Source organism: Euprymna scolopes, chromosome 1 (assembly GCF_053919585.1).
Source record: "Euprymna scolopes isolate OS-2025 chromosome 1, ASM5391958v1, whole genome shotgun sequence".
NCBI classification, from domain to species: domain Eukaryota; kingdom Metazoa; phylum Mollusca; class Cephalopoda; order Sepiida; family Sepiolidae; genus Euprymna; species Euprymna scolopes.
Genome location: NC_136482.1, coordinates 140,127,763 through 140,271,941, shown reverse-complemented (window position 1 = coordinate 140,271,941; position 144,179 = coordinate 140,127,763). Strand labels below are relative to the sequence as shown.

The 144,179-nt window shown below is 33.3% G+C and overlaps 1 protein-coding gene across 1 annotated transcript; it reads left to right on the top strand.

Moving 5' to 3' along the window:
- Positions 1 to 59,218: 59,218 nt before the first annotated feature.
- On the top strand, positions 59,219 to 115,497 carry LOC145274995 (uncharacterized). Its single transcript, XM_080127563.1, has 12 exons — positions 59,219 to 59,559; positions 68,993 to 69,073; positions 70,821 to 70,865; positions 75,400 to 75,555; positions 83,668 to 83,739; positions 85,737 to 85,781; positions 99,389 to 99,544; positions 102,758 to 102,829; positions 103,351 to 103,395; positions 108,554 to 108,703; positions 113,280 to 113,407; positions 115,365 to 115,497. The coding sequence occupies exons 1-12, from the start codon at positions 59,520 to 59,522 to the stop codon at positions 115,389 to 115,391; spliced, it is 1,017 nt and encodes a 338-aa protein (XP_079983689.1). The 5' UTR covers positions 59,219 to 59,519; the 3' UTR covers positions 115,392 to 115,497.
- The last annotated feature ends 28,682 nt before the right edge of the window (positions 115,498 to 144,179 follow it).

The window sequence follows — 144,179 nt, the reverse complement described above, 5'->3', positions numbered from 1 at the left end:
GCGGCGAGCGTGATTGACATCTTGGCATCTCTCCGTCGTTGAGCCATACACCAACAAACCCACACAACCAACGTCTCTCTCTCTCTCTCTCTCTCTCTCTCTCTCTCTCTCTCTCTCTCTGTCGATGAACAAGAAGATTAATTGTAAATAAAATTTATATGTTGATAAATTCGTCTCCATGTTGATTTGGAGAAGAACAGCGAAAGAATTGTCAGTGTGTATATATGATTTTAGCAAGGATTTGAAAAGTGCAAGCTAGAAAATTATAAATTCAACAGCACAACAATAACTCATTTAACACAATGATTATCTACAGAGCATGGTCAATTAAGCACTTCATAAAAAATCAACTGATAAGTGTGAAGTGCACAATTATCCCATCCACAAGCAAATAAGATTTCTGCTTGCTTTAATGGCATTTTTTTTACAAAAGGATTCACCACATATCAAGGCCCTGAGGCCACTCGAGGATAAGACTAAATGTGTGTATGGTAGCATAGTAATCGTTTGTGGTGGAAATTTAGTATGATTAGATTATTTGCGACAGAGAGTGGGAGATAGTGATTTGGGCTAGACGAGTGTTTTTTGTGAAAGATTTGTGAGGGGGGATTCATTGAAACTCGGTCATACACTTGCCATGAAAATAATGGTAGAGCAGAGACCATGTGGTAGGGACATCTCCGGGGAAGATCCTAACTTACCCTATATGTGCTTCCAGGTTGCTTTAGCTCACACTACTGCATTTATATTTACTCTCTATCGCCCCCACAACAGCGGAGTTACTATCTTTAAGAGCATATCTGAGAAAATTGACCAAGTCCTATCTGCTTATCCTTCAGCTAACATTCAGGTATGTGGAGACTTCAATGTTCACAACGTCGAATGGTTGACCCACTCAAACAAGACCGATGATGAGGGGAGGTTATGTCATGATTTCTCCATTGCCTATGACCTCACTCAGATTGTTCAGGAACCCACCTGTGTGCCCGACAATGACGGCCAGTATGCGAGCCTACTAGACCTTTTTCTCACAACTTGCCCATAACTATGTTTAGTTTCTGTTCTGTCACCTCTTGGATCTTCCGACCACTCTGTTGTATCAATTAAGATAAAAATGAAATGTAATAAGTCCCCAGACGTACCTCTCCATCGTACAGTATATCGATACACTAAGGCTGACTGGGATAGCTTCCGTACATTTATAACTGATCTACCTCTGCATTCCATGTTTAAAAAGGATGTGTCCTCTATAGTATTAGACCTGACGGAATGGTTAATTGTAGGTATTGACCGTTTCATACCCTCGAAAAAGTTTCAGCAAAAACCTAACAGCCAGCCATGGTTCTCTCCAGAATGTGCTGCTGCCATTGCGCACAGAAATCACTTTTTCCACTGTTTCCAACGTAATAGATGTATGGAAACTAAAGCCGCTTTCAGGACTGCCAGCAACCATTGTAAGAAAGTAATAAAGAACGCAAGAGAGTTATATGCTCAATCTGTTAAGTCCAAAGTAGCTGAGCAGCGGACTGGTTCCCACTAGTTTTGGCAAATAGCAAACAGAATCCTGAACAGAAGCGTGTGGTCCATTCCAACTATTATCAATGGACCTGAGGTAATCTCGTCAGCATCAGACAAAGCCAAATTCTTTGTCAAGAACTTTGCAACTAATTCTACCCTTTGCGATCAAGGCCACCAACCCCCAATATTTCCTCCTGTATCAGAAAACACGCTATATGATATACGTATATCTGTACATGATGTTGCCAAACTAATCAAAAACCTTGATTCCAGTAAAGCAACTGGCCCTGACGGTAATCCAATTATAGTACTCAAAAAACTTCAACCTGAACTAGCGCCCATACTTACAAAACTGTTTAAACGTTGTCTTAAGGAGAATAGTTTCCCATCTCCCTGGAAAATTTCATCAGTATGCCTTGTATTTAAGAATTCAGGTGATCGCTCATCCCCCCTCTCAGTACAGGCCAATAAGTCTCCTGTGCATCATGAGTAAGTTGCTGGAATCTGTGTTAAATACAGAAGTAATCAACCATCTCAACAAAAATAACCTTCTTAGTGACACTCAATATGGTTTCCGTTCTGCTAAATCTACAGCAGATGTGCTTACAGTTATATCTCATAGGATTAGCAAATCTCTTGACGGAGGCAACCTTTCTAAGGCAATTGCTCTTGACATATCTAAGGCCTTTGATAGGGTATGGCATAAAGGTTTACTTCATAAGATCTCTAGCTATGGTATAGCTGGAAATGTCTTCTCAATTATTAAATCATTTCTTTCTGATAGGTTCATAAGAATAGTAGTTGAGGGGCAAAAATCAGAAGCTCACAGTATTAATGCCGGTGTCCCTCAGGGGTCCATCCTGGGCCCAACTCTTTTCCTGATCTACATTAATGATCTTCCAAATCACATCCTTACATCATTTGTAGACATTTATGCTGACGACACTACCATTTATGGTAGTACATCTAAGACAGTAAACGACCAAGTTCTCTCCAATTCTCTCTCCTCTGATCTTGAGCATGTAGTACAATGGGGAAAGGAGTGGCTGGTTACTTTTAATGCATCTAAAACCAAGCTTCTCTCTTTACATCATCAACATTCTGATCCACATCTGAAATGAATGGTTCTCTTTTTTTCAGGAGGCCTCAAGTTTTGACAAGCTTCTGAGCTTGAACATTACTCCTGATCTTAAATGGAACACGTACATCAAATCTGTTGCCAAGGCCCCTGGAAAAATGGTGGGATCTTTCTATCGATCCGGTAGACATCTCACTGCTGATGCTATTCTCTATCTATATAAGAGCCAGGTACGTCCAAGGATGGAATACTGTTGCCACATCTGGGCAAGAGCTGCTAGAAAGGACTTGTCCTGCCTTGATAGAGTTCAAAATAGACTTTGTAGCCTCGTAGGAGATGTCCTTTTCTCTTCCTTGCAACCTCTATCTCACAGAAGAGATATTGCGAGTTTGTCTCTGCTGTATTGTTATTTTCATGGAAAGTGTTCGACTGAGCTTCAATCTATGGTCCCCCCTTGCCAAACTTTCACAAGAAACACTCGTCTAGTTGTAAACACTATCAATAATTCCCCCCACTCTTTATCTGTGCCTAAACCTAAACGTAGATTCCATGAACAAAGCCTCTTTCTTAGAACTGCACACCTGTGGAATTGTCTTCCGTTTTCCTGCTTCCCGGCTGACTACAATATGGTTGTCTTCAAGTCTAACGTAAATAAGTTCTTGATGAGCCGTTCCATATAAGTTATCAAATTTACCAAATTTTCATTACTAATGATTACCATATTGTCCAATTTCTACTGTACACTCTTTAACCCTTATCCTTGAGTGACCTCTTGGCCTTGATAATGTGGTGATGCCTATCTAAAAAAAAAAAAAAAGAGACAGGCTCGCAATGTCTTCTGTGGGAAAGAGATTGCAAAAAGAGAAAAGAGCATCACCCACTAGATTATGAAGTCGGTTTTGAACTTTGTCGAGGCAGGATAGGTGCTCCAAGCAGCTCCTGCCAGAGTGTGACAACATTATGCCATCCTACTTTGCTCGTGGTTAATCATGGAAAACATTTACTAGTACAATTACAGTATTTTGCGTATCACATTACATTTTTCTATTTTGCTAGATTGAGATACGTTTATTAAATGCTGAACTAGTTGCACTGTTATTATTTTGATTCAGAAGGGAGATAAATTATATTCTCCTTCCAAAATTAACACAAGCAACTAACTCGAGTTCTTTTCTTGTGTAAGATAAGCTTGATTCCATTTCGTTTATCTCTTTTGCAAATCAATGCATTGCTGATTACTATGGCTATGACAACAGAATATTCTTTTCATTCTTTTGACTCTCGGGTATATATCCGACAGTTAGACACACTTAATCAATCGAGAACCACATCTATCTATATAAAAACATATAAGATATTAACGGATATATACTCAAGAGTAAAAACAATGAAAAGAATATGCTGTTGTCACAACCCTAGTGATTCATTAATGATGAGACAAAATACCTATCGTAAATGATTCATTGTGTGCGATTAATTGAACACGAGTTGCTATTTGCTCATACTTTTCTTAAGAGTATTAGTGTATAAATGGCTACGTGTGCGTCCAAAATAGGCATAGTCGCTTATATAGGACGTGGGGTAATATACTCCAGACATAATCTCACACACGAGTTTGTATTATTTGGAATATTCTGACTATTGTTCTTATTGTGTTATTGTTGTCGCAACGTTTCAGTCGATGTAACCTCAGATCATCATCCGAGGCGTCTTGTCGAACTTGGGAATCTTTGTATCGAACGTAAGAATAATTTCTGTGGGATTTTGAAAGCGAACGCTTTATTTAATCCACGGGGTAGCTTATTCCCATTTCGTCAGCTATAACCGGATAGAAGTTGTCATTCATAATTATTTTCTTAGTAACACCTCTACTGAAAATTGAACATCAACCCTAAGAGGACTGTCAATTAGGACCGATTAGCGCTTTTATTTCTTGTGCCAATGATCTAGGTGCATAGACATATCACGTATGTTAAATTATAAGTATATTTTATTTTAGAGAAAACAATCACAATATCATGATAATGGATTTAATGTTCTACACATGTTCTATAAAGAACGAGAATGTACTATTTATTATGCCATCTATCATTATCATTATCATTATTATTATCATTATTATTATCATTATACATGCATAAAACACTGGATATACCTCAATATTCTCACGGGCAAAAAGTAATTGGTTAAAAATTTCACTGGAGAGTATCTGATATATGCTTGACGTCATTGCCAGGGTTGTGAACTGTGTTTAAAAAAACGTAATCAATTTCCCAATTTAAGACGATTAGTTACTGTGTACTCTATTTTTATCAAATGCAGGCAACTATTCAAATATACGACACAGGCATCATATTTTGTTTATTTGCCATCGAAGATGTTCAAGGTTTCTTTTAACATTTTCTCATTTCTCGCTAAAAAATCAGCTTCTATTTGTATGAATCAAAAGACCAAAATCATAACAGAAAGACATTCCCAACATATTGAAACTAATGAGAGGCGTAATCTTTTTAGAAAAATATCAGACAACGAGTGTAATTATTCCTTATTCCAGTAAAATCTGTTTCACTTGCTGAGAGCATTCACTAGAGTGTCCCCTTCAATGCAAATATACGTGATACACATAACCCTCATAAATGATGATACTCCTGTCGATTTCGACGTATCAGGTTCCGCCAAAACAACCAAGTTGCTCGGAAATTCATGCAGATGATTTGTTTATAGTAGTAAAGGCTTTGTGCAGAACCAACCACACTTTTTGGTACAACTACTAATCTCAGTCGATGCAATGGCTGCCACAAGACAGAGAACACAGTAGACTTCAGGTGTTTTCATCAGAGTGTTCTTTCTCCTAGATGCATGTCTTAACGAAGACTAAAGGTGTATCTCTCCCAGTGGATTAAATGTGCTTCCAGACACCAAACTGGACATTTTTACATCCCGGCACAGTACATATAGCGTTTAGCATTCTCAAATGGTAACCCATGTGTACTGGCCAGGCTCATCATTGCTTAATTCGGTGATCTGGCGAGAACTAGTGTTTTACCGTGATTATGCTGTATATTCATGTATACTCGTGATAGGATGATTCCAAAATTTTTCCCCGATTCCGATACAATTACCGATTCTGTTCTAACTTCCTGATTCCAATACAAGTACCGATTCAAATTCTTTTAAAATTTCTTAACATTTAATTCGATGTTTTTTTAAATATTTTAATGACTGTACCTCCATCCCCACCCATGCAATGCCCACGCATATTTTGCAAAAAATACGTTTTTCGTATATTACAAGATTTTCCTAATGTTTTCCTTGTAATTGATTGAAAATTGTGAGAAAAGATTTGTTTTTCTTTCAAATATCTCATTTGCATTTGGTCGTCGTTAATGCCCTTTCCATAAACGATTAAAAGAATCAACTATTGGTATGCAAAATAAGAAAACCGGTTAGGAACAGGATAGTTAACAAAGCCAGTCCCATGTCAAAAATGAGCATCTATATAATAATGTTACTGTTTAGAAAACCATTCTTAACATTGTGACGGGTCTATGTTAACTATCCTTTACCTTCCCTCGATGAAAAATGTTGATTTTTTTTTCTCGTAGTTATAAAGATTTGGTCTGTTAGCTTGATTTGCGCTAGTGTATAAAAAAAAAAAATAAATAATAATAATAATAATAATAATAATAATAATAATAATAATAATAATAATAATAATAATAATAATAATAGTAGTAAAATAGTAGTAGTAGTAATAATAGTAGTAGTAGTAGTAGTAGTAGTAGCAGCAGCAGTAGATTACAACCTTTAGGTAAATGATTCCCCCAAAATGGGAAAAAACAATTATTTTAGAATTTCCAGCAGTAAAATGATTATCATTTCCGCCCCATTCTACTTTTTTTATCTTGACTAATTACTCAAAAATCGAAACAAAATATTGATAGAACATAACATTTTCGCTTGATTATTAACATTTATTTGATGCGTTTCTACCAGCGTCTGTTTAATTTTCGATTTTGAGCGGGTTTCAAGCGTCCTTGAGAAGGGTTTATGGGCAGCCGTTTTTTAAATTCGAACCTAACAGTAAATACTAAGTTTGTTTGGAGCTGAAACATGCTTTAAAATAAGTTTAAACACAAATAAACTTATCCATGTAAGTAGAAGAGTCTTGCTTTTGGTAACATTTATTTTTACATGTCTTTTTTTTTTTTTCTATTTTTCCTGTTATTCATGTATACTCGAATCTCATTCTGCTTTGGGCGAGAGATAATAATTTAAATGTAAATATATTTTCTTACTTATCTCTAAAGCAAGAAGTACAAAAAAAAACATTAATTATATAATGACAGACAACGACAGTGTTCAGACGGCGCAAACGAACATGAAAAATCTTGACCAGAGCATTTTAACATTTTTTAAAACTGCTTGAAAAGTTTAGCGAACATATGCTAAAATGTTTAGAAAATGGCGTTTACAGTCATCTATAATATAAACCTCACTTGCTGTTTAAATGCATGTATGTATGTATGTATGTATGTCTCGCAAAAACTTTCGACAGAGGTGACGGGTTTTCACGAGATCGGTATCGTTTTGAGGTCGACCCTTCAGATGACAAATATTGAAAAATTGACTAAAAACATTAATTTTTTCACCCGCCACTGGGCACTTTTCTACAGGGAGGGGTCGCTTTTTTTTCACCGATATTTTCGAAAGTCATCCCCTCTTTTCGATTGTCTTGCCTTAATTTAAACCTACGTTACTGGCAGTTTGTCAGTGGGCGCAACAGCAAAAAGGTCACTTTTTTTCACGTTCTTTTCCTCTTTCGCGGTACAAGTTTGAGCCTGACTGCCTATTACCACGTTTGTTTTTTTTTTTTGTTTTTTGTTTTTTTTGTTTTTTTGCTCAACACACACCTCCAAACACTCGGGCAACGCTGGGCATCCAGGCTAGTCTATAATATATATCTCACTTGTCTGTTTAAATGTATGTATGTATGTATGTTTGTATGTCTGCCTAAAACTTTCCACAGAGGCGATGGATTTTCATGAGATCGGTATCGTTTTTAAGCTCAACCTCTCAGACAACAAATATCGACAAATTGGCTAAAAACATTAATTCCTTCACCCTCAATTTGGCGCTTTTCTACAAAAAGAGATCGCTTTTTTTTCGCCGATATTTACGAAATTCATCCTCTCTTTTCGATTGACTAACCTTAGCCACTTACGGTTTGGCGATGGACGCAATGGCAAAGACGTCACTTTTTTTTTTTTTTGCTCAACACACACCTCCAAACATCCGGGCAACGCCGGGCACCCAGGCTAGTCTATAATATACATTTCACCTGTATGTATGTATGTATGTATGTATGTATGTATAAAACTTTCGACAGAAGCGACGAACTTTCACGAGACTAGCCTTAATTTTAATGTTCGCCACTTATTTTTGGCGGTGGGCACAACAGTAAAGACATCACTTTTTTTTAACGTTCTTTTCCTCATTCACGGTATGGATTCGAGTCTGCCTGCCTACTACCACTTTTTTCTTTTTTTTTATTTTTTTTTTTTTTGCTCAACACACACATCTAAACACTCTGGTAACGCTGAGCACCCAAGCAAATCTATAATATAAATCTCACCTTTCTGTTTACATGTATGTATATATGTATGTATGTTTGCATGTCTGATATTCACGAGACCGGTATTGTTTTGAAGCTCGACCCTTCGGAGGAAAAATATCGAAAAATTGGCAAAAAACATTAATTCCTTCACTCTCAACTGGGCACTTTTCTACAAGGAGGAGTCGCTTTTTTCGCCGATATTTTCGAAAATCATCCCCTATTTTTGGTTGACTAACCTTAATTTTAATATTTGCCACTTTTAGTTTGGTGATGGACGCAACGGCAAAGACGTCACATTTTTTTTCTTTTTCACGTTCTTTTTGTCCTTCGCGGTACGGGTTCAAGCCTGGCTTCCTACTACCACTTTTTTTTTTTTTTTGCTCAACACACACCTCCAAACACCCGGGCAACGCCGGGCACCCAGTCTAGTGTACCAATAAAAGCAATAAATTAGACTTAGAGAATCATGTTAAATTTGTGAGTGAGATTCATAACCCATGCCGTGGTCCTTACTCTCATGTTTTAAATGGACAACCTTTAATAATTTTTTGTTCATTCCATTTTATCAAGAAAAAAAAAAATAAAAGAATCGTTTTGGAATCGAAAATTAGACTCCAATTTTTCTAATTCCGATACTGATTCCGAAACCCCAAAAAGTTATGATTTTTTTCCGATTAATCATCCCAACGCTAATAGATACATAGATACATAGATAAATATATTCAAAATTATCAACGTACAACAAAACCACCTTTCTATCTTGATGGGCAATGGATGCTCCTAAAAGTATGCTTGCGCGGCAAGAAATTCATATTGAAACAAGGGTAGTGTAGTCTACAACCGTACATTATTTGGAACCCAATCTCCTAAGACGACTTGTTCCAATATAAGTAAAGAAGAACTGGTATTATTTCCAAATTTTTTTCTTAAAACCAAAACTTGAGAATCTAGTCTATCCTACTGTTTAATCCACATCATACCTACATATAAATAACATCTTCACGGCTAAACGTACAGATCGGATGGGTACATCGTATTTTAGGTGGGTCCAAGCATCTCTCTTACAGCAACTGTTGATTGGTCGATCTGTCACGCTTAAGTTTGAAATAGTATTTTCATTACTGAAATGGGCAGATTGAATGTGCTCATCTTACAAGTGTATGCCATTGTTTTGTTTTAAATACTAAAAATTCATTTTTTATCAGTCAAGAATTCAACATTGCCTTAGTTTTTTGTAATATCAGTTTCCTTGTATTTATTGCCTATAAAGTCACTTTATTTTAAAGAAAAGAACGCACGATTTGTGTCTTTAACGCATCTAAAAAATTGGCACTTGGCAGAGCATTTTTTAAACAGTAGCTACTTAAGTCGTCATGATTGGCAAAAAAGACCAGTTAGGGTGTGTGTACATGAACGTGATCGGATAAACTGAGACCGCAAACATGTTCAGTTCTGGGAAAGGCTTCCGTCGTACGATGGTTCTCACAAGTGGGCTGCAGATTATTCGGTGGGTAAGACAAGAGCTTATAAAGCAAAGCGAATATTTATGATTTTCTCAATTACGTAATCGCCCACAAACTAACGATACAAATGCAGTATAACTCTTGATGTTTATTTCGAGGAGAACAGCACATAACACCTGTTAATTTCATTTTGGTAAACATGCAAAAGTATTAAAGTAATTAGAAAAATAACATTTTGTGTGTGATTGTCATAACGAATATCTTTTAGATCCATCAAATTGATTATGTAGAGTTCAAATCTAATCGGAGCTATTCTGCTCATTTATGCATTTATATTGCAGGAGAAAAAGACGCAATTCAACTCTTAACTATAGATAAAAGTTTAACATTGATTAAAGCGCATACATTTAATCGTTTACTATATATATTGTTCTTTAAGTATTAGTCTTTAAAATAGGCGTTAAACGAAAAACATTCAATTTTGTATTAAAAGTACATAAAAATTTATAATTCTGAAAACTTAAATTATTTCAAAATGTATTTATCATTGTATCTCGATGTGTAGAGATTCGACAAAAATATTGAAAATTAACTGAATATTTAATTGTTATTAATTTGAAAAAAAAAACAAAAACAATATGAACTGCACTAAATTCAGGCTTGTGTCAGAGTTAGTATCTGTTCTGTCCTTAATTAGGAAATTTGTATTTTCCCCCCCAACCAGTGTTTCCCTTTTAGAAAAATGGATTTTACCCACATTACCGATTTTGTGTCTAATTTTGTCCTCGTGGAGCAAAGAAATAGGGAAAATATATAATTTTCAGTGGAAATCTGTTTAAGTGGAAATCCGTTACAAAAGTAATAATACAATAACAAGATAAAAAGTTGTTTTTTGGGGGTTTTTTTTGCATATATGGCTAAGTGGCAGTTTTAGTCATTTAGAAGCTCCACTGCTCGCTCATTTTTCGACCAAATTTCAAACAATTATTACAATCAATCTCAGTTATATTATGAAAAATAAATTCAATTTTCGTTCAGTAAAACAAAAGTTATGATGAATTTTCTGGTGTTCAAAATCGTAAAAATATGTAAGGAGGTGAGCGACGCTTTTTATGACTGGTTTCCATAGCAACCACGTCACTTCAGCGATTGCTGTTGCTACTAATTCAGTGCTGTTGCGAAAAGAGAAGTAACAAGTGAAACAGAGAGAATGAAAGCATGAAAGAGAGATAATTGGGGGACTTTATTGAAAGCAGACGAGTGCCGTACATTGTTATTACATATGTGTTTATAAGGGCAAAAAATAAGACTGAAATTAAACAAAGAACAGGTGAATTTATTGGAAGCCTGGAAAAATCATGGATTGCAATAGAAAAATGCGAGCATGGAAAGTAATATGGTTAAACTTAAACATGGAAAAGTAAAGGACTAGTTGTTAAAACTGGAAAGGAAAAGGACAAGATATTCTTGTAAAATATATAATAAATTTATAACTTAAAATATTGCAGCATTAAGAATTGTTTTTTAAATTCAATTTATAACATTATATAATCAATTCTTAATGCTGCAATATTTTAAGTTATAAATTTATTATATTTTTAACTAAAATATCTTGTCCTTTTTTTTCCAGTTTTAACAACTAGTCCTTTACTTTTCCATATTTAAGCTTAACCATATTGCTTCTCATGCTCGCATTTTTCTATTGGAATTTATTTATGATTAATACAACAAACTTCAGCCGTTAGTTATAAAATGTTATGTATTCATAATTAATGGCAATAAATCTACATTTCATTTCTAACAACCATTAGCCTCACATAACATAATCATCGACTATCTCGATACAAATTTTTCGCACGTGAGAATAGTTTTCAGAAAAGCAAATCGGCAAAAAAATGACAGAAATATTAAAGATAGTGTAGTGTATTTTGGTACTGAATTCTGTTAAATATTTAATCTGAGAATTCTGTTAAATATTTAATCTGAGAATTCCAAATAAATGTCCACTTAATTCCCGTTTTACAATTATTTTTTTAATTTATCTCAAAATGTTCTACGTTATTGCTGCTCTTTATTTAACCTGTAAAAAAATATATTACTACTTTATTTACGAAAAGAATTTCAATGTGGTAATAGATTTAGTTTTCAAAATCTGCTTGGATCAAGGAAAAATATTAATAAAATGTCCACCATTTTTAAGTTGGTACAACTGCTAATCCCAATCGGTGCAATGGCTGCCACAAGACAGATCAAACAGAAGTAATTAAATCCCTCCCTCCGCCATTATTCTCTCTGATAAAGTAATCATACTATTCCAATCTATACTATTATAAATTTTGGTGTTTTGTGCATAACAATATTTAAAAATATTAAAAACCCTTTTTCTATTTATTGATATGTATTTACTTCCCCACGAAAGGAAAAGGCGACACAAGGTCGTTTTTAATGTGAGGGGACAAGCTCCCCTAAAACAAGAGCAAAAAGGGGGCACTCTAGCAGTATCCAAAAATAGTAATTGTCTCAGTATGAAGAGTTTCCTCTGCATTGACCAAGGAACATCAGAACAGATACTACACTTTGAGGCACTAAATCTTTTATTCACGCTAAAAATACGATGTAAATTCAACATGAACAAACAACTTAGGCACAAGGCCAACTCAAAGAGGGAGAAAATTGGAGTCGTTCGTCATCCTTGTCACACCAGAACTATACAAAAGTTTCTCTTAGATAGTATCTTCTTCCACCATAATATCGCATTTACCCTGGGGGACGTCCTATTTAGAACCCAATTGTTTAAAACATTTTTTATTGACGTGTAAAAACAAAAAATATAACAATAATGATGCAATAATTCATTTGTGTCGATGGTGGGGGAAGAAAAAATACAAACGTGGTTAGTAGGACCCTCCCAACCCTGTCTAGTTGACAGACTCACGGTTCCATTATGGTTTGTAAAGGAACTTGAGGTCCTGTAAGATAGTCTAAAAGTGAGGATGCCCTCTGGATGGGACGAAATGGAGGAGAAAAAAATGGAGAGATTGATTTCTTTCTCTCCAAGATCGGTGAAATTTAGTGGTGAAAAGAAAAATCGCAGGTAGGAGGGAGTAGGAATCTTGGAGATTTGCTAGTCAGGGAGGGATGGCGCACTCACTCAGCTAGCTAAGAGACTAAAAATTAGCTTACACTTGACGGAACTGCACGTTCCACACCTAAGCAGGGAACACATTTTCAAATTTGGCTCCTTTTTGTACACACAGACTTACTACATGTATCCATCTTCTGTCAAATTCCGCACGATGCAGCCTCTTTCTATCACATCTGATCTTTGCCCGTAGTTGGTGTTTAAAGAAAGCGATCAGATACTGATCAGAACCCCCCCCCTCCGCCACCTTGCAGTCATAACATCCAAATCACCAGTTTTGCTGTGGTCAGGATCATAATGTAGACCATTTGTCTTTCCCGGTTCCATGGCGGCCTCACGTTGTCAAATACATTGAATACGGTAATCGGGCGAGGATGCTTGGAATCGATGCAAGCCATCACCTCGCTGACATACAACCAGTACCGGCAAAGTTCGCAACTATCAAAGAAAGTAATTTCTCTGGCTGTTGTTCTGCAACAGGGACAAGCAGGTGACTCCAAAAAACCGGAACTGCATTGTAATTTGTTGAGGGGAAGTGAATTTTGGGTCAATCGCCAGGTCAGAGAGAACCCCGAGTTGTTCAGATGACTCGAACCTGACGCTCAACTCCATACAAATCGGATCTCCCTCTGCTGCCAACCCAAATGATTCCAGTGGAGTTCCCTATGGGTAGCAGTCTCAAAGTAGCTGGAGCTTGGTATTCATTTTAGCACAGTTTGGCACTCTTTTAGGAAGGCAGATTCTCTCTGTGGCCTGCGACGGCTCACCACATAGGGGTCGAAAACAAAGTTGGAAAAGGTGACAGTAACCGCCGAGTACCATAGTTGATTTTCTTGAAGGAAGTGGCTCAGGAAGGCCAGCCTCTCTGTGTCTCGATGACACTTCAAATCCGGCATTCCCAAGCCTCCCTCACATGGACTTTGAATACAGACCTGTCTGCTCACCTAGTGTCTTCTTTGTCCCAAATAAACAAGGACAAGAGTTCAATGAGAGCTTTTAGGTGTTGTTCATGCAGAGAAAGTATGGTCAGTCGGCAAAGGATAAGAGGGAAGATGTACGTGGCGCATGCCTCAGATCTATCCTTTAAGGAAAGTTTCCTAGGAAGCCACAAGTTGACTGCAGCCTACACCTTTTCGCGTTGAAAACCTGGTCCGAATCACATGCTGAGGATCCAACATGAGCCATCCATCCAACTGAAGGGCGATGGAAGGTTTTCATTACCACTCCAGGCGCCCAATCGCAGTCCAACCGACTTGCTGCGGTTAATCTTGGCTACTGTAATTCTTTTGTATCGTGCAAGCGTCTCTGACATGAACTCTATGTCTCGGAAGCTTGACACAAAAACCGTGACGTCATTTTCAAATGCAGATACTCTGGCGGCTGATCTGTCAGGTAGAGCTATTCTGTGCAGGGCCGAATTTGTCTCAGCTTTCAGAGCAGCAGCTCCAATACTAGGGTGTAGAGCAGGGGCAACAGCGGACAACCCTGATGAACCGACCGAGAGAAAACAAAGGGTTTTGAGTGCTTTCCATTGGCTTGCATGACAGCCATGGACTGGCGATACATCATAGAGATCCACTTGCAGACATCCAGTTTAAAATCGGCAGCCTCTAAGACAGATGCCAGGAAGCAATGGTCGACCTTATCGAAAGCTTTGGACTAATCTAAATTGATCAGCGTGATTTCCGAGTCATCTTCTATCCCACCCCCTCTAGGAGAGTGCAGATCAAGTGCAAGTTGTTCTGAATCGATTTCTCCTTCACAGTGTAATTCTACTCCAATTTGATCAAGTCGCCACGAAGTTGCAGCCAATTTAACAAGATCTTGTCAAAATCTTCAACTCTTTGTTTAGCAGAATTATGGGTCTGTAGTCATCTAAGTTTCTCCACCATGCCCATCACCTTTCCTCAGCAATGTGATCACTTCCTTGGTGACTTGCCTCGGGATGGATCCCTGAGCAAACCAATGGTTGAACACATCCATCAGAGGAGACAGAAACATGGGCGACAGTCTCAAATATAGTTCGTATGGCAGACCATTGAGTCCAGGCGATCTGTTACAGCTGATCTGCTTCAGTGTAGTAAAAACCTCCCACTCTGTCCCTGGCTCTCGCAACTAGCCGCTCTGGCCACCTCGAGATTAGGAGAGTCGGCCAAATAGTCACTAAACTCGACTGCTTCGTTTCCTATCTTTCTAAGCCTAGCTCTAACTACTTGGCCGTTGTAACGTTTGCTAGGCTCTCATAGAAGGTCCTGCTAAGCTAGTTCCTGACTAATCCTATCACTCTCACCAGTAGCCCGGGCTAGTTTCTGCTCTAGTTGCTTCTTCATCTCAGCCTTATCTAGTGCAAGGCACTGGGCATATTTGACGGAGAATCTTATAATTTTAGCTTTAAAATCCACTCACCACTTACTCCCAATAATCGCCCCCACTAGTGCCTTTTGAATTAACTCTATTAACTTTTCTTCGAAGTCTTTTATCTCCAGAAAGGAGGTGTTTAACTTCCAGTACTCCACTAACTTAGGCCTATTTCCTAGCTTTAGCTGGGCTATTAGTAGTTTATGGTCCATCTTGTCAAGTGAACGTGGGACAACATAGGAATTCTACTTAGCCTCTCCTAACTAACATTCTGTCCAAATACCCTAACCCTAACCCTAAACCCTCACCCTAAACCCTAACCCTAACCCTAAACCCTAACCCTAACCCTAACCCTAACTAACATTCTGTCCAAATACCGGTTTGGATAGGCAGCAGCAAAAACGGTTCCTCCCTCGTTTCAAGGGGGAGGGTCTCGGCTGGAGTAAGTCCCTGAGCGGGAGAAGGTAAAGGGTCTCTCCCCCTCCTGGGTTCATTCTTTCCTTTCTGGGTGGTGGCTGAGTTTGCATTGGTGTTGGGACAGGTGTTTGTGTGGTGTTTGGTGTTGGTGTTGTGTCTGGTGATGGTATGGTGTCTGGTGTTAGTGCGGTGTCTGGTTTGATGGTGGAAGTGGGTTGTGTTATTATTAGGGGTGGTGTATGCTCACTGGGAGTGAGAGCCACCTTTTTTCCCCCTTTCATTCTTTTACTCTTCTTTTTCTTTCTTTTGAATGAACCGGGAAGTTGTGAGGTTGAGTTCCACTCTCTCCCGCTGGTCCACAGAGGAGCAGTCTTTTCTTCGCTTGGTCCTCGTTTCAATTTTTCTGTTTTTGCTGCTGAAGCAGTTGTTGTTGTTGCAGCTGCTTCCATGACTTTGGCTGCAGCAGCTGTTTTGTTGCTGCGTCTGCTTTGGCGGCTTTGACTTCTGCTGATATGCCTGCTGATGTGATTGTGGCTGCAGGTGTTGTGGAGGCTGCTGTTGTTAGTTCTGCCTCAATTGTAAGGTTGGTGGTGGGAGGATGGCGGATTGGGTTGTGGGATTCCGTTTCCAGACTGTCACCACGCTTTATTCCTCCCCCTTGGCCTCCTGCATGGTTCTGGATTTCTTCGGTGCTAGGATTGGTGTCACAGTTGCAGAAGTGGTGACAGCTTGATTGGAAAGGTGGTGCTATCACAGGGGTTAAGACCACCTTTAGTGTTCCTTGAGTTGGGATTGACCTTTTGGGGCAGCTCTTGGCTATGTGACCCTGCTTGTGGCAGAACCAGCAGTGCGGATGATGGCCCTCCACCACTACCATCATGCTGGCGCCCTTAAATGTCAGCAGTGCTGGTATCGCCAGGAATCCCTCTCTATTCAGCCTCATTGCCACTGTGTAACAGCCCAGATGTACGCTGTTTTTTGACCGTACCTGGACTACCTGTTCCACCTCTCTGAGCTGGCTGAAGAGGGATCCCAGGAGTTCTGCAGGTGTTTGGGTTGGTACATTGAATATCTGCACCCGGCTCCTTCCCTTGCCATGGTATTCTGGCATTAATTTAAATCTCCCATGCTTCATTTCTTTGAGGGGGTGTCTCTCCACAACCTTCTTGGTGGGTAGAAGGATGTCCCACATGGCACATGTATAGTGCAGAAATTTTTAATTTGCATTCCCCTTTCTGCTTTCTTTTGAGACTCCTTGGTTCATGTTTCTTCCAGGAACAGCTTCTCTTTTGGGGTAGTTGGCCTCTTGAGGAGTGTTATCCTCTTTATTGTCCTTGAGGGCATCTATCCCTTCCTTGTTAGTGAGGTCCAGGCAGTATGCCCCTCATTCTCCTGATTTGTTGCCCTTGTGAGTGAAGCAGCCCTCCTGGGGATCACTGCTTTCTTTATTGACCATTGAGACTAGTGCCTCTTCCTTTTCGTGATCAGAGTGGGATACCCTGTCCAACATTGGTTTTTCTCCCCTTTGAGAGGAGTCGCCTTCGTGGGGAGCTGCTGGTACATTTTCCCCCTTCAGGGAGGGCGTCCATTATCGATTCTTTGTCTGGGTGGAAATCCCCGTTGTTTGTTGGTGTTTTTGTTCCTCCTGATGCGGAGTCGTCCTCTGGAGGAGCATCTATTTCTTTGGTGACCCCCAAGCTAAGGGTATTCATAGTGATGGCCCCGGGCAGGGGGTATCCGTGTGAAACTTTTTTTGGTTGGTTTCTGTCTTGAATGTTGCGAAAACGAATGATGTGAAGACGGTGTCCATAGTAGGGAGCCAAATTTTGCGCCAAAAAGAAATGGCGTCAAAAGCGGCAAAAGAGAGATAGAACTGAAAGAGAGAGTGGTGAGTTAATTGGAGGGAAGAGAGGAAGTTTGTCCGACGCTCCCTCGCGGGAAGGTCATAATTAACAACTCAGATACTCCTCGAGGTGGGGAGAGCAGAAAAAGATAGACAAAGTGGAGATTGCAGACAGAACGCTAACCCAAAAAAGAACAAGAGCTTGTCAGTGTGTTCCGGGCACGAGAATGTGTCGCATGAATAGCACTGCCTCGCGCGAAAGAAACAATGTAGTGAGAAAAGATACTACACTTTGATCTTGAACCGAAGGCCAAGAACAAACACTTTGATCTTGTCCTGAAGGCCAAGATAGAAAAAAGGCAAGCTTTTTTTCTATTTATTTAAAAAGAAAATACAACCTTGTTATACATAGATCGTGGAATCTCATTCACTAGCAAAAGATCTAGCTAATTTGCATATTCTTTTAAACATTCATTTTAATTCCCTATTAGTTTTTTCGGTTTTCTTATGGGATGATCATCTTTAGTTAACTATTACGTGCAGATATTCTACATATTCTTCTAATATTTGTGTAAAAAGGTTATAGTAAACACAAACGTCTTGATATATATATATATATATATATATATATATATATATATATATATATATATATAAAGAAATAAAAAATTACAATAAGTTTACCAAGTTAATCAAAATGGTAAACTTAAAATATATTATAAATATTAAAGAGTTAATATTTACAAGTAAAGTAATCTCAACCAGATGTAAAAGCTCAATAAAACCGAAAAGGAAATAGAGCTTATAATATGAACAAATGATTAATAAAACATGTTAAAAGACATCTTGAAAAAGAATTAAAAACATATTTAATTTAAAAAAGGAAGCACAAGATAAGTGGATAGTCCACTTATCTTGTGCTTCCTTTTTATGTTTTTAACTCTTTTTCAAGATGACTTTTAACATGTTTTATTAATCATTTGTTCATATATATATATATATATATATATATATATATATATATACTAGACTAGACTACCCATGACCCGTTGAGTCAGTATATATTAACTATGGAATTAATGTATGAGCGTGACACTTTTGACGTTTTTTGTGATGTAACAGAAATATTTCTCTGAAAGTATATTAAAATGAAAAAAGAATATATATAGATTTCTATGAGTCGTTCTGTTTATAATTGTTTATTCTTGAAAAAAAACTTAGAGCCATTGAATTATAAGTGGTTTGCCATACTTATAGGTAAATGTGCACTGAACAGATACCGTAATACTTAAAGTTAAATTCAAATTTTGAAATATCTTTTAATTTAAACGTGAAAAAAAAATTGGGTCGCTAAAAACGTGCACAGTAAAACAATACATTGTAAAATAGTAGATTTATTTGTAAGAAAATTGCGTTAAAATAACTTAAACGTAATACGGAAATGAACGATGGTAAAAAAATGCAGAAAGTATTAACAATCGTTTATTTGGATAATTTAAAACGCAAAAAAATAGGCTGCTGAAAACGTACACAGTAAAAAAAAATACGTTGTCAACAGGTCAAAGTTGATTTATTTGTGAGAAAATTGCGACAGTATAGTTGTAATAGAGAATAGTTGCAAAACATCCCCTAAGGGGTCAGTATGTTATATTAGCTATGGAATTAATGTATGAGCATGAAACTTGCGACGTAAAGAAAATAGTTTTTTGTGACATAACAGAAACATTTCTATGAAAGTATATTAAAATGAAAAAAAGAATATATGAGCCATTCTGTTTATAATTGTTTATTTTTGAAAAAAAAAAACTTCTTCATTAGTAGTACTAGTATTAGTAGTAGGAGAAGTAGTAGAGTAGTAGTAGGGAAAATACATGTCAACCAGTAGTAGTAATAGTAGGATAAGGAAGAGGATGCGTCGTAGTAGTAGTAGTAGTAGTAGTAGTAGTAGTAGTAGTAGTAGTAAGAGGAGGAAGAGGAGGCGTAGTAGTAGTTGTAAAGAGGAGAAGTAATAGTAGTAGCAAAAAGAGGAGGCACAGTAGTAGTAGTAGTAGTAGTAGTAGGAAGAGGAGGAGGAGGCGGATAGTGCGCAAGCAAACAAGCAAACAGCCAAGAACGACAGTTTTAGTATTATAATATATATATATATATGTATATTTATGTATGCATATATGTATATTCGTTTTTAAAAATTGCCTATCAAACTCCCCAGTCAGTTTTTATGTCTACATACATGAAACTTATAATATAGGGTATTCGAACCCATGCGAAATTTTATATTTGGGTTTTAGCCGGGAAAAATCGATGCAAAAGTGTGAAGATTAAAACAATGAAGTTTGCCAGGTGAAGGTTGAACGACGGTATTACGAATATGCATGCGTAATGTAATAGCTATTTGTTCATGTTTTAATTTTTAGCCTTGCAGCAAACATGTCTTCATAGCTCAGGCATTAACGTCAATAAAGAAAGTAAATCGTAAGCTAAACGTTTTGGTTTCGATTCACGGTGGTGGCGCACGAGTGATTTTTTTTTTTTAATCATTATTATATATTGAGTCCAATATAATGTAATAATAAATACGAAATCTGCATTAATCAAAATATCATATTTAACCGTATTTTACGACCAGGCAATTACGGGTGGCCTGCTGGTATATTTCTATAACTGTAATCTTTTACTTTTTTTCTCTTTTATCACTTTCAATCTTTTGTCACTTTCAATATGCCTTCCAATTTCATTATCATATTCCACTGTTCATTTCTAGATACTAAGTGCAGTACTCTATGATGTCCTGTTAGAATTTTATCAAATAAAATTTTACTCCATTAAAACAATATTTATAACCATTCACCTACTCATTCCATTTGCCTTCGATGCAATAGACAAAATATGGATACTTGGGCAGATTTTGAACAGGACGTATCTAAGCGTCCGCTCGGCTTTGGCCGGAACATGATGTCAACCGCTCAGGTTTGCCTGTAATCTGACGTGAGACGCCGATCAGTCAATCAATGCACAGCAACGAACAGACGACTTTCGGATAAGTTTTTGTAAGAGAGAAAAAAAACGTGAAAACAAAAAAGAAACTAAATGTTAAATGGAAAGCGTGGAGACTAACAATACTACGAATTTATCAATGTAAGATAAACATCTGCAGATGCCTGAAGAAGTAATTGTTTGTTTTTTGTCAAAATAAGAAATTAATCAGATCCGAAAAGAATTGCATTACATGTGGCGTTAGATGCACCATTGCAAAGAGAGGCTCCATAAGCGACAGAATGTGGCTGGAGGTGCGCAAACTATTTCTTCACATTTTCTTTGACAAAAAAGAAAACAAATTTAATTGAGAATATTTTTGTTTGGCTTCTTTGAACCTTTTCAAAAACCTTTCAAAGACCAAAGAAAATATATAATTTATTTTTAAAAACACTTTTGTTTGCTAAATACATGGGGTCCCGATTTCGAATATCGCTAGATTCAGCCACTCTGATAAGTCGTAGACGACGAAACACGTGTCAGTGGATAATTAAATTTTAAAAACAATACATATACCGCTCCCCATTTAGGGGGTACCAAATTGGTCCAAGGGAAAATTATTCCGAACTCGCATTTAGGTAAAAATGCACTTTCGTATAGATAATTGAATTCGTTCAAAAAGTATCGTAAAACAAAACTACATTAATAACATCTACGTAAATCGCCATATATTCAACAGTCGCGTGAAATAGCCTAGTGGTAGAGGTTTACGCTTCTTACCATGGAGTACCCGATTTCAAATCTTGCTAGATTCAGCCACTCTGATGAGTTGTAGATGGCGAAATACGTGTCAGTGGATAATTACATTTTAAAAGCAATACGTATGCCGCTCCTCGTTTGTGGTACCAAATTCGTCAAAGGAAAATTATTCCCAACTCGCATTTAGATAAAAATGCACTTTCGTATGAATATTTGAATTCGATTAAGAAGTATCATAAAACAAATAAAAAACAAAACATTTTATATATATATATATATATATATATATATATATATATATATATATATATATATATATATATATATCATAAAACATTACTAAATGAATAATAAAACAAAATTACAGTAGGTCATTGTTTTCTTTATTTCTACGATTTCCACTTATTTTACTATCCTTCAGTTTTGTACCGTTGTTAAGGTTTGATCATTGTCGACTCTCAGAATAATCTGGCGCTTGACATCGTGTTTTTCGCAAAGCTGAGCAGACGCTTAGATATACGTCCGGTTCAAAATCAGCACAAGTACTAAAGTATGAATGCAAAGCTTAAAAACCAACTTTAAATATATCGTCAAAACCAACTCTCAAAATGTATTCTTCACTTACTTTTTGATTTCTCTTTTGTTTAATATATATTTAATTTTAATAATCCTCGATTTAATATGTAGTACTTTATATTTTCTATATCAAATTTTTATTCTCCAAATATCTTTCCAGTTTGACAGCTTATTTAGATCCATCTGTGTTATTTTTAATAATGATCTAACAGTTAGTTTAATAGCAAATACTTCTCTCACTGGATTTATATGATGAGGTAAATTATTTATGTATATTAGAACAATCAAAGCTCCAATACCGAATCTCAAGCAACACCCAAGAGTATATAATCTGTTTCATAAGTGTTACCAATAAAATGAATTTTTGTAATATGTAACAGTTTATACATTAAGAAATAAGCAAATTAGAGGCTTAAAAGCGAGGCCATGTACTGTTACTGAAAAGAACATGTTGCTGTTTTGCTACCACAACTCAAAGGTTAGAAAAGCAGACCAAAACTACCAACCAAATCCTGACCAAAAAAATAAAAGACCAATTTATTTAGTTATTGTATAACCAATCTCCCTAAGTGTGACCATAAATCTTCAGAATTTATTCTCTGAATAAGCTTCATAAACTACATAGTTATTTATTGTATAACATCGATATGTGATACTAATATTCTATAATTTGGTATTTATCAAAACCAAGATATTGTATACATAGTCCATATAATGTGTTCATATATTTACAAGTATATATGAATGAGTCTATTTTCTATTTGACGTGTGATATATTTAATTGTCTCTAAGATGTTGAGTGGATATATATTTGAAGTGTATATGTGATCGTCTAGTGATGAATATATGACATTTATGATAAACGGTCTTTACAATAATGGGGGATGGATACAGTTCTCTTTGTGAGTGGGGGATTAACATCGGCATTAGGGAAATATGCCCGATCCATCTTAGTCTTGTTTTGACGCGTTCTTGCAAATGAAGATTTGTACAACCCGAAGTCTTGGATGTATTTACAGAAGCTTTATGCTAACATTTTTTCGGATTAATAATGAGGGTAGATATTCAATTCCTGTCCACATCAGCAATATGTGACACAAGGTCAGAAAGTGACGATCTAAGAAAGCTTCCCTAATAGAGGAGCACTCTTGCAATTACAAAAAATCCCTAAGTATCCCTGTCGGCATTACTCGGTCCGACGCCTCAGGCGACAAGCAATGAACTTGCCCCACCCGAAAGTCGGGTTGCAAGGCCTAGGAGGGTAGACCCCCTGAGTAGTTCCCGGCCCCGCACTTGTCAGGCTGAGTGTCAAGAACGGATTCTTGACAAGTACTTTCTACACAGTCTCCAAGCCGCCGAAGCCATAAGGAGACTTATCCCCATTAATAATGAGGGTAGATATTTGTTCGCTGTCCACCACAGCAAAGTGTGACACAAGGTCGGAAAGTGGGGAATATGCAAACGGGGAATAGGCCACTAGGGAAGTGGGGAATAGGCAAACGGGCAATTGGCTACTAGGGAAGTGGGGAATAGGCAAGCTCCCATAAAGGAAGTGTATCCTCAGTAATTACTGCCTTCCATAATTGTTGTCGTCTCATCACGTTTTGCCAACTGATTCTCTGACCGGCTTTGGGTAGAATTGAAACTGCGATCAAGGTTGGATTTTTTGGTCGTATAAATCCAAGTGTTTTCGTTTCTTATCTGCTCTTCCATTGTCCGTACCGAATGGTAAATTATTTTTTATTGTTGCAATTCTTTTAGATGAGTTATTTGTACATTTATTTATTTGCGGGCTGTTATCTTCATCCTTATAGTTGTTGTTTCACGACGTTTCAGCCAACTACTTTTGTGACCTTCGTCAGGTGTTCAACGGAGGAACAGTTGGCCAAAACTTTGTGAAACAAAATCTATGAAGATGAGGATAACAGTCGGTAAATAAATAAATAAATGTACAAATTACTCATCTCAAAAGATTTAAAACAATAAAAAATAATTTCTACATGTCTCTCAAAAAACACCCCCTCCAAATGGCGTCATCAACACGTATCACCACACGACCATCGTTTGATTTCTGTCACGTAGTCATCCATGTAAATTTTTACTTATCAAATACCTTTTCCCCCTAATTAAAATTTCTGGGAACTATTTTAATGTAAATATTTTATCAAGTTCGCTTTTTCGCTTCGATAGCATTTTTTCTTTGTTATCAAGTATTTCTAACCTAAACACTGGCAATCGCTCATGCAGCAGGCTAGCCGGCATTTTCCTAATAATAATAACACTATCCCAAAATACCTTAATTTATCTGATGAGTTTTTAAGATTAAATTTTCACAAATGTTTGACATTGTTAGAATCTAACTTCTTAAAAGAGCAAATGCAAAATGATAGCAATATTAAGAAAATTCATATTTAACAAGCAGAAATAATTGCGTGCAGGTATCAGAATTTAGTATCTGTCTGTCCTCATTCGCATCTTATTATATTGAGGGCATTTTTAAAGACAATTGTCACCGCTCATGATCGTCTTTCTTTCAGAAATGTTTACACGCCACATTAAGCTCAAGATTGCCTAACATCTGGCCTTTATGAACTTCAGCTTATCAGTTGTCTGCAAGATTAGTGTTGTGAATATGGATTATCTCCTCTTGGATAGCCCAAGCTATAAAAGCTGTACATTTCCACTTGTCAAGTAGAAGAGTAGTAAGATTCTTAATTGAATAAAAGACTACTAGACGGAATCTCTTGTCTGTTTTCATTGCAATTACTTCGTTAAATATTGCTTCAAAAATTCTCACCACCAGAATAATAAGTCTTCATCGCTTCGTCACTGGCAAACGCATTTATTATGCGAAAGATTATGTACGAAAGATAGTGTAGCTGTTGCATTTTCACGACAACAAATCAAAGTGATAACTATAAAAACATTTTTTTCAAATACGTGATAGTTTTGTAATTGTGTCGTGTCTATGAATTCAAATAGAATTCATATAAATGCCTGCCTTATAAATCACAAACAATTGTTTTATTGTCTTCAAAGGAGTTGTCATTATTTCAGTCAACAATATTCACGTCAACTTTTAACTCCCCTTTGTTTTTTTTATTCTATTTTTACATTTATTATGATTTCTCTACGGCTTAAATTTATCTGTATTGTTTAAAAGTCGATAAGTTGATTTTTATGATTTAATGAAATTAACTGGAGAACATCAGTATATTTAATTTGAGAAGTTAATGAAAATACTTTTAAAGGCTCAACATTTACTCATAAATTTTTTTATTTAATAACTACAAATTAAAAAGATACAATAAAAACTTTTGAATTTTTAGGTATATATATATATACTAGCAAAAGTACCCGCCGTTGGCTGGGTTCAAAAACAGCCTACAGAAAATGAACTCTGATTTATGAAAGTATGATAGGTTATGAAAAGGAGAGGTTGAATTTGGGGGTATCAAAACCAAAGCAAAATATGATGAAAGTAAAAATAAAATAGATAAACCCCATAATTTATTACACCATACATGTTCACACTAAAACACTTATCACAATATTCTGTGGATCTATATTAAAAACCTTGTTAAACTTTGTGACATATTTCCATTCTCTGGAGGTCAGGTGCGAACGAACACCCCATAATTTTATTATACCATATTTCTTCAAACTGAAACATAATTATCAAAGTATACTTACGCAGATATATATGAAAAGTGTTTATTAAAGTTTGTGCCTATTTCCATTCTATGGAGGCGAGGCGCGAACGCTGACCCCACAATTTTATCATACCATCCCTATTTAAGTTAAAACATACTTATCAAAGTATTCTTATGTACGTCCATATCAAAAACACTTGTAAACGTTTTTTTTTTTTTTTCAAATTTTTTATTTCCATACTTTGTGGACCAGGCGCGAACGCAGACCCCACAATTTTAATGAAACACCGTTCTGCCAGATCAAATATACCCATTCCTGTGTCTCGATACATCTTCTATCATTATATTTAATCAGTTATTTTTTAATACTCACTCGTATGAGAGCCTATTCGTGACCAGACACACACACACAGACATTCAGCTTTATATTATATATATATATATATATATATATATATATATATATATATATATATATATATATATATATATATAATTTTTCTGTGTGTGTGAGTCCATTCCATATGGACTCCAAAACGACTGGGTCGATTGTTTATTTAAATTTCACACGAATGTACTTTATATCATTGGGAGTGTTCTTAGATAGTTTTTATGTCGGAATGCCTAAAATAAGTATCGAAAATCGGTAATCCAAAAAAAAATCTGATTAAAGAAGGCGCAGTCTGATTTCGGTTAAAGTTAACCTTCTTATATAGCGTAGCATCATAAGTGCATTTGAAAATTGGTAAAATCTGTGAATTTATAGTGCTGGCATATATATATATATATATATATATATATATATATATATATATATATATAGAGAGAGAGAGAGAGAGAGAGAGAGATAGATAGATAGATAGATAGATAGATAGATAGATAGAGAGAGAGAGAGAGAGAGAGAGACAGAGAATTAACAGGGAGGCCCGACGTTGCACGGGATTGTATGAGGATCAACGAATATTCCACACTTCCAATACTTTTTATTGTCATCGAAATTGATGAAATCGCCCATTTTTGGACCGGTCGAATATATATATAGCCGCGCTGCTGAGCTGTACTGTGATACAGTGAAACAGTACTGTACGTGGATGAATATATATATATATATATATATATATATATATATATATATATATATATATATATACACGTGGATGAATATATATATATATATATATATATATATATATATATATATATATATATATATTCATTCATTCAATCATTCCTTCGAAAATGTCAACGAAAAAACTTACTCCTCCTTGTAGAAAACTGCGCAGTTGAGGGTGAATGAATTTTTGGTCAATTTTTCGATATTTGAAGAGACCGTGCTTTTGTCACGTTCCGACGCGTCTGTCGAAAGCTTTTGCGAGACACACACACACACACACACACACACACACACACACACACACACACACACACACACACTCACACACACACACACACACACACACACATACACATTTAGCCTTGTATATAATCGATTATTTAAATATTGGTCAAATCCTATTTCGGTCACCTAAATTGGTTTCGACATTACTCTAAAACAACTTATTTTCCTTAAATGATATACTAGTAACAAAAATTGAAAATCATTCTATGAAAGCTAGGTAAACCTCATAATTTTATTTTACCACACCTGGCCTAAATTGAAACATGCTTATCACAATATTCTTATGTGGATCTATATTAAAAACCTTGTTAAACTTTGTCACATATTTCCATTCTATGGAGGTCAGGTGCGAACACAAGCTCAATAATTTTATTATACCATATTTCTCCAAACTGTAACACCATTATCAAATTATACTTACGCGGATATCAAAAGTCTTTGCTAAATTTTGTGGCATATTTTCATTCTATGGGGGCCAGGCGCGAACGCAGGCCCTGTCAATTTTACTATACCATCCCTGTTCAAGCTGAAACATACTTATCAAAGTATTTTTATGTGCATCTATATCAAAAACTTTTGTAAAAGTTTTTCCCTCTTGTTTTTTATTTCCATTCTTTGGGGAGCGGGCACATACACAGACCCCACAATTTTAATAAATCATCACTTTTCAACATGTAACATAGCCATTTTTACTCTTTCATACATTTTCTATCATTGTATGTGGTCTGTTTAGTATAATAGTAAATAATATTGGAGCCTATTCGTGTACAGACACACACACATTCAGCTTATATATATATATATGTATGTGTGTGTGTGTGTGTGTGTGTGTGTGTGTGTGTGTGTGTGTGTGTTTTATTATTTCAACGTCGAGTGTATTAACTTAAATCATCTAAAGATATAGACGGAAAATCTTTGAAACAAACAACTTGTAATGATTAATGATTTAAGTTAACACACTCGAGGTTGAAATAATTTTAAAAAACATATTTAACTCTACTAACGTATTGATCAATTTTTATCCTTGTTTTTTTACCAAATATACCTCTTAATATATATATGTGTGTGTGTGTGTGTGTGTGTGTGTGTGTGTGTGTGTGTGTGTGATTATTTCATTTAATCACATAAATTAATATACAAAAGTATAGATTTATGCGTAAACTTTAAACAACAGTGCGCAATACGTAGGTAGAACTATGTATTAAGTTATAAAATATATATAGCAATTAATCTACACAGAATATTCTGCGTTTCATCCACGCTAGGATTCATCAGGCTGATGAATCCTAGCGTGGATGAAATACGGAATATTCTCTGTAGCTTAATTGCCATATATATTTTATAACTTACTATATATATATATATATATATATATATATATATATATATATATACACTATAATAATACCTACAGACACTAGTGTCATACATATATATATATATATATATATATATATATATATATATATATATATATATATATGTACTATAATAATACCTACAGACACTAGTGTTTCATTCTTTCGGGAATCTTCAGTGTAGGCCGTCGTTTTTTTTTTTTTTAATAAATACATGTATAGTTATGGGGGAAAACGATCAATTTTTTACTTTGAGACACAAATATGTACCTTGCCATTGAAACTTGAAGGGCTACTGTGAAGCAGTGGCTATATCTATGTGGGCATCCTAAGTGGGGCCATGTGCAGCAAGATGTTTGTTTACATTACATTTAACTTTCTGAATAGTCAGGAAAACAAGGACATAGAGAGAATAGTAGACTTTCTGTTATACTTTTCCATGGTGTTTTAAGTGAAGCATTTGTCCTAAAAGGTTTAAGATATTCTTGTAAAATATAGAGAGACGACTGTCAAATCCGGCTTTCCTGTTGTCTATTTAAAAATTCTCTGGAATTGTAAATCAACATATGTTAAGTTAAACACTCAAGGTTTGACTACAAATATGTATACATGAGTGTGTGTGTGTGTGTGTGTGTGTGTGTGTGTGTGTGTGTGTGTGTGTGTGTGTGTGTGTGTGTGTGTGTGTGTGTGTGTGTGTGTGTGTGTGTTTTCTTGTCAATTAGATCCGGTGAGCATTTTTTCTAACATCCTAACAAACTTAAGCAAATCAATGTGTAAGATATTAAAACTTTCCAAGAGACATGATATTGTTTTCGTCTTTTTTTATTTCTCGAACTTTTGACTAGCTTTCATAGTCAACTTCCGGGAGAGAAGGAGGCAACAAAACAGTTCGATCCAATACGAGGAACATACATGAAGGATATCTTTTTCGCAATCAATGGAAAAGAAAATATAAATTGAGGAGATATTTCGTGGTGCTGTCCATAGTCGTGATCACGTAAATGATGATCACAAAGTCTGAAAATACCGTAGATTATTATTAGTTCAGACCAAAGTTATAATTAGGGCTGTGACAACAGCATATTCTTTTCATTGCTTTGACTCTTGTTAATATCTTATATGTTTTTGTATAGATTGATGTGGTTCTCGGTTGATTGACTGTGTCTTACTGTGTACTTGAGACCCAAAACAATGAAAAGAATATTCTGTTGTTACAGTCCTAGTAATAACTAAATTTGTATTTACCACACATTGTGACTTGCGTAGTTTAGTAAGAATAATTAACAAAATGTTTATCTCAGTCAACGAAGTCACCGTTCAGTTCAAGAGACAATGGACACTCCTGGAAGGGTAGCTACGCGTGTATTAATGTCGCGCAACCCAACCATACCTCTTTTGAATCGGCACAGCTTGGGTCCAGTAGCAACGAAAGGCGTAAGACTGGCTGGAAGCAATGCCAAGATAAGCGGAGATAACAAAATATGCTTGAAAAAAAAAATCACAATATTTGTTTCATTTTACTGCAGTCGAAGTTCTCAGAAATCAAGCGGCTCCCTTCCTGGGCTAACACTTGATCTTTATATGAGATACATGGATATTCAAATATTCTATTAAAGTTCTCCTTAACCGCTCAAACACTGAGAACATTATTTCCCTCTCGCCAATTAATCATTTAACTATGTTATAATTAGGGCTATGACAACAGCATATTCTTTTCATTGTTTTGACTCGAATATATATCCGACACAGTTAAACTCAATTAATTAATTGAGAACCACATCACTCTATGTAAAAGCATATCAGATATCAAAAGATACACACTCGAGAGTCAAAACAATGATAAGAATGTGTTGTTGTCATAGGCCTAGTTATAATATTCTTTTCTTGTGTTATTTTGTTTTTACTGGATTCCAGAACAAGAATTCATCTAGTCTAGTGGAGTATTCAGCTTCGTGCTGTTACTTGAGGCAACATCGCTTGAAGAAGGTGTACCATTCCTCGCAAAAATAACTAGTGTTGGTTAGCCATAGTGAGGAGATCTTATTTGGGCCGCGAATACGAAATGTGATTTGGAATGTTTTATCAGGATTTACTTATAGAGAAAAGTATCCACATACCAGGTTGTCCTGACCTGTACTCTGTACAGAGAGATCTTAGACATTCGAAAACAATATCTAGTAGGCATTCAAGTTCTCTCCAATAGGCATTCAACATATGTGTGTGCATGTGTAAAAATCTAGTGCATGTGGAGGATAAAATAGAACAAAAGTTACCGCCACATTAATAAATGCATATTATATTCAAATTATTCTATTTTGTAAATGTTTGTAATTTATATTCACACAAATCTTAACAGTTATTCTGCTACTTATATGCAAATTCGCAACCTTTTATTCCTTTTGACTCATTTTCTGAAGAAAACATCCAAGAACGATTTTTTCTAATCGGATTACATTAGCATTATAAACAAGACGCCTTATATTTAACTTTATCTCTATCAAATGCATACTTTTTCTTTCATAATTTAACATTTTATTGAATAATTTATTTGCAAAATACTGAGAATACTTATTTTTGCTGGATCAAATCAAATTTATAATATACACCTTCTATTATAATTTGATAAAATATTTAGTTCATATTTTAATTTCAACAATTGACCTGGAATCAAATCAACACTTATATGGAACAATGCATTCATAAATCTAATCAAACAATTTCACCAGTTATATTAAATTACACATTTGAAACGTGCTTTCGTGATTTCAATATTACCTGGTGCAAGTATTGTAATTTCTGATTTCAATCAATTGCACTGAAATATATATGAATCCGTTTTTCTCCATCTAAAGTTTAAAACATAATTATTTGGAAAATTTAACACACCAAAAAAATGAATTGTAACCTTTTAAATTCTTCAAACCAGCATTTCTATTTTAAAAGTTATATATTTCCAGATAAAAAAATATTTCTACTATTATAGAAAAAAATACTTTGACTCTGTGTGTGTGAGTTTGTTCCCTATGGACCCGAAAATGGCTGGGTTGATTTTATAACATTTCATATGAATGTACTTTATGTGCTAGGGAGTGGTCTTAGATAAGTTTTATATCGGAATGTCTTCGATAAGTATTGATAATCGATAATCGAAATAATCCAATGAAAGAAGGAATGGGCGATTTGGACCAAAGTTAACAATTTATACAGCCAAACATCATAAGTACATTCGAGAAGTTTTATTACCATACAAGCCGAAAGGTCCGACATATAAACTCAACGATACCTTCTTTGATATGGCAGGAGCGCGTTTAAAATGAATGTTTCTGTTTAAAGCATAATTGCGCCATGATACTTGAGTTTTTCATTTTAAACATAAATTCAAGCCATTATCACTGTACAAGCAGTAAGGGCAGGCATATAAAATCAACAATAGGTTCTTTTATATGACGGAGGCGCGTTCGAAATGGATACTTCTGTTTAGAGAACCATTAAAGCATGACACTTGATTTTTGCATTTTTAACTTTAATTCAGTATACATATTTAATATATAAAAATAATTTTATAAAATCACCAGTAGATTCTCCACAGTGCAACGTAAACTACAATGTAATGCGGGTTAATTCACTGCAGGGAGGCACCATGATGGGACCCCAACTAGAGTAGGTAATCAATCGACTTGATTGAAAAATGGTCGATTTCACGGATTTCGATGACAAAAACAAATATGGAAGTGTGGGACATTTGTTCATCATTATTTAATCCCGGGCAACGTCGTATCTTCCTGCTAGCCAGGCAGTGAAGCAGATTTAGAAGTTACGGATATTTTTGTTGGATTGAAAGTTACGTATCAAATTCGAAGGGGTCAGTTTAAATTAAGTTTAGTTAAATTATTGTTGCCTTAAACTTATTTTTAAGTGAAGATTTATTAATCGATGGGAAATATTAAAAACAATATTCAATCGCAAGTCTATTCAAAAAGTGAAAAATCTAGCAAATGGAATACACATACCAGCAATAAAGTATAATACAATCTCAAATCAATGTTTACAAATTTCAAAGACAAGTCGGTCGTAAACAATCTAGCGAGAAAACTCACAATCAATCGCTAATATTCATGCAAAACTTTTCTTTTTTTTATTCAGAAAGTTACGCATTAGAGAGGGGGTATAAAGGTAGTATAATTCGTCGTTTGTAACGAAAGTGTTGATAATATTTTTTTTTCTTTCTTTCTTTATTCGTATTCACCTACGGCAGACCACACAAACGACACGAACTTGTTTTTCAGATTTTTGTTTCGTTCGTCACGTTCCCATTAAAATGTCACAAACTATGGGCAGATCTATTAAATCACGTTCTTCTTATTGAAACAATAACAGTCTCTACTCAAGAGGAGTGACTTTCTGAAGAGTCACCTAGTATGTGAGCAAGCGTGCGTTAGTCGGTTTCCGAAGTGCTTTCATCTGTAGGCGTACTCGAGAATTTCTCCATACCGATCATCTTCTCGCCTTCACAAGATATCCGCATTCAATAACAATTGCGTGTGAACTACTGATCCCAGTGATATCGTGAATTGAACCTTGTGTGAGTACTGGAGCGGAGTATTCCTACACGGTCCTCTAGATTGTCTCCTGGTCGTCTCTTCTCGAGCGAATGTGCTTTATTAATAACGAGCAGGAAGATCCGACAATGGCCAGGATTGAATGATGATCAACAAATGTTTCATAATCCCATATTTTATTGTCATCGAAATCGGTAAAATCGTCCAATTTTCATTGAAATTGTTTGGGTTCCATCACGGCGCACCGGAAGCTTTACATGTCTCTCGCTGTGACTTAATCCACAATACATTGTAGTCTGCATTGCAATGTAGAGAATCTAATGTTCATTTTAGAAAATTATTTTTGTATATAATGGTTTGAATCAAAGTTTGAAATGCAAAAGTCAAGTATCATGTTGCAATTGTGCTCTAAACAGAAATATTCGTTCTGAACGCATTTTTATCATATCGTACTGTTGATTTTATATACCTGGCATTACTGCTTGTGCAATGATAATGACTTGAATTTAGATTTAAAATGCAAAGGTCAAGTATCAGGGCGCAATTATACTTTAAAAAGATTCATTTCGAACACGCATCTCGTGTGAGACATTCGTGTGTAACTTGGCCTTTTCAATATTAGTTTTATTACCACACAAGCAGGAAGGCCCTACATATAAAATCAACAGTAGTTTCTTTGATATGACAGGGGCGCGTTCGAAATGAATGTTTCTCTTTAGAGCACAATTGAAGCGTCATAATTGACTTTTGCATTTTAAACTTTAACTCAAGCCATTATATATAAAAAAAAATAATTTTATAAAAAGCAACAGTAGGTTCTCTACAGTGCAATATAGACTACAATGTATTGTGAACTAAACCAGGCAATCAACTCATTTGATTACAAAATGGGTGATTTCACCGACTTCGATAACAATAAAAATATGGAAGTGTGAAAATTTCGTTGATCATAAGTCAATAGCGGGCATCGTCGGATCTTACTGTTAGTAAACTATCAAATAACATTACTGTCAATTGTAACAATGTATCACAAAATTGTAACAATGTATCACACAAGTGTAACAATGTATCACACAAGTGTAACAATGTAACACAACAACAAAAATCATTGTTTATTTACCTTGGAAGTAATATCTGCATATTTCAAATTTTCATAAAATGTTTTTTATGACCATTTATAAAGATATTTTAATAAAATTTGACCGATAAATTATGAGAAAATCGATGGAAATAAAATCAATTCACATCAAGTCTGATCTTTTTAATGTGAAACTGTCAATACCATCACCAATTCTGTTCTTTTGTTTATTGGCTATTGCTTGGCTACGACATAATCATTAACCTCGTTTATCGCTTTAACTATTTTTATAACTCTCTCTGCTCAGTGTTTTGTGCAACGAGTATCTCACAGATTAGAGAAAAGAATTCCCATATCCATTTGTTCCATTCTTTTTTTAGTCATAACATTTTACTTATTTCTCTACTTGGTATTCAATTCATTATACGAGAACTGGGCATTGTCACGTTGAAGGCGTAGCAACTAAAAGACACATCGCTTGACCAGTGTTACATTCGATTAGGTAATCTGGACACGGGGGAGAGCAATCACGTGCAAAACTAGGAATCTAGATTTTCGGAATTCATTTTTCTTTCATTTTCGTTGTCATGTTTCTTTACAGTCTCGGCTTCTCTTTTCATTTTATTTTAATCTCGAAAAACGTGACTGTATAGACAAGCATCTCCTCACCCGATTTATTCAGCTTATAAACGGTATCGATTGATGCTTACTATGGGGTTATAGACGTGAGCTTATCTGCGTACTGGTTTACTAGATAAATATGTTCGATAATATATACAAAGACATGATTGGTTGTAAATTAGTGAGTCGAATTTCGAATCCTAACGGATCTGGTGTAGTGATTTACGCATTAATAATTTTTGAAAACGTATGAACTCATGTGTGAATAAAGTAGAAAATGTATGGCTAAAAAGATCTTGTACTGATTTACTAGAGTCGATAATAACTGATGATATTTAAGAGATCGAATCATATTCACCCTATTTACATGTTTCGGATAATTTTCATCTTCTTGTTAGTTGCTTTATTACGAACGGTTCAATCGTAGCTAATAATATTATGTGACTAATATTATGAAGACGCCTGAATAAGAATAACATAACCGTACACTTTAACCGTGTCGCTACATATCAAACCACTCGGAACAAACAAACAAGGAAGAACATAAAAATACGACTTGCAAATGAAATGCATTTATTCGTGTTTTTTTTTTTCCAAAATAACACATTTCATTCAAGTCTTTTTGTACGCACGTTTTTTACAACGCTTTGCCGTAAGATGTGCTTTTTTAAAGTATCTCTCCCCACCACCTCACGCCGGCCATAGCCAGCCTCTTCTCGTCCGTCCATATTCTTCGGCATGCTTCTTTTGATCGAAACTTGTTGTATTTTTATTTCTTTTTTCTCTTTTCTTTCTTACGGTGACGTCGGCGCATGCACACTTGCTTAATTTGCATATGTGCTAAGGGCTGCTGCAAATATTTTCGCTAGTTAGCTATCTTAAGGCAGCTACTGATTTTTCTCACACGCGCGCCATGCGCACTATGTTATAGAAGGCTTGCAAGAATAATAGCTGAAATGTTATGAAAATGACAACCAACAAAGTGAGCTTAACAGACAGAAACACGTGAATAATTTACATTATTTTGATTTTTCGGACTCATCATTATTGCATTAAAGTTCGACAAATGCGGCCTGAAAAAAGCCGGATGGAAATATAGTAGAAACGTTATCAAAATGAGAATTCTGATAATGATAGCCGTTTTAAGCAAATTGGGTGAAATCCTCATGATTCTGTGGTTGTGTCAGAATAACACACGATAAAACTGGCAAAGGTCCAACATGCAAAATAATTTGTCACGTATACTATTTTTTTATTTGGGAGCCAACACTTATCAAAGCCCAAGGACCACTCAAGGATAAGGGTTAATGAATGTAAGTTGGTAGTGTGGTAATCGGTAATAGTGTAAATTGGGTAGAATTTGATTATTTATGGGGACAGGTCAACAAAACCTTGTTTACATTGGATTTGAAGGCTACCATGTTGTAATCAAATGAAAAGCAGGCTAGCGGAACAGTTTTCCACAGGCGGATAGTTATGGAAAAGAAGCTTTATAATTATAGTACACCCAACTGCCTTCCTAGCACATAAATACTATAAATATGAGAGAACTATTAGAAAACATTGGAATTCCCACTATAATAGCATACCGTAAAGCAGGAAAAAATATTTAAAATTTAAATGTATATATTAATTAAAATATTTATTTATTTAAAAAATAAAAATACTTTTATTAAATAATAATTACACACACACGCATACACAACACACACACACGCACATATATATATATATATATATATATATATATATATATATATATATGTATATTAGTGGCCTAGCAAGGCGACAGGGGAGACAACCGAAGCAGCAAAACTGAAGCTAGCCTGCAGGACACTATATATACAAATATAGACAAATTTGAGCATATTTCATTGGTTTGAAAATATAGTTTCTTTTTTAGTAATTGTTATAAAATATTAACCATAGAATAGAATTATAATCTTTAAAACCCCTGCAAAAATGTAGTTTTGTCCCATAGAACCAAAGATATGAGCATTTCAATATTCAATTTGGCTACCAGTATAGATATATCCATAGATATACCATCTTATTTTGGCAATTTTATAAATTCCAAATCTCAACGATTATTGATCAGATTTTAACAAATGAAAGCTCGTTGGAAAGGTAATGACCTGAATTATGCAGTGGGTTATGTGACATTTCCCGTTAAGGTCGCATATTAAGGTGACCATCTATCATCCAGGGCCTATTTTTGACACTCTTTACAGCCATAAAATTTTTCAATCATAGTCATTTGTTTTCCTAGTTTTGTATATGAATTATAAAATATCTGATATTTCCCTAAAACCTTTGGCCTTGATGGTAGAGAGACTAAAACTTGCTGCTATGGTTTAAAATGATCTGAAATAACAGCAAGGGGAGACTTGATTCCAAATATTTCTCATATGCTATATCTTCCCTCTTTGGTTTTCATACATAAAGAAAATTGTAAATTGTACAGTGTACAAGGATTATTTGATACTGGTGATATTCATAATCGTACCCTAATTCCAAAACGGGGAGATATAACATATTAGAACTATTTGGAATCAATTTTCCTCTTGCTGTTATTTCAAATCATTTGAAACCGTAGCAGCAAGTTTTAGTCTCCTCTCCGTCAAGGCCAGATGTTTTATATATATATATATATATATATATATATATATATATATATATATATATATATATATATATACTTTAGCAATATTAATAACATCCTGAAGCGTTTGTAGAGTTATTTATTTTAATAGGTTTGCAAACATTTCAGGATACTATTAATTAATTAATTTTAACCAACGGAAAAAAGATAAATAAAATATGAAAAAAAAAAACTTTATAAATTGTTCCAAACCAGTTAGATTAATTTATTCCTGACGATGAATCCTGAAGGATTGGAAAGTACTCGGATTTATGATAAACATAAAGATTACATCAGCCAGTTCCTGCCAGAAGTGAAGACTGTTATTCGGAAGTTAGAAAGGATCGAAAATAAAATTAATAGACAAAAAACGTCTATTTTATTTAATGAAATATGCCATATATATACATATATATATATATATATATATATATATATATATATATATATATATAGCCACTCTGATGAGTCGTAGACGAGGAAACACGTGTCAGTGGATAATTACATTTTTAAAATAATATATATACTGCTGCCCATGTGGGAGTACCCAATTGGTTAAAGGGAAAATTATTCCCAGCTCGCATTTAGGTAAAAATGCGCTTTCGTAAAACAAACAACATATATATATATATATATATATATATATATATATATATATATATATATATATATATATATTGCAATTAGGAAAGGAAGACTTTTATGATTCATGATTAAAAGTAAATTTGTATATATATATATATATATAAAATATATTTTAGTCATCGACATACAGACCTGTTTCGTTGTTTCACAACTCATCAGTGCCGCTAGACTAACACCTCTCCCAAGCCGAGGATCGAACCTAGAACCGTCGTGATGACAGTCGGCAGTCCTACCCCCTGACTACGGAATCGGTGGCCGAAATTAAATTGTCCGAACGTCTATTTAAATAAACATCCGTCCGCTACTCGTAGAGGGCTCAAACGTTTGTTTGTAAACAAATCGCGAGCTTCGCATTATTTCAGCTAAATTAAGTAGCGAGTAAGATAATTTACGAGAGTGCTCTACCGAAGAGGGGAGCTTTATAAAATATATTTCAGTCATCGACATACAGACCTGTTTCGTTGTTTCACAACTCATCAGTGCCGCTAAACTAACACCTCTCCCAAGCCGAGGATCGAACCTAGAACCGTCGTGATGACAGTCGGCAGTCCTACCCCCTGACTACGGAATCGGTGGCCGAAATTAAATTGTCCGAACGTCTATTTAAATAAACATCCGTCCGCTACTCGTAGAGGGCTCAAACGTTTGTTTGTAAACAAATCGCGAGCTTCGCATTATTTCAGCTAAATTAAGTAGCGAGTAAGATAATTTACGAGAGTGCTCTACCGAAGAGGGGAGCTTTATAAAATATATTTTAGTCATCGACATACAGACCTGTTTCGTTGTTTCACAACTCATCAGTGCATATAATATAATATATATATATATATATATATATATATATATATATATATATATAGCGATTAAAATTGCGTTTTATTCAATTTACGGGGAGAAAAAAAAAGTGGGAAAACGATTAAAATAAAACAGCGTTATGGTCGAATACCCTAGAGATTAATCACGTTCAAACCCAGGAGGCATTCCCTTTGCTTGCATAGGGAAGGTTTTCTAAGTCGAACGTTAATTGTCTCCAAGATCTTAAGGTGACATAGTGAATGTGTACGACTCAGAATAGAAAAAGAGTCCGTGCTAAAATTCGCTGCACAAGACGGGTTTTTAAGTAAATGATCAGTAATTGAAGACCCGTATGTGTTAGTAACATTGTCCGTTTCCCGGTAGGTTCCATTCCTAATTTTTACTTGGTACATGCTGTTGGATTCTCCCATCTAATCTTAATGTTCGACCCAAGTAGTTGACACCGCAACCACATTCAAAATTGTAAATAACGTTACTATTATGGTGGTTGTGGTGGGGGGGTAGAACGTCCTTTCGAGAAGATGGTAATAAAGTTCTCGTAGAGAACACAACACGCACATTGACAGCAAAATAACATCAATGAACTGCTGAACTTATTTGTTTGGCAAATTTCTCACTTACTGTACCCAACCAATGCAAACGAAGATAAATTGGACATTTGATTCTTTAATTCGAGAGAATTCAGCCAATTTCCTTTGAATAACTGACCTAATCACATATAGTGGGTACCCGTTTTTGGATAAAGTATCCGTAATTGTTTCCAATTCCTCATCTAATTTTAACTTGGAACAAATCATAAGGGCACGATGTGTTAGGGTCCAAATTAGATTTATCTTACTTTTTTAGGGCGAAATGAATCCCAACGAGTGTACAATCTTGTAAATGTTGGTTTACGGTATATAGATGTATGGTAACTAGATGGTGTTTTTGTTACCAATACATCAAGGAAAGCTATGGATGAATTGCACTCTCCCTCATAGGTGTACTTTAACGCGGGATGCATTCAATTGAGTAAGGAGAAAAAGGTGTTTGCTTCCGTTTGGTTATTAAATAAACAAAATGTGTCGTCAACATATCGGAAGTACACTAATGGTTTTATGGGTCCGGATAGTAAGCGGTCTTCATAGAACCCCACAAAAATATTCGCCATAGTCGGTCCAAGTACTGATCCCATGACCACACCATCTTTTTGCCGATACATAATATTGTTGAAACTAAATTCCACAGATGTCGTGGCAAATTTCATAAGTTCAATAAAGATGTTTTCAGGAATAGGAGGACATGATATCCGACCCCGATATAAAAAAAATCTGCACAGATATCTATAGTTTCCAAAACAGGAACACAAGTAAAAAGATTGCTAATGTCATAAGAGCACATAAATCTATTAACAATCTTAGACTTTTTAATAAAATCAGCAAAATGAAATGAATCTTTAAGACAATATTTACTATAATGTCGTAAAACATGTTGTAAAATGTCAAAGATCCATTTTGAGACCTTGTGTTGCGATGACCCTACCATGGAGAGGATGGGCCTTAATGGGATATCCGCTTTATGGGGTTTAGGGAGACCATATAACCTTGGGCGGATAGATCCAGAGGGTCTTATCTCACTAGCTACGTTCGTCGGAAGTACACCGTTTTTGACCCACTTGACCAGTTTCTTTTGAAATTTGGCTTCCAAGGAGGCGGTTGAATCATGAGTTGCGACTGGGCCCAATTTTTCAAATTTGTCTTTGTCATCTAGTATTATCGACATTTTGTCAACATACTCATGATGATTTAGTATAACCACCCCTGACCCTTTATCTGGCCTAGTAATGACTAATGATGGGTCTTGTCGTAGGGTTTTAATAACTGCAAAATGTTCTTTGCGCCATTTAAACTCAGAATGCGACACTGGTGTAACTGTGAGCAAGGTCATTCAATTTTGCCTTGAGATCCCTAGTTTTGAGCATTGAGGATTTCAAATTGAGAAAATACCTCTTCCTGTTTAACACCGGGCAAAAGAATACAAAAATCTAAACCATGATCAAGTACCATTAATTCTGAAGGTGATAAGTCATGGGAAGATAAATTAAGAACGTTACTTCCAATATTTGGGTTGGTGGTACACCCAAACTTTTTATATATTAAGTGTTGCAATTTGTTATTTGATTTAAGAACTAATTTTTTAATATCTCGTTCTTGTAATATATATATATATATATATATATATATATATATATATATATATATATATATATATATATAATTCAGTCTAATACAAAATTTGTGCCATAATTAATACTTTGTGATAATCATGCTCCTAAAATGTCAACACCAACAATATTTATTCTTGTGTATATATTTCAGAAATTTCAATTTCTTAAAATTTTAATGGCTTACAAGCCGCAATAAGTTGCTCGAATTTTTCAACATAATTACCTAAAAAAAGTAAAATCTATTTTGGTGTATGTTTGGGGGTAGGGTGAAAGGTAACGACAGCTAAAGGTCTTAATCTATAAATTTGCCATTAATATTATTACTAGTAGTAGTTGTACTATCATTATTCCTGTATCATGTTTTTCTTTTTACAGTAAAACAAAGCAATCTTGGCCTTCGGGCCAGGATCATAGTGTAGTATCTGTCGGAACAGATACTGCAAGCAAAGACCATATGTGGGGGACCTTGGTCAATTTAGGGGTAACCCTTCATGCCAATTGTCACTATCCAGCTCCCTTCACTCCTCACATTAAAAATCGACCTTGTGCCTAATTTGCTCAGTGGGGGGAGCAAATAAATACCTCAAAGTGTAGTATCTGTTCTTCAGATGATGCACTTCAATTTCTTGTTCTCTGTCAGTGGAGGACAAATCTTTCACGGCTGAAACAATTTTTTTCTCCACATTAAAAAACGACCCTGGTGTCTAACTCTGTCCTGTGGGGAGGCATTGTAAATAGGAACTACATATCTTTACATATCATATAATTAGAATAAAAAGTATGAACATTGACAGAGGAAAGTCACAGCATAGTTAACAGCTCCCACCATCATTCCCAAGTTAAGAATGGTTTTCTAAATAGCAATATTATTATTTAGAAAATTATTTTTAGATGGAGGGGTTGTAAACTATTCTTTTCCTACACCGTCTTATTGTGCGCACCAACCGCAAATCAGCTGTTTGAAAGAAATATAAATTTTTGTTGTCTCCCAACTTTCAATCTATTACAAGGAAAACATTTGAGAAAATATTTCGAAAGATTTACTCGCGTAATATTCGCCTCCCCCCACCCCCAACCCCAGTAATTATTTTACGTTTTGCGAAAATAAATACGGACATGACACGAAATTTTACAGTAATTAAGTTTTGAAGCAACACATCTCTAATTAAATATTAAGAATTTTAAAAAGAATCGAAATCGGCAATTGTATAAGAATACGGAATATAGAACAGAATTGGTAATTGTATCGGAATCGTGAAAAATTTTAGAATCTTCCCATGACTAATGTGTGTGTGTGTGTGTGTGTGTGTGTGTGTGTGTGTGTGTGTGTGTGTGTGTGTGTGTGTGTGTGAAAGTAACCTCGCCTCTGTGTATGCTTGGTAGGTCTTTATGAAACTACTGTCAATTTTTGGTCTACAGATTCGAAACTTTATATATAGGGAATTCGGACATGTGGAACAAATTCGATTGGGTTTTTAGCGGGCAAAAATAGATACTAAGGAGAAAAATTGAAAAATTGGAACTTGACTGGTATAAGTCGAATTGATTTGTATTCTCCACGCATGTACAAATATACATTTCTATGTTTAATTGCTTTAATTTTTAAAGATTTGGTATTCATCTGCTGTTAGCTCATATATATGGTAGCAAATACCACTGGAAAGTTAAATGCTTTCATTTCAATTCTAGCTGATGGCACCTAAGTCGTATTTTTATTTTTACTTTGAAATCATTACTATATATTAGGTACAGTATAATAATCAATAGAGAATTGACTCTTTAAAATCAATATGAAATCTGCATAAAAAATATACTTAAGCATATTCTACGAACAGGCAACGCTGGACGGCCTACTAGTATATATATATATATATATATATATATATATATATATATATATATATATATATATATATAAGTGATCTTGTGTGTGTGTGTGTGTGTGTGTGCGTGTGTGTGTGTGTGTGTGCGGAACAGTTCCTATTAAACTACTCTGTCAATTTTTGGTTTACAGACTTGAACTTGAGATATAGGGGATTCGAACATGTAGAACAAATACGATTTGGTTTTTAACTAGGACCAACAGCTGCTAAATTGAAAAAATTAGAATTTGGCAGATGTAAGTTAACAAAACGTGTATCTTCTACGCATCTCCAGATTTATGTTAACAAGGTTATTTTTAAAGTTGTCATATTCATATAGACTTTGCTCAGATGGTAACAAATACCGCTGGATTGCTACATGTTTTGGTTGCGATTCTAGCTGATGGCACCTAAGTCGCATTCTTTTTACTTTTGAAATCACTACTATATATTGAGTACGATAGAGAATGTTTTTTACAAGGGAGTCACTACTTATCAAGGCCTGAAGACCACTCGAGGATAAGGGTTAATGAATGTAAGGTGGTAATGTAGAAATCGTTAATGGTGTAGGTTGGATAGAATTTGATTATTTAAGAACACGGTTCAACAAGAACTTATTACATTGGACTTGAAGGATACCATACTGTAGTCGACTGAGAAACAGGCAAACGGAACAGTGTTCCACAGACGGGCAGTTCTAGGAAAGAGGTTTGTTTGTGAAATCTGCGTTTAGATTTAAGTACAAATAGAGTGGGGGAAATTGTTGATCGCGGGTGTAACTAGCCCAGTATTTTTTGTAAAAGTTTGGCAAGAGGGAGGCATAGATTGGAGCTCAGACGAATACTTTCCATGAAAATAACGATAGAGCAGAGACAGGCTAAAAGCATATTTTATGACAATGCAACGCTGGATGACGTGCTAGAATATGTATATATGTATTCAGATGGAGTGAAATTGTTAATTTTATTGTATAGGCGTGTATTCTGACTAGACTGAAAACCATCCGTTACTGGGAAGGTATTCAGAACGGGTGAAAAGTTGAATACAAAAGCTGCGTCGAGTTGTGGTATTTCATTGCTTTTTATTCATCTCTTTAAAATTCTACTCGTCAGTGTTTAAAGAGGTTTTTGATTTTTATATCATAATTTATATATATATATATATATATATATATATATATATATATATATATATATATATATACTAGCAGTCAGCCTGGCTTTGCTCGGGCCCTATGTACTGTTCAGTGGCGACACGTGCCTGAGATTATTGGGAGGGGGCTTCGAAAATTTTACGTATTTTTTTAATATTGCGTAAAAGAAATTCGAATATATAAATAAATATTTAATCAAATAATAAACAAACATTCAAATAAATATTCAAATATATAACAAAGACAAATAATCAATCAGAAATGGATAATACGCAAAAACTTTTTTATTAAAAATATTTTTTAAATTGTGTACACTTTACAGAATAATAAAAATAATATATACATTTATTCCTTTTAAACTTTTCAGATTAAATAAAAGTTTGCGTTTTTTTTTTGCTTTGTTTTGTTTTTTGCAAACAAACGAAAAACATTTTCAAAAATAACTTATATTTTTATAAAAACAAAAAAGAAAAACTTTGAAATTTACTTGCCCTCCTACGAGGGTTAATTTAGGAGTTTACTATTTGAAAATAGCGTTTTATTTAATAACAGTTTTATTTACAAAATTTATTTTTAAAAATGTATTTATAAAAAAACGTATTTGTAAATAAAATACAAAATAAATTTTTTTTACATCTTTATATAGTGAACAAACAAAAAAAATGTTTAAAGATACAAAATTTTATTTAGAAATCTTTTTAAAGGCAGGTAGATGGAAAAGTAACTTTATTTTTATGGTAAGATTTATTTATTGTATATTTGATTTTTACTCTTGGTCGTTTGTTAGCTTCACTGCTAAATCACCGAATACTTTTAATTAAAAAAAAAACAGTTTATGCATATTATATATTTCCGTCTGCTACCGAATTAAATCGCAACGCTAAAAGTGTGCGTATTTAAAAAAAAAGAAAAGAAAAAGCACAATATTTTATGTACAAGAACATGTTATATGCAGATTTTAATAATAATTTTTAAAAATTGTATATAAACCTCCTTTTTGTTTTTTGTTTTTTTTTTCCCAATGACAATGTTATTATATGTATACAGGCGCACACTCTAAGCAAACAACGAATTTCACGACAGGGAGCTGTGACAAGTTCCTCAAGCGGCTTTCATCGACTGTCTAAAGCGTCTAAAGCGCGCATGTGCACAAGAGAATTTCATGTAGAAAGTGTAATTGTGAATTTCACAGCTCCAAGCAAGTTTTATTTTTGTTTTTATATGAATATATCAACATATCATTTTTAATTTTATCATTAATATTGTGTAGAAATAACTTGGGGGTGCTGCTGCAGTTCCACAGCTCCATGCACGGGCCGCCACTGGTACTGTTCATAACTTGCCATATGTGTGAATACACTTTATGTATGATTTCAAATGTTTAGACTAAATTTTCCGAGTAATTTCGTAGAGACCGCAGAGGTCAATTTTTTTTTTACTTTGACTCCAATTTTGACCCCTTACCAAAGTTTTACCCATGTCCAAGTTACCTACATCTAAAATTTCAAGATGTTAGACCTAAAATTGGCGGAGGAATTTAGTAGAATATGTAAAGCTCAACTCTTTCAACTTTGACTTTTTTGGCAGAAAAATTTTCGTCCCAAAACTGATTAAAATGCTTGCCGCATGTCTGAATACCCATTATGTATAAATTTCAAATGTTTATACCGAAAATGGGCGGAGTAGTTTGCTAGACACCGCAAAGATCTAATCTATTTAACTTTAATCTCTTGGTAGTTCAAATTTTCGACATAAATTGATTAAAAAAACTTACCCTATCTCTGAATATCCTTTATGTAAAATTTCAAATGTTTAGACCAGAAATTGGCTGAGTAATTAGATAGAGACCGCAGAAGTCCATTTTTTTTAACTTTGACCCCAGTTTTGCCCCCTTAACATTTATTTTTGGGGGCACAAATCAAATTATAAAGTTTGACCCATTTCCAAGTAACCTACATTAAAATTTTGGATCCAAAATTGGTGGAGGAGTTTGGTAGAGTTTTCAAAGGCCAAATCTTTGAACTTTTATCCTTTGACAACCAAATTTCTGGCCGAAAACCGATTTAAAAGATTTTCCTAAATCTCAGTACTCCTTATGGCAAATCTCGAGTCTCTAAACTGAAAATTGATAGTTATTTGGTAGGGAAATGTACACACACACACACACACACACACATACACACATTTTCACTTATATATATAATATTAAGCTGAATGTGTGTGTGTGTGTGTGTGTGTGTGTGTGTGTGTGTGTGTGTGTGTGTGTGTGTGTGTCACGAATAGGCTCCTATATGGTTGACTATTTAAAAAAACTGATTACATATAATGATAGAAGATGTATAGAGACACAGGAATGGGTATGTTTGATCTGGCAGAATAGTGGTTCATTAAAATTGTGGGGGTCTACGTTCGCACCTGGTCCACAAAGTATGGAAATAAAAAATTAAAAAATTAAAAAAAAAAACGTTTACAAGTGTTTTTGATATAGATGTACATAAGAATACTTTGATAAGTATGTTTTAACTTAAATGGGGATGGTATGATAAAATTGTGGGGTCTGCGTTCACGCCTGGTCTCCATAGAATAGAAATATGCACAAACCTTTATAAATACTTTTCATATCTATCTGCGTAATATACTTTGATAATTATGGTTCAGTTTGAAGAAATATGGTATAATAAAATTATGGGGTGTTCGTTCGCACCTGACCTCCAGAGAATGGAAATATGTCACAAAGTTTAACAAGATTTTTTAATATAGATCCACAGAATATTGTGATAAGTGTTTCAGTGTGAACAGGTATGATATAATAAATTATGGGATTTATATATTTTATTTTTACTTTCATCATATTTAGCTTTGGTTTTGATACCCCCAAATTCAACCCAAATTTACAACCCTTCCTTTTACAAACCTATCATATTTTTATAAATCAGAGTCCATTTTCTGCAGGCTGTTTTTGAACCCAGTCAACGACGGGTACTTTTGCTAGTATATATATATATATATATATATATATATATATATATATATATATATATATATATATATATATATATTACTTTTTCTTGATATCTTAAATTTGTGCTTGCTTGCTTTATTGTTCCTGTAGATATTCCTGTAGATATTTGATGATGTTATCAAAATGATGACGTCAAGCAGAGACGGTTAATGATGTCAGAAAACGAGATCATCCATTAAATAAAAGGAAGAGAGAGAGGGGGTCGTTTACTCATGACTGAAGATCCTAACGGTTATTGTTTGATTTCGATATAAAAAGCGACTTTCTCACCAGCCAACAAAATGAATAAGTACACATTCTTGACATTTTAAATACCAACTATTGAAGTGATATTTGAATGACAACATACTAAAATCAACCACGTGACATGATGAGCCACTGATATATTCCTATATCAGTAAGTAATCTGAACTCCTGACCTCAAAGTTGTCAATGAATGCTGTAGGTATTTAAATTTGCATAAAAGTCCATTGATACCCCTATAACAATAGCACTGTGGGCAGAACATCTAGACAGAAGAAAGAAGACCTTCTTTACAAATGTTATTCAAGTTGAAGAATTTTAATATGCAAAGAATTGAAGTCCCAGAGGTGTATTTATGGCTATACCTGAATAGTCAGTCGTGAGGAGTCACGTTAGTAGCAGTCCAGAGTAATGACCTAATCGAATGGAGCGCATCAGGTAGCACGTCTTCTCAACAGGGCAGTTTCATGTTGCAGGAATGTAAAGTTATTTGAATGGCCTTCCATAAAATACCATTGTTTTTCAAATTATCCATTACCTTCTAGGTGGTATTTACTTGTTTTAGATGTAGCAATACCTTTTCCATGTAAGAAGTCTGATTTTTCTCGTTAGGAAGTCAGTAGCTTGGTCTTTATGTATCACACTATGTATACCAAAAATAGAAAATAGTTGGTTCAAACAGCGGATGACGGTTTTGCGCGTCATGTTCCTACAGAGAAAAGCAAAGGGAAAGCAAGAATATTCGTCAATTATGGTAAGGAGATATTTGTTATCATATAAAAAATTGGTAATAGGCCTTTAAAATCGATGTTCAGTCGCTGGAAAGGTAGTATGGCCTTTATGAGTATTCCTTTGTTACTACTGGCAAATGTGGGTTTCAGATACTGGCAGGAAGAGCAGAAGTTGGTTATGCTTTTTATTTGGTCTAAAGAGAAAAGGAGATTCCTCGTTCTGATAAAGTGGCAGGGCTGTGTAACACCAGAATGTCATAATCGAATATGCAACTCACAAAGGTCTTGCAAAGTGTGGGTGAGAACTGAGATGTGAGAGAACGTGTCAGCGGTGGCATTTTCTGTTCCCGGACGGTAGATGATATTGAATTTGAACTGCGATAGTTCTATGCGCCATTGACATATTTTGTCATTTTTAATTTTAGATTTTCTACTTTTGTCGAACATAAAAATGATGCTCTTTTGGGTTATAATGACTTTGAAACATGAGCTGAGTAAGAAGTGATACCACTTTCGAAGTGTTTCAACAATCATGGCCTCTTCCTTTTCGACTGTGTGATGTTTGATTTCACTTGGGTTCAATGTCCGATCGACCATGTTGGTTTAGTGTACCAACACTGCAGTAATTACTTACATCTGTCTCTACGTCAAATTCTTTATCAGCGTCAACTGTTATTAAGGTAGCAATTTTTAAATCATTCTTCAATGTCTGAAAAGAGTTTAAGGTAGAGAGAGGTAGTGGAAATTCCTTGTTGTAGTTGAGCAATAGTATTTTGTCAGAAGTTTTTAATAAATTTGTTATAGTACGAAAACATTCCGACTACTCGTTTTTTAGATGCAAGATTTAGAGGTGGTAGCATCTCGAGAAGAGGTCTCAGTCTTTGGTAGCCAGGAGAAATTTGATTGATCTGTATAGTTTATCCAAGTAAAGTGATAGAGGTAACCGAAATGATGCTTTTACTTTAATTCAGTGTGATGTTATATCTTTTCTCTACATCATAGAATCTTCGATTTTTTTTTTATTTCTTTTTTTTATTTTTTTATTGTGGCGTTGTTTATGTACACGAAAGTATCAGTTAATCTTTTCTTATCTATGATGTAATCCATTAGTAATACCAAAAGGAAGACGAGTGAATTGGTAAAGTTTACCACTTCCTTCAAATGCTGTGTACTCTTGACCAGTGTGACATCGATATTTGGTGATGGGCGGACTTAAGGTCGAGTGTTGTAAATATACTATACTGTGCTATGTCGTCAACCATTTTATTGATGTTTGGCATATTTTATTGATGTTTAGCATATTTTATTGAGGTTTAGCATATTTTATTGATGTTTGGCCTATTTTATTGATGTTTGGCATATTTTATTGATGTTTGGCATATTTTATTGATGTTTGGCATATTTTCTTAATGTTTGGCATATTTTATTGATGTTTGGCATACTTTATTGATGTTAGGCATATTTTATTGATGTTTGGCTCATTTTATTGATGTTTGGCATATTTTATTGATGTTTGGCATATTTTCTTGATGTTAGGCATATTTTATTGATGTTAGTCATATTTTATTGATGTTTGGCATATTTTCTTGATGTTTAGCATATTTTATTGATGTTTGGCATATTTTATTGATGTTTGGCATATTTTCTTGATGTTTGGGATATTTTCTTGATGTTAGGCATATTTTATTGATGTTAGGCATATTTTATTGATGTTAGGCATATTTTCTTGATGTTTGGGATATTTTCTTGATGTTTGGCATATTTTATTGATGTTAGACATATTTTCTTGATGTTTGGCATATTTTATTGATGTTTGGCATATTTTATTGATGTTTGGCATATTTTATTGATGTTTGGCATATTTTCTTAATGTTTGGCATATTTTATTGATGTTTGGCATACTTTATTGATGTTAGGCATATTTTATTGATGTTTGGCTCATTTTATTGATGTTTGGCATATTTTATTGATGTTTGGCATATTTTCTTGATGTTAGGCATATTTTATTGATGTTAGTCATATTTTATTGATGTTTGGCATATTTTCTTGATGTTTAGCATATTTTATTGATGTTTGGCATATTTTATTGATGTTTGGCATATTTTCTTGATGTTTGGGATATTTTCTTGATGTTAGGCATATTTTATTGATGTTAGGCATATTTTATTGATGTTAGGCATATTTTCTTGATGTTTGGGATATTTTCTTGATGTTTGGCATATTTTATTGATGTTAGACATATTTTCTTGATGTTTGGCATATTTTATTGATGTTAGGCATATTTTATTGTTGTTTGGCATATTTTATTGATATTAGACATATTTTCTTGATGTTTGGCATATTTTCTTGATGTTAGTCATATTTTATTGATGTTAGTCATATTTTATTGATGTTTGGCATATTTTCTTGATGTTTAGCATATTTTATTGATGTTAGGCATATTTTATTGATGTTTGGCATATTTTCTTGATGTTTGGGATATTTTCTTGATGTTAGGCATATTTTATTGATGTTTGGCATATTTTATTGATGTTAGGCTTATTTTATTGATGTTTGGCATATTTTATTGATGTTTGGGATATTTTCTTGATGTTAGGCATATTTTATTGATGTTTAGCATATTTTCTTGATGTTTGGCATATTTTCTTGATGTTAGGCATATTTTCTTGATGTTTAGCATATTTTCTTGATGTTAGGAATATTTTCTTGATGTTTGGGATATTTTCTTGATGTTAGGCATATTTTATTGATGTTAGGCATATTTTATTGATGTTTGGCATATTTTATTGATGTTTGGGATATTTTCTTGATGTTAGGCATATTTTATTGATGTTAGGCATATTTTATTGATGTTTTGCATATTTTATTTAGTGAATATAATGTCTTTAGCTTCTATTCCTAGTCAGGTGAGACTAAGCGACAGATATTCAAGGTCGAATAATACAGCAGCATCAGAAGAGGAAGATTTACTTACTTTAGTCCAATGTCCATTTTTTTACATTTCCTACACTCAGCTCGAGAGCTAGGCATAACAGTCACGGATGCCGTGCATTTCCACAGAAGAAGCAAACTCTTTTAGGTTGGGCCTTTTCCTTTATAGGTGCCAAATAGGCCTCTTCCAAAGGAAACACAGTAGCGGTTATGTTAACGTTGTTTTTGTAGCTTTCCCAATGTTTTCCCACCTGTTCCAGAGATCTGGCCATTGCGTACGTTTCATGGAGCGTGAGTCATTTAGTGCTAAAGTAGAAAGGCAAACATAATTAACTTTGATGGAGTTGCAAAGCCAGTATGATTATATAGCAGTAAAACAGGCACTACTATTAATATATTCTGAATCATCACTGAATACATTCAGAAAATGAAAAGTGGTTAATCTACTTTAATTACATTCACTAGTATACTAAATGTAAGTTAATCAACGTTTGTTTCTCTAAGTTTTTTCCTATATACTTTAATAACACAAAATAAATGAAACAGATACTGTCAAGAATTGCACATGTCAAACATACATAAAAGAATAAATGGAAAGATGGTCAACATCTTGAAATTTGGAATATAGACTTTTATCATTTATTTATTATATACTCTGTAATTACATTGCGCTTCATAAATTGAAGGACTGGTATTAATAAAAGGTGAAATATAATTGAAGGAACATATTTTAAGAAACTCGGTTCTTATGGTTGAGCACTTTAAAATTGAAATAGAAAGTGGGTCACCTAAGTCTGCATATGCATATTATGATGTGATAATCATTAGATCACTATGGCCGGATGTTATGACATTTAAAAAATAAATGTTAAAATTTCAACGACATTTCTCGTGTTTGTGATTGACGGTGAAGTTTGTTCCTTGCTAATGGAGACAGAGATGGCTTCATAGCTAGGTTCGAATCTCCCGACTTGTAGTAATCGTGTCACCCTGCACTGATGATTCCTGAAAGGATGAAACACTAGTCTCTGTAGGCTGTAGGTATTAAAAAATTATTATTGTAATAATTATATATATATATATATATATATATATATATATATATATATATATATATATATATATGGAGGATGGGGGTGTAAATATAAAAAATAATACCAAAAGTATATATGTTTATCTGTTTTCTCTATTTCTTCCTTATTTGGTGACGTGCAGAAAGACAAAATTTCTTTTGAAAAAAGGTTTTCTAAAAGAACAAAACTTTCGGTGGTCTTCTTCAGTGTAATGAAATAAGATTGTGTGTACATTGAGGACAGGTGGCAGGAGAAGGTATAGCCAATGAGAGTGTGTTATTTAAGTTTGCAGGTGATCGTTAACTTGGCTGGCATAGTTTGCCGTTCTTCAACCTACACACACACACACACACACACACACACACACACACACACACATATATATATACATATATATATATATATATATATATATATATATATATATATATATATATATATATATATATATATTAACATTGTGCCAATATCGTGAGTACTGGGCAATATCTGATGAGTTCCCAAAATCCAAACCTCAAAATGGTGCACCAACAAAACGAAACAAAAGCTAACGGAACAACCGCCATCACGAAACTGGTCAAACATTTTGGACAAGACTGTTTTACAAATGAAACAGAATCAGAAAACAAGTCTACTATGGAAATAGGCTAAAAGAGTCGCCAAAAATAAGCCAAGAACTTCCCTTGCAAAAAAACTGGAAGAATGGGTCAACCAACAGCGTGCTAAGTATTTTCTGAATGAATTAACCCAGGACTATATAGATAAGGAAGGTTCTATAGATAAGGAAGATTCTATAGACTAAAAATAGGACCGCTCCACTATGATCAGGAGAGGATTATAATGGTTGCACAAGATCAAATCTTTTAAGAAAATGAGTGGTCAAGCAATGACAAGTGCATATTCAGCTACACAGAACTAGAGAGTGTAAGCCACCTGGCATCCAGCTGCAAAGTTCTGCTAAGGACGGCTACTATGCAGTGCAAGACAGAGCGCTACTTTAACCAATTTTCTAATCCTCCTCCAAAAGAGAAATTATTTAAGTGATCTGTGAAAAAAATAGGAGACCTGCAGAGTCCTACTAAAAGCACTAAATAATTAAAGATGCCTCCAGAGCGCTACTAAACTAAGTATCTCCCCTCCTTTAAAAACATTAAAATAGATTCACACATAATTTTTTTTGACTTGATTTTAACAGGAAAAGTTTGCTATCTAGAAATGACGTCATAACAAGGTTAAAATTTGAGATAGTGACATCGTGACAAGCAAATTCAGAGTTTTAGTATAATAATAGATATTAGTGATGGGACAATTAAAAAAAGTTTCCCGATTGGGAATTCTGATTCCGATTTCAATTCTTTAAAAGCGTATAAATATTTAATTAGAGATTTGTTGCTTTTGAGAAAGTGTCTTTTTATATTATGATATTAGGTTGGTGCAAAAAATAATGTCGTTTTTTGACATTCGAATTCAAAAGATCATAACTCCTTTCATAATAAACTTTATTAATCGAAATAAAACCATTAGAATCGTCACATTTTTGCCAACAGGAAACAAGTTTATTTATCCCATTAGCATAGAAATCAATAGATCTGCAAGCGATAAAGTCATTAAAGGCCGGTATTATCTCGGCTTTTGAAGCATTTTTCGCCAGGGAAGTTGTCGAGATGCTTGAAAAAGTAATAATCGGTGGGCGAGAGGTCTGGTGAATATGGCGGATGAGGAAAATATGTCTAACAGGACCGAAGAAATTTCGAAAGTGAGCAGACAAGAAGAAAAGAAGTGAACAAGTGACTCACCAACTGGTGCCATATCCTTTTTTTTAAGTTTTCTAGTTTTGATTTGGTTTGTTATCAAATTGCATTTTTTTTCATACTAACGTTTATTTTCCTTTCTTTTTCCTTCATTTTGACCCTTTTGTTGGTAAAAGGCCTGGTTGCAGCATCCAAAATAAATATCTGCATGTCCGTTATGCTCGAAACGTTCAAACTTCTCTTGACCCCTATGCTGCCCGGTACCTTTACAAGGACAAACAAACAAAAATAAATAAATCCAACTTTTTTTCTGTCTTGGCAAAAGGCATTTATTACTATTACTTTTCAAACAATATCTGCTTCTTTTTTTTTGGGGGGGGGGTCCTTTTGTTTTACTGTACATTTCATCTGTCATGGGACAAATAAAACCCCACCATCTCGATATCAGCTTAAAATCTCTCACCGCCACCGTAGGGCTATATGTCATCTCGTCCGGCACACACTTTGCTTCTCTCCTCAACCACACATCATCCATAGCCATTTCTCATCTTCGATTTTACATGTTCCTCTTCCCCAACATGCACTTTGCTCCTCTCTTTGACTACGTGCTTTCCTTTTATTCTTTGTCTTGTGGTGCAAGCCCGCACGCACCTGTCAATTTGCAGTGTGCTCAAACGCTGCTGTTGATGCTGCTGTTGATGCTGCTGTTGATGCTGCTATTGCTGTTGATGCTGCTGCTTCTTCTAATACCTCCGCTATCCATCCATCCTTCGGCTGCTGCTGATATTTTCCCACGCGCTCATACGCACTCTGTTACATAAAAATTTCAAAAATAACTACGTTGAATGACTACACAAAGACTATCAGATCATTTACTACAATACTTAAATATTTGTATGAATTTAAATTTCGTTTTTAATGATATGTATTTATTTAAAACGATTATTTTTTTTTTTGCCGATATTTTTCACTTGCAGAGTGATCTGATGTTACCTATGATGATCGATAAATGTTTCACAGTCCTACATTTTTTGTCATCGAAATCGGTGAAATCGACCATTTTTTCAATCAAATCGATTGATTGCCTGCTCTAGTTGGAGATCTATCGCAGTATACCGGGAGGAAGCTTAACATGTCTCCTCACAATGAATTAGTCCACAATATATTGTAATCTACATTGCACTGTAGAGAACCTACTGTTGATTTTATAATATTATTTTTCATATATATAATGGCTTATAATATATAATGCATATATAATGCAAAAGTCAAGTACTATGTGGCGTTAGACTGTGTAAGGTGTTAACTTTGGTCAAAATCGCTTGTTCCTTCTTTCAATGTATTTTTTCAATTATCGATTATCTATACTTATCGAAGACATTCGATACCAAATCTATCTAAGAATACTGTCAGATACATAAAGTACCTTCGTGTGAAATTTCATAAAAATTGGCCCAGCCGTTTTCGAGTCTATAGGGAACGAATCCACACACACACAAAGACACAAATACAAAGTTCCTTATATAACAGATAGATAGATAGATAGATAGATAGATAGATAGATAGATAGATAGATAGAGAGATAGATAGATACATACATACATACATACATACATACATACATACATATAAAGAGTTTTATTATTTCGTTTAACACGAAAACAAAATACGAAGAAAACGTTGCAGGCATAAAGTGCATGTGTGCGTGTGTGCGTGTGCGTGTGTGTGTGTGTGTGTGTGTGTGTGTGTGTGTGTGTGTGTGTGTGTGTGTGTGTGTGTGTGTGCTAAATGACATCTGATAGTAAAGCCAAAGCACGTGTATATAATTTCAGTCTTTTCAACGGATTATAAATAAAAATAAAATATTACATTTTTGCCCTTTTTCTTTTTCAAGGAGTCAAACATCGGAAATTGCATCTTATGTCACCATTATTACAAAAATAAGGATTTACTCTCTTCAAATAAACACATTTCAAATTGTCAACTTAACTAGTCCTTTCATCCACAATAGAATAAATAAACCTGTTACACAGTGCAGCAGCTGTATTCGAAATTACTTTATTTATTGGTGTTTGTTAGTCAATGCGTTTGGTTATGTTTTGTTGGCATTATTATAAAATAAATCATCGGTTCCACTCCTTGATTATAAAACATTATTTGTATATTATCAGTTATCACTATTTTTGTAAGGGTAATTATGTTTACATGTGTACATATTTGTATTACAGGATTTCCTCTCAAACGAATGAACGTATAAATTCTGGAACGTAGTTGTTAGGCGTAAGAGGTCGTAATGTAAACAGTTATTTTCATTCAATTTTCGGCAAAGAGAGTAAAAATACTTGTGAAAATTCAGATGACTCTAATCTTTATAAAATGTTAACACCAAGTATTAGGCAGTGATTAATTAATAAATATTCCTCAAATTTTAGTTTCTTGATAGTGTTTTAAACAGTTCTTGAGAGTAAGGGTAATATGGGTAAAACCTCCTATTTAAAAATTCGGGTATGTTTTACAATCCACAGAGATTCGAAAAAGCGGTCAAAAAAATAAAATAAATAACAAATAAATGTTATCAAAGGCAAGATAAGTTACTCTTCTACCTACCTGAATAATTTTTAATGGTTTTAATCACTTTAAAGCGTTTATTCGATTCGAAAAACATAGTGTCGAGCGTTAGTTGAGAACAAGTAAAATGGCCGCGAATTGAGACCTAAATATTTAAAGTTTGATAATTACTTAAAAATAAAAAAAAATATGCAAAATACTGTTAGAAACCTATCCAGTATATGTTACCGTAACACTTAGTTGGCGGGTTTCTAACAGTATTTTGTTTTATTTATATTTTTAAGTCGTTTTCAAGACTTAAAATATTTAGGTGTCAATTCGCAGTCATTTTTCTTGTTCTTACCTGCACTATTTGTTTTTCGAACTGAATAAACGTTTTAAAGTGAGTAAAACCACTAAAAGCTTTTTCAAATAGGTAGAAAAGTAACTTATCTTGCCTTTAATCATATTTATTTTTATATAGTGAATTTTTGACTACTTTTTCGAATCTTTGTGGCCAAAATTCAAATATATCATATTTGCACGAAATTTGATCCATAGTCATTAGACTAGGAAATTGGAAGACAATAAATCAAGATCTTTCAAGGCAGTTTGCAACAAATAGAACCCAGATGTGTTGTTTGATACGTATACAGCCTGTCTTGTTTTTTTGTTCCTACTTTTATGCATATAAACAAAACATCTTTTCATCCGTGGTATCTAATGCTATCAAGGGTGTTTCTGTTTTTTAACCAGCGACATTTTAGGATGACTGAAGCATTTCTTCTGAGCTCAATATTTTCATTTTCTGACTGTAATTGGTTGTCAGTTATGCCCTGAATCCGATGGGTATCCAAATAGTTTTTGAATATCAGATCCACTCAAATAAGTCTGTGGTCCTGTGTCTGCAAAGACAGGGATGTGATGATCACACTAGTTCGCCAGTTTCTCAGGTATGCGTTCAAATCTTGCATGATTTCCAGGCATGATGGGAGGGGGTAGCTTTAGAATTCTCATCTGGAATTGTTTCCTATTCCGTTTTGGATCCCACAAGTTTATGGTGTACCTTCTCCATGCCCCTCTATTACTCCACAAAAGTGGTATTTAAATATAGCAGCGAGACAATCCTTCCGGTTCATTAACTTTAGAGTGTGAAGTCTTCGTATTTATTGCAAAGTTTGGTGGATCATAGTGGCGAGGAGGGGCTTTGGTCCCATGGTAGTGCTGTTCTTGGTTCGACCTTTGTACATGCAAGAGAGCATATGACCTTGTGGAAGTGGATGGGTGACGTGTATGTTGTCTCCAGACAGATCAATCATTTGAACTTGCTCTGAAGTTTCAAATGAGGCTACCTCTGCCAATATACTCATTTAATGTTTTACATTGCTAAGTCCTAATCTACTTGCTGCCAACATTTGAACATTTAACCCTAAACTCACAAAATTTGGTATGACCACATAGTCTCAATAAAAACAAGTGTTATTGACATCCTCTTTCTACGTTATGAAGTGGAATTTCTGTTGGTGGACTTTTGTGTAATCTTTTCACTGCCACGTCCTGCTTGACAAAGATGATACACCTCGATGACAGAGTTGAGCCTTTCTGGCCGTACTAGTTCGTAGAGTAGTCGTTTTGTTTCCGATGTACATGTCTCACATAGTTCATTCTGGATTGCAGTTGGGTTTTCCAATCCTCATACATCTTTGTACCACACCTATGTGTCGAAAAGCAATCCCTATTTTTCATCTGTGGTATCTAATGCTATCAAGGGTGTTTTTTGCTTTTTTAACCAGCGACATTTTAGGATGACTGTGAAGCATTTCTTCTTAGCTCAACATTTCATTTTGTAGTTCATTAAGCTATCTTCATCAAATGTATACTTTCTTGCTCCATGGTGATTGGTAGTGAGTAAGGTCAATGTCCAACGTAGTGTTTTAAAATTCCACGCTTTACAATTTTAAACTCTGTTTATAACTCCATGTAAAGTATGGAAGACGTTGCTCTAATATTTCATTGCTGAGTTCCACTCTAAAAAGCAAATGGTTGCTTCTATGTCTTCTTATATAGGCCTGAAGGACAGATAACTCATCAGTATTTTCTGTACCGGTGGCAAATAACTCTCTGATACTTCCTGTATTAGGGATAGGCAGATAACTCCCAAGTACTATTTCTACATAAGAGTATGTAACTTTTTCACCTATACATCTACTTTTTGACATTTCTTAAAAACAAGCAATGCTTGCTTATTTCTAAGTACATTTAAAGGAAAAAACAGAGTTTTGCTGTGGGAATCAGTGCTTGTTTCATGTAACTAACCATTAATCTTTACCGTTTGAGGTTTTGAGAATGAACTACTGAAGAGAAAGTAAAATATTTTCAATTAACTGCCATTATCAGGCAATTTGAGGATATTTTAGCCTTGTGGAGGACAAATTGGATTATTATAACAAAACTGGCTCTGTTCATTGTCTTCAAGAACAATTTTATGAAAAGTTAATAAACCAGTTTTGAAATATTATAATATGAAGAGACTAACGGATGAATGGACTGTTTATGGCACAATGTAAAGTGAATAAAAGAATAAGAAAAAGTGAAAATTTGAAATGAAATGACAAAATTGCAGCTTCAAAATATTTGCAAAAATATGTTCATAAAAATGTTTTAAAACAAAATTGTTTTGTTGTTAAAATACTATGCAGTTGAATTTAAAAGCGGTGGTGCTTCAAATGCTTGACTCTTTTGAAAAAAAGGACAAGTTAGATTATTATCTACTAATTACATCTTCACGTTACTTTAATTAATTGTTCAATTCTGTGGCCTACTTTATTTTTCTGTCGCATTTAACCACAATAAGGTCTCTTCGGAATGTTGAACATAAATTAAAACTAATCAATACACAAAAAGATATTCTCAAAAGTAAAAAATCGCCCAGTATTTTCTTTTCTTACGCAGGTTTAGCTCGAATCTTATATCATGGGGTGATTTTATGCAAAGTACTTCTAACTTGTATATTAATTACTACACGTATCCAGTTCTTAAATAGCAAAAATGTTCCAAAAACAGAAAAACTAATTTCATGATATTTGTCTAAATGACAGTAGAATGTTTACATGCGTCAAAGCTACAGTTTATCTTATGTTTATTTTCAAGACTGTCTTTGCTGACGTCATTTGCAATAGGACATCAGTATAATGACCTTTTTGGTTTCTCTTCCAACATTTCCTTTTTTCTTTTTTCTTTTTTTTTTTTTTTTACTAAGAATAAACTAGCAACCCCAGAAATTCAGATTTATTTTTAAATAACGCCCTATTTCAATAATACTCAAATTACGCATCCGGCTGTTTGTCAGTCATTGGCCGGACACTCTATAAAAAGCTACATGGCTTTGTCAAATAATCAATGTCAAGAAGTTGTTACCGAGAAACGACACAAACTGCTTGCGTTTGTATGATTTTATTTTGACATTTTCAAATACTTCTTACAATTATGACTCTTGCTATCTTGACAGCTCTGATTTGCCTGGCACGTAAGTAATGATAGTTTTTTTTTTGTTTGTTTGTTACCATCTGTTTAAAAATACATAAATGTTTCCCTAATAATGTTATTTAAGCAAACGTTAAACTGGAAGCTATATTAATAATAATGCCTTTACAGTAGGTGGAAATAAGTCCACTAAATTAAAGGAATAAATTATAAGATGGTCAACGTCACGAATTTTGGAATATAACTTTTTGTCATTTATTCTCTATATATAATTAGTTATATTTTTTTATAAAAAGGGATTTCAGCAGAGTGCTCTATTAAGGACAAATCCGAAAATAAGAGCGTATTATTTATGTTTTGTTTACAGAAACCTTAGATGAGATAAGTCATCAGTACTGTCGGTTTCAAACCTGATAATTATGGACCGTTTTAGATACCCATATCAAGCCCTCTTCAACTAATATTCATCTCTCTCTCTCTCTCTCTCTCTCTCTCCTTCACGCTCTCTCTCTCTCTCTCTCTCTCTCTCTATATATATATATATATATATATATATATATATGTATATATATATATATATGTAAGCAAACGTTGCTAAAATTAACTTAAAGCTTCTGCTTCATTATACCTTTTTCTTATTATCTTTAAACACTAATGGTAAAATAAAAAAATAATATAAGTTCCATATGTATTATGAACGCTTTCTATTCTTTGTTGAATCATTATCTGGCCCTATCTTGCATAATGACAAATGCAATATAAAAATAATTCAAATTTTATATAATCATTTCTTTTTAAAGTTCTTATAGCTTATTAATAAGAAGGGGATATCATTTTTAAACTTGAACTAAAACATACGTCCGTGAATACATGCGAAAATAGCTATAAATAAAGTAGCGGCGCTATGCATATATTTAATTAGCATTTAAATTCCTTACTAGATTGTAGAGCTAACAATATCAGAGTGTTCTATTTATGTCAAAATCGTTTTTTGTAGGTGAGTGTTTCCACTACGGTAAAGGTATTATTATTGATACATAGAATAGAATTCTAGATAACAAGTAACGTAAACAAATGCATAAGAAGTTTCGTCGTTTTCATAATATGCGGAGATGGCTCAGGTATAAGAATGCTGACTGCTATACTAGCAAGTGTGTCGAATGTCTGTTGGAAAAACGCATTCTGTTTAGCCCTATTGAAGAGTCATGGCACAGCAATACAGCTGTCTGTCTATCTATCTACCTATCTATCTATTTATATATATATATATATATATATATATATATATATATATATATATATATATATATATATATATATATAAATGTTGTTTGTTTTGGTTTTAGCGATATGTTTTGAATGAATTCAATTATTTACGAAAGAGCATTTTTACCTAAATGTGAGCTTTAACAATTTGGTTACCAAATTGGTTAAAGCTCGCATTTAGGTAAAAATGCGCTTTCGTAAATAATTGAATATATATACTAGCAAAACTACCCGTTGTTGACTGGGTTCAAAAAGAGCCTACACAAAATGGACTTTGATTTATGAAAGTATGATAGGTTATGAAAAGGAAGGGTTGTAAATTTGGGTTGAATTTTGGGGTATCAAAACCAAAGCTAAATATGATGAAAGTAAAAATAAAATAGGTAAACCCCATAATTTATTATACCATACCTGTTCACAATATTCTATAGATCTATATAAAAAAAAAACCTTGTTAAACTTTGTGACATATTTCCATTCTATGGAGGTCAGGTGCAAACGAACACCCCATAATTTTATTAAACCATATTTCTTCAAACTGAAACATAATTATCAAAGTATACTTACGCAGATAGATATGAAAAGTCTTTATTAAAGTTTGTGCCTATTTCCATTCTATGGAGGCCAGGCGCGAACGCAGACCCCACAATTTTATTATAACATCCCTATTTAAGTTAAAACATACTTATCAAAGTATTCTTATGTACATCCATATCAAAAACACTTGCAAACGTTTTTTTTTTAATTTTTTTTTTCCATATTTGTGGACCAGGCGCGAACGCAGACCCCACGATTTTAATGAACCACCGTTCTGACAGATCAAACATATCCCTTCCTGTGTTTCGATGCATCTTCTATCATGATATGTAATCATTTTTTTTTAATTAGTCAACCATATAGGAGCCTATTCGTGACCACACACACACACACACACACACACACACACACACACACACACATTCAGCTTTATATATATATATATATATATAATTTCACCTATGCTAAATATGCTGTTCGGACCAAAATTGAACATGTTAAGCACATTTTACTACATAATCATATTGAACTTTCTAACATAAGTTTATATATATATATATATATATATATATATATATATATATATATATATATATATATATATATATATATGAAAAATGGCAGGTAATAACTGTTTCAACTTTTTTATATTTATTTTCCATAATTATTTTCACTATGTTTTGAGTGCATAACTTCTTCAAGATGTGATCCAAAGCCTGAATAATGCATGCACCAGAAAGATGTGTCACAATTTAATTAATATGGAAAATAAATATAAAATATCTGAAACCTTTATACTCTTCTATTTTTCAATTTTACGCTTTTTCGTGTTTTTTGCTGATCTACAATAATTTCTTTTTTCTACATACACAAATACACACACATGTATGCATGCATGCATGCATACATACATACATACATACATACATACATACATACATACATACATACATACGTATGTACGTATTGTATTCTCATAATAATATACGCGTATACGTAGGTACGTACGTACGTACCTACGTATATGCGTATATTATTATGAGAATACAGAACATATATATGCTTTGAAAAAGGAATTGTCATTTAGGTCTTGCTGTAAGAAGCTTGAGTCCAAGATATTCGGATCCAAAGTTCATATTGTTCGACCGGTGATACGATTAAATTATCCATACTGATTAAAATAACTTTAAACATGTTTAAAATATCCGGTTCAATTTTTTTCCAAGGCTGGAATAGTAGGTCGACTCTTTTGAGATTTATTTTTATAGAACCTTGAGTATGTAATTCTCTGAGTATCCAAGTTAGAAGTGTAATCCGGCAGTTCCGAGTTTTGTGTCATCTTACTTTCTTTGATAATTCTTCTCTTCCTTCGAGACTATAGTATAGCACCTTCCATCAAATTCTTTGGACGAAAAAAATGAACCGCCTAAACCATGTTTTTTATGGTCTGGAATGGTAATGTTCTTAGGTGAAAACTAATTTCTTCCTTAATTTACATATTAACAATTCGGTTAAAATCAGTTCAATTCAAGGAATAAAATATTTAAGAGTTTATGTTGTTGTTATAATATCGTCCAAGTTGTTTCTAACTAACAAGGGCAATAAAGTTAGGGTTCCGGCTACTGAGTATATATACCAGTTGGTTGCATCCCTATGAGCAACGAAAAAATATTCCACGATCATAGTTTATTTATTTATTTTATTTCGATAAATACTTACATTTTTATTCTTTCCATCTTACGCACATTTCGAAAACTGTAAGGAAACATATAGTCTTTGGTTTAATAGGCTATTCTTCAGAGACAACCGTTTATTTTAAAAAGCGGGCACACTATTCCAAAATAAAAAGGAAGAAAGGTGATCAAGAATGATGAAGAAGTACGGCAAGCCAAATGATGAAACATTCATTTTAAAAATAACAATCATAGAAAAATCCTCTCTCAAAACATCTGGCACAACGTGAAACGATTCTCGAGCCGCTAACTTGGAATTAGCATGCAGAGCTATGCTCGTCATGTTTTGATTCAAAACTCAAAACCGAATAAAATTTCAATGACATTTAAAAAATTCCTGTTGATATAATATTCTTAACTCTAAAGTTAAATAAAATTATTATAAATTGTTAGATATTATTGAATGGTTAAATACGAAAATACAGTCAGTTTGAAAAGTTACTGAATAGACAAGGGATGAGCTATATCATGGTATTTTTCTGTAACTACGGTCTATATCATCCATACACTGAAGATTGTAGACAATTAGGTTATTTCCTAAATTTAATATTTTTAATTCATTAATTTAATTTCTAATTTTCTAGTTAAATTAACGCTCTATAACAGACATCATTTATCTGTTTTCCCCAAAAAATAGATCAAAGGGGCGTAATTTTGTAGAAAAAAAAAAAGAATTCAAGAAAAATCTTTCTATTTTTACTCATATTATCCAATTCTCCAAGCTTAAGAAGAGAAAATCCAAACCCTAAAGAGGAAATATTAGTTTGTGAGTCGTCACGATTTCCCCCAGTTTAATTTATGGTAAATCAATCTGGCTATTCTCAAGTTAATAGACTGAGAAGCTATCTATACCATAAAAAAGATCCTTATTTTATTCATTCACACCCCAATATAGTACAGCTTCAAAAGCGGATAAAACCACAATGATGCATAATACAATGATGCATAATACAATTATGCATAATACAAGATACATTTATCAAAAACCAGATTTTTTTAATGTACAAAATATATTAAATACTGCCGATAATAATAAGCTCAAAGTTTAACATTTTATATTGATCAGAGCTTCCATATTAAAATTCTGTAGATAACAAAAATTCAAGATATAATTCAAACATAAATAATATCCTAAATATATTTATTCTCCGAAAATCAACACAGAACAATATCACAAATAATGAGAGAAAAAAACGTATAAACAAATAGGTAAAATAAATAATCAATACATAAATATTAGATAAATATTATCACGTTAATCAATAGTGTAATAGTACCTTGACATCCATATTTCTAAACAGGATACTTAAATCTTACATGTCTGCTCATAACTTGACGATGACTTATTCAAGTCGAAAATTGCGATAATAATAAATGATTACGTGAAAGCATGCAACAATATTTATGAAATTAATGTTTTCTGTTTTTATACAATACACGGTGGGACGATAAATTTGTCACCATAAAGGAAACAACACTACAGTTTTATTTTTAAACTTTTATTAAAAAAATCAATTCATATAATTTGATTATGTTGTAGATCTGACATCTATTCAATGTAACCGCCTTCAATCTCACTCACCGTCTCAATACGGGTCTTTTTTTTTCTTTTCTTTTTTACATAGGCGTCACCACTTATCAAGGCCGATAGACCACTCAAGGATAAGGGTTAAAGAGTGTAGAGTAGTCAAAAGGACAATATAGTAATCGATAGTGATGGAAGTTCGGTAAATTTGTTAACTTAAGTGGAACGGCTCATCAGAAACTTGTTCACGTTGGACTTGAAGACAACCGTATTATAGACAGCTGGAAAGCAGGAAAACGGAAGACAATTCCACAGGCGTGCAGTTCTAAGAAAGAAGCTTTGATCATGGAATCTATGTTTAGGTTTAGGTACAGATAAAGAGTGGGGAAAATTATTGATAATGTTTTCAGCTAGTCTAGTGTTTCTTGTGAAAGTTTGTCGAGGGGGGACCATAGATTGAAGCTCAGTTGAACACTTTCCATGAAAATAACGATAAAGCAGAGACAAACTCGCAACATCTCTTCTGTGAGATAGAGGTTGCAGCGAAGAGAAAAGGACATCTCCCACCAGGCCACAAAGTCTATTTTTAACCCTATCAAGGCAGGACAAGTCTTTTCTAGCAGCTCCTGCCCATATGTGGCAACAGTATTCCATCCTTGGACGTATCTGGCTCTTATATAGATAGAGAATTGCATCAGCAGTGAGATATCTACTGGATCGATAGAAATATCCGACCATTTTTCCAGTGGCCTTAGCAACAGATTTGATGTACGTATTCCATTTAAGATCAGGAGTAAAGGTCAAGCCCAGAAGTCTGTCAAAACTTGAGGCCTCCCCAAGACGAGAGCCATTCATTTTAATTGATGCCAGATGGGGATCAGAACGTTGATGATGTAAAGATAGAAGCTTGGTTTTAGATGCATTAAAAGTAACCAGCCACTCCTTTCCCCATTGTACAACGTGATCAAGATCAGAGGAGAGAGAATCGGAGAGCACTTGGTCGTTTACTGTCTTAGATGTGCTACCATAGATGGTAGTGTCGTCAGCAAAAATGTCTACGAATGATTTAAGGATGTGATTTGGAAGATCATTAATGTAGATCAGGAAGAGAGTTGGGCCCAGGATGGACCCCTGAGGGATTCCAGCATTTATACTGTGAGCTTTTGATTTTTGCCCATCAACTACTACTCTTATGAGCCTATCAGAGAGAAATGATTTAATAATTGAGAAGACATTTCTAGCTATACCATAGCTGGAGATCTTGTGAAGTAAACCTTTATGCGATACCCTATCAAAGGCCTTTGATATGTCAAGAGCAATTGCCCTAGAAATGTTGCCTCTGTCGAGAGATTTGCTAATCCTATGAGATATAACTGTAAGCACATCTGCTGTAGATCTAGCAGAATGGAAACAATATTGTGTGTCACTAAGAAGGTTATTTTTGCTGAGATGGTTGATTACTTCTCTATTTAACACAGATTCCAGCAACTTACTCATGACGCACAGGAGACTTATTGGCCTGTACTGAGAGGGGAATGAACGATCACCTGAATTCTTAAATACAGGGCATACTGATGAGATTTTCCAGGGTGATGGGAAGCACTTCTCCTTAAGACAACGTTTAAATAGTTTTGTAAGTATGGGTGCTAGTTCTGGTTGAAGTTTTTTGAGTACTATAATTGGAATACCGTCAGGGCCGGTTGCTTTACTGGAATCAAGGTTTTTGATTAGCTTGCCAACATCACATACAGATATTTGTATATCACATAGTATGTTTTCTGATACAGGAGGAAATATTGGGGGTTGGCGGCCTTGGTCGCAAAGGGAAGAATTGGCTGCAAAGTTCTTGGCAAAGAGTTTGGCTTTGTCTGATGCTGACGAGATTAACTCAGGTCCATTGATGATAGTTGGGATAGAGCACACGCTTCTGTTCAGGATTCTGTTTGCAATTTGCCAAAACTGGTGGGAACCAAGCCGCTGCTCAGCTACTTTGGACTTGACGGACTGAGTATACAACTCTCTTGCGTTCTTTATTACTTTCTTACAATGGTTGCTGGCAGTCCTGAAAGCGGCTTTAGTTTCCATACATCTATTACATTGGAAGCAGTGGAGAAAATGATTTCTGTACGCAATGGCAGCAGCACATTCTGGAGAAAACCATGGCTGGCTGTTAGGTTTTTGCTGGAACTTTTTCGAGGGTATGAAATTGTATATACCTACAATTAACCATTCTGTCAGGTCTGATACTGTAGACGACACATCCTTTTTAAACATGGAATGCAGAGGAAGATCCGATATAAATGTACGGAAACTATCCCAGTCAGCCATAGTGTATCGGTATACTGTACGATGGAGAGGTACGTCTGAGGACTTATTACATTTCATTTTTATCTTAATTGATACAACTGAGTGGTCGGAAGATCCAAGAGGAGACAGAATGGAAACTGAACATAGTTCAGGGCAAGTTGTGAGAAAAAGGTCTAGGAGACTTGCACACTGGCCGTCATTGTCGGGCACACGGGTGGGTTTGTGAACAATCTGAGTGAGGTCATAAGCAATGGAGAAATCATGACAGAATCTCTCCTCATCATCGGTCTTGTTTGAGTGGGTCAACCATTCCACATTGTGAACATTGAAGTCTCCACATACGTGAATGTTAGCTGAAGGATATGTTGATAGAACTTGGTCAATTTTCTCAGATATGCTTTTAAAGATAGTAACTTCGCTGCTATGGGGGCGATAGAGAGTAAATATAAATGCCGTAGTGTGAGCTAGTGCTACTCGGAAGCACATATAGGGTAAGTTAGGATCTTCTCTGGAGATGTCCCTACCACATGGAAAGCCATCTTTTATATAGGCACATATTCCATGCCCATGGCGATCTTGGGGGTCAGATTTGGAAGTTAGGTTAGAGTATCCTTTAATTACGAACTCATTTAGGGAAATAGTCCGTCCAATTCCAGTTTCGCTTAAAAATAAAAGGTCTGGTTTAGTCACCTGTAATTGGGCTTCAACCTCTGGAAGGTTAGAACGTAGACCCCTGATGTTGGAGAAGGAGACATGGTAGTGGGGGTCTACGTTGGAAGTTTCAGCTCCGGGTTTAATCATGTATTTTTTATTGAAACTTGTCATGATGGAATTTTGGAGTTTGTGGACTAGGTCATCAGATTTGCTTACAGCAGGACAGAGAGGGGAAACAAAGAGAGAAAAGTAACGAGGAATTTTTTTTTGTAGCACATGATAAGATAAAGCCGTAAAAATTACCCACTAGTATGGCATCGAGAGGCCCCACCAGAGACTACTGCATGGTCCAGAATCCATTCACCAAATGGCAATACAGAAGCCTCAGTACTTTGCGCCTGCTGATAGGACAGCCTCTTTAGTGGTTAATCCAAGGTTCGGGTCCCTGACTATCAGGCGGATAATGTCAGCCCAGATAAAACGTTTACCTCCAGCACCCTTACTAGTGACATGGCTACAAGGATAGACATAGAACAGAAAATTTCCACGATCTCTGTCGACTGTTCACGCAAAATACTGCCAACCTAGAATACAGCTTTTTCTTCTCCCTTTGTCAGAAAAATCACTCATTAAAAAAATGATGGGAACATGCCTTTTCCACAAGCACTAGCAGAAGCTCAGCGAATACTAGGCAGATGGCGACGATCAGGCCAGCTTTAGTGTTGTGGGAAGTCATGTTGATGATGTTCTTCACATACGACAAAACGAAGTAGTCCAACGGTTTCAGGTCGATGGAGAAAGGGGACAGTGAGAGTAGGGTATAAAGTCATAGCACTTCTGGGTCTCTTTGATTTGTAGGCCGACGCCGAGTCCTGGTACCACACCCAGGGTCTGCCAGCGGCCACCTGGTTGCACCGGAGGATCACCACACTCTTCCACACATGCAGGTACATGTTGCTGTTGACTTTAAAGCCGACTTCGAAAATGTGAGGTGGCATGATGTGACCCTCACTTTAAACCACACTAAAGATCATAACCATGGCCGGAAACTTCATTGAGTTGTGCCCTCAAACGTTAAACCGCCTGGATTTGCATTTTGAGGGTGCTGGCAATGGTCCTGTTGTCATAACTTGGATTCGTAGAGAGCATGAGTTGTACAGTGGTGCATCTCCGATTTCACTCATTGAACATTGTGTGACTTTCAGACATGATAGAAGGCTCTTATCGCTCTTGTGATTTGAATACAACTGGCCAACTAGTAAAGGGTCTACAACTAGAAAAGAAAACTGGTTTTCATCAAACGGAAATGGAATCATGTTGTCTTATCTAGGGCGACAATTTTATCGTTCTATCCTCTCTCTCTCTCTCTCTCTCTCTCTATATATATATATATATATATATATATAGATATATATATATAAACGCATAGATGATATATACTATTTATTTTTTAGATCTTTTAGCTGCTACATGCCCGCCGTATCGACCTTTAACTGCTCGCCAGGGATGCCAGACAAATAGTGACTGCCAATCAGGTAAGATGCTATTTCCTCTATAGATATACCTTGATAATATTATGCTATAAAATGGTCTTCTAGATAATGCATTACCTGTTCATTTGAACTGTATAATATCATTATGTTAATATATTTATCATAGAAGAGCTTTAAAAATTAACGTCACAATTATAAATAACTTAATATCGTTTATTATTTGTTTGTTATTTTTCTATAAGTCATGCAACTTAAATTAATAGCTGGAGTATCTAATCAAAATTAGAAAGGATAATACACGTTTTGTTTTATTTTACTTCAATCGAAGTTCTCAGAAATCAAGGGGCCAACAACCTGGGGCCAACATTTGAACATAGATATTCGAATGTTCCATTTAAGTTCTTTACCTTTCAAACACTGAGTTAGTAAAGAAATTGAGAACATAATTTTCCTCTCCTCAATTAACTATTTTCATATGTTGTAGTATATCTTTTATTTTAGTTTCTTGGTCTTACTGGATTCTAAGACAAGAATTCATCTAGTCTGGTGGAGTATCCAGCTTCGTGCAGTTACTTGAGATAAGATCACCTGGCGAACGTGCACGATTCCCTGTAAAAGCAAATGTGAGTTAGTCATAGCGAGGAGATCTTATTTGGACAGCGAATACAAAATGTGATTTTGAATAATTGGTCAAGGTTTTCTTTTAGGGAAAAGTATCCTCATGCCAGGTTGTTCTGACAAACCTGTGTAGAGAGAGACCTTGGACACTCGAGGATAATGTCTAGTAGGCATTAAGTGTATTGTTTGGCGTTTATTGTAATTTGACTATAATCTATCAATTTAGATAGATGAAATTAATTACATCCTATGTCTATGAAAATGGATCCTGTTTCAATCAAGTTATTAAGACAGGTTAATTCATCTTGAATATAGTAAAAATGTTAATCATAAAAATGTTAATCATAAAACATCAAAGTAATTGCAGTATAACTATAAAAATGACACATATAAACTAGTACGCATAACCAATTAATGCAACTGTTTAAAGTAAATTAGTTCGTAAACTTAATACAATTTTTAGGATGTTAAACCATAGAAAAGTAGCATAAATCTTGACAGTTAAGCGATTAAACTTAGGTTTCATTTGCTATAAATCATCGTATATCAACTCTATTCGGGTTATTGAATCAAGTCATTTAGAGAAAAATACTTGTGGAGGTTAAAGTCTTTAATATCTTAAAATATGTGTTCATACTGTTTACTTTAAGTACTTAATTTATGATGTAAATATACTATCATGCTTAAACTGAATATCTTTAAGCCAAAGATGGAAAAACTGACATACACTATCACTTCGAGCCCGAGTGGTACCGTGCCTAATAACAACTAATAGAGGGCTCCTCACTTCCAAAGGTTATCTGAAACCTCAGCATCAGATGTTGCAATGTTATGTCAAGGATAACATTTCTAAGATGGTAACAAAATTCAAAAACAGGAAAAGTCATAATAACTGAGTTTGACTATGAAAAACAGTGATAGGATTATCTACTAAAATCCTAAATTATTCGATAACAATTTTTTGATACTAATTTAATGTAGACATAAAAGAATCAATATTTATGTGGAAACAATGAGAATATCTTTAAATGAAGAACGTAATGAAATTCATTTATTTTCAAGATTTTACATTGTGCCCATGAGAAACTGAAATCAGTTTATCCTTAATAACCTTCCACTTTCTAATCGTATAAAATTAATTTATTTTAACAATATAAATTTTTATTTTCAGGAAAATCTTGTTGTGGTTATCGTGGTTCATATGTTTGTGTTTCCAGTAAGTAACTATTTTTTTCTTCTTTTCGTTATTAACTTTATGCTAAAGTTATATCTCGTTTGAAAAAAAGCGTACACAAATATTCTTTTTCTCCCACAAATGCAGCACATTTTTTTTAAGTATTGACTTCTATGTTTTTCTAGAAATCAGTACTTTTTTGGAAGTCCTGAAATACAGACAACACCTTCATAAACATATAAACTAATTTCAGTTATCCTTTATTCACTTTTCTTTACGCTAGATTATTATTTCTAGAATTGTTTTATTCAAAAAATTTAAAATAATTATAATAATAATTATATATATATATATATATATATATATATATATATATATATATAAAATAAAAATTACAATTAAATTTACCAAAATGATCCAAGATGGTAAAACTAAAGTATATTATAAATATTAAAGAATTAATATTTATAAAGTAATCTCAACCATGATGTAAAAGCTCGATAACACCAAATAGGAGATAGAGCTTATAATATGAGCAAATAGTTAATAAAACATGTTAAAAACACTTTGAAAAAGAGTTAAAAAAATATTTAATCTAAAAAGTAAACACTTGATAAATGGATAGTCCTTAATCCGCAGAGTTTCGAAGAAATACTTTCCTTCTCATCAGAGGGTAGGAATTAGCAAAATATGTTTTTAACTCTTTTTCAAAGTGTTTTTAACATGTTTTATTAACTGTTTGTTCTTATATATATATATATATATATATATATATATATATATATATATATATATATATATATATATATATATATATATATAGGGGGGTAGACAAAATGGAAACCCTTTGAAATTTTAAATAAGTTTATTTTAATACGGTTTAAGCCCTCTTTTGCGTCAATAACTGATTGAATGCATCGTGAAATGGAATCATACAACGCTTGTATGGTTTCTAAAGGAATTTTATACCATTCCTCGGCTATAATTATCACTAGTTCTTTTAACAATGAGGAAGGATGATATAGGCTTCTCATATGTTATTTTTACAATACATCACAAATGTTCAATAATATTTAAATCTGGAGATTGTGCTGGCCAGATTAGATGTTCTATTTCACTCAATATTGTTTATGTCATTCAGTTACCAGTTTTAACATGTGAAGAGGAGCATTATCACTAAGATGGCATTTCCGTCTAAAAACAGTTCTCTGAACATAGGATGAACTTGGTCGCTCAAAATTATCAAATAATTTTTACTATAGATTCTTTCATGGGGCTAGCGGATTTCTATATAGATCCCCCTCGGCAAAAAGAAATAAATCATTACCAATTCACTTCGATGTTTAACAAGTTAGAAACAGGCGTATTTCTTTCAGCTGTATCCAAAAATACACACTGCCAGAGGTTGGGAATAGGGTAAAGGATGATTCATTGGAGAAAATGATATTCTTCCGTTGCTCCGAGGATCAAATTTTGTAGGTTTTACATCATTGCTTTTGAAAAATTTGTGTTAGAAAACAGTGGTTTTCTGATAGCAGCCATCCCATGAGTTGTAAAGCTCTCAGCGAACAGAGAGCCTCGGCTTTCTTCCAAAATTTTCTTTGAAAGAGTATGCTTTCAAGACAGTTCCTCTCGATACGGTCATCATGTCACTCACTTACGTTAAAGTAACACCTGCTATACAAGTACCAACAATCTGTCCTTCTTTGGGAATATGATAAATCTGTCATTTTAAATTTTCTTATTAATGTACATTATATGAAATGCAAAACTCAATTCAAGACAAAAATAACCGTAAATAAAAAAATTTAAACCATTATTTAGTATTTCTTTCAATTTCGTAGGCATTTCCGTTATTTTGTCCAAATCGTATATATACATATATATATATATATATATATATATATATATATATATATATATATATATATATATATATATATATATATATATATATCTTGCAGGACCAAAAATAGCTGTCCATTGGAGGGTAATTGTAAAGCTGAATCCCTTGTCTATGAGGCCACAGTAACGGAACAATCCACAAATATACCGGAAATATATATAGGTATGACAAAAGGCCAATTTAAACAAAGATATTATGCACATATGAGCTCCTTTAGAGCTAAAACAAGGATGAATACAGCATTAGCTACCCGCGTGTGGGAGCTTAAAGAAAAAAATACACCCTTTTCCATAAAATGGAGAAAAATAGAGCATAGACCAGCCTACGTCCCGGAATTAAGTCAATGCTCACTCTGTAACGCAGAGAAATACTACATCCTCCGGTCCATTCATGACCCAAAAATAAAATGTTTAAATGTGAGGAGTGAAGCTTTGAAAAGTTGCATACATAGAAGGAAGGGTCTCCTAATAAATTGGATCAATGAAAAGAACAACACTTAGATGTTGTTTTTATATATATATATATATATATATATATATATATATATATATATATATATATATATAAGGAAAAAAAATTGTAAATACATAAATAATTAGTCGGTAAACTTGGATTTTAATCGCAATTATATTATAAGATTTTTAATTAATGTCATATATATATATATTATATTTTATAAATGTAATTTATAATCTATTTCGAATTTAAAACTATAGAAAAATATAATAATGTTAATAAACTAGGGAAATCACTTAGGATAGATAAATACTCACTTCCCCAAACCTTGAAAGATTTGGGTTTTTAAAAAATAATTTTTAAACGTATTTCGAAATTTTTAAACGTGATTCGATATAATTAAAAATATATTTTTTAAAACTTTAAACGTATTTTTGGAAATTTTTAAATGTTCGATATAATTAAACGAATTTTTAAGTTTTTAACCGATACTAATACAGATTTTAAAGTTTTTATACATAAGGAAAGAGATTTTAAAATTAAATGGGGTTCAAATTAAAATCGATTCATATAAAAAAAACATTTTTTCGAAATTAGATCTTAAATTTAAATAATTCAAAGTTGAAAATTAGGTATTACATTACCCGATATATATATATATATATATATATATATATATATATATATATATATATATATATATATATATATATATAGATAGATAAAAAAAAAAGAAAAAAAAAAGGGGGGGGATTAAACAAAACGAGATTTGAACGTGGATTCGCGAGGTATATATACTTCACACTTCCGGTTATAAGATAGACGAATATTGGCTGAAGAGAGCTCGATAAGGATACCTTAAACGGGCCTTATTATCGGGCTTGAAACCGACGGTACCAATGACCTGTCTCAACTAACAACTTTCTGTACACAAAATATATATATATATATACATATATATATATATAAGCGAGATAAGACACTGATAGAATTCAGATGAAAAAAAATCTTCGAATGTATGTGTCTATATATTATTATATCAATCAGTGAATCTATTATGCCCTTAACTCATCAGAACAAATAGCAGCAATTAATCCGCCAAAAGGAATTGAAGTGTGATTTGACATGATTAAAATCCGAAATTGGAAGGGAAGCTTCAAATACCTTTTTATTTTTCTATTACGCCATATTGAATTTAATCAAACAAAGTGATTAAACCCAACTATTCGTACCAAAAATTTTAATTAATTTATGAATGAGCTCTTGACGATCACTAAGATAAAGTCGTGGTATATGGACTAAATGTTACGTTGTATAAGTGGAACAACAACAATTACGATTAGGGAGGCTTTGTTGCCTGTTGGTGGATATTTTAAACTGATTTAGGAGCGATAATTTAAGCTGATTTTAAGCGAATTTGTTGCTGCGGAGTTTCTTTTTGCCTCTTCAATTTGAAGTTATTTTTTTAAATTGACGTGACCACTAGAATATTTCAATTAAACGTCAAATATGAACAGGTAAAATTATAGAAGAATAAAAAGCTAATCAAATGAGGTATAAATTGTTTAAACAGTTACATTAAATTTAGCTTAAATTTGCAGTTTTTTTTCTAAATATATATATATATATATATATATATATATATATATATATATATATATACTAGCTGTACCCTGCCACTCGTTGCTGTGTCTCAATTTGATGTAATGGAAAATTCTAATAAAAAGAGAAAATGCATGTTTCTTATATTCTTAGTACAGCAATCCACTCCAAAAGTTTTTTTAAAAAGGCGAAAATGAAAAAAAAATGGTACTCTTGCAGAATTGGATCCGGATCTTCGGGAGTTACCATCATTCAGTGGATTAAGCCGAACGTTGCTAAAATGTTGAAACGCTAAATAGAGGGGGGTTGTTGTTGTCATTGTATTAAAAAATGTGAGATTTTAATTAATATTTGGGTGAGGGGGGATTACTATACACAGATTCAAAAAACTTGTCCAAAAACAAATAAATGAAAGCAAAGGTAAGGTAAATTATGTTTCTACTTAACTGGATACTTTTTTAAGAGAGAGAGAGAGAGAAAGAGAGAGAGAAAGAAAGAGAGAGAGAGAGAGAGAGAGAGAAAGAAAGAAATAAAACGAAAGAAAACGAAAGAAAAAGATAAAGTTTGTATGTATAAAGGCCTTTTTAATATTTTTTTCCATCAACATTTCAGCTGATCCAAATACGTGCGTCCATAAAGGCAAAATAGTGGAAAAAGGCAAATCTGTACTTCTGGAAGACAACTGTTCAACATGTGAATGTCGAGGTTATGATGATTTCCTTTGCCTCAACGATGGCTGCTATTGGCCCAAACTACCAGCAAATGATAGTAAGTAAACCTTTGTTTAAATTTATTGGACTATTAATAAGTTTGGAGCGGGTACACATTTTACATATGTCCACTCCTATATGTAAAGATGTATGCTTTAAAGCATTAATAATCATTTTATTAAGTAGGCATCTAAAAATTAGCAGCATGGTTTCCATTAGTTGATGAGCTTAAGTTTCATTGCAAGATTGCATTTTCTTTTGCTATTTATTTAGCGCACTACTAATTGTCATGATATTATTAATTTTATTAGTTTTCTTTCAGTACTATAGCATTGTTATTATTGGAAGTTACCGGAGATATTTTTATTCGATTAAGAAATATCATTATAATATAAGATTTTAGGGATAATTATGTTATAAAAAGAACACAATGAACAGTGATCGTTATTTGCTAGATATTTTGGGGCAAATTGTGAAATTTAACTCTCAAACTTAGGCCTGGATAAGTCCAGTCGTTAGTAATTTCAAAGCGTGAAATTGGGTAATATTTTTATATATATATATATATATATATATATATATATATATATATATATATATAAAATGTTCATAGACATCAGCGAATTGTTAAAATATATGTTTCGCATTTGATAAACCTTAAAAAAATAAGATTATTGAGGATACCATCAGTTTATCAAACAGGAATTTTAAAGAGATTAGAATCATCGGAAAGTGAAGAGACTTTTGAAAGAGATTCCAGATATCTAAAGAAGAAATAATGTTGCCTTATATTGTAATATAAATTTTTCCGTTTTACTTTTTCTGGAAAGTTTTCACGTCTTACGTGTAAAGTGGAATTTACCGTATATTATCGACCAGAATAACTTGATTAACAAAGACTACATAAATTTCGATAAACATTTTTTTTACAAAGAAGTCACCACTTATCAAGGCCACTCGAATATAAGGATTAATGGGTATACATTAGTCAATGGGATTATAGCGTAGTAAGCATGTGGTGGAAATTTTGTAAATTAGATTACTTGGGGGGACGGTTCATAAATAACTTGTTTACGTTGGACTGAAAGATAACCAAATTGTAGTCAGCTGGAAAGCAGGCAAATGGAAAAGAGTTCCACAGGCGGGCAGTTCTAAGAAAGACGCTTTGTTCATGAAATCTACATTTAGGTTTAGGCAAAGATAAAGAGTGTGAAAAATTATTGATAGCGGTTTTGGCTAGACGAGTGTTTTTCGTGAAAGTTTGGCGAGGGAAGATCATAGATTGAAGCTCAACTGAGCCTTTGCCATGAAAATAACAATAAAACAGAGACAGGCTCGCAATGTCTCTTTTGTGGGAAAGAGGTTGCAAGAAAGAGAAAATGGCATCCCCCACTAAGCTACGAAGTCTATTTTGAACACTGTCAAGACAGGATAAGCTGCTTCTAATAGCTTCTGTCCAGATGTGGCAACAGTACTCCATCATTGGCCTATCTGGCTTTTTATATAGGTAGAGATTTACATCAGGAGTGAGATATCTACTGGAGCGGTAGAAGGAACTTCCATTTCAGATCAGGAGTAAAGGTCAAGCCCAGAAGCTTATAAAAGAATGGAGCCTCCCCAAGACGAGAGATATTCATTCCAATTAATACCAGATGAGGATCAGAGCGGTGATGATGAAGAGTACATAAATTTCGATAAACAAACACTACATAAATTTCGATAAACAAAGACTGCATAAATTTCGATAAACAAACACTACATAAATATCGATAAACAAAGACTGCATAAATTTCGATAAACAAAGACTGCATAAATTTCGATAAACAAAGACTACATAAATTTCGATAAACAAACACTACATAAATTTCGATAAACAAACACTACATAAATCTCGATAAACAAAGACTGCATAAATTTCGATAAACAAACACTACATAAATTTCGATAAACAAACACTACATAAATTTCGATAAACAAAGACTACATAAATTTCGATAAACAAACACTACATAAATTTCGATAAACAAACACTACATAAATTTCGATAAACAAACACTACATAAATTTCGATAAACAAAGACTGCATAAATTTCGATAAACATAGACTACATGAATTTCAATAAACAAACACTACATAAATTTCGATAAACAAACACTACATAAATTTCGATAAACAAACACTACATAAATTTCGATAAACAAACACTACATAAATTTCGATAAACAAACACTACATAAATTTCGATAAACAAAGACTACATAAATTTCGATAAACAAACACTACATAAATTTCGATAAACAAAGACTGCATAAATTTCGATAAACATAGACTACATAAATTTCAATAAACAAACACTACATAAATTTCGATAAACAAACACTACATAAATTTCGATAAACAAAGACTGCATAAATTTCGATAAACAAAGACTATATAAATTTCGATAAACAAACACTACATAAATTTCGATAAACAAACACTACATAAATTTCGATAAACAAACACTACATAAATTTCGATAAACAAAGACTGCATAAATTTCGATAAACAAACACTACATAAATTTCGATAAACGAAGACTACATAAATTTCGATAAACAAACACTACATAAATTTCGATAAACAAAGACTACATGAATTTCGATAAACAAACACTACATAAATTTCGATAAACAAACACTACATAAATTTCGATAAAGAAAGACTACATAAATTTCGATAAACAAACACTGCATAAATTTCGATAAACAAACACTGCATATATTTCGATGAACAAAGACTACATAAATTTAAATAAACAAACACTACATAAATTTTGATAAACAAAGACTACATAAACCTCAATAAACAAAGAATACATAAATTTCGATAAGCAAAGACTACATAAATTTCGGTAAACAATCACTGTATAAATTTCGATAAAGAAAGACTACATAAATTTCGATAAACAAACACTGCATAAATTTCGATAAACAAACACTGCATATATTTCGATGAACAAAGACTACATAAATTTAAATAAACAAACACTACATAAATTTCGATAAACAAAGACTACATAAATTTCGATAAACAAACACTACATAAATTTTGATAAACAAAGACTACATAAATTTCGATAAACAAACACTACATAAATTTCGGCAAACATAGACTGCATAAATTTCGATAAACAAACACTACATAAATTTTGATAAACGAAGACTACATAAATTTCGATAAACAAAGACTACATAAACCTCAATAAACAAAGACTACATGAATTTCGATAAACAAACACTACATAAATTTCGATAAACAAACACTACATAAATTTCGATAAAGAAAGACTACATAAATTTCGATAAACAAACACTGCATAAATTTGATAAACTAACACTGCATATATTTCGATGAACAAAGACTACATAAATTTAAATAAACAAACACTACATAAATTTTGATAAACAAAGACTACATAAATTTCGATAAACAAAGACTACATAAATTTCGATAAAAAAAGACTACATAAATCTCAATAAACAAAGACTACATAAATTTCGATAAACAAAGACTACATAAATTTCGATAAACAAACACTACATAAATTTCGATAAACAAACAGTGCATAAATTTGTATGAACAAACACTACATAAATTTCGATAAACAAAGACTACATAAATTTCGATAAACAAACACTACATAAATTTTGATAAACAAACACTACATAAATTTCGATAAACAAACACTACATAAATTTCGATAAACATAGACTGCATAATTTTCGATAAACAAACACTACATAAATTTCGATAAACAAAGATTACATAAATTTCGATAAACAAACACTACATAAATTTCGATAAACAAACACTGCATAAATTTGTATGAACAAAGACTACATGAATTTCAATAAACAAAGACTACATAAATTTCGATAAACAAAGACTACATAAATTTCAATAAACAAAGACTACATAAATTTCGATAAACAAAGACTGCATAAATATCAATAAATATTTTTTGCTATAAATTTGTGTCATTAAAAAAATTCAATCGCAATAACTTATTCAACTGTTTCAGCCGTATCGGTGTTTAAGTGTTTTCTTTTCGTCTTAGTCAAAGTAGATTGAAATTGTACTCTCACATTTACATGGACTATGACAACAATCCATTACATCATGGCCATTTGTTTCGTTAGATACAAAAGTTTAGATTCACCAGTCGCTAATGTTTTCGCGCGTAATATAACAATATATCACAATTACATTAACACGTATAACTTACGATTCTTGTTTTAACGTTTACGGCTAATTATTTAGCGAATATTTTTGGGTTGTATTTTGGTTTCATTAATTTACATTTTTAATTAAAGGCATAGCTAAAATACAATTTAAATAAGATCAATTACAGCCATTCTCTCGCATACGTACGCTATATAATGCATATATATGCGAGGAAATAGCCGTAATGTCTTTATATGTTGATTGTTATTAAACAAAATGCCTTCCAAATTTGGTATTACTGATATAAACTATTGTAAGTTCAAAGTTTGTCCCTTCTTTTTGAATGGGTTGGGAGTGTGATTGAATACAACCCAGAACGTAAATTGTGATTTTAATCCAGACCTTTACAAAATCGTTTCAAAGCCTTTATTGATTTCATAAAAAGCTCGATGGACACAAAACGAAATTAGCCAGACGGTGATTTCTGTTTGTGTAGAAACAATATGTGTTATAAATAAAGTTTAAAAATATAAATAAAACAACTTTTTTGTCGAATACCTTTCTTTCTCGCCTATAATTTACTTTTGACTAGACAGTACGAGAAAAGGATTAAATAGAACGCACTTCAGTTAGATACAGTGGTTGTAAGTTCAAATCTCAGAGTCACCGTTTTCTTTTTGTTGTTTTTACTCTGATTTTGGCGATAGGTACTTCAAATTACAATATGAAATAAATCGTTTACTTATATTTTTGATTTGATTTTTCTGTTGTTTTCATGAATTCATGGCGGTAGAAAGCGGACTGTAAACCTACTTTCGGCAGCTTCATAACTCTCGTTTTCCCCCGACCATTTTTTTAGTCAACACATTCCAGGTGCAATGTTTCCGACAAAGGAGGAAGAATTGCTGTTTCCTGTGTCGGCTGTTGTTTAATGCTATATAAATATGCTTTGAGAATCCCCCCCACACCAAACATATACTGACAGGATTTTCATATAACATACACTTACAGCAGACCAAACCTGATTGAAACTGGCATTCATCAATTTCTATCAATTACTTCAATAAATTTTCATATTATTCTAATACTAGCATTTCCCAAATCTCAGTACCCTGTATATCAAATTTCGAGTCTGTAGACTAAAAATTGACAGAGTTATTGCGTAGGAAATGTACACACACACAGACACACACACAGACACGTTCACTTTTATATATATAGTAGCATGGGTACCCGGCGTTGCCCGGATGCTTGGAGGTGTACGCTGAGCAAAAAAAAAAAATGGTTTATTTTTTAACTTTGACTCCTATTATGACCCCTTAACTTTTATTTTTTGGGCTCAAATCAAGTTATTCAGTTAGATCCATGTCCAAGGAACCTGTATCTAAGATTTCAAGTGTTTAAACCCAAAATTGTCGGAGGAGTTTGGTAGAGTTCTCAAAGGTCAAATCGTTGAACTTTGACCCCTTAACAGTTAAATTTCTGGCCGAAAATGGATCACGTAGATTTTTTTAAATCTCAGTACCCTGTATATCAAATTTCGAGTCTGTAGACTAAAAATTGACAGAGTTATTGCGTAGGGAAATGTACACAGACACATACACACACACACACTTTCACTTTTATAGATACTAGCATTTCAGCCCGGCGTTGCCCGGGTGTTTTGATGTGTATGTTGAGCAAAAAAAAAGTGGTAGTAGGAAGGAAGCTCGAACCCATACCACAAAGGAGGAAAAGTACGGGGTAAAACCTAACGTTTATGCTGTTACGACCACCGCCAAACCGGAAGCGGTATTTTTTAAGATTAAGGCTAGACAATCTAAAGGAGAGGATAACTTTAAAAAATATCGGCGAAAAAAATTAGCCCCCCCCCTGTAAAAAAAGTGCCTAGTTGAAGGGGAAGATTTTTTTAGCCAATTTTTCGATATTTGTTGTATGAAAGGTCGAACTTTAAAACGGTACTGATCTTGGTAAAATCCGTCGCCTCTGTTGAAAGTTTTAGGCAGAAATGCAAACAGACATACATACATTTATATATTGCTAACTAAAAGTTTTCGACCCAAACTGATGAAAAAGCTTACCCTCTATCTGAATACCCTTTATGTAAAATTTCAAATATTTAAACCAGAAATTGTCTGAGTAATTTGAAAGAGACTGCAGAGGTTAATTTTTTTTAACTTTGACCCCTATTATGACTCCTTAACATTTATTGTTTTGGGCTTAAACCAAATTATTAAATTAGATCCATGTCAAAGGAACCTATATCTAAAATTTCAAGAGCGTAGACCCAAAATTGTCGGAGGTAGAGTTCTCAAAGGTCAAATCGTTGAATTTTGACCCCTTAATCGCCAAATTTCTGGCCAAAATCCGATCACATCGATTTTCCCAAATCTCAGTACCCTGTATATCAAATTTCGAGTCTGTAAACTAAAAATTGACAGAGTTATTGCGTAGGGAAATGTACACAGACACACACAGACACACAGACACACAGACACAGACACAGAGATAGACACGTTCGCTTTTATATATATATATATATATATATATATATATATATATATATATATATAGAGAGAGAGAGAGAGAGAGAGAGAGAGAGAGAGAGAGAGAGAGAGAGAAATTACCTATTAACACAGTCTTCAAAATGTTTTCCTGACAACTTGCTTGAGCGGTGCACATCTTCTGTTCTTTCTCCCTCTGGAATATTCCAATCATTCAAATGTTTCCACTGAGAAGAAATTTCAGTCTAAGTAGGTCTGAAATGCCTCTTTCCACCGCCGATTTGATCAATATTCAAGAGTTAATTAGGGTATCTTTTTATCTTTCATTTCTGAAATTCCTTTGCATTCTATATTCAGAAGTACATCTTGTGTCACCTCCGACATATCTGATTGGTCAATCGCTAGCATTAAGAAATTTATTTAAAACATTCCAATAGAGGCCAAACAGCCAACCATGGTAAACGTTACTTCAATTGCTATCAACATAATGGGTGCTCTGAAACTAAAGCCGATTTTAAAACTTTTGCAACTGCTGCAAATGGATTATAGGAAACGCAACCTGTTAAATCCAGAGTTGCTGACTAGAGGTTTGATTCAAGAGAGTTTGGGAGAAGAACACACAACATACTGAACAGATGAAAGACTCCTATTCACTGATATTCCTGATAGCTTTTCAGTCATTGTCCTTAATGGATCAGGGGTGATTCCCTCAACATTTGACTGAAACCTTTTTTTTAAACAACTTTGCTTCAAATTCTGCCTTTTTTGATCATTTACTTTGAAAAATTATCTGACGGAAAATATCGTAAGTGATATGCATAGATCTATCCAGGATGTTGCCAAATTTTTCAGGAATATTTATGGCAACAAGCCAACTGGTTCTGATAGCTTTTCAGTCATTGTCCTTAAGAATATGATGTCGGAACTTACTATTATAAAACTTAAAGGGGAAATGCCTTCTATCTCTATGGAAAACTTCGTTGATCTGCTCAGCATTTTAAGATGATGGTGATGACAGACTGCGTTATGAAAAATTGCTTGTAATCTATGAACAATCAAGAATTTAGCAACCACTTCAGAAAAAAGCAATCTACTTTGTGATAAACAATATGGATTTTGTCCTACAAGATCAACTACTGATATACTGATTGTGGTATCGTATAGGATCAGTGAATCTCTCAATGAGGTTTTGATTCTAGAACAATAGTCATCACCCCAGTAAAGATTTAGGGGCTTATACACAATTGTCAATAATGCAAGATACAGCCAGGCTTTTTAGCGCTTTTTTCTTATAATAAATAATCAAAAGACATGATATAATTTTTGTATTTATTTTTATTTTAAATATTTTATATTAAATTCATAATAATTTACCTACAAATATACACATTTATAAAGACAGTTTATGTTTTCATGTGTGCACATATTAAATCATAGTTTTATTTTATTTTTTTATCAGTTGCCAGATGTCCGTCGTATCGACCTCTCACCGCCAAGCAATGGTGTCGGACAAATAGCGATTGTCCATCGGGTAAGATATGTTATAACACGCTGCCTTTAATTAACTGTAGAATATACAATATGTACAATGTTATTTTTTAGTATCTATTTCATTATTTACTTTACATCGAACGTTATAGTTATCATCGAGTACATTTTAACCATTGTAACATATTGAAATCCATATTCATAATCACACGTACGAAAAGTGGGACAGAATTATTTAATCGGAATCTACAAGCGTAGAATACAATGCAAATATATATTCAATATATATTTAGTTAATTAGATAATATTCTAATTGATAGCTGGGATATCATGTCACAGCATATACTTTCTTATTTAGTCAGATGACGCCAGGCGTAGGTAAAACCTTTACAAATTCCAAACTCTAGAGCTCTTGATCGGACATTGCTTATAGCAAATCAGTCACTGACAGACTAGTTTCCCTCTCGACGGTTGCATTCAGCGTGACATACAGACAATCAGCTTTTATTTATTTTTTTTATATCTGAAACAGAATAGGAGTCTTCCTGCATGTTTATCGTGACAGGTCATATATTCTGCAAGCGGTAGTCGTCTCCGCCTCACAATCGCTGACACACAAAGGAAGGATCTGTACAGTGACTTCTTTGTGAGATGGGTTTTTTTTTCAAATGTCATAAACAGCTCTTAATATTTTGATATATGCACAACCTAATCGCTTTCATTTTTTATTTTCTTTTAGAAAAAACAAACATAATATATTATTGAATAGTAATAATTTATACGGAATCCATATTTTATTAGAATAATTATTTTTTATTCAATTTATTTTATTGCGCATAGTATTGCAAGGATATTTATTAAGCGACGATCTTTTAATGAAAAATAGATATTTAAAACACGCTTAAAACATAAAGAAACATAGAAAAGGTAAACAGAAAATAAATAATTATCATTAATGAATTAAAATGAAGTTATAGTTAATTGAGTAAATTAGTATAATACAGGAAAGCATAAAATGTATATTAAACACAAAATATAACTTATATTTACTGAGAGATTATAGAAAATGTTTAGCATTTCAAAAGTAATTGTATTTAGCAGACTTATAAATAAATGTTGCATGAAACATGGTATCTCCTTTTTGTAATGTCTAATTTCATTATAATGTAATGTTCTTTTCACTCCAGTTTATCACTAATTTAATGGAAAGTTATCAATATTTATTCTGAATCAATGAAAATACATTTAAATAAAGAACATGGACACAAATTATTAATCTGTAATTTTTCATTGTATTATTGAAAAGCGGAAATCCGATTGTCCGAAACTAATTTAAGAGATTTCTGTATGGTGGATTTACCCCTTGTTTTAATTAGTTTCAGATCTACATGTGGGTTAAATATAATCTACCTTTTGGCAGACTATTAATTTGCAAAATTTTATTTAATTATTTACAAAATACACGCCTTCAAACTAAATAAATCTATGAACCAGTCGTATACAAAATATATGTGGAGTTTTGTTGTGTGACTTTGTTGCGCAGTTTTTATGTGCAGTTTTGTTGTGCGGTGTTGTTGTGATGTTTGTTATGTGGTTTTGTTATTCAGTTTTGTTGTGTTGTTTTGTTGTGCAATTTTGTTGTACGGTTTTGTTTGTTCAGTTTGGATGTACGGTTAATGTTGTGCAGTTTTGTTTGCAGTTTTGATGTGCAGTTTTAGTGGGAACTTTTGCTGTGCAGTTTTGTTGTGCGGTTCTGTTATGCGGTGGTTTATTGTGCAGTTTTGTTGCGAAGTTTTGGTGTGCGGTTTTGTTCTGCAGTTTTTATATGCGGCTTTGTTGTGCAGTTTTATTGTGCAGTGTTATGCGGTTTTGTTGTGCGGTTTTGTTGTGGGGTTTTGTTGCGTGGTTTGATGCAGTTTTGTTGCGCCGTCTTGACCTAACAAAGACTGCGATCAAACCAAATAACTAGCCTTAATACTTTTGTAATTTTCTAGTCGCATATTAGTCATTTGTTGTAACAATATCAATTTTTATTTTCAGGAAAATCTTGTTGCAGCTATTCTGGTTCAAACGTTTGTGTTTCCAGTAAGTACACTCATTTTTCTTCTTTTGACTTTATGCTTTAGGTTAATAATAAAGATAATTTGTTAAAAACAATACATTTGACAAAGTTTTGATGACACTTTAATTGCACTTTTTAGTTGATGAGCATTTTTATAATGAGTTAAATATTATGTATATTCATCAGTCTCTCTCTAAATCTACAATCCTCGTTATATATTTAATCATAACTTTCAAGAAGGAAATCATTCAAACAATTTTAATAAATAGAAAAATACATTATAACTATACTATGAATACATTGGTGAAATAAGTTAATATTAAACTGGATAAACCTAGAATAAAAAAAAAACTGTGTCTTTCCTGACGAAGACGTGATGGCGTCGAAAAGTTTTATTTATAAACAAATAAATGTTTATTTTAAAAAAGCATCTGTGCTGAATTGGCTTACTAAGCTTATACTTTTAATTTAAACTTAAACACAACTTTTATCACGGAGAATAAAAAATTTTCATATACATTCTACGTGTGACCTCGCGTACCTCCCTGCTTGAACATTTAAAATTACTGTATATTAACATCGCAGGGATCTTATTTTTCTTAGTGGTATCATGCCACGAGGAAAGAAAAGAGGGAAAAAACGTGTTTATCCTGACAAAGACGCAATAACGTCGAAAAGTTTGATTTGTAAGCAAATAAATGTTTGTTTATTTAAAAAGAAACTGCGTTGAATTGGTTTACTAAACTTACATTTTGAATTTATAGACAAAATAATCAATGTCACTTATTACTTAGAGTAAGACGCATTTAACGTTAAGTGTTTTACAAATGAAAAAAGTCATTAGGGATAATTGAAAGATTGTGTCACAAGGGTCAATTGTAGACACATCTACTAGAAGTGTATGATTAGTTAGTTTAATCATAAAAAAAAGTTTAGAAACTTAAATAAGTTGCAGTCCGGTGTCTAGTGAATAAATATTTCATGGAAGATTCTGGTAGACAGGGATGCTTAAACTAATTGAATATTTACATGCAATTTAATTTGACTGAATATTTAAATGCAAAAAAATATTGAATATTTACATGCAAAAAATGGATTGAATATTTACATGCAACAATGATTGAATATTTACATGCAAAAAAAATAATCTAATATTTACATGCAAAAAATTAATTGAATATTTACATACAAAAAATTTATTGAATATTTACATGCAAAAAATTAATTGAATATTTACATGCATAAAATTGAGTATTTACATGCAAAAAATTAATTGAGTATTTACATACATAAAATTAATTGAGTATTTAAATGAAAAATTGATTGAATATGTTCATGCAAAAAATTAATTGAATATTTACATGCAAAAAATTGAGTCTTTACATGGGAAAAGTATGAGATGTTCATTTCATTTTATCAGCCCTCGGATTAAAAATACTCATTCTTTTCTATCAAAAAGGAAATGAATGAATATTTCATTAAATGCGAACCATATGAAATAAACTGATTACTTCATTAAAGCTAGGTTGCCGCCTGAAAGAACGAATTATCTTTAATTATCACTAAAAATCCTAAATGACCATAAACTCACTATTGTTGACATTCTATAACCCATTTTCTGTAGTCTTTCTTCTTTTTTCCCTTTCTGCGCCTTTTCTCCACTTTCTTATCTAATCTCTTCTTCTTCTTCTTCTTCTTCTTCTTCTTCTTCTTTCATTTCTTTACACGAACCGGTTTCACTTCACACTACTGAAACATCTTTTCAGCCTTAATGGGCAACTACTCCCACTCCCTCAAACATCTATAATTGCTCTCACACTCTGCTGTCACACTCTCCATTATCTAACTCCTTCCGTCACCTGTATTTCTACTACTTCGTTAATTTTCTGTATACTTAATTCGAATTTTTTAGTATATATATATATATATACAAACAGTAAATATAAACAGTGTTTCATGGTAAACAACTGATGATCCCTTGAAAAATAAAAAAATTGGTATTATAGTAAATTTGAGAGTTGATGCAGTGATTGCAGGTGATTAAATGACTTACTGACTAGATGTTTTTTTTTTTTAACGAATGATAAAAAATAATTTTTTGTATAGTTTCAAATGTTAAAAACTTCAAAGACTATATATATATATATATATATATATATATATGTATATGTATATATATATATATATATATATATATATATATATATATATATATATATATATATATATATATATAATAGAGAGAATATTATTACAAAAAGGATAAAGCAGTTTCTATAGGAAATCTCAGGTGTGAGAGCACAATTCGATGATATTAGGTTACGTTTGTGTTGTGTTTCTTTCTTTTAACTTGTGCCGTGTTAATGACGCATGAAGTGTCGTGGTTGCATCAGTACAACAATCCCGTCGATAGGATGCATGACAACAGTGGACAATCTAGACTATGTACAAACATGGATAACAATGATGATTTGAGGCGCTGGCCAGAGTCAAGAAACTGAAATCGGACGCTAAACGCTGGCTAGCTATTTTCTTTTAATAAGGCGCTTTCGAGTTAAAATAAATTTATAATGACTAAGTTTGTTGGTTGTTATTTTTAATTTATATATATATACATATATTATGCGTGTTTATTTAAGTACTATTTCTTTTCATTTAAGCAAATATTGTTAAAATTAGAGATTATACCATTTTTATATATATTTTCGATTTTTATTATAATCTTTTCTGTGTCAAAATAAAAAAATATACGCTTTTGAGTCTTCATTGAATCATCACCAGGTGAAAAAGCAAACGAAGAAAAAAAGCTGAATAAAAGGAAATAATTTCAAAATGTAACGGCACATATACATAATTTTAGATATTAATAATTTTTAACACAACAATTAACATTAGTGTTTCATACTTTCGTAATCATCAGTGCATAGAGTGGTAATTACTGCATGTTGAGGGATTCGAACTCAGTCACAAAGTTACCTTTAACTCCTTTTGCTAGAATGTTAACCTTGAGCCAGCATCAACTAACACGAGAATTAAGGAAATTAAACTTGAATCTGTGTTAAATAGAGAAGTAATCAACCAACTCAGCAAAAATAACCTTCTTAGTGACATGCAATATGGTTTCTGTTCTGTTATATTTAGAGTAGATGTGTTTACGATTATTTCTGATAGGATTAGCGAAACTCTCGACGGAGGCTTCTTTTCTAGGGCAATTGCTCTTGACATATCAAAGGCCTTTGAGGAGGTATGGCATAAAGGTCTACTTCACAAGACCTCTACCTATGGTATAGCTGGAAATGTCTTTTCAATTATTAGATACTTTCTGTCTGATAGGTTAATAAGAGTAGTGGTTGATGGGCAGAAATCAGAAGCTCATAGTCTATCAGGGGTCTATGCTCGATCCAACTTTCTTCCTGATCTATAGAGATGATATTCCAAATCACATCCTTACACCATTCGTAGACATTTATGCTGATGCTACTACCAACTATGACAGCACATCAAAGGCCGTAAACGACCAAGTTCTCTCCGATTCTCTCTCCTCTGATCTTGAGCATGTGGTATAATTGGGAAAAAAGTGGCTCGTTTCTTTTAATACATCTAAAACCAAGCTTCTATCTTTGCTTCATCGATATTCTGATCCACATCTTGCATCAATTAAAATGAATGGCTCTCGTCTTGGGGAGGCTCCATGTTTTGCCAAGCTTCTGGGCTTAACCTTTATTCCTGATCTAAAATGGAATATGTACATCAAATCTGTTGCCAAGGTCGCTGGAAAAATGATGGGCTCCTTCTCTCGATCCAGTAGATATTTACCTGTTGATGCAATTCTCTACCTATACGTCCAAGGATGGAGTATTGCTGTCACAATTAGGTAGGAGCTGCTAGGAAGACCTTATCCTGCCTTGATAGAGTTCAGAATAGACTTCATAGCATAGTGGGGATACCCTTTACTCTTCTCTGCAACCTCTTTCTCACAGAAGAGGCGTTGCGAGCCTGTCTCTGTTTTATCCTTATTTTCATGGCTTGCCTGAGCTACAATCTATGGTCCCCGTCGTCAAATATTCATGAGAAACACTCGTTTGAGTGTAAACACTATCAATAATTTCCCCCACTCTTTATCTGTGCCTAAACCTAAACTTAGATTCAATAAACAAAGCTTCTTTCTAAGAATCCGCTTTCCAGCTGACTACAATACGCCACGGCTACTGAGAGTAAGAAAAAAGGCCTGTTAACTGAAAAATGTCTGCAGGAAATGTAGGTAAGATTTGTCAGACTGTCAGTACTATATGAGGGTCATTTGAAAAAGAGCAATAAAACATTTTTAAAAAGAAAAAGGAACACAGTTCGATTAATACTGAAACTGAACTTTATCCAATATAAAACATAAATATTATCTATGTAAAATTAAGTAATTTTAAAGCAATATATAATATAATAGTTATTAAAACTGAATTATGAATTTAGGGAACAAACAATTAAAAAAAACATTAAACACAAATATTTTTTGGCCTTCAGAACAAGATCACAGTGTAGTATCTGTTTTGATGCTACACTGCGGACATAGCAGTAAAGCAGGCAGAGATTGTTCTAACGATCAGAACTCACAAACGTTGCATATCGCTAGTTAATAGTTTAATTTTATTTTTTTCATTTTATTTCCCATACAGGACTCAACATTTATTTCCCATACATTAATAATTTTAAAGAGGCTTATAATAAATATTAATAATTATTTTTATATCTACAGGCTCTAGTGTTTCATGCTTTCACAATATATATATATATATATATATATAATATAAAGCTGAATGTGTGTGTGTGTGTGTGTGTGTGTGTGTGTGTGTGTGTGTGTGTGTGTGTGTGTGTGTGTGTGTGTGTGTGTGTGTGGTCACGAATAGGCTCCTATATGGTTGACTATTTTAAAAAGCTGATCACATATAATGATAGAAGATGTATCGAGACACAGGAATGGGTATGTTTGATCTGGCAGAACGGTGATTCATTAAAATTGTGGTGTCTGCATTCGCGCCTGGTCCACAAAGTATGGAAATAAAAAAAAAATTAAATTAAAAAAAACGTTTACAAGTATTTTTGAAGTAGATGTACATAAGAATACTTTGATAAGTATGTTTTAACTTAAATAGGAATGGTATAATAAAATTGTGGGGTCTGCGTTCGCGCCTGGCCTCCATAGAATGGAAATAGGCACAAACTTTAATAAAGACTGTTCATATCTATCTGTGTAAGTATACTTTGATAATTATGTTTCAGTTTGAAGAAATATGGTATAATAAAATTATGGGGTGTTCGTTCGCACCTGACCTCCATAGAATAGAAATATGTCACAAAGTTTAACAAGGTTTTTTTTTTTATATAGATCCATAGAATATTGTGATAAGTGTTTCAGTGTGAACAGGTATGGTATAATAAATTATGGGATTTATCTATTTTATTTTTACTTTCATCATATTTTGCTTTGGTTTTGATACCCCCAAATTCAACCCAAATTTACAACCCTTCCTTTTCATAACCTATCATACTTTCATAATTCAGAGTCCATTTTGTGTAGGCTGTTTTTGAACCCAGTCAACAACGGGTACTTTTGATAGTATATATATATATATATATATATATATATATATATATATATATATATATATATATATATATATATATATATTGGTGTTTGGACGATTAATCGGAATCGGAAATATCAGAACATTTTGAAAAAATTGCAGCCTGTGTGTGCCCAGACAGTATATCAAAGTTATTATTTTTGCAGGGGGGGGGGGATAAGGTAGATTAAAATTATGAAAAATGATTGTCGAAATTAGTAACATATCCAAGAATTATGAAAAATGATGAAATGTGAGTTAATTGATTAGTGTGTTTGTAATGAAATATTTAACCCAGACAATATATCAAAGTTATTCTTTTCGTAAGGGAGGGGGCATAATGTGGGTTAAAATCATAAAAATTATTGTCGAAATTAGTAACATATCCAAGAATTATGAAAAATGATAAAATGTGAGTTAATTAATTGGTCTGTTTGTAATGAAATAATCGGTCCAAACTATATATCAAATTTATCATTTTAGTAAGGGGATACGCTATAAAGTTACAAATATCAAAAATTATTGTCGATATTAGTAACATATCCAAGAATTATTAAAATAATGAAATGTGAATTAATCGATGAGTGTGTTTGTAATGAAATAATTAACCCAGACAATATATAAAAGTTATAAAGGGGGGGGCGATAATGTGGGTCAAAATTATGACAAACGATTTCGAAATTAGTAACACATCCAAGAATTATAGAAAAATGATGAAATGTGTGTTAATTTATTGCTGTGTTTATAATAAAATAATCAGCCCAGACAATATATAAAAGTTATTATTTTCGTAAGGAGGGGGGGGGGCGATAATGTTGGTTAAAATTATAAAAAATGATTGTCGAAATTAGTAATATATCCAGGAATCATGAAAAATTATGAAATATGAGTTAATTTATTGGTGTTTTTTTAATCAAATAATCAAACCAGACAGCATATCAAAGTTATTATTTTCGTAAGGGAAGCTGGCTATAATATGGGTTAAAATTATGAAAAATGATTGTCGAAATTAGTAACATATCCAAGAATTCTAAAAAATGATGAAATGTAAGTTGATTGGTGTGTTTGTAGTGAAAAAATTAACCCAGACAATATTACAAACTAATTATTTTCGTAGGGTGTGGGGGGGGGGGCGATAATGTGGGTTAAAATTGTAAAAAAAATTATTTTCGAAATAACATATCCAATAATTATGAAAAATGATTGAATGTGAGCAAATTGATTGGTCTGTTTGTGATGAAATAATGGGCCCAGACAACATATCATTGTTTTTATGTTAATAAACGGAAGAGACTATAATGTGGTTTACAAATATCAAAAATGATTATCGAAATGAGTAACATATCCAAGATTTATGAAAAATGATGAAATGTGAATGAATCAATTGGTGTGTTTGTAATTAAATAATCAACCCAGACAATATATCAAAGTTATTATTTTCGTAAGGAGGGGCGATAATGTTGGTAAAAATTATGATAAATAATTACTGAAATTAGTAACATATCCAAGAATTATGAAAAATGATGAAATGTGAGTTAATTGATTGGTGTGTTTGTAAGCCCAGACAATATATCAAAGTTATTATTTTCGTAAGGGGTAGCATAATGCTGGTTAAAATTATGAAAATGATTGTCGAAATTAGTAACATATCTAAGAGTTATGAAAAATGATGAAATATGAGTTGATTAATGTTTTTGTAATAAAATAATCAACTCAGACAATAATATATCAGTTATTATTTTCGTAAGTGGGGAGGCGATAATGTGGGTTAAAATTATGAAAAATGATTGTCGAAATTAATAAAATATCCAAGAATTATGAAAAATGATGAAATATGAGTTAATTGATTGGTCTGTTTGTAATAAAACCATCGGCCCAGACAATTTATCAGTTTCTGTATGTGGTTAACAATATTTTTCTGAATTTTCAATATTAACTTCAGGGAATGACGTCACAGTTGCAGTGGTGAGTAGAAAGACACGTGATTATGTTGCTTTTTAACGTGTTCTAGAGTTCTCTATGAATTAACAAACCTTTTGTGGTGGGGCTGGAGGGAGTAATGTCCATTTTGGAGTCACTATGCAATCTCCCACAATGTCATATTCCAAAAATATGGAATAACTATGGAATCATATTCCGGAAATGACATTGTTTCTCTTACTAATGTGTTATTGGGGGAATATGGTAGGGAGGGGAGAGAACTACATTAATATTGAAAATTGTGGTAAAGTAAAAGTTGCCTAATCATCATTCGCGTCAATGCATTTATGTAATTATTTGGAAAACCTGCTAAGTTATGGTCAAGAAATGATATCATTTCACTTAAAATGATGGTGTGTGTAGTAGGGATGGAAAGAAGACAGTAATGTGGAATTTTGTAGTGAAGCAAGGGTTGCCTTATCACTAATCTTTTTAACATATTTTTTATTTGTTTGTTGAGTAATTTCCGAAAATAACGTCTTTTTTTTCCGAAAAAATTTGTAGTCGGTAGTGGTGAAAAAATGAAACAGAGTAATGTGGAATTTCATAATGAAGCAAGGGTTGGCTAATCGCTTAACTGTATAAATGTGTTTATGCATTAATTTTAAAATCCTGCTGAGACATCTTCCAAAAATGACATAATTTTTCTTACAATAATTGTGCCGATAGTGACGAAAGAAAGAAACGCAGTAATGTTGAAATGTATGGTGAAGCAGGGGTTGCAAACTCATTAACCAACACAATGTATTTATTGTACTATTGTATTGTACTAATTTGGAAATCCTAATAATCCATCTTCTAAAAATTATTCCAATTTTCTTAAAATTATGGTAGCCTTGGTGGGAAGAGAAATTATTTCATATATGTTGTACAATACCTGTTGAGTGTATGTTAAATTGTTTCATATATGCATATAAATTACCCGTCCAAAGGTAAGTAAACATATTTTAAATATGTGTTGTAAATTACCCGTCCCAAAAAGGTAAAATTATTTCATTATTTCTGTAAATTACCTGCCCTAGGATAGGTAAAATATTCTTTTGCTCGAAATAGCAAATGATACATAGACATTAAAAATTCCTCTCTCCAAGGAATAACAACTTCAATTTTCTCATTGTTTATATGGTCCCGAACAACGCCAGGTAGGCCTGGTAGTGATAAATATTTGTTTAAACTATCAGTAAAAATATAACCTATAGATCATAATAACATCAAAATATGATGTAAATTTATTTTACTTGCGTAAAAAATTTAGAAAAACAATAATATGATTAATCAATATGTATATATATATATATATATATATATATATATATATATATATATATATATATATATATATAAAGTAGTAGCGTTCGTGAGTGTGTTTGTGTGTACATGTGTGTACAACTCTCCTACAGCCCACACCGCTGATGTGGACCTATCATGACGAAACCTAGCATGATGATGCCCCCCCCCATCCACGGATGGGGCACACTATGTTTCAAGGTTAAAGTCAAAGGTCAAGGCCATAGCATATGTATACATACTCTTCTACAGCCCACACCACTGAACCGATCATGACCAAATCTGACATGATGATGGTCCCCCACCTAAGGATGGTGTACACCATTTTCCAAGATAAAGGTCACGATCATTGTCTATGTATTTGGACTCTCCTACAGCCCACACCACTGGACTGATTATGATCAAACATAATATGATGATAGCCTACGACCCAAGGATGGTGCTCAATATTTTTCAAGGTCAAGGTCAAAGGTCAAAGTTACATTTGGTGCGGCTCTTCAGAAACTCCGCCAACTATGGATGGTGCACACAAAACGTGGGTATTTTTGTTATATCTTTGATAAAAATGTTTGTGATACTAAACAAATGTTAACCATTGTAATTCTTCATAATTGTTTCCATTTTTATGAGTAACAATATAAGTGTCAACTTTGATATAACCTATTTACTTTAAAGTTCATAATTAGATTACAGTCACTTTAGGGAGTAGTTAAAAAATTTTAAACACCTTAAGCTCTTACAACATCCACTTACTGCAAGGGTGCTTGTAAAGTGGATACCCGAGCGTACATTAAAGTCCCCATGCAAAGTGAGGGTAGCTTGCTTGTTATTTAATTATTTAGAATTAGGGACCCGTTTCACATATCAATGAGTTTCCATTTCTGAGATATTCTAGCATTTTAGAATAGTTAATCAAAAACTCTAATTTCAAATTATGTCTTGAAGTGAAAAACAACTTGAGATTATCATCACATTGATTGGCAGCTGTTTAAATGAGACACTCCTGCCAGACATTATCTCTCCTTTTTATTCGAGTAGTGGGGGTGATAGCGTGGCTACCGAGAGTAAAGAAGGCCGATGCACATGACAGCGTGACGTCATTATCAGATTCACTTGTAGGCATATGGTCTAGGCTATCAGCAGCAGTTTCGTCTAGTTTTCAGTGTTTTGTCTAACATGGTGTATTCTTGCGTTGTTACAAATTGCCGAGGAAATTATCCAAAAGGCCCCAAAGTACATATATTTTCTCATCCTAAACTTTCTCAATTTGGATACGTGCCATTAGAAGGGAAAATTTTATTCCAACCAAATATAGTAAAGTAAGTGATGTTATTTGTTAATAATTAAACGTGTATTGAATTAGAACTGTATTCAAGTACTTTCATAACGTTTGATAACATTGTTAATATAAATTAAAGTACTTTCATAACGTTTGATAACATTGTTAATATAAATTAAAGTACTTTCATAACGTTTGATAACATTGTTAATATAAATTAAAGAAACAATACTATTTATTGCTAATACAGCAAATATTATGTTGATATCTTAACTTTTTATTTTTTTATAAGGCTAAAAAGTCTATCAGGAAGGTTGAAAATTTAATTTAATTTTGTTTTAGGTTTTAAAATTATAAACAAATAATTTTTACATGAGAATAATTGCCAAAATTTTTTTTAATAATAAATAAAACCCTTTATTGAGTATGTCCAAATATTTGAAAGTTCTATATTTTTTTTTCTAAAGTCGGTTTGAAAATTATTCACCTCGTGGCTATTAATGAAATTAGCCGTGACTGAGCATTATATATTAAAATTGATTGTTTCTTTTTAGAATTATAAACAAATAATTTTTACATGAGAATATTTGTCAAAATGTTTTTTTTAATGATAAATAAAACCTTTCATTGAGTATGTCCAAATATTTGAAAGTTCTATTTTTTTTTCTCTAAAGTCGGTTTGAAAATTATTAACCCTGTGGCTATTAATGAAATTAGTCGTGACTGAGCGTTATATATTAATTGATTGCTTCTTTTTAGAATTATAAAAAAATAATTTTCACATGAGAATATTTGTCAAAAATATTTTTTTTCATTTATTGCCTCCCCACGAGGGCACAGTTAGACACAAGGTCGGTTTTTAATGTGGGAAAATTTAGCTCCCCAAAAAGGGGAACTCTGGATAGGAACAAAAATAAAATAAAAATTGTCTCGGACATGAAGGATTTCTCCTCCAACTGACTGAGGAGAGAACAAATGAAGTGTAGCATCAGAACAGATACTACACTGTGATTATCATTGTAAATGTTTGTTTACTACTTTTCTTAGATTTTAGCAATAGTTACATTATGGTATGAATGTTTTCTTTAATTATGTTTTTAGGTATGTGAACATCATTTTCGGCCTGAGGATGTAATAAAGGAGAAGTCAAGATTCGATGATAAAACGTTATGAAATAAACACGCAAGATGAGAATATTAGTCCGAATAATCTCTAAAGTTAAAAAAATAACATTCAACCCATGTGATTATTCTCTAAATTAAATTAAAAAAATATTTCTGCACTAGTAACTTTTATTGTTTGTTTGTATTTAAATTATTTGTTTGATTTCAATTTTTTGTATTTTACCGTTTGCTTTCATTCTTAAAATTATTTATCGATGGTTTTCACTTTTAAAATCATTCATCGTTGGTGTGTAATATGTTTTTTAATTCTTTGTTTCCTAACTTCATAATTCAGTTTTGTCAGTATTAAATTGTATATCGCTTTAAAATTACTTAATTTTACATACATAATATTTATATTTTATATTGAATAAAGTTCAGTTTCAGTATTAATCGAACTGTGTTCCTTTTTCTTTTAAAAAATGTTTTATTACTCTTTTTCAAATGGCCCTCATATAGTACTGACAGTCTGACAAATCTTACCTACATTGCCTGCATGCATTTTTCAGTTAACAGGCCTTCTTCTTACTCTCGGTGGCCGTGGTGATAGGCAGGGGGAGGGATAATTTCTGGTGATGACGTCATTCCTTTTCAAATTCTAGTGTTAATTGAGAGACAACTTGAGATTATCATCACATGGATTAGAAAGTGTTTAAATAAGACAATCCTCCCAGACATTATCTCCTTCACTTTATTCTAGTAGGTTGGGAGTGATAAACAGGGGGAGTAACTTCCGGTTATGATGTCATTCCTCTTCAAATTATGATGTCAAGTTGAGGACAAAATGAGATTATCATCACATGGATTGGCGAGTGTTTTATGTGACAGACATTATCTCCTCCTGTTTATTCGAGTAAGGGGGTGATAGACAGGCGGGTGGTAACTTCCTGTGATGACGCCATTCCTCTTCAAATTATGGTGGTAAGTAAGGGACAACTTGAGATTATCATCACATGGAATGGCGCCTGTTAAAATGAGACATTATCTCCTCATTTATTCGATTTGGGGTGAGGGTGATAGGTGGGTGGTAACTTCCAGTTATGACATCATTCTTCTTCAAATTATGGTGATAATTGGTGGACAACTTGAGATTATCATCACATGGATTGGCGAGTGTTTAATGTGACAATCCTCCCAGATATTATCTCCTCCATTTTTCGAGCAGGGGGTGATGGGCTGGGGGTACTTCCGGTGATTACGTCATTCCTCTTCAAATTATGTTGTTAATTGGAGGACGACTTGAGACTATTATCACATGGATTGACGGGTTTTTAAATGAGACAATTCTCTCTGACTTCATCTCCTCCTTTTTATTCGAGAAGGGGTGTTATTTTGTGTTATGACGCATTTTTCATGAAATGATGACTTAAGATAAACAAAGTGCTAAATATCCTAAATAGAGCAGATGTGTTTAAGCACAGCATGTCCGGGGAGAAATAATTACTATATCTTTTGTTAATGTGTTGTGGTATACATTACTCAAGGGAAAATGCCCAATACCCGGGCAACGCCGGGTAGCCCTGCTAGTTATAATTTAAGTAAAACTATGCAAGCTTGTCCCATTTTCCTCATGTTAAGAATGGTTTTCTAAATAGCAATTTCATTATTTAGAAACTCGTTCTTAAAATGGCTTTGTAAACTATTCTGTTCTTACATCATTTTCTTATTATGCATACTAATAGCCAATTATTTCCAAATTACATTTTGTCAATTAACGATGAACCAATGCACTTTCACTATTTTCAATCCTTTAAATGTATTTTTATTTTTGCTAAAATATATAAAGACATTACATTACACAAATGGTTTTACAGTATTTGAAAAAGAAAAGCAACAAATCTCTATTTGGATATTTTAAATGAATCAGAATACATTACTGCATCGGAATCGGGAAAATTTTGGAATCGTCCCATCACTAATATATATGTGTGTTTGTGTGTATGTGTGCGTGAAATATATATGTATTTTATACACCTTAAGCTCTTACTTATGTACATCTATATATGAAGACGAGTAGGGCTCCGAAACACGCGTGTCCGTAGATTACTGTTTTTAAAAATAAATAAATAAAAAATGCTTCCAAATAAAAAATGGTCGGCTTTCTAAAAAACATCGGATCTCCGAGGCGGAGACGTTAACCTTAATATCGTTTAAAAAATCAACAATAAAAACCATATATATATATATATATATATATATATATATATATATATATAGACAGACAGACAGACAGACAGAGGAAGTGAGAGAGAGAAATAGAGAGTATAACGTCGTTTTAGTAATAGTTTCCATCAACATTTCAGCTGATCCAAATACGTGCATCCATAAAGGCAAAATAGTGGAAAAAGGCAAATCTGTACTTCTGGAAGACAACTGTTCAACATGTGAATGTCGAGGTTACGATGATTTCCTTTGCCTCAACGATGCCTGCTATTGGCCCAAACTACCAGCAAATGATAGTAAGTAAACTCTTGTTTAAATTTATTAGACTATTAATAAGTTTTTGAACAGATACACAGAAACACGATCGTTTCTATATTAAATATAATCCTGACATCGTTTCTATGTATTTGAAAACATTAATGATAATTTCATTAAATAAAAACATAAACATTGGAAGCATGGGTTAAAATTCTGGGTTTACCTTTGATAGCTTGACTGCTAGTGACTCTATTAAATGCCACCCATTCATGGAAGTGTTAATAAAATTCACGATTCTTTCTCCAACACAACTATATTCGGTAGAAATATACTTAAATCTATGCCTGACTTTTCGACCAAGTTTCAATCATCAATGCCAACAATCTTTTTGGTCGCCGTTCAATGATATGCAACAAATGTGCATCGCGACGTTGCAAGCACACCCGATACAACTAGTTTGTGCTTCTTTAGTTTAGAAATAGTTTTCTATTGTTTCACTGAAATAACGCTGGGGATATATACTTTTGTAGAAGGATAAAGCCTATTCAGAATCACACACTCTATTGATTGAACAGCGATAAAAACGTTCAGTAGTCACCCCATAATATTCCTGATTTTATTAATTTTATACTTTATTTTAATGATATGACTACTGAGGTGGCCAGAAACAGTTTTTATTCAATTAAGAACTACATAAGATATGATTTTAGGGAAAAGTATAAAATAAAAAAGAATACTTATACAAGAATAACAAAGTTTGTTGGCTTGACATTTTGGATAGTGCGAACAAGAAAAGAACGTTAGCCTTTGGTCTGGGGAAAATACCGTAATTAATATTTTAAAGCAAAAATAAATTGGTGAATTTTTTATTTTCATACTAGCCGTTCAGCCCGGCTTTGCTTGGGCCCTATGTACTGTTTATAACTTTATATGACTATATATATATATATATATATATATATATATATATATATATATATATATATATATATTTTGACTCATGTCCAGGTATCCTACATCTAAAATTTCAAGTGTTTAGACCCAAATTTGGCGGAGAAGTTTGGTAGAGTCTACAAAGGTCAACTCTTTCAACTTTTACCTCTTGGCAGCCAAATGTTCGCCCAAAAACTGATTAAAAACCTTGTTGCATGTCTGAATATTCTTTATGTAAAATTTCAAATATTCATACCCAAAATTAGCTGAATAGTTTTCTAGAGACCACAAAGGTCAAATCTTTTGAACTTTGACACCTTCGCAGTCAGATTTTCGACCAAAAACTGATTAAAAAGCTCGCCCTATGGCTGAATACACTTAATGTAAAATTTCAAATGTCTAGACCAAAAATTGGGTTATTAATTTGGTAGAGACTGCAGAGGTCAAAGTTTTTAAAACTTTGACCTCAATTTTGACCCTTTAACATTTATTATTTTGGTCTCAAATCAAAATATAAATATGTCCAAGTTACCTACATTTAAAATTTCAAGTCTTTAGACCCATAATTGGCGGAGGAATTTGGTAGAATCTGCAACCTTTACCTTTACCTAAATGCGAGTTGGGAATAATTTTCCTTTTGACCAATTTGGTACCCCCAAATGGGGAGCGGCATATGCACACGCCGTACTCTGATGAGTAGTAGAAGATGAAACACGTGTCATTAAATAATTATATTTCCAAAACTATATATATGTATGTGTGTGTGTGTGTGTGTGTGTGCGTGCATATATACTCATATATATAATGTGCATATGCATATATATATATATATGAAATAATAATAATAATAATAATAATAATAATATATATATATATATATATATATATATATATATATATATATATATATATATATATATATATATATATATATATGGGGGGTGCATTGGAATCAGATACAGATTTGACGAATCAATCTTCAACCTCAGGAGGCTAAAAGCTAAATCTAAGGTTGCATCAGACACTGTAAATAATCTTCTGTTTGCTGATGATTGTGCCTTTAAAGCTACCTCTGAGGCAGGCATGCAACACAGTAAACATATTGGCAGAGGCTTGTGAAAATTTGGTCTCACAATCAATACCAAGAAGCCTGTTCCGGGAAAACCATATGCAGAACCCTTCAAAGACTCAATGCAGTTGACAAGTTCACCTACTTTGGCAGAACGCTCTCCTGCAATGTAGTCATTGACGATGAAATCAACACCAGACTCGCTAAAGCAAGCGCTGCGTTTGGCAGACTCCACAAAAATGTATAGGAGAGAAGAGGCATCACCTCCATGACAAAGATCAAAGTCTATAAAGCTGTCATACTCACCACCTTACTCTATGGATGTGAGTCGTGGGCTGTCTACGCTAGAAAATTAAATCACTTTCACGCCACCAGACTGAGAAAACTGCTTGACATAGGCTAGCAGAAAAGGATACCAGACACAGAAGTCCTCACTCGTGCTCGACTCCCAAACATCGCCAATATCCTGATGAAGGTTCAGCTTCGCTGGGCTGGTTATGTAGCCCACATGCCAGACTACAGACTACCCAAGAAACTTCTGTTTGTTGAGTTCCAACATGGCAAGCGCTCCCATGACGGCCAAAGAAAACGATTTAAAGACACTCTGAAGGCATCACTGACGGTCTTCAACGTTGATCCCTGATCATGGGAGCAGACAGCTAGAACCAAGTGGCGGGCCGCTGTTCATGATGGTAACTGCAAATATGAAAATTACCGAAAGGTTACTGAATAGAAGCATAGAAAGGACAGGAAGGACAATGTTTTGAAATCTTCGACATCTGCTATGATTCCCTGTTTCCACTGCAATAGAACTTTTCAAGCAAAAATTGGGCTTATCAGCAACATCCATACTCACCGATGATGACTCCCCTCACCCTACCCTACAGAATGATCAGATGGTCCTCGTCGTTTCGACGGACGAACACACGATTACGATATATATATATATATATATATATATATATATATATATATATATATATATATATATATATATATATATATATATATATATATATATATATGCGCAAGCAAATACTTATAAATCAACTTGTCAGGACATTATTTATTTTTTCATATATATATTATTTAATAGTTTCATTACCTAATAATAAAATTCATAATAATTAACGTAAAAACATGCACAACGTAAAAACATGCACAAAGTTACTAAAAATATTCATCTATTTTTATGTGTGTAATATTTCAGTCGGATATTTTTATTTATTTATTTTTTTTTTAATACTAGCTTCCAGATGTCCTCAGTATCGACCTCTTACCGCACGGCGAAGATGTCGGACAGAAAGCGATTGTCCATCAGGTAAGATATGTTATAACACACAGGGAATATAGTGAAACTTCGTACAGAACGTATATTGACTATAACAGTGAATGGATTACTAGGTAGAGTACAACAAAACACAATATGTAAAAGAATAAAACATAAAAGATTCCAAAAGTTATTATTAACGATATTTACATCGTTGTTTACTTAATACTTAGATTCTTGTAATTGGCATTGAATTAAATGCTATAATCATGTTTCAATTTGGCAGTTTTTGTTCTTGGAGTCATCTCTTGGTTGCTATTACTCTTAAGTCTACTATAATCTAGAATAGTAGTACTAATTGTATTAACTATCATTTTTCGTTTGCAGGAAATGTATCTACAGAATAAATGTCTTCAAAGTAAAAATGGTGTACAGACTATTTGTGTAAAAAACATACGTGAAATTTAGGTCTGTGGTTTTGTTCTAACAATAATTAACATTCCGTAAAACTTAATAACCAACCAACAGTAATACGTTCAATTTACTGTAACAATAATCGTTTTTATTTTCAGGAAAATCTTGTTGCACTTATTTTGGTTCAAAATATTGTGTTTCCAGTAAGTAATTTTTTTATTCTTTCAATTAAAATCTGCACTTTTGAAATCTGAATTTTTTTCATAATTTTATTTATTTTGTTTTTTGATACTCTTGTTTATTTAAAATGAGTTCAAATGAAACAAGAAAGGATATTATAAGATATGTTCATTCAATCTGTGCTTTTAGTGATAAAAACTCTATTGCAAAGACTGGCAAACAGGCCTACAAACCAATGGATACTTTATTCTAAATATGCATGGATGCATCTAATAATAATTTCAAAAATAAAACATGTTTAGCGACGAAATTCTTATTTTAACGTAAATGCGACTGTTAGACAAAAAAAAAAAGAATTATTTCAAACTGAAGAGTTAAAAAGTGATGGACAAAGCATCTTTTAGAGATACGTGGACATAAATTACTTTTATATAATAAAGATGAACGCATGCGTGTGTGTAAATCTGTGTATTTTATACGAAATTTGCAACCTATATATAAATAAGGTTTCATTTATTTTTACGCGAGCAAAATGTCAGAATTATCATTATGAAATAAAATTCAAAACTATTCTGTTGGTTTCATGAAAGTTGGAAGATAGTGTGCACAAAATCTATGTTTGGTTTAATTTTCAGTGAAGCAAAGTTCACCTATATATGTACCCATAGATTAAAAAACTACTGAACAGAATTTTATGAACACTGTAATATTGATAGTAGAACGTTATAAGATTAGTCATTATATTTTAGGAGAGAAAATTGGACGTTCGTTTCAAATAAGTTCATATACGGATTCAATGTGAACATATTTTTAAGAAATTTGTATTCTCATTCTGATCAAAAAAGGTACAATAATATGTTAACATGTGCTATCCATAAACGAAAGGATTACCAATCACGAGCAATGTATTCAAATTCAATAATCAAATGAATTCGAGTAAGTTTTCAATAATACGAGGGGCGTGCAATAAATAATGCCCATGACCCACTTCCAGTTGTCTGATCTAGCTAAAATTTTGCATGTTCAATGATTTATATCTCTACGGATTATGTGGCAAATTACAGCTCTGAACTAATTGTGGTTTCTGTTTTACATGTGTTTAAACTGAGTCAGGTGTGAAATGGAGCCTGTTGAATGTCGAGCTGTGATCCAGTTTTTGTATTTGAAAGGACGCACACCACAGGAGACTTTTGATTAAATGAAACAAACTTATGGTGATAATGCCCCATCATATGACCTTGTAAAACTCTGGCATCGTGAATTCAAACATGGCCGGAAATCTGTGGAAACAGCTCCCAGACCTGGTCGCCCCCTTCTGCCACTGATGAGGCATCTGTCTGTCAAGTTGAGGCTGCCATTTTGGAAGATCGGCGAATTATTATTTGCCAAATAGGCCAAGATGTCAAGATTAGTACAGGGTCTGTGGAAACTATCATTCATGACCATTTGCATATGAATAAGGTGGCTGACAGATGGATTCCCAGGTTGCTCACACCATTCCAGAAACGAGAACGCGTCGAGTGCTCGAGGATAAATTTAGAGATGTGCCAAGAAGATGAGTCAAAGTTTTTCAAAAGACAGATTACACAGGATAAAACCTGGATCTATTACTATGATCCAGAGACCAAAGCCCAGTCAATGCAGTGGAAGCACTTGGACTCACCACCTTCAAAGAAGGCAAGGGTGTAGCCCTCCACTGGCAAGGTCATGCTCACAGTCTTCTGAGACCAGGACGGAGTAGTGATGACAGATTTCCTGGCAAAGGGTACCACAATTACAGGAGCCTATTATGCTTCACTTTTAAGGCAATTAAGGGAAGCTATCAAAATCAAGAGGTGGGGCAAGATCAGCAAAGCTACCCTCCTCCTGCAGGGCAACGCTCCGATCCACAACTCGCATGTCGCCAGATCAGAAGCACGGGCGTGTGATTATGAAATCCTCCTCCATCCTCCCTACTCCTGGCCTTGCACCCTCTGACTTTCACCTCTTCCCAGCCATGAAGTTGTTTTTGAAAGGAAAGCGTTTCCCAAATGATGCAGCCTTGATTTCTGAAGTCACATCGTGGTTGGAGGACCAACCTGGGGTGTTGTACGAAAACGGTCTCCAGAGCTGCATCAAACTATGGGAGAAATGCATAACTGTGGGTGGTTCCTATGTAGAGAAAGACTAATAACCGTGCCAAGTTTCGTTGCTCTACTCCTATGGAAAGTGGGTCAGGAGCATTACTTATTGCACGCCCCTCGTATATCGTGTCTATCCAATGCAATCGAAATTAATGCACGCTTCTATCATCATGTGATTCTCATTTACGTTGGCCACAATATCCATTGTTTCAAGCTTAAATTTAAGTGAGTTTAAAAAAACAACTATATTTTATATGTCGTGCTAGTTGTGTGATCCATATTCTGTTATTTGTAGGCGCCATAGCAAAGCATCGTCTTTTTAGATATCGATGATGTCTTCCAGCTATAACTTCTACCTGTTCCCTTAAACACACGTGGCCTTCATCGATTAGTTTCGACGGTCGTTGATGTTGTTCTGAATATGCAGGATGAAGTTTAATGCCCAGATGACAAGAATATTTCTTCATTTTGGCCAAACATGAAACTTACACATGGGAGGCCAATAGAGAATAAACCCCGGTTATAATTTTTAAACTAGAAGAAAGAAAATTTACGATATTCATCTGGAAGGAAGTCATTTGTTCAGAAATGTTAATAGTTTCTTGTACCTTTCGAACATTAAGCGTAAATGTCATACTATTATACGTATATATATATATATCTATATCTATATATATATATATATATATATATATATATATATATATATATATATATATATATATAGTAAAAGTACCCGTCGTTGACTGGGTTCAAAAACAGCCTACAGAAAATGGACTCTGATTTATGAAAGTATGATAGGTTATGAAAAGGAAGGGTTGTAAATTTGGGTTGAATTTGGGGGTATCAAAACCAAAGCAAAATTATGATGAAAGTAAAAATAAAATAGATAAACCCCATAATTCATTATACCATACCTGTTCATACTGAAATACTTATCACAACATTCTGTGGATCTATATTAAAAACCTTGTTAAACTTTGTGACATATTTCCATTTTATGGGGGTCAGGTGCGAACGAACACCCCATAATTTTATTGTACCATATTTCTTCAAACTGAAAAATAATTATCAAAGTATACTTACGCAGATTGATATGAAAAGTCTTTATTAAAATTTGTGCCTATTTCCATTCTATGGAGGCCAGGCGCGAACGCAGACCCCACAATTTTATTATACCATCCCTATTTAAGTTAAAACATACTTATCAAAGTATTCTATGTACATCTATATCAAAAACACTTGTAAACTTTTTTTTTTTAATTTTTGAATTTTTCATTTCCATACTTTGTGGACCAGGCGCGAATGCAGACCCCACAATTTTAATGAACCACTGTTCTGTCAGATAAAAACTTACCCATTCCTGTGCCTCGATACATCTTCTATCATTATATGTAATCAGCTTTTTAAAATAGTCAACCATATAGGAGCCTATTCGTGACCAGACACACACACACACACACATTCAGCTTTATATTATAATAAGATATATATATATATATATATATATATATATATATATATTACCAGGTCCAAAAAGTAGTCATATTCCAATCAGCTCAAATTAATGTATCAATATACTGAAGTGGCAATGAATGATATTCTTGTTTGTATATTGTTTTACTAGCAGGTACCGGAGCGTTTACTGGGAATTGAATAAGGTCTTCTATGTACTTCTGCTTATATCACTAATTTTATTCTTATTTTTCCAGTGTTCAAATTATACATTAAATAACGTAAAACATCGTTTTTGCTGTATATAATAATCCAGCATTAATATTATTCCACAATCTATATAATACTAAAAGTCTATGGATCTTGTATGTTTGCAATCAGATTTCCGGTTTTCAACATCCGGTTGCGCATGCGTAAATAGCAACGTCTTCAATCCGTTATTCCAATTCCGGAATTTTTATATCGCTTTTAATACAAACAATTTCATTTAATTTGATCAAATAGTTATTTATATATACAAATAATACATAGATTCATAGATAATTATAATATATATTATAAAATCTATTTATCTATGAATCTATTAATAATATGAAATTCCTATACAATTTATGGAAAGAAAACACCTCTCACTTTCCCTCTAATAGATTTCAACACTCCTACTCCCTCTGTTTTCGTTACGTACGCGAGAAATAATTACGTGTATGTGTGAGAGAGAGAAAAAGAGAACGATGTAAAACTGGATAGAGTTATCCCCCTTAACTAATGCAGACCTTTTTACTAGAGGGCGTTATTACAAAAAAATTTCTTTTTCTTCTTCCCATGTTTTTTAAAGTCGTCTGCTTACATTTCCAAACAGAAAGCTGAATCGGTAAATGCACACATTTCTATTACATTAAATAGTGTTTTCCTTTACACAATGGGTACTGAATGTTTGCTTAAATTAAATGAAAAAAGTTACATTTTATTTTCATTTTCTATTTAAAAAGCCATTATTAACATGTGGAGAGTGTTTTTTTTTATTATTCTGTACTTTCAACTAACAATTTCATTTAAAAGATGATATATCAAAATTTGAATTTAACTATAATAAGGATTATGATACCTGTTCAGTGCATATTTACCTATAAGTATGACCAACCACTTATAATTCAGTAACTGTAATTTAAAAAAAATAACAATTATAATAAACAGAACGACTCATAGAAATCTATCTATATTCTTTTTTCATTTTAATATACTTTCATAGAAATGCTTCTGTTATGTAAAAAAAAACTATTTTCTTTATGCCACAAGTGTCGCGCTCATACATGAATTCCATACCTAATATAACGTACTGACCCAACGGGTCACGGGTGGTCTAGTATTACTATAAAAAAGAAAAACTCATATGAAATTAGTATCACTGCATAATTACCCGTTAAATTTAACCTGAGAAAAGTTGTTTTCAATGTGCTTTATTTTTATTTGTATACACGGCCAATAATACAGACAGACAGACAGAGAGAAAGATAGAAACATCACATTTACATTTAAAGATTTTATATTTATATTCATTTTTTGCTAAAAAGTTTATGTTAAGTGATTTTGATCACTATTTCAGCTGACCCGAATACATGCAATTATGAAGGAGCAATCGTGAAGAAAGGCCAATCAATCGTTTTAAAAGATAACTGTTCAACATGCAATTGTCGAGGTTATGATGATTTGCTTTGTACCAATGACGGCTGCATTTGGCCCAAACCATTACCAAGTGAGTGAAATGTTATCCTAACTTATAAAACTAGTAGAACTGAAATACTCTTAAACAAAAGCTCTTATCCTTAAGGATTTAGAAGAAGGGCGATGTAAAAGATAACTAGTAAGGGTCGGTCAATCGCTTAATAGTCCACTTCAAGGATATGTTTACAGACAACTTGTAATCATATTTTGTCTCGAAAACCAAAACTAAAAACAAAAACACTTCAATAGTAAAATATTATTGACACTTTCACAATATATTTTTATAATGACCTTCCAGGACAAAATTTATAAATGATGCCATACTTGCAGTTGATGATTATGTCATTTGCTTTATACCATAAGATTCTGATCAAATTTCGATATTTGAGATTAACAGATACGTGTAAACTGTCGTATATAGTCTTTATTATGGACAATATATATTATTTTTTCAATAAATCCAAATAATATCGTTGTAGCTCTGATGAACATATTAGTGTTATGCAAAGTATTATAATAATCGGAAGGAGGTCATGAAACGGTTACACATGCGTAGTCAAGTTTTATAGGGGCTGTTACATCACTTTTTTTGTAATTTTGGCATGGCAAGTACTCTCCGAAATAACATTATTTCCTCTCCACTTACCCCAACCTTGATTCCAGTCGCCTTTTATTTTTCATTAGATGCAGTCAATGCCGACTCAACATAAATGCGGTTAAGTATTACATAAACCTTGCTTCACTATAAACGTGTTTTCAAAATTAAACATGGAAAAACAGCCGACAGTATTTTAACTTATTTCTGAATTGATACCGTCTTTATAGTTATGAAAAACTCCAAATAACACAGCCATGGAAGCATGTGGTTAAAATTAGGCTAAAATTATATCATCAAACTCAGTATTTTATTTGACATTACTTTCTTATCACTAGTTTCGTATCATGAGGGGAAACATACGCCAACTGTTATGACTCTGTTTTAGGAGTCACAAGGAAAACACAACTCGGGAATAGAGTAACAAAATATATTGACAGGAACATACAAAAGGGAGGGTTGGTTGGTTCACCGGATATCGACTCCTGCCGTAGTACGCCACAACAAGAAATTAATTGCTTAATGAAACCTTCAGAGAGCAGAAACATTATACAATAATATTTAGGATGAAAATCGTTGTAGCATTTTATTAAATTGTTTATGGTAATAAAATCCATGTGCTCGTACGTCTTCTATCAATTATCTTATCCAACATGTTCTTATTTGCAGACATGATTATAGAATGTTGGTATCATACTCCAAGCCAAATGATTTCCGGCAAAATATGAATGCTAATTTGTGTCCGATATTATCTGTTACCACGTAAATTTGGGGGCTCAAGTTCGGACTCTCACAGTTTACAAACACACACGTGATGATTGGTGAAATAATAAAATGGATTTAGTAGAATAATTTCTGAAAAGTCTTTGCTGAGGCAATTAGTTTGGGTTAAAAAAAACCGCTCCTAGTGGGACAAAGAATACAGTTGGATGGTTGTAGGGCTATAAGAAAGAAGAACATAATGAAAGTTATTGTAGAACATCTGATTGATGATGATATTTTTGAAGAGGAGTTTGAACAAATTGCAGGTGAACATTTAACAGCTAACATCAGCCTAACTAGAATTGAAGAAAGCTAAAATAACTACTCAAGCTTAAATAGAGAAAGCAAGGATAGAGTAAGGGACAAGGTTGAAGAAGCCAGAGTTAAATGCACAAATAAATTGTACAAAGCACAGGGATTTCGATCTAACTAAACACATGCAACTCGTAGTGATATTCAAGGCAGAAGAGATGAACGAATTTTGAGAAGACGACTGCAAACTTAGAATGGTCAATAGACGTATGACCAATGCTGTTGCAAACATGGTTATTAGGAAAGATTTAGAAAGCATATTCTGCACTACCAATTGAATTGCCGTTTTAAGTTACACATTATTACGCGAAAGTTAAAACGGCGATTCTAAAAACATATGAATTAGTACCGGATGATGAAATTTAGTATATAGAGTAATCAGATATGCGGAAAAATTTTTTAATCGATTTTCATCCGGAAAAAAAGGACTGCTGAAGGGTCAAAGTTGAAAAATTGGTACGTTGATTTTATATGTTTGTTTACTGTTTCACGGTTGCTTATGCATGTATCGGTCTCATGAAAGCTTCCTTACGTTAAGAATAAGTAAGTTTAAAAACACTGTTGAAAGAACGTGTCAAGCTGATATAATGGTTATCGTACTTGACTCACTTTCTTCGGGTTTTGGTTTTGATCACAGCTTTAGAATTTTTTTTCACTTACAAGAAATGAACTGTTTAGAAACAAACAATACTCGCATGCTCAGTTTCTGTATGAATCCAAATATAACATTTATGCGTATTTTACGACCAGGCAACGCCGGGCCTGCTAGTATATATATATATATATATATATATATATATATATATATATATATATATATTATTTTTTACTATAATAATTAAATACCTACAGACACTAGTGTTTCATCCTTTCGGGAATCTTCAGTGCAGGGTGTCACGATTACTACCAGTCGAACGATTCGAACCCCGTATCACGAGACATCTCTGGCTCGATTAGCGGAGACCTAATCCATTCGGCTACCATTAACCGCTTGAAATAACGTTGAATTTTAAACATCTTAATTTTAAGTGTTCATTTACGCCAGACAGACAGTGATCTAATCGTTATACGATGATCTACGCATAAGAGCTAAATTGACCGACTTTTAATTCAACTGAAAGTGCTCAACGATAAGAAACGAATTTCTTAAAGGGGCTGTCATAATTATTTTTTACTATAATAATTAAATACCTACAGACACTAGTGTTTCATCCTTTCGGGAATCTTATATATATATATATATATATATATATATATATATATATATATATATATATATATATATATATATATATAATTTCATTGATTAAAATATGTTACTGATAATATTAAATCTCCTAGAATACATTTTCGTTTCTTTGGAAACAAGTTAGCCATTTTAATGAATTACTTCATAAATAAATCCTATTTAGAGAGAAAATAATTTCTTTATAAAATATCAAATTATATACAATGGGATGCATTTCGTTTTTGTTTTTAGAAGACAATCGTTTTAAATAATTAATTCGTGAAATTCTATTTTTCTATGTCAAAATAGTCATCATGTATTGTTATAACAATATTAAGTTAACTCTTTGGCTACGTTTGGCAGGATTAACTACTGTATAATATTAGTACATTTTATATAATCGCATAATGCTATCTCAACAGAAGTAGATAATAAGCTAACGCTCATGAATCGCAACGTCTGTTTATGAGGATAATGCGTAGGTGGTATGTCTCTAAAAACTCTGATTGTAATTATACAATAATACATTTATACAATTATACAAATAATACATATATTTTTTACTTATTCAAATGTGGAGCTGATGTTTACATAAAATATCTGCTTACTTATTTAACTCAAAACCGATCTTCGTAAACATAGTCTTAAAAAGTACCTTCCTTCCGGTAATTTTGTACGGATACTATTTCATAAAAATCCCCCATCGCACCAGTAATATAAGAATGTTTATTAGTATTTATGAAATACGAACGTTTAAATGTTCCTTATCATTTATGCATTTCATAATTAAACAGAACAATAATTAATATTTATAGAAAATTTAATAATTCGCTTAAACAAACGTACAGGGGTCTAATGTAGGATCAAGAAATGAATGAGTTTCACATGAATTATAATTTTAATAATTTAAAAATAAAACAATAATTAATGCATGCAGATTGTTATAAATTCTATTAAACTAGTTAGAAATGGTTCACAGTTGGAAGCGGCAATTTCCTCTATGTCTTCGTTAAGATTAAATAAAGAAAACAGACTTAGAGATGGTTAAAACAACGGTTAAAAAGTGGAGGCTAGAATTGGAGAGTCTACAGTTCTCCTGAGAAACGCCAGTACATGATTCCAATTAGTTAGTTATCAATTTAATAATTAAAGAACACAATAACTAATACTCACATGTATTTAAAATTCGATTAAAAATACTTATATGAAACTCAGGGGTGGAAGCAGAACATTCGTGGGTTCTTCAAATATTTAGGATTCTGCTATATAAAGTATTGCTTTGTTTATATTTTCATAATTAATTATCCATGGATAGACTTAAAGCCTTGTGTGTGTGTGTGTGTGTGTGTGTGTGTGTGTGTGTGTGTGTGTGTGTGTGTGTGTGTGTGAGAGAGAGAGAGAGAGAGAGAGAGTGTGTGTGTGTGTGTGTGTGAGAGAGAGAGAGAGAGAGAGTGTGTGTGTGTGTGTGTGTGTGTGTGTGTGTGGTATTTTAATATTTGCACTAACAAAGATAAAAAAAATACCTCTGTAATAACAATAACTATTATACATTATTTAAGTCTTATTAAAAAACAACTACTTGATTGATTCAAACATTTGCAAAGTTTTTATTTGAGAACGTGTAATTTCATGGTTGTATTATAAAGCATGAATTATATCGATTGAAAGGCGTTTTGGTTTTCTTCTTATCATATCTTTTTACCGCTTCAGGGAGTTGCGTTTACAAAGGAACAGCCCGAAGACATGGATCAAGTTTTCCTTCTGTGGATGGTTGCAACACGTGCTTTTGCAGCAATGGGCATGTCGGGTGCACTCTGATGACCTGTTTTCATCGCCGTGTGAGTAAATAGTTTGATGAAATCATCTTTATTTCTTACGTATTTTTTAAAAAATTAAATACCAAATTATTAAATTATTGGAACTCGCTATACTGTTACACACGTGTAATTTATTAATAGATGATCAAAATCATCATTAGATAATTTAATTAATTTCATGTTTTTGCATAAGCATTTTTCGTACGTAGTATTTATTTTCTATTTTTGTGTGGAATCCACTTTCCTGGGTGTGCAGTCGCTGAATTTGGACTTCGCATGGTAAATCGCTGGTTTTGGTCGACTTTAACAATTTGTCGCTGTAAAACGGCTTGTGAAAATAGACATGTTGAATATTCAGAATATCAATTTATTCATCCTGATAAACAACTTTTCAAGTCGGATAAGTAGTTGAAAATATTCCTACAAATGTTTTTATTAACATCTAGGTTTTATCATAGAGACTTTGTATCATAACCTCTTTCAGAAGTTCTTTCATTAAATCCAGTAAACAAAAAATAAAATAAGAAGGTGAAGAAGGAGAAGGATAAAAAAAAAGTTGCGATAAATATGTTCCTTAGAATGGTTGTGTAATTTTTACCAACTTAAAAGGTTATTATTTCACCCAAAGTAAACATTAAAATTTCAACTGCTAATTTTCAAATAAAGCTAACTGTGCGATTCGCATAGACATTAAAAACATTTACTATGAATATAGTATCTAATTTGACTTATTTTTTCACTAAAATATAATCAGCCCAATCAACCCACCGATGGAATTCGATCCTCACTGAGTGTTTAACGTTTGGAGCTTCTTTAGAAATAAGCCGTGCTTTCTAAATGAAACATTCGTAGAAGTGTAAATGCATAGCTGCTAAAACGAGGTGCATTTTGAAGATTTCTCATTTATTTAATACAATATCATTTGTTTATTGTGTAACGTAGTACACTTGTTCACACATGGGACCCACACGTTCACACATGAGACCCACTCGTTATATGCAATCTACGGTCCCAGAAACATAGGACAGGTAATAACTCGACTCCTTTTTTTGTAACAACAGCATTTAATTCCTAATTCTCCCGTTACGCGTGACTTCTTGTTACGGGTATGATGTCACCCACGTCTTTAACGTGATCGTGTTCTTTGGCCCATGTCCTCTCGACCTTTGTTTCGAACGTGCTCTTCTTTCTGTTGTTCTTTTTTTGATATATTTTTTCCTTTATCCTTAAAGTGACGTCATTTCGCATTTTGTGATCAAAATGATATCAATGATTAAAATGATATTAATGATTAAAAAATCATTAATATCATTTTGATCATTGATATCATTTTAATCGTTGATATTATTTTAATCGTTGATATCATTTTAATCGTTGATATCATTTTAATCATTGATATCATTTTAATCGTTGATATCATTTTAATCGTTGATATCATTTTAATCATTGATATCATTTTAATCGTTGATATCATTTTAATCATTGATGTCATTTTAATCGTTGATATCATTTTAATCGTTGATATCATTTTAATCATTGATGTCATTTTAATCGTTGACATCATTTTAATCGTTGATATCATTTTAATCATTGATGTCATTTCAATCATTGATATCATTTTGATCATTGATGTTATTTTAATCGTTGATATCATTTTAATCGTTGATATCATTTTAATCATTGATGTCATTTTAATCATTGATATCATTTTGATCATTGATGTCATTTTAATCATTAGTATCATTTTGATCATTAATATCATTTTAATCGTTGATATCATTGATATCATTTGCGGTGTAGCTTTATTACAGTCGCTATTACAATAAAGATTTGATTTCGATTTTATCTTGATAATATTTTATTTAATACAAAGTGAATGCCCTTTTATTTCATGCTACTGTTGTGCATAAAGAATATATCTTCTTTATTCTGATATACTTCACTTATATATTTTGTTTTGTATTTTTTTTTCATTCAGTTCCCGCTCCGCCAGACCATTGGCTAATAAAGAAACATGTCGATGAAAACTACTATCAACGATCAATAAGGCAAACGCTGTACACCAAATAAAAAATTGAAATAAAACTTTATCGTTATTATTTATATGCATATATGTGTGTGTTTGTAACATTACCTTCTTTTAACTTATATATATATATAGTCATCCACATACAGTACTGTTTCGCTGTATCACAGTTCATCAGTGCGGCTAGACAGGCAACTACCTCAAGCCAGGATCGAAACCCGACCGCTCGTACAACAGTCCAGGCTTTGAAACACTACGCTAATCGGTAGCTGTTGTGCAGGTAGTGAATTAACGATGTTTTGACATCGTCCGAATACCTAAGCTCGATTTGTTTACACAAAGTGCATCGCTTAATACGCTAATGGTATATCGTGTATTACTTCCCAGTATGCTCAAGATAAGGAGCATTATAGTCATCCACATACAGTACTGTTTCGCTGTATCACAGTTCATCAGTGCGGCTAGATAGGAAACTACCTCAAGCCAGGACCGAGACCTGACCGTCTATATGTCCTGAACTGTCATCTAAGCTTCAGCCTCTGTCCCATCGACGAAATGTTTAATCCCTCTGCCTGTTCTACAAGTATTTTAATGGTGGATGCTCCGACGAACTACAAGTCCTTGTACCTCTTCATAAATATATAAATACCCCCGACAAGTAGCAAAATCCCACCCCTTCACAGTAGAGATCCCCAGATATAAGAAAGCCTTCTACTCTAACAGTTTCTTCCCTATAACTGCTAGACTTTAGAAGTCCCTTCCGGGTTCCTGCTTTCCCAACTGTACTGACATGCAGAAGTTCAAGTGTAATGTGAACAGACATCTTGCTGCTCAACTCTCTACATAGTATCTCTGCAACTTATGATAAAATGAAGCGAAAGTTAATAGCTAGTAGACTCGTATGCAGAATATTCGAGGAGAAAGATATCAATGTCTGTAATGAGTCTGAAAAGGCACTGAAACAATAATCTGAAGACGTAATTTAAATCCGGGTTTTTGAATAGGGAAATCCTCACGGGAGAAACATGTATCAGCGCTCCTTGTGTGTAAAATATATATTCATGCATATCAAAGCGATTTTAAAGGGATTTATATATATATATATATATATATATATATAGAGAGAGAGAGAGAGAGAGAGAGAGAGAGACAGACAGACAGACAGACAGACAGACAGAGTGTGAGAGAAAGATAGACAGATAGATAGATAAATAAATCTTCATATATATATATATATATATATATATATATATATATGTGTGTGTGTGGGGGGGGGTGGAAAAATCCGGTTTTACAATTATATTTCACTATTTGTGTATGCCACTCTTTTTTGTTTAGAAACTTTATGCTTGTTAAATACAACAGAAACAGAGAATATATTGGAATATAGCTATATTGTTATTCATTTATATATATATATATGTGTGTGTGTGTGTGTGTGTGTGTGTGTGTGTGTGTAATATATAATTGAAAATATAAGTACGTGAAGTTATAATTAGTATTTGTTAGTCATGCATTTTCCTCCAAAAGTAAACTCCATATTGGTGTCCTTTACAAACTTTTTGTGTCCACCACATCCTAACTATAACTTTACATGTTTATATTTCTTATTTAATATCAAATTGTTTTCAACACAAATACGTCACATATGGGTAGGTAAACTTAAAATAAATTGTTTCTGGCTATATTTCCCTTAAAATCGTCTACGTCACCAATAGTAACGTTTCCTGTGTTGATAATATCAGAGAGAAGTAAGATGCCATCAAGTAGCATCAAATAATTTAATCTTATGTGATTCATATACTGAATCAAATTCTATTTCTACAGCCTTATGTTAGACTAGTGCATGTGCGATTTTATTTTTTAATTGACAATATGAATTTTACATTTAAAACAGGATGCAAATATACAGAGCGCACGAATAAGTATTATAGATATTTAACAATTCAAGTTATATGCGTGTGCGAAAAATGAAGACGATAATAATCAGTTTCTCCCTTTTATTTGTAACCATTAAGAAAGTCACTCTCCACGATTATCGCTTTAGTTTGCGCCAGACTAACGCAGAACAGAATAAGATGGCATAAAAGATAAAGTACAGAATTGTTAAAATTAAATTAACTACCGATGTGTATGTAATATTCGTAATATATTTTTTTAACAATTTTATTTCAATGTCCGTGTTAAGACACTAGGAAACTCTGGAACTGGGTTCCGTCATTTCTAACTTAAAGTGTGGCACTTCTCCCAACCCTCAAAACCTAACACTTGCACGCCATCTTTTAAATGCCCTTACTAACCGGAAGGATTCTACTTTCATTCGAACTACATCTGCATACATTATGTCTACATTGTCGTATATGTCATTAACGTAAGCTGAAGTAGCTTTCATTATGGACTAATCTTACATGAAAACAAGTTTAATGATAACTGTCATTATTAAGTGTCAGGTAATACCTCTTTTCCTTTGATTATTATTGTCTCAAATGGCCACTGAGATTCATGAGCCCGTATCAGCAGGCAGGCTCTCTTTAAATCCAGCAACCGTATATTAAAACCTCTCGAAGATTAGCGGCACACGCATGTACGTTCGCAGTGAAAGCATCAACATGTTGATTTAATCTTCGATAATCCAGTACAGTTCGCACTTTGTAGGTTGCTCAATAGACATGAGTGGGGTTAGTCCTTTGGGGCGTTCCAGACGTTCCTATGGATATGGTATTAACTAACCGTTATCAATCCACATCTGAAATTCTTCATATGTGGGTTTTAGTATAAATAGAATGCTCTGGAATCGTATTGCACAGCTGATCTGGCGCTTCGCTCATGGCATATTTATACCTCGCGGTCCAAATCATGACAGTACATCAACTTCAATTGTGTCATTTTTCTCAGTACAGATCATGACATGACAACATGCTTGGGAATACCCATTGATGGTCATAACGTTCACTCGTTGCTTCCTCCACATCTGACAGCGATTTGCGCTAAGTGTAATTCGGAAAAAAAAACTCGTGTCTGCGCTGAACGCCACACATCATTAATTTTGACGCCAACGACAGGCAACCTTTCGTTCATTGTTTGGCAAGGGGCAAGGATGGTGACGATACCTTATCCTCGAATTTGTTTCCCGAACAGTTGGGAAATATGTGACCCAGCTCATTGCAGCGATAACATCGTGGTGTTTTTTGTTTCTGAATAAACGTTCCTCGTATCACTTTAACTCCGGCACTCCTTAGCAAAATGACTAGGACTCTCGCGCTTATCGCTAGCTGGGGAAGAATCCATATTGTCTTCATAATATTTAGATTCCGCAAAACTAGTGCTTGCTGCTCCTGTAATTAATTCCGGATGTAATGTAATTAGTTAAGGATGTTTCGAGATAATCGGTTGTTAATTCGTCAACTCTTGATGACACTCGCAAAATTATAACATCCTCAAGTAAACCTACCAAAGAGGCACATTTCAATATTTAGTCGTTGACACCACGAAACGATACCTATAATTTCGGTAAATCTGCAAAATAAATGTCAACCGTTTTCCTGGAGTGACATCGTCGGCCAATGAACTGTTGCCATGTAACAAAAGGATCTATAGAAAATGCTGTATATAGGCCGTGCTTAATTTCATCCCAGTTTGGTTCATGTCCGAGTTGAGGTAGACTGTGTGACGGGATGCGCAGAAGCGCTCAAGAGTTGTGTGTCAGTGTCCTAGTCAGACCTACCTACAGCGAAAAATAAGTACGTCAAAGGGCTACAAAAAGACAACACCAAAGTCGTCCAGGAAGTAACTGCCAAGGTTGCTCTGGTAGCGTGTCGAGTAGTATCGACGGATTTGTTCGGGGTCGTATTAGGTCATATCGACGAAGTTATTCGGGATAGTATCGGATTGTGTCAGTGGAGTTGTTCGGGATCGTGTCAGTTCGTGTCGACAGAATTGTTCGGGACCGTGCTAGGTCGTGTCGACAGGAGTATTTAGTATTGTGTTGAGTCATGTAGACGAAAGCATTCGGTTTATTGTTCAGGTGTGTTGACGGTTGCCGCAGTCGTGCTGCTGCGTGTGATAACAATATTTTTCTTCATGAAGTTACATACCGTGTAGGCTCTTCCGGTTAATCTCGACGGGATAACCGCTGTTGGTTCTGTTATTTTGCACAATGTGCAAATGCTCTAAACTTCGCAACCCATTCGACGATAGACGGTCAAGTTGCAGATCCATCAAACTCTAATATTAAGCGAATGTCAAATCTGTCCATTTTTTGTCACCGCTTATCAAAGCCACGTGTAAATAAGGGTTGTATGTAAAAATAAAATAAAAGAATGCCGACATAGCTTAAAAGATTGTCTATAGTTTTTCGTGGCCAAACGATGTTTTTAAGGGAATTAATTTATATTTTAGTCACCTAAATTATTTCGAGTTGAGAACAAACGACGTCGAAGTCGTGTTTGCATTTCTCCCACGACGAAACGTTCGTTTGTTCCTCTAATCTGCAGCATTAACTTTTCCAATACTCTTTCTTGGTTGTCTAAAACTCGAGTCTTTTTTCTCTCTAATGCATCCCTTTTTTCGACCACATGTCTCCTCATATGCAAATTACTGCCACCTTTAATAAATCAATCTTCAAAATTACGTTTCCCTTTTTTTTTCCTTCTATACTCCACGCTCCAGTAATATGACAAGCCAAACATAGGCGCGATCGCTTGCACGAACAATACCTTCTATTACAATGCCCATTCCATTCAAGCTTTGTTTCTCTAATGTTACGAACAAAAATTTAAACGCCTGATTTAGTAACATGTTATTTAGTTGCTTTAGGGTTGGGATCTTTCTTTCGATCAAAGCAGGACGACGTTAGTAGTTGAGCTTATCTCAAGAGGAAATACCAGAAACGAGTGATGAAACCAACACATTACTTAGTACTCATATAGAATTTTATTGTATTATAAAATTATTAGTATACATGTATGACTAATAAATACCAACATTTAATTGAAAATACCTGTTGGTCATAAGTGGGTAATATGATATAGTACTGTACGTTCCGAATGTTGTCTGGGGGTATTTTAGCTGTCCTAGGCCCTTCCTTTGTTTGAATTTTTCCAAATTCTTTTTAATAACATTTGTACAGTTAAATTTACATGTTACAATATCGTTCGATTATTATTATATGTAAATTATTGGAATGTAAATCTGTTCATTTAATGAGGATTTGTTAATAATTGTAGGTTAGAAATGATTTTCTATACGATAGTTAGAATGTTTCCAAAAATTACAAGAGTCACAAAGTAATTGTTTTTCTTTTCTTCAACTATAAAAAAGATTACAACGAATGAATTTTCTTTTTCAAAACATACACGAAATATTTATGTTAACCTTCATACACAAGTGACGAAATTAGTATGAAAAGGATGTCAGTTCATTCCATGTTCATAAGTTTTATTGTTTTCTGAGCTGGCTTTTGAAAACAAGTTCTTAGCCCAATCTGTTTCAGCGAGTAAGAAAATCTTAAACGCCAAGTCTATAAGAAAGTGATTGAGATTCTCACTAAGCAAAACATTGAATCCCTTATGAAGTTGGAAGGTTTGACGTCTGGAAAGATAAGAGAAAAGCTTATGAACATGCTAAGAAGTATGGATGGGCAGCTAAATTTAGTAAAATCCTGACAAGTTCAACTGTTTGCGTCTTTGCTCGAATCTTCCAACTTACCTAATCTTTCATCATTAGGATCAGTAACACCTGACCGGAATATATTTACTGATAATAGTAGTATCAATAGTAAGAAGTTTAGTCATCATGAAGTCAATAGAAGCAATAAAACAGATCTTCTCATTGAAACGAAACGAGGAAAATGCTACTCAGAAAATAGCAAAAGAAGAAGAAGAAAATATTCGTTGAAAAATTTGAATAAAACTGCAAAAGCTTAAGACAAAGACATCTTTTCCTTGTTTTTAATTTATAATCATCTCCATTACCAATAAGCTAACGTAGTCTTCTATTCTGTCGGATTTGCAGTTCACAAAGAGAACCGAGTAGACCAAGTTTGTTGTGGATTTAGGAAGGATCAGTATTCGCTGGTAATGGTTCAAGCTAGACTTTGAAAAACTGCTTCTAAAACGAATCCTTTCTCCATGTAAAATCCCCTGATATCCTAGGCTTATGTGAAACGAATGTGAACTACATAACATATTATTTTGATATGCCAAGTTACATACGCTTTGCCATAAATATTCTCACAAACATGCAAGAACTCGGAATATATATGCTTAACAACCTCTCTTTAATTAAGAATTTGGTATAGAATCCGAAGATCATTTGATTAAGCTTATAACTCAGCGTTAGTTACCTATATTTCCTATACCGTCTTGCTCAATATAGGACTTAAGCCTAATTGACTACATCTCTGATAATGTCGACACAGACTCACTGGTAAAAGCGCAGGTAACTTATCAATTAAGACTTCCATTACACAAATCGTCATTTTCCGAGCCCACTACCCAGATCGTGTGGATTAGCAAGCATCACTTATTGACTTATTCTTGATAACACGTTCTGAAACTTGTGTAATATGATGACCACAGCCTATATTGTAATGCTTATCGCCTTGTAATAATGATTTATATCATTACAAACAACAATGTATATATTATGAATCCATAGCGAGATCCATCTTATAGAAAATTTGTTTCTCTCCCTGCTAGTGTGCAGGGAAACTAATATGACCCAACCACTTATGGTCGTCGAAATTTACATTAATAACGATTATAACAGAGCTGAGTTGGAGCTTTTATTATGTGAACAATCCTGGGCAATTCTCGATTGCCTTGCTGACTCCATTTTGTTTGGTCGATGACGCAAACCGGAACAAGGAAAAATAACTTCAGCTGAACGGATTTGAGATTGATAATAATATTATAATACTAATATTGTTTTGCTAATAAAATCATGCATTTTGACAGAATGGTATTGTAATATTGTTTATGCTACGCCGAAGGGAGTACATAATCCTGAGGTCATCCTCCAAAGGTCTTGTCGGCGTGAGAATAACTTCGATGGAAAAGTATCTCGGAGTGATTATATACGCTTGGTACTGGACCAATCAGAAAAGTAGGGGATATGACGCAGCGATCACCAATTGGCTAGAATGGACCTAAGAGCACCAGACACCGACCCGCCATCCCATTATATAAGCTTGTGCACAAACGATTTTGAACAGATTTCAGATGGAGTAAAAAAACGACGTGGCTCGACAGAAAAGAGCCTGGAATGAGCCCCTGGCCGCTGAGCCGTATGCCCGACGTTGAGTATCGCCCAGTCATCTTTTCTCCCTCTAGCGAGCCGCAAGACCATTAGACGAAAATAGATTCGTTGCCTGAGAAAATCTCCCAGCTACCAAAAACAATTCATAACATTGACGCTTATCGCTGACAGAAGTCCCCACTTATAATCGTATAAGTGAGCTGATGACGGCAACATTAAAAAGAAAGGACGAACCAAATTGTTTGTGACTGTTGATTGTGCAACCACTATCAGAGATTTACGAGACATTAAAGGGGTATTTCTTCAACGAACTATTAGCGTCACGATTTCAAACGCCTATACATATATTCATACGTTTTGTATTATAATATATTTTGTAATTAGATAATTTACCCATATCTTGTAGTTGTAGGAAACTATCAGCGTCTTCATTGGTGTTTTTTTAATTGCTGTACGAAGTAATGTGCTTTCAGTTGTAGTGGCTAACCCTTAGTCCGAGTGGTGGTACTTAGAATTAATCTCATCACAACGATAGGCGTGTGCCGTTTTTTTATTCAAGAAGCTCGATACCGTCTGCTGTTGCGAATATGCATTTCACCATTTAGAGACGTCTTTGATTTTATTTGAGTGTTTCAGTAGCACTATGGAATCTCCTGTTTACTCCTCACTTAAAAACGATTACTCTTCTAGGGGGAGAAGAAAGTTGGTTTTAACATTGCTCTGGAGCTTCCATGTTTTATAAATGCTCAATAACTTAGGGCAGATGTGTCTAAACGCAGTGTTACTCGAGATACAGAACTTATATCTTTTGTTGGTGTTGTCTGGGTGTACAGTTTACATAATTAAAAGCGTCAAAGTCTGGATAATATCCTGGATAGAGCAAATAGTAAGCAAAAAGTGCTCAATGTCCTATATAGAACAGGTGTGTTTAAACATTGTCCAGGAGAACTAACTTCTCTATGGTTTGTTATGATGTTGTATACTAGACAAACAACATCGTGTTGTTGTAGAGCTATGAAATACAGTATCGTTTTAAATGTAAAACATTAGTCAATGAAAAGTCGTCAATGTCATTCTATTTTACATCAGAAAATGGTCTTGACGTTGCCTGAGAGCCATACTATTAATATTACAGAATTACATTTGGTAAGTGTAAATCTATGCGTTTATGTATTTCTGTATAAAAGTCAGAAACTACATGCGATACATTGTCAGAATTTACATAAGATATGTGTTTATCATTTTTGCATTAATTTTTTAAATTATTTTTTCGTTCATTTTTCGTTTTTTTTTTCCTTTAATTTATTTTTATCAATTTTTCATTCACTTACTTTCATTCATTGTTGAAATAATTTTTTCATTAAATTCATTCTCTAAAAGTCAAAAGAACTAAAAATAGACGGAATACTGCGACCGGAGAAATATAACATTGAACCATTAACTCCGAAATCAGAAAGGCAGTACAAGCATTGGAAACTGACGTACTATTGGTAATGACAGCGAAATCGGGAAGACCTCTAAAACATTTTCGCATTAATCAACACTATATCTGCGGCAGTATACGACATAATAAGCGACACCAATGGCTAGACGCTGCTTATGTAAAACCAGTGAACTCCATATATAATAGACATCAGCTACTAACTCTCAGACAACAATCTCTTCAAACTATCGATGCGGTTTATACTCCAATTAGAAGTTCTTGCTAAATCATACAACTTCCAACCCGTTACTGCCGAGGTAAATAAAAGGCAATATATACGGAACGCGTTTATCAGCAGCATTACTCTTGGAGAGTGAGTACGGAATTTTGGAGTACGCATTGGCGAATAGAAATTCGCCAATGCGTACTCCAAAAATCCTTACTCACTCTCCAAGAAACATACGCAATGGCTAGATCGTATGTATGAGTAAAATACTCAGAATGCTACGAAGATAATAATAGTGCAATAGCTGCCATTATACTGTGAGTCCTTCAAAAACTCTCCTTATACGGAAAAAACTCCTTATACGGAAAATATTCAACCCTTTAGTGTTTGCTTCTTCTGTGGGAACTCACGCCATTCGCGAGTTCTATGCCCGGCGCGTAAGGCCGTGCAAAAAATGTAACAAAATAAAAGAGGTGGGGGGGGGGGCTTTGGGATAAGGTGTGCTGAGCTTCAGTTACTGCTGCTACACTTTTCGAATCTAATCCTTTCCGCCTTATTTTGCCAGATTTGGAACAAAAATGAAAGACATTAGCGTAATGCAAAATAAATGGCTATTTTGTTAATGTTATTGCCGATTCTAGATGTGTAGGGACTTTTGTTAGTAAAAATATTGCTAAAGAATTAAATCTCTTTATTATACCAAAACAAAAAGATCCTACGCAACATGCTAAAATCATTGGCTAGATAAGAGTAGATATTTCACTAAAAAATAAGACACATTCTGGAGTAATAGTGAAAGTAATTTAAGATCTCACCACTGATACTATTATAGGAAAAGATATCAAGCAAACATCCAATAAAGTGACATTAAAATTTAATGGTTCAGGGGCTTAACTTATTATCGGAGCTTTTAACAAAAATAATTAATTTTTATCCATAAATATTCCTTGTCCACCTCTCTTTTCGCGCCTTTCTCCTAAAACAACACGTATCGTTAACTAAATCATACCGTCATACTATCGCTAATACTAAATTTATAAAGAAGGAAACGGCTAGACGTTAAAAGAAGGCATAATAGAGCCTTTTGTGTTTCTGTGGCGAGCTCAACTATTAGTGACGTTCAACAAAAACCATAAAAAAGAATTGTTGTGTGGTGAACAGATTTACTGAACTTGATGCCTATCCTATGCTTAACATTGCAAAAATTGTGGATGACATAGCCAAGCACAATATATTCACTACACTTGATCTCCAGTTTGCTTATCACCAGATCCCGATTAGTATCGAGGATCGTAAATGCATTGCTTTTGATGTACGTAGAAAAGCATACCATTTCATCCGTCTTCCCGTTGGCGCTACTAATGGAATAAGTGCCTTCCAAACATCGTTGATAAAGAAAAATAATCCGATACATTTATGTCGGTGGATAACGTCACCATATGTGGGAGAACTCACATGACTATAATCTCCAAATGTTCTATAATGTAGTGAAAACGTACAATATCATTCTAAATTAGAATAAAAATACTATTTCAGCTATTTCGATTAAACTACTTGGGTGTACTATTCATAACCACCAGACTGCACCTGATTATAACAGACTTAATTCCCTGCTCGAAATATCACCTTAAATCTTAATATCTTAAATCCTGAAAACGAATACTCGGAATGTTTTTTTTATTATAGCAAATCCATTAAAAATTTCTCCGACAATGTGTTGCTATTAAACAACAACAAAGATTTCCCTCTGCCACATCCAGTATTTCATTCTTTTGAGATACTGAAAAACAATTTTTAAACATTACTCTTATAACCGTTGATCCCGCCAAACAATGTGAAATAGAAACTCTTAACGTACAAGATATACATCTTAAACGTTCAAATGAAGAATATTCTTTTAATGAAAATCTTTCTACAAGCACTGAGAACCTTAACAAATTGCCTACTGTCGATGTAGAGAAACCGAATACATTTCCGGAAGAAAAAAGAAGAGATCGATGTTTCTCAAAGAACTAATCCTATGGATTCAGAACCTCAGGAACCTATGTGAAGATCATTTAGGATAAGAAAAACGCCTAGTAAATGCAATAACTTCGATCCTCCGTCATAATAATTCTTGAGAGGAAAAAATATATGTTTTTAAGATCCTTCCCGCCCCATCAATTAACTTGAACATGCATAAGAATCTTGAGTAAAGGTTATATAAACTATTATAATTTCTGTGTGTAGTTTTTACGAATAAAACCTTTACTAAGGAATGCATGACTTCATTTTAATTCACAACAATTTTCTGTCATTCATACTTTCTTCATTTATTTTTCATTAATTTTTAATTCATTTCTTTTTATTTACTTTTCATTCATTTTAATTCATACATTTTTTATTCGTTTGTTCTCATTATTTCTTCATTTGTTCATTCATTTGTTCATTCATTTTATTTCGTTTATTTTAATTCATAAATTTTCAATCATTTTTTTTTTTCATATTTCCATTGATTTTTATTCAGTTTTTCTTTCATTTTACATCCATTTTTTCCTTCATTTTTCACTCATTTCTTCTAATCCATTTTTTCATTCTGGGTTTCTTTTCCTTTCACTCTTGCCATTCGTTTTCTTTCAGTCAACTTTTTCATTTTTTCTTTCATATTAAATCAAACTGAATCGTTTAACAGTTTCTTTCATTTTTTATTCATTTTTATTCACTTATTTTCGTTAATTATTTTATTGATTTTTTCATTCAATATTCCATTCATTGTTCGTTCGTATATATATTTTTCATTCATTTTTTTCATTATTTGTTTTATTCTTTTTTTCATTCATTTTTGCACTGTATTTTCATTCGTTTTCTTTTTCATTTACTTCTTCGTTTATATTTCATTCTTTTTTTTCTTATTCATTCTTTCCATGTATTTAACATTCAGTTTTTATGCATATTACAATATTACATTTGGTAAGTGTTTGGGATTTTTAAAAAATATTGGTAACTGATATATATTAACTCTCTCTGGATTATTGTTTTAGCAACATCATTTCATTTCATTTTATTGTGAAAGCGACAAGAAAGTAGATATTGACTGGGATCACTTGTTATACTCAGCGCTGCGTTGTCTGGGATAAATAATTGTAAGTCAGTATTACTTTTGGTAAGTTGTATATATCAAATCCCATCTACTTTCTTCATCAACATCATGCATTTTCATATTATTTGGAAATAGAGGATGAGGGACGAGAAATTAGGAATTAACTAGGAGTAGTTGTTCTAATCGGCATTGTCCGTGATAAAAAATTTGAAGATTACACTATTTCGTTTGGTTAATGGTATATATTAAATCTCCTCCGGCTATTGTTTTTTATCGCCATCACTTACCTCCATTTTATGTTGTAGAATGGGGATGGGGTTAATAAATTAGAAATTGGACAGGGGCATTTGTTCTTGCCTATATTGTCCGAGGTCAATAATTGTTAGCCAATATTACTTTGGTAAGGCATATGAGTGAAAAAATGAATGAAAAAATGAATGAAAATATGAATGAAAAAATGAATGAAAATATGAATGAAAAAATGAATGTAAAATGAAAGAAAAACTGAATGAAAATCAATGAAAATATGAAAAAAAAAATGATTGAAAATTTATGAATTAAAACAACCGAAATAAAATGGATTAAAAAATGAATGAAAAATGAAAAAATGATGAGAAAAAATGAATAAAAATTTATGAATAAAATCCAATCAGACCACAAAAACATGATCTATCTCATTAATAAATGGAGTGTTGGGCTTTCAGAAAAACTAGGAATTGAATGGGATCATGCGTTCTACTCGGATGAAAAGTTGTAAGATTATGATATTAATTTAGGTAAGTAGTATATATTAAATGTCTTTAAACTGTTGTATTTACTTTAATATTCTTGTAGAAATGGCGTAGCAATAAATTAGGAATTTATTGGGATTATTTCTTCTACTTCGCATTGTCTCGGATAAATAAACTTTTGATGTGTGGTATATATATTAAATCTCTTCAGACTATTATGAAAGTGCGTAGGTGAAACGGAATTACCTGCATAAAAGAATGTCATTTTGTTTTGTTCTACCCGATGTTGTCTAATAGCAATAAATGTAGTACTAGAATATTACATTTAAAATGAATAGCCCCGTTAAATGAATGACATTATTGTTTTTTTCAACACATTAAAGCAAGAGAGAGGAATTGGCTGAGCAGAAGAGAAAAAGAGGGTTGGAGAGAGGGACAGAAAATGTGGAAGAAGGAAAGTAAGAAAAATAGTGACAGTTAGAAAAAAAGAGAGAGAAATAGAAGTTTTAATATAACAATGTCACACATACTATTTTGCTCCTATATTGTATCTATGATCCCGGGAAATGCCGAATATCCCTGCTACTAATAATATAAAGGACATCTGAAAATATAACTTTTGTTCAGTTAATCAAATGCAGTTCGTTGTTCATAAGACTTAATCTAAATTCAAAAGGCAGACAAATAGATTTCACGTTAAAACGTATTAGTCAGAAATCCTTGATATACGTAACAAAGTTATTTTAAGACGTTGGTCTCTGATAAAGAAAAGAAAATGTAGTGTGCGTGTGAATATAAAACAAAGAAACTTGCTAAATTTAGAATGGCCTTCAACATTTCAATGTAAATATTAATTTCTGGCAAAACAAGTTATTTCCTTTGCTTGATGGAAGTTAACGGAAAGTTTAATGTTATTAGTCATCACAAAATACAAAATGGCTAATTAATTTCTTTGCTTCCAATTGTGCTTTAATAACTTATCTTTACCATCTATCTATAAACACTGTGTATCGCTTTATTGCAGGTTAATATTTTTTTAATTTGAAATTGGTATAAAACGCAAAGAAGTGAAATTTGGTGTACTGGAAGAGTATTACAAGGTGCCTTATTTTCCCGATTTTTGTGGAATTTGAACAAATATTTTAAAAATTATGCTAATTTTCTATTTTCTGGTAATTTTAAGTATGTATTACTGTATTGCAGGTCTCCCAAAATGCCTAGAAATGGTCGATTGACAGTTAGTGAAAAAGAACCTATTGTTACAGACCTTGCAGACGGTTTATCTCTCGTCGATCTAGCCAAGGAGCTTGGAAGAGATCGAAGAACATTGTTTTCATTCATTGAAAATCCAAACATCAAACCAAGGAAGGACAAAAACACAAGAAAGTCAATTTCTGATCGTGATGTTAGAAAAATTCGCCGTCAACTTAACAAGCAGCCGGGCAGCAACAGTGCTGCTATATTTGATAAGGTTGGAATACTTTCTTTGTCCAGAAAGACACGCTGCAATGTCTTAAACGAACTTGCAAGAAACATTAAGCCCATAGCAAGATATGTTTTAAACCAAACTCATAAGGAAAAACGTTTGGCGTGAGCTCATAAATACATGAAAACCAGCTTTGAATATGTTCTTTTCACCGATGAGGCCAGAGAAACCCATGATGGACCAAATGGGTGGGCCAAAATTTGGAGTTCTCTTGGATTCCCTACCCCACATTGATTCCGTTGTCAACAGCGAGGTAGAAGTGTCAGGTTTGGGGCTGGAATAATCTGCGATTAACTAATTGGACCATTTCGAGTGCCAAAAGGTGTCAAAACTGACAAGCCAGTCTTATATTTTATTTTTAAATGAGCATTTGTTACCATGGCTTGATGACTTTCCATTGCCGCGTCATTACAAATTGATTTTTATGCACGACAAGGCACCATCCTACTCAACCAAAGCTACGATATCGTACCGTAAGTTATTATAGATTAGTGAAGAAAATTTGATGACATGACCACCTTGTTCTCCAAATATAAACTCAATTGAGCAGCTCTGGTTAATAATAAAGAAGAAAGTTTATGAAGGGGCTGTTCAATTTTCGTCGAAGGATTAACTTTGGAGGAATAGTTTCCTATAGCCTCACATCATCTCAAATCCGCCGATTGACATCATCAGTTGACAAGAGGCTATTCGAAGTGATTTTGAAGAATGGGAATTATGTTGATAAATAATTATTTCCTTAAAGAAAATAATGTGAAATTCGTTCTTGTTTTTGGTTAATATTGTTACTGGATCTGTTCTTTATTTCATATAAATATAAATATAAAATTAGAATATTATTTTATTACCGAAAATATACATTTTTAGACACTTGCAATAAAGTGATACACACTTAAAATTACCAGAAAATATAAAAATGTGCATAATTTTCAAAATATTTGTTCAAATTACAAAGAAATCAGGGAAATAAGGCACTTTTTTATGTTCTTACAGTGTACCAAATTTCACTTCTCTGCGTTTCATAGCAATTTCAAAATTTTAAAAATATTGACCTGCAATAAAGCGATACACAGAGTTTATATATATATATATATATATATATATATATATATATATATGTAATTATTTTTTACTATAATAATTAAATACCTACAGACACTAGTGTTTAATCCTTTCGGGATTCTTCAGTGCAGGGTGTCACGATTAACACCAGCCGAACGATTCGAACCCCGCACCACGAGATATCTCTGGCTCGATTAGCGGAGACCGTATCCATTCGGCTACCATTAACCGCGTGAAATAGCGTTGAATTTTAAACATTTTAAATGTTCATTGCATCAGTCAGAGAGTGATCCTATCGTTATACGATGATCTATGCATAAGAGCTAAATTGACTGACTTTAATTCAACTGAAAGTGCTCAACGATAAGAAATGAATTTCTTAAAGGGGCTGTCATAATTATTTTTTTACTATAATAATTAAATACCTACAGACACTGGTGCTTCATCCTTTCGGGATTCTTCAGTGCAGGGTGTCACGATTTACACCAGCTGAACGATTCGAACCCCGCACCACGAGACATCTCTTGCTCGACTAGCGGAGACCGTATCCATTTGGCTACCATTAACCGCGTGAAATAGCGTTGAATTTTAAACATTTTAAATGTTCATTGCGTCAGTCAGAGAGTGATCCTATCGTTATACGATGATCTATGCATAAGAGCTAAATTGACCGACTTTAATTCAACTGAAAGTGCTCAACGATAAGAAATGAATTTCTTTATATATATATATATATATATATATATATATATATATATATATATATATATATATATATATATATATATATATATATGAAGAAGCATAGTAAGGCTCGTATTAAATATTTTCTTTCATGAAGCGTTCTGCGTGGATGTCTGCACATGTTACAAATGTAGGTAAAACCTAATAATGCCGACGTTTTTAAAGATTTTGACAAAGATGTTATTTGTAATTTAAATATTTGCAAAAAATCAGGAATAATATAATTTTGATGATGAGACCAGTTTTTTTTTTTTTTTTTTTTTTTTTTTCATGTTTATTCCAGATGACAATATCTGATTTCATGGCTTTATCTTTGATGCATCTGTCTACCAATATGTCTTGTCGGAGAACTGTCATTTTTCCGCCTGTGGTTCAGTGTGAAGGTTCGTTTAATTGATATTCCATATAAGCAAGCTGCTCTGCCCGACTCTGTACAAAATGTATAGGAAGACAGGCCTGTCTTCCTTTGAATTGATTGATGGCAATTATTTTTTGGTGAGAGTTCTGAAGTAATGATCTTTTGAAAGTGCTTGATATATTCTCCATACGATTTTCCCCTCATTTTCTCATGGTTAAGATATCATTCTCATCTATTTCAATAAATTTGTAGATAGCATTCTCCCCTAAATCTTCGATGGATCCAGTGTTTACATTAAGATATTCTGATGTTATCTTTTTCTCTTTCTTTATTGTGCATTTATCACATTTGTCGCATCTAAACTTAATGCAGATGTCCTTTGTGTAATCTTTTACAATTTCTATTTGTGAAACGAATTGTCTCTCAGATTTAGCATAGTTTGAGGTAGTCCATAAACAGTAGATGGTTTACTCGTTTTTTTGTTTTTTTTATTTTTTTGTCTTCCTTCTTTTTGGTCCTACTATGGTTGTATCTACCATTGGATCGTTTAAGTATCTACTTGGTGGATTCATTGTAAGACAGAAAAGAAGGGCAAATGTTGTTTCCCTGGAATATTGCTTGCTGTTTGGGAATATTGTTTGGGGTTTGTATTTTTTCCATATAATAAAGCGTGATTAATGTGCACCATCTGGTTATTTGCACCTTTTCGGACATTATACAGTTCCAAACAAGAAAGTATTCAGGAGTGGAGAATACTATTAAAGGCCTTCTTAAAATCGATATAGGCCATTGACAGGTTTCTCTGTTTCTTTTAGCAGTCATCCACGATGTTTTTGCTTACAAGAATGCTAAGTACTTTAGTGATTTGGATTTCAAAAGTTAGTGAGATTTCTACTTTGAGTAAAGTCATATTTCAGTTTCAGATTCGGCGTTTAATGTGGAAATTCATATTTTTTTATAAAAAGTCAAAGAAAGCTTTTAAAAACAAGACCGGTTTTATAGAAAATAGTTCCAGACAGAAAACACTTTGAACTTCATCACAAGGTGACGTAAATGTTTTTTTATACATTAAAAAAATAAGGACAAAAATGTAAAAGAAGATATTTAAAAACCAGAGATTTTATATTAAGAAAAACATATCGGTAAGAAAACCTCAAATAATTTAAAATAATTTTAATTTGAAGAGGTTAAAGAAAAGAATATTGTATCTGAGAGGTTTTTAAAAAATCTTTAGAGAAAAAAACGGATATTTAAAAATACGTATTTTTTAAAATTATTTTTTCAGAATAAGATAATTGTGTGAAATGTTAACCTATAGAAGGCTTAAAAAGTATAACCCCGTCTGAAAAGATAGGCGTATCAAAAGAAAAATAGTGTTTGTTTTACAATCCACAGAGGTACGAAAAAGTGTTCAAAAACAAATGTATAACAAATAAAACTTTTAACACTTTAAAACGTTTATTCGGTTCGAAAAAACATACAGTGTGGAGCGTTAGGTGAGAACAAGAAAATAGCTGCGAATTGACACCTAAATATTTTTGATAGTTTTGATAATAAGTTAAAAATGAATAAATTATATAAAATACTGTTCCCAATAAAAGTTACTGTGACATATATTTCGTGGGTTTCTAACAGTATTTAAATTGAACTTTGAAAGTATAGCTAAAATCATAGTCAGTTCGGTACTACAAGTACATAAGTGCACAAGATGGCAGTGCAATAGATGGAAACAGAAGCAAGAACAGCAAGAAAAGAGGAAAGGGCATTTTTTTTTGTTTTCGCTCATATTTTTAGGTGCTGGTGTCAGTGTGGTTTTCTTGATTAAGTCGACTGTAATGAATGTCTTGTTTTAAGAAACGGGGTAGAATTACAGCAGTAATTCTGTTGGAAAACAGGATAGAAATAAGAACGCATTATTATTACGGTCTCCTCAGATGTGAAGTTAGATAATTTAAACTGGGTTTTGGTAGGGAAAAAAATGGTGCATGGATTAACAAAGACGGTTCTGTTGAGCTGCAAGACGTGTCGCGGGTTCGTTGAGGCGACGGATGCTAACAGTCTTGAGCTGCATGAACTGTTATATAATAACGTACGCTGGCAGGAACTAGTTACGTAAAATTGATAACAGCTTGGTTCAAAATATTGAGGGACTAGTGGAGCGCACATTTTCCAATGGGGGCGAGAAAACCAGGAAGCCTCAAGGTAGAGCAGAGCCGGCGTTGAGCAGGAGAGAAGATATGGATTGGCAAGCGGAGGTCAATCCTAAGTGCAGACATGGGTTCTGGCGATCAAGTGTAGGTGAATGGATGAGGGTGGGAGTTTCCTACGCCCATTATGGATATTAGTAAACCGTCGAGTTAAATAGAAGGGTAAGCGAAAGTCGCATGACAATGGAGGGCAAGAGATGGTGATTGAAACCTCGAGTGTCAGCCCTCGCTTTGAATTTTAAAATAAAAAAGAGAAATTAATTGTTGTAATTAATTTAGAGAAGAGATTAACAATTATGAATTCTTTATTTTCTTTTTAGAAGACAAAAAGCGAGGAACAAAAATAAACAGAATGGAAAGAGAGCGACAGTCGTGTACTAATTTAGAGAATGAAGATGTACGATGAACAAGTTTTTAGGGAAGGAAAGGGAAAAAAGAGAAAGTAAAAATGATTAAAGAAAAGAAAGAAAGAGATGAAAGGACGACAATTGACAGTTTTAAAAAGAAAAAAGTGTGATTTCTTTTTCGTAATTTCTGAGATATCGTTGGTTTTAGGTAAAAACAACATGTGTGGTTTTTTTTTGTATATTTTTTTAATCATAGTCCATTGTTAACTGAGGTGTTATAGATCGATATAGGTGTTATCAAGAGATAGAGAGAAATAAATAAGAAATTTCACGAAGTTCCTAGCCATTTGGTGGAAAGCTGTGGTCGTATTAGTGGATTGAGATACAAAGAAAGTTATGTTTGGAGACGCGAAGGTTAATGAAGAAAGTGCAATAAGCGTTGCACTGAAAGTCAGAATGAGTTAACTCGTTGACCTGAAACAAAAGGCATGAAAATGAAAAAATGTAATGGAAAATGCGCTGAGGAGCCGTGGATAATTGGCGATGTGAAACGGGAGGTTGAAAAATGCAGTGTGCACTCCCTGTAGAGTCATGAAGATTGACTGGTTTGACGAGACACTGGCCGTATCGCTAGGAGGCGCAAGGGAAAAATGCACCTGTAAATGCAAATATTAAAGAGATGTAACACAGTGGAAATCCTGTAGATGGGCGCTGTTTTAGCCGCCTGCGTAGGATAGGTCGCCGACCCTGCAATCCTCGGTGAATGGAAAACTGTAGAGAACAACGCGTCGATGAGATCAAGAAAGTAAATAATAAATGTGAAAAGAAAATTACAAGGGAATTATATCGTTTATACAGAGAAAAATAGAAACCGGCGGTATCGACGTCGTTCTGAATTTATAATAGAAAGAAAAACTATCGCCGAAATAATTTAAAGATGAATAACTTGAAATATATAAACTGTCGAATAGCAAACCATTCTGCCCGAGAATTCATATAGATCATGAGGTAGTGGCTGTTTGAAAATGGTGTTGTGGCATATATATGTATAAACTGTCGAATAGAAAGTCATTTGGCCTGAGAATTTTTATAGAAAAAGATGAAATAAAACGCCTGGAAAATAGATTTTAAGCATTTAAACTGTCGAGTAAAGTCATAAAGAAATCGACGGTACTGATAATATCTTGATTATTTTGTAAAAGAGAGGAAAAGTTTGTGACCAAGAAAACGTTAAAGATAGATAGTCATGAAAAGAGAAAGTACATAAGGATGAGCCTATTAGAGAGAAATGATTTAATGATTGAGAAAACATTTCCAGTTATACCGTAGCTGGAAATCTTGTGAAGTAGGCCTTTATGCCATACCTTGTCGAAGGCCTTTGATATGTCAAGAGCAATTGCCCTAGACAGGTAGCCTTTGCCAAGAGATTCGCTAATATTATGAGATATTACCGTTAGCACATCTGCGGTAGATCTTGCAGAATGGAAACCATATTGCGTGTCACTAAGGAGGTTATTTCTGCTGAGGTCGTTGACTATTTCTCTATTTAGTATGGATTCCAGCAACTTACTCATGACACACAGGAGACTTATATGTCTGTACTGAGAGGGAGAGGACTTATCACCTGAATTCTTAAATACAGGGCATACTGATGATGTTTTCCAGTGTGTTGGAAAGCACTTCTGCTTAAGGCAACGCTTAACAGTTTTATAAGTATGGGACCAAGTTCAGGTTGAAACTTTTTTAACACTATAATTGGGATGCCGTCAGGGCCAGTTGCTTTACTGGAATCAAGGTTCTTGATTAGCTTGGCGACCTCACGCACAGATATGTGTATATTACCTAGAATGTTTTGTGTTATAGGAGGAAATATGGGGAGTTGATGGCCTTCGTCGCATAGTGTAGAATTAGCTGCAAAGTTCTTTGCAAATAGTTTGGCCTTGTCTGATGCTGATAAGATGACCTCTGGTCCATTTATAATGGTTGGGATAGAACACACACTTCTGTTCAGGATCCTATTTGTCTTTTGCCAAAACTGGTGGGAACCAAGCAGCTGATCAGCTACTTTGGATTTAACAGACTGGGCATATAGCTCTCTTGCATTTTTATTACTCTTTTACAGTGGTTGCTGGCGTTCCTGAAAGCAGTTTTAGTCTCAGTGCATCTATTACGTTGGTAGTTATGGAAAAAGTGATTTCTGTGCACAATGGCAGTAGCACATTCTGGGGAAAACCATGGCTGGCTGTTAGGTTTTTGTTGGAATATTTTAGATGGTATGAATCGGTCTATGCCTACAATTAACCATTCGGTTAGGTCTGATACTATAGAGGACACATCCTTTTTAAACATAGAATGCAGCGGTAGATCATATATGAATGTACGGAAGCTATCCCAGTCAGCCATGGAGTATCGGTATACAGTACGGTGGAGGGATACGTCTGGGGACTTATTACATTTCATTTTTATCTTAACTGATACAACGGAGTGGTCGGAGGATCCTAGAGGAGAAAGAACAGTGCATGAACATAGCTCAGGGGAGGTTGAGAGAAAAAGGTCTAGAAGGCTTGCAAACTGACCGGTAGTATCTGGCACTCGGGTGGGCTCGCGAACAATCTGAGTGAGGTCATAGGCAGTGGCAAAGTCATGACAGAACCTCCCCTCGTCATCTGTCTTATTTGAGTGGGTCAGCCATTCCACGTTATGGACATTGAAGTCACCACAAATGTGAATGTTAGCCGAGGGATGTGCAGACATGATGTGGCCTATTTTCTCAGATATACTCTTAAAGATAGTAACTCCGCTGTTGTGGGGGGCGATAGAGGGCAAATACAAATGCAGTGGTGTAAGCTAGTGCAACCCGGAAGCACATATAAGGTAAATTAGGGTCTTCTCTGGAGATATCCCTGCCACACGGGAAGCCATCTCTAATGTAGGCACATATTCCATGCCCATGGCGATCTTGGGGGTCAAATTTCGATCAGAGTTAGAGTATCCCTTAATTATGAATTCATCTAGGGAAGCGGTCGGCCATATTCCAGTTTCACTTAGAAAGAATATGTCCGGTTTCGTCTCCTGTAATTGGGTTTCAACCTCTGGAAGGTTAGAACGTAGACCCCTGATGTTGGAGAAGGAGACAAGGTAGTAGCGGTCTACGTTGGAAGATGGGATTCTAGGTTTATTCGAGTTTTTGTTTTTGAGATGTTTCATGTTGAGGTTTTGGGGTTTGTGGAACAGGTCGGCATATTTGTTTTGAGCAAGAATGAGAGGGAACGACAGAGAGAAAAGGATAGGATTTTTTTTTTTGTAGCACATGAAAAGGTAAAGCCGTAACAATTGCCCACTAGTATGGCATCGAGAGGCCCCACCAGAGACTACTGCAAGGTCCAGAATCCATTCACCAAATGGCAATACAGCAGCCCCAGTACTTTGCACCTGCTGATAGGACAGCCTCCTTAGTGGTTAATCCAAGGTTCGGGTCGCTGACTATCAGGCGGATAACGTCAGCCCAGGCAAACGTTTACCTCTAGCGCCCTTACTAGTGACATGGCCACAAGGATAGATATAGAGACAGAAAAAATTCCGACATCTCATACTACTGTTTACCAAGTACTACCGACCTGGAAGCAGCTTTTTCTTCACCCTTTGTCAGAAAAAAAATCACTCATTTGAATGAGGACTGAGGGACAAAAAAAGGAGAAACAAGAGTTACTGGAGCTGCCGATAACACATCCACCGCATTATCTACTCTCCATTTAAAAAAAAGAAAAAAAAAAGAAAACGGAATGGGTACGAGGGACATATTAATATTTACTTAGTACAAGCCCGGTGCTAAATTATCAATTTAGGATGCTCTTTGAAGATAATCTCCTCTCCCATATTTATACATCTTTTTTGCGTCTTTGTTAATTCTATCCATTGTTATATTCCTTGTTACCCAAAAAACGAACTTTGTTGACAGCCGCAGAATTATTACAGCTATAACTTTTTGCTTTATATTACTAATACATAAGTTATTTGTGGACATGAATTAAATATGAACATAGCTATCTATAAACAATTCTTTTAATCAAACTCCTTCCTAAGGAAATTAAGGTGAACATCATTAACAAGGCATTCCAGCACACTGAAAAGTTATACGAAATATCTGTTGTTAAACAAATCAATGCAAACTTTTTACATATTAAATGTTTATTCTTATCTCAGACATAAATAAAAAAAAAAAAATCCTGCACACAGTATGCCACTCGTCTGATTTGGATTAGTGCGTATAGCATGTGCGTTTTATAAAAGTGAGGCTAGGGTTTGTTAATCACGTTAAAGTGTGTATGAGTGCATGGTTTTATGTTTCTATTCATAACTGTTTGATATTAATGCATTATAGGGTAAGTAAATTCAACTATTTGTAGATTGATGAATAAATAATCAATTCGGTCAAGTCGGAGATTTTCTTGGATCCGACTGGTTTAACAACAAGGCACAAGTTTCGCTTTTGCTTATGACTGTATAAACTTATTCGCATCTCGTCCGTCCGAGTGTATTATACAACGATAAGACAAAAGTAAATGCCTTCACTTACAGGTGCTGGGTGAGAGTAGGGGTAATAGTATTTCAACAAATTCTCAAGGTTTTTATTAACCTATCAGATATATTTATTTCTATTAACCTATCAGATATATTTATTTTTATTAACCTATCAGATATATTTATTTTTATTAACCTATCAGATATATTTATTTTTATTAACCTATCAGATATATTTATTTCTATTAACCTATCAGATATATTTATTTTTATTAACCTATCAGATATATTTATTTTTATTAACCTATCAGATATATTTATTTCTATTAACCTATCAGATATATTTATTTTTATTAACCTATCAGATATATTTATTTTTATTAACCTATCAGATATATTTATTTTTATTAACCTATCAGATATATTTATTTTTATTAACCTATCAGATATATTTATTTTTATTAACCTATCAGATATATTTATTTCTATTAACCTATCAGATATATTTATTTCTATTAACCTATCAGATATATTTATTTTTATTAACCTATCAGATATATTTATTTTTATTAACCTATCAGATATATTTATTTTTATTAACCTATCAGATATATTTATTTCTATTAACCTATCAGATATATTTATTTTTATTAACCTATCAGATATATTTATTTTTATTAACCTATCAGATATATTTATTTCTATTAACCTATCAGATATATTTATTTTTATTAACCTATCAGATATATTTATTTTTATTAACCTATCAGATATATTTATTTTTATTAACCTATCAGATATATTTATTTTTATTAACCTATCAGATATATTTATTTCTATTAACCTATCAGATATATTTATTTTTATTAACCTATCAGATATATTTATTTTTATTAACCTATCAGATATATTTATTTTTATTAACCTATCAGATATATTTATTTTTATTAACCTATCAGATATACGCAATGCATTAGTCCAATGTTTGTGTAGTCTAACACTATTCTGATTAAAATATAAAGTATGCGTGTGGCTGTGTGCTTCTGCGTGTTTACGTACTAACTGCGATTAATTTCCGTTATTTTTAAGGAAAACTAGAAATTCAATCTCTTTTGGTCTTAGTTTTAAATTCACTTAGCTACTCACATCATTTTTCAATGTTTTGTATTGTTTTGAACGCACTCTTTCAAATCCTTTCATTATAATAAACGAAGATGTCATAAAGATGACGGAAAAGATTATGTTCACTTATTGAATGAGATGTAAATAGAACAAAAATTCAAATATCTTCTTAAACTTTGGATTTATCAATCAATTTATCGTCGCTTCACAGATTCTCGACATGCTTTCCAAAGACTGAAAATAGTTCTTATATTTCATGCGAGAGTTGTCAGAGATGAATCACATTTATGAGTTGTTTAGCACCAATTTTTCACCACTTCAGTGGGATTGCTTTTAATTGTACCACTGGCAAAGTTATCTAGTATACTTTAAGTCATTATCTTTCATTACAAATACCTGACTCAAAAATCACGTCCCATATGGAATCGTATTATGCTGATCTGATTCAATATGTCCTGCATCTGATGCAAATCTCCGAACTATAACAGAGATTCCTTCATGTTTTACGGTTGTTATGATATTGGGACTCGCAGTTCTTTTACGAATTCTTCGTCGCAAATAAATCCTTCTATTTGACCCAAAGATTTTGAACTTTCTATTCTTCAATCCAAAGGACTTTATTCAATTTTTCAGACTTTATGCACCTTTGACTTCGTTTTGCTTCCTTAATTGTCTTTTTTTTACACCATTCTCAGGGTGAATGCTGACACTTTTTTTTTTTCGCAGCATTGGTTCAGTTATGCAGCCTTCTGTCCAGTAATCTAGTGACTGATGAAATTGTCCTCTGCTCGTATTATTGCTTTTGGTCTACCCGCCTTACTTTTGGACTTGTTTTGTCCGGTTTCTTAATGTGTTGTTACAATGTAATCCAATGTAGTTCTGGATATTTTATATTTTATAATTTCTTTTCTTGAATATTCCCGCTTTCAAGTAACCATCTCTCATCTTTTTTAAATGTAAGTTCTTACACTTTGGGCATTTTTTCGTTAATACATAAATTCTCGTAAAAAGGCTAAATCCATCGAAATTTATGACTTTAGTACTTTATAGATAAAAATACTACAAAAAATTAGATAACACGTTTACCGAAGGTAACGGTAAATACGTAGACTTTTCAAAAGCTAAAGCTTGTTGTGTAAAACAAAGTAAGATTAATGTTTCCAAAGTTGTTTTAAAAATACTCCTAAATCACCCTATGAAAGAGAACTATTTTCAAATAAGAAATAAAATACTATTTCAAACTATAGGTATTTTAATGGGTTTGGACCCTACACTTTTGGGGGTAAATTATTATCTACATTGACTTGAATACATATATATTCCATCATTAATCAAAAGTTACATATCCAGAACATATATTTATCATGGCTGTTGACGATTGATTGATAATCTTATATGTATTGATAAGTTTGAAAATACTAAACATTTTATATATTCAAAAGATGTAGATATAAAAATTGAGGATGGAATATTTATAAATGTTCGATAAAAGAAACTGTTTCCCCTTTCATATATGATTTGTAGTTCTTACGCCGCATAGAATTAGTACCTGCCCTATGTATATGTTTTAGAGGGGCATTGTGCTCGAGTTTCTAAGAATAGCTCACATTACTTTAAAATTGATTAAATTTTATACCCTCAGTTTCTGATTTAGTAATGAGAATAATCAAACAACGTGATAATCAAATTGAAATATTTGGACAATTAAATAAAATATTTGTCTGCTGTCATAACGCTTTTAAGTCATATCAAATTAATCAAAGTAGATTAATAGAGAAAAACTACAACAATAATTCAGTACAAAATATATAATGATAATATGAAAAAGATTGTGTATATATTTATATATATTTTTCAATCTTATATATTTTAAGTAAAATATAACAAATATAAATATATTATATAAGTAAATATTAATGCAAATATATAAAAAAATATATATAAACGGAAGGGGGTGATAAGGGTGATCATTTGAATTCTATAAAATAGAGCAGTTTTGTAAATCAAAACACTTTTGGTTTGCAAAGACGAATGACACAGGTGAGGTAGACATTTTTTATAACATGAATAGGTTAGCAAAATTAAACTATACCCGGAATGTTTTTGTTCTTGTTTTTAAGGGAGATTTTGTTTGATCAATGCAATTTGAGAAGTCATGATTTAATATACGGTTTTGTTTTAAAGTCCTCGAAACAGTTTTTCACTGTCAACAATTGAATATCCCTAAAAGAATATTAGGAATAGTGCGAATTCTTGGGAGAAAACTAATACAGTAATTGGATGAAATTAATTAGCTTATAAGCAAAATAATTTGCAACGAAAACTAAAAAGATTTTTTAAATATAGTTTAACAGTTAAAAACGTCCATAACTAAACTTAGAATAAAACATAATTTACAGTTAGGTTGTAGTTAACTTAGGATAAAACGAAACAGTTTGGTTGTTATTGTACATATTGTTCGGTAAAGCAGATTATCGTCACGTGTACTTATCCAAATACGGGTATTTTCCGTCACAGTGAACAGTTTTTTTTTATGTGTATGATATGGTTGCTGTTTTAATAAATACCCTTACAACAATATTATTTGGTACTCTTGCATAATTTGACCCGAATTCTCGTGAATCCCCGTCAAGCATGAATCGGACGAGATCGGCAATCATCGGTGTCAGCCGAGCGTTGTTAAAAAATGTTGAAACGCTAACTCGACTTTTTATTTTATTTATTTAATTTTTTTCTGTTATGTTTTTATTAATTTTTAAGGTGATATTAAGGGGGCGGGGTGACTTTTTATTTTCTGATTATTTATTTATTTATTATTATTTTTAAATTGAATTTTTGGGAGTTTGATTAGCTAATGAAAAAGCGCTATCTAAATGGAAGCGGACGACGTTCGAATTGGAAAAAAAGCGATTAAACCAACAAAAAAAAGAAAAGCTGACAAACAAAATATTTTCAAACTCGCCAAACAGAAAAATGACAGGCAAGAAAATAAATCTATACATGTTAGAAAAAGAAATGAAAACATCGATGCAGACAATATCATATTGTCAGGAGAAGAAATTGCTGTCCACAAAAAATGAGGTGCAAAAACACAAATGTTTACTTAAAAAAAGATCGTGTATAAAGGATGGAGATGTACAAATGGACAGTGCTACCAAAAGGATTTGACTGAACAACAGGTCTTGAAAATAAAAATATTTTTTTTTAAATACGGTTACAAAAAAAGAAAACAAAACAAAAAAACTTGTACTTACACCTAACATTTATACGGTTAAAAAATCTTTTCTTGGAGAAAAAAACTTTCTGTTGATAAATATTTTGCAAAAAAAAAAAAAAAATTAAATACTAAAATGAACGGTAGGTTTTTTTTTGTTGTTGTTATTTTTGATTATTTGCATTTGTATTTTTGGTTTGTTTTGTTTTTTTTTTTTTTTTTTCATTAGTCTGAGTCTGTTACGACGCGCTCGGTTGACACCGATGATTGCCGGTCTCGCCCGATCCATGCTTGACAGAAATTCACGAGAATTTGGGTCAAATTATGCAAGAGTACCTATTATTTAAATCAGGAAAATCAAATGAATGAGTAAAAACAAAAAAAAATGCCTCAGTCTAATGGTTGTGCCCCAAAATTTAGAAAATATTCGTTTGTACATGTGGACTTACTTTTAACTGGACAATAAGTGGGTGTTCATTATTCGTGAAATCCCACTTTAAAATACAAAATATTTCAATGTTTTTGATATTTCCATTGTTGCTGATATGTTTCCAGGTTGTTTACATGTAATTTAAAGACGGTTTTAATAAAAAAAAAATAATAACTATTCCGTTTTGCGAACCAATAAGGATTAACACATAAAGACGTTGAAAATATCGGTTCGGCAAATAGGCCATTAATCATTTTTCATCTCCGAAGAGAGTGGTTGCTGTTTTTATAATTCTTTAGAAGTATATTTTTAGATTAACGAAAGTAACCTCTTATTTAAAACAGAAAAATAATATTCATAAATAATGGTTTTAAAAACGGTGTAACGCAAATAGGTCAGTAATTGTTCTCGGTCATAGAAGAGATAAAAGGGTGATGCAATGTTTTGTGTGGAAAAATAGAATTAAAAAATGTTATCATGACGGGCAAAAGAAATCCGTCAATTACTTGTAAAATGCCTTGAAAGAAAACAATAAGTTTTCTGTGACTATTTAAAATATA

Excerpts from the sequence above, each read along its gene's own strand:
- LOC145274995 (XM_080127563.1), top strand. The coding sequence starts at position 59,520 with ATGACTCTTGCTATCTTGACAGCTCTGATTTGCCTGGCAC. Across the intron at positions 70,866-75,399 it reads TTCATATGTTTGTGTTTCCA|CTGATCCAAATACGTGCGTC; the intron begins GTAAGTAACTAT and ends TCAACATTTCAG. Across the intron at positions 75,556-83,667 it reads CAAACTACCAGCAAATGATA|TTGCCAGATGTCCGTCGTAT; the intron begins GTAAGTAAACCT and ends TTTTTTTATCAG.